The sequence below is a fragment of the Mauremys reevesii genome, linkage group 1, assembly GCF_016161935.1.
Source record: "Mauremys reevesii isolate NIE-2019 linkage group 1, ASM1616193v1, whole genome shotgun sequence".
Lineage (NCBI taxonomy): Eukaryota > Metazoa > Chordata > Testudines > Geoemydidae > Mauremys > Mauremys reevesii.
In genome coordinates, this window is record NC_052623.1 from 353619836 (window position 1) to 353763251 (window position 143416).

The 143416-nt window shown below is 46.5% G+C and overlaps 4 protein-coding genes across 7 annotated transcripts; 3 read left to right on the forward strand and 1 right to left on the reverse strand.

Annotated features, from left to right (window-relative positions):
* Nucleotides 1-9168: 9168 nt before the first annotated feature.
* LOC120395367 (tubulin alpha-3 chain) lies at nt 9169-19666 on the reverse strand. Its single transcript, XM_039519716.1, has 4 exons — nt 19572-19666; nt 15406-15649; nt 12722-12870; nt 9169-10579 (listed from the first exon to the last, which is right to left on the reverse strand). The coding sequence occupies exons 1-4, from the start codon at nt 19572-19574 to the stop codon at nt 9602-9604; spliced, it is 1374 nt and encodes a 457-aa protein (XP_039375650.1). The 5' UTR covers nt 19575-19666; the 3' UTR covers nt 9169-9601.
* A 16243-nt stretch (nt 19667-35909) lies between these two features.
* NET1 (neuroepithelial cell transforming 1) lies at nt 35910-104713 on the forward strand. Of its 4 annotated transcripts, XM_039519718.1 has the most exons (14): nt 35910-36147; nt 41945-42025; nt 45568-45732; nt 74229-74295; nt 78176-78235; nt 98117-98224; nt 99110-99277; nt 100428-100490; nt 100980-101076; nt 101218-101294; nt 101793-102050; nt 102306-102476; nt 103275-103461; nt 103812-104713. In XM_039519718.1, exons 1-14 carry the CDS (start codon nt 35996-35998, stop codon nt 104210-104212), a joined length of 2055 nt encoding a protein of 684 aa, XP_039375652.1. In that variant the 5' UTR covers nt 35910-35995; the 3' UTR covers nt 104213-104713. The 4 variants fall into 4 exon arrangements, with proteins under 4 accessions (XP_039375652.1, XP_039375653.1, XP_039375654.1 ...); XM_039519719.1 differs by lacking the exon at nt 41945-42025 and having other exon boundaries at nt 35911-36147; XM_039519720.1 differs by lacking the exons at nt 41945-42025; nt 45568-45732 and having other exon boundaries at nt 35912-36147.
* Nucleotides 104714-128510: 23797 nt separating this feature from the next.
* Nucleotides 128511-129470, forward strand: LOC120395373 (neo-calmodulin-like). Its single transcript, XM_039519725.1, has one exon. It carries the CDS (start codon nt 128714-128716, stop codon nt 129161-129163), a length of 450 nt encoding a protein of 149 aa, XP_039375659.1. The 5' UTR covers nt 128511-128713; the 3' UTR covers nt 129164-129470.
* An 8750-nt stretch (nt 129471-138220) lies between these two features.
* On the forward strand, nt 138221-138745 carry LOC120380178 (neo-calmodulin-like). Its single transcript, XM_039497701.1, has one exon. The coding sequence runs from the start codon at nt 138221-138223 to the stop codon at nt 138743-138745; it is 525 nt and encodes a 174-aa protein (XP_039353635.1).
* The last annotated feature ends 4671 nt before the right edge of the window (nt 138746-143416 follow it).

Genomic DNA, 143416 nt, shown 5'->3' on the forward strand with positions numbered 1-143416 from the left:
GTGCTCAACTTCCTGCTCTGCCCCAGGCCTCGCCCCCCACCCCCCTTCTTCCAAATCCCCAACCCTGCCCTGCCTCTTCCGACCCCCAATCCTGTCCCACCTCTTCCTGTCCCCGTTCTTTCCCCTCCCACAAGTGTGCCTTGTCCCCGCTCCTCCCCCACCCCAGCACCACCTGCACGCCACGGAACAGCTGATTGCAGCAGGTGGGCGGTACGGGGGGGGAGCTGGCTGCCAGGGGGTGCTAAGCACCCACTATTTTTTTTCCATGGGGGCTCCAGCGCTGGAGTACCCATGGAGTTGGCATCTATGGTAACTGGTCTAGTGACTGGGGTAGAAGCAGTAAATGTGATTTATTGTGAATTTAGTAAAGCTTTTGATACTGACACTCTCATAAGCAAGCGAGCGGAAAATAGTCTAGATGAAATTACTATAAAACGGGTGCACGAGTGGTGGAAAGACCCTACTCGAAGAGTAGTTATCCATGGTTCGGTGTCATACTGCAGGGTTCTTTCTTGGGTCTGGTTCTAGTCCATATTTTCATTAATGACTTGGATGATAGAGTGGCGAGTGTGTTTACTATCAAAATTGTGGATGACGCCAAGCTGGGAAGGGGTTGGTCAAACTAAACTGACATCTTTTTTGATGAGATTACAAGTTTGGTTGATAAAGGTGACAGTGCTGATGTCATATTCTTAGACTTCTATAAGGCATTTGACTTGATATTGTATGACATATTGATTAAAAAACTAGAATGATATAAAATTAACGTGGCACATATTAAAAGAATATAAGAACAGCAATACTGGGTCAGACCAAAGGTCCATCTTTCCCAGTATCCTGTCTTCCGACCGTGGCCAATGCCAGGTGCCTCAGAGGGAATGAACAGAACAGGTGATCATCAAGTGATCCATCCCCTGTCGCCCATTCCCAGCTCCTGGCAAACAGAGGCTAGGGACACCATCCCTGCCCATCCTGGCTAATGGCCATTGATGAATCTATCCTCCATGAACTTATCTATTTCTTTTTTGGTCCCTGTTATTGTCTTGATTAAGGATTAAAAACTGGCTAACTGGTAGTTCTCAAAATGTAACTGTAAAAGGAGAATTGTCATTGAGCAGGTATGTTTCCAGTGGGGTCCCTACGCTCTTTAACATTTTTATCAACGATCTGCAAGAAAACCCCAAATCATCACTGATAAAGTTTGAAGATGACACAAAAATTGGCGTGTGGTTAATAATGAAGAAGACCAATCATTGATTCAGAGCAATTTGGATTGATAAACTGAGCAAACAAGATGTATTTTAATATGGCGAAGTCTGAAAGTCTTCCCCTAGGAACACCGAATGCATGAAATACGTACAGGATTCCCTATCCTGGGAAGCAGTGACTCTGAAAAAGATTTGTGGGTCATGGTGGATAATCAGCTGAACATGAGCTCCCAGTGTGATACAATGACCAAAAGAGCTAAGGCTGTCCTGGGATGCACAGATAGGGGAATCTTGAGTAGGGGTAGAGAGGTTCTTTTATGTCTGGATTTGACACTGGTGCAACGAATGGCCTGCATCACGGTATGTGAGTGTCTCCCATGGGCGGCAGGTATCGCAGGCTAGGGGAGGCTAAGCCTCCCCAGACAGCCAGGCCTGGTGCCACCCATGATCTATCCCAAGGCCCCGTCCTGCTTCCCGCTCTTTCCCCATGGCCCCAGCCCAGGCTGCTCCTCTTCCTCGAAGTGGGCGTAAGCTGGGGCTGGGGTTAGGGCTGGGGCTAGGATGGCCGGCCTACAACCCGGGACTCAAGGCAGGTGGGGCCGGTGCTCGGGCCACCCAATGCTCCAGGGCTGGGGGCGCTGGGGCCCCCCATCTGGCGTTCTGGGGCTGGGGGCGCTCGGGCCACTCACTCAACATTCCAGGGCTGGGGGTACTGGGACTGCTGGGGGCACTCCAGGGCTGCAGGTGCTTGGGCGGGCTGGCCGGGGCGGCCCAGGACTGGGGTGGGGGAGCCGGCAGCTGCAGTGGGGGCCTTGGGGATCCAATGGCGGTTGGAGCGGAAGGGGCAGGAGCGGGGGAGGAGCCATTCCTTTTCTAATACAGACTGTATCTGAGTTCCTGGACGGCTACGTGTATTTCTTAAACGAAATACTGTGGGGTGTAAATGAAATTCCCATCACAGGGCTAGTGAGCAAACAGACCAGTATCTAAAACAGTGGTCACCACCTGGTAGATCGCGATCGATTGGTCGATCCCGGAGCCTCTGGCAGTCGATCACGATCTCCGGCTGCTAAAAATCCAGTGGCGCAGTGGGTCTAAGGCAGGCTTCCTGCCTGCCTTGGCCCCACGCCGCTCCCAGAAGAAACCGCCATGTCTCTGCAGCCCCTTGGGAGAGGCAGGCAGCTCTGTGCACTGCTGCTGCCCCTGCCCCCCAGTACCGACTCCACAGCTCCCATTGGCCAGGAACTGCAGCCAATGGGAGCTCAGGGATGGTGCTTGTGGACTGGGGAGGGGCAGCAAGTCTTCCGCACCCCAACACACTGCCCCAACCCAGAACCCCTTCCTGCACCCAAACTCCCTCCCAGAGCCCCCACCCCTCACCCCCTCCTGTACCCCAACCCCCTGCGCCAGCCCAGAGCCCCCTCTTGCACCCAAATTCCCTCCCAGAGCCCCCACCCCTCACCCCCACCTGTACCCCACCCCCCTGCACCAGCCCAGAGCCCCCTCCTGCACCCAAACTCCCTCCCAGAGCCCCCACCCCTCCTGTACCCCAATCCCTGCACCAGCCCAGAACCCCTTCCTGCACCCAAACTCCCTCCCAGAGCCCCCACCCCTCACCCCCTCCTGTACCCCAATCCCCTGCGCCAGCCCAGAGCCCCCTCCTGCACCCAAACTCCCTTCCAGAGCCCACACCCCTCACCACCTCCTGCACCCCAATCCCCTGCGCCAGCCCAGAGCCCCCTCCTACACCCAAACTCCCTCCCAGAGCCCCCACCCCACCCCTCCTGTACCCCAATCAGCCCAGAGCCCCTTCCTGCACCCAAACTCCTCCCAGAGCCCCCACCCTCACCCTCCCTGTACCCAACTCCCCCGAGCCCAGCCCAGAGCCCCCTCCTGCACCCAAACGCCCTCCCAGAGCCCCCACCCCTCACCCCCTCCTACACCCCAACACTCTGCCCCAGGCCAGAGCCCCCTCCTGCACCCAAACTCCCTCCAAGAGCCCACACCCTGTACCCCCTCCTACACCCCAACACTATGCCCCAGCCCAGAGTCCCCTCCTGCACCCAAACTCCCTCCCAGAGCCCACACCCCTCACCCCCTCCTGTACCCCAAACCCCTGCACCAGCCCAGAGCCCCTTCCTGCACCCAAACTCCCTCCCAGAGCCCCCACCCCTCATCTCCTCCTGCACCCCAACCCCCTGCACCAGCCCAGAGCCCCTCCTGCACCCAAACTCCTCCCAGAGCCCCACCCCTCACCTCCTCCTGCATCCCAACCCCTGCACCAGCCCAGAGCCCCCTCCTGCACCCAAACTCCCTCCCAGAGCCCCCACCCTCACCCCTCCTGCACCCCAACCCCTGCACCAGCCCAGAGCCCCTTCCTGCACCCAAACTCCCAGAGCCCCCACCCCTCACCCCTCCTGCACCCCAACCCCTGCATCAGCCCAGAGCCCTCCTGCACCCAAACTCCCTCCCAGAGCCCCCACCCCTCACCACCTCCTGCATCCCCACCCCCAGCACCCGCCCAGAGCCCCCACCGGCACCCAAACTCCCTCCCAGAGCCCACACCCTCACCCCTCCTGGACCCCAATCCCCCGCCCCAGCCCAGAGCCCCCTCCTGCACCCAAACTCCCTCCCAGAGCCCACACCCCTCACCACCTCCTGCATCCCAACCCCCTGCACCAGCCCAGAGCCCCCTCCTGCACCCAAACTCCCTGCTCCAGACTCACCCCACAGCCTCCTCCTCCTCCTCCACAGCCACCCCAAGCCCAGTGAAAGTGAGTGAGGGTGGGGGAGAGCAAGTGACAGAATGGAGTGAGCGGGGTGAGACCTCAGGGAAGGGGCGGGGCCTCAGGGAAGGGGTGAGGTAGATCCTGGGTTGATCTTAAATTCAAAAAGTGATCTTAGGTGTAAAAATGTTGGAGACCACTGCTCTAAAACCACCTCCCCCAGTGAAATCCAGCTGCTAAAGTGGACTTGCACTTCTGGACTTCAATAACTCAGACATAGGTTAGGGGTTTGTTATAGAAGTGGATGGGTGAGATTGTATGGCCTGCATTGTGCAGGAGGTCAGACTAGATGATCATAATGGTCCCTTTGGACCTTAAAGTCTATGAGTCTATGAGAAAGGGCCAGTGGAAACTGGTGACAGCTCCTAAAACAAATATGGCTTTGGTCACACACACACACACACACACCCCACCCCAACAACTGTGAGTGAAATTAACAAGGATGCCAGAAATAGCCCCAAATCCCACGGTCTGAGTGAACAGCTAAGTTTAAATTGTTCCTACGCAGGCAGCAGGCTACCTGGGGAGGCTTCTCCCTCAGCCAGTCCCCCTGCTCCCTGCTACAAGCTAGAGGGGAGCCGCTGCAGCCCCTGCTGAGTGCGGGGGTTGGGGGAACGGGGAGCCTAGCCGCGTCGGGCAGCCTGCTGGAGGAGGCAAAGGGAGGACAAGGAGAAAACTGAGTTTTCAGTTTTTCAGGCTTATTCCAATAGTAAAGTTTTATTACAGACAGCACTGGTAGTAGTAATAGTAGCTTTATTTTCTCTGTCTAAGTCATGCAATGGGAGGGATCCATGAAGTATGTAGGAGAGGTGGGTTGCTTGTGGTTGGATTGTAGGGGTAAGAAATGTAACTTACTTCCACCCCTGGCCCCACCCCTTCCATCTGAAGTCCCGCCCCTTCCAGGGGGAGGGGGTTGCGCAAAGTGGGACCTGTACCAGTAAGAGCTGTATTTTACTTTCACCCCGTCCCCGTGGATGTTAATGCTGTCAACATGAAGTATTTAGCACAGGGGAAGTGGGGAAAAAGTGAAAGGCACAAGGGTGGGTGGGATGAAGTGTAAGTTGTTCCATTATTTTATGGGGTAGAAAAGCACCTGGTACCATTTTTCTATTACCATCTCAGTTTTTGATCACTTTTAAAATATAGCCTCTAGCACAGTTAGTTTATCTTAGGGCTTCTTGGGGGGGAGGAAAGGGCATTCATTTAATTTTTCAGGGTTTATTTTTTAGCAATTTCTGAGTTTTATACAGATGCCCCAAAAGCAGTGTTTTTCAGGGCTTTTTCTTTTTACATACTATAACGAGTACCATCTTTGTAACATTTCCCAGAGCACATTAGCATGGTACTGTTTCAAATAGCACTGCCTTAAAGCACCCTCGGGAATCTTTAATGCACACCAGCTGGGTTTACCTTGACCAATTAACGAGCAGCACATTAACATGTTTTAGAAATCAAGCCCTGGCTCTATGTAGACAAGCCCTGAGCTACAAGTAGTTGTTTCTGGTGTTTATTAAACACCTATTTTTGTGTGTGTTATTGTTTTGTATGGGGGGTGTTTTATCATTGGTTAAAATGTAAAATCAGAATTCCTACTTTTTAGCTAGCTCCATGGGAAGCTGGACTAGGAAACATTTATAAAAGAAGGTTTTCCCAAGTCCTCCCTTACCTATTGTTACCCCTTTCGGTCCAAATGGCTAGCCAAAAAATTCAGGTTGTTCCAATTAGGAAGAAAAATTGCTGGAGTGAGGTACCTTTAATGCAATCCTGTTTCTTTACAAGAAACATAGAAAGTCTTGTTTCCCTGAACCCAGGAGGAGGTTTCTTTGCTTACAGCCTCAAGCCTGTTTTAGGCAGGACCACACCATGCTTGTCCGGCCTGTGTATTTGGCTTCTGTTTCTGCTTATCTGCTTCTCCCCTCCCCGCTCCCCCACCTCTTTATTGAATCAAATACCCAGCAAAGCCCTTATCCACATCATTCAAGTGCCCTTGAGTATGCTTTGTCTTGGGCAGTGACATGGGCCTGGGCTTTAATTTGGAAACTGCTGTTTCATAAAGGAACTTAAATGTCTCTACCCATCAGCAAAGGGTAGAATTTCACCCACCTGCTTCAGCCAGGATTAACCTAACCTGCAACACTATTCGGTAGTAATTACCTTCAAGTTTGAGGGTCTTTACAAGGTTTGGTTTTGTTTACTTTCAGCCTCTATTACTTAACATTTCTAATACATACCAGGCCCCACTCCCGTGCTCTGGGCCTACAGGGCTTTCCTGTCCCTTGTATTTTATAGGCTGGAGAAGGCTCCCAACCTGACCTCCTCTCAGAGAGGTACAACGCTGGAATTTGAGTATGTGATTCACAGCATCCCCCCCTTTTGGTCAGTTTCTCTCCCCCCTCGGAAGCAGACGTAGGATGGTGTCTCTTCTAGATGGAGTCTACTTTTTAGAGCATAGAGGTGTTATTCAGGAGCCTCATTCGGTAACAGCTACTATCTCTGTCCAATACGCCAGCGGTGACATACTAGCAGATACTGGCGGAGTTGATCCAGTAACATACAGTCTAGTCCATAGCAGATGCTATTTCTCTCTCTCATATATCCATCAAGGCATTTCATTACCATCCTTTTTCAGCACGGAAAGGATCACAGCTCAGTGACACTAAGTGCTTGGCTCCCAGACCCCCCCCCCTCCACCTCTTACACAGGCAGGTGCTACTAGCAGGGTCATGCAACCAGCTAGTGGACATAACTGAAACATCAAAATCCTGATTTAGCAACCCTGCCAGCTGTCCTTGCTGCTTTCACCATGTTCTCCTCACCACACATTCCCTTAAGGGCTGGTTTGCTCCTTTCTCAAGCTAAATATATTAATTCCACAGTCCCAGCTTAAGCCTCCTGGCTATGCAGCGAGAGCAGCCCTAAGACAGCTCAGTAATGAGCAACAGCTGCCCTTAGAAGCCCTAGCCTGGAGCAAGCTGGTTCTATTACCGTGGTCACTGATCTATGTCTATCTACTGTGCTCCCCACAAGCATTAAAAAAAAGCTTTCCAGACATTTTGAAGTCCTTTGCTCTTAGATCAAAGCTTATCATGCCCATTTGCCTTTCTAGAGAGAATCTTGTGGAGTGTTTCACTCCTGTGTGGAGGAGGACAAGGAGCAATGGAATCATTGCTAATGGCATTTTGGGCTGTATAAGTAGGGACATTGCCAGCAGATCGAGGGACATGATCATTCCCCTCTATTCAACATTGGTGAGGCCTCATCTGGAGTCCTGTGTCCAGTTTTGGGCCCCACACTACAAGTAGGATGTGGAAAAATTGGAGAGAGTCCAGTGGAGGGCAACCAAAATGATTAGGGGGCTGGAGCACATGACTTGAGAGGCTGAAGGGACTGGGGTTATTTAGTCTGCAGAAAAGACTGAGGGGGGATTTGATAGCTACTTTCAACTACCTGAAAGGAGGTTCCAAAGAGGATGGATCTAAGTCAGGGGTCTCAAACGTGCAGCCCTACCACACCCCAATCCACTGCCCTGAGCCCCCGCCATACTCTGCACACTGACTCCCTGCCCTGAGCCCCCTGCTGCATGCGATCCCCTGCCCTGAGTCACCTGCCATACCCTGCACCCAACCCCCTGCCCTGAACCCCTCCTGCACCCCATTCCCCTGACCTCTTGCTGCACCTATCACACCTCCTGCACCCCACACCCCAACTCCCTGCCCTGAGCCCCTGCCACACCCCCTGAGGGCAGCGAGCGGTCAGAGTTGGAGTGGGGATTTTGGGGAAGGGGTGGAGTGGAGGCGGGGCTGAGGTGTCAGTAATGCAGCACTCGGGCCAATGTACTAGTCCTCATATGGCCCTCGTGGCCATTTGAGTTTGAGACCCCTGATCTAGACTGTTCTCAATGGTACCAGATGACAGAACAAGGAGTAATGGTCTCAAGTTGCAGTGGGGGTGGGGGGAAGGTTTAGGTTGGATATTAGGAAAAACATCACCACCCTCCTTGTGGAAAAGCACTGGAATGGGTTACCTAGGGAGGTGGTGGAATCTCCTTCCTTAGGAGTTTAAGGTCAGGCTTGACAAAGCCCTGGTTGGGGTGATTTAGTTGGGGATTGGTCCTGATTTGAGCAGGGGGTTGGACTAGATACCTTCTGAGGTCCCTCCCAACCCTGATATTCTATGATTTGAGGATTAGCATTTCAAAGGCCAGTGTATTGCTCCGGCACCCAAGGGTTCAATACAGTAATTTGGCTACTTCCTGGCCTTAAAGTCTGAGGGACTATGATCATCCTTTGCAACAGGTAGGAGGTCGGGCTGAGCCACAGAACCTCACCCATCCCTAGAATAGGCCCGTAACCACTGGCTGAGGTACTGAAGTCCTTGAAGCAGGTTTTAAAGACTTCAAGTTGCAGAGACTCCACCATTTCCTCTAGTTCAAACCAGCAAGGGGCCCATGTCCCCAGACTGCAAAGGAAGGCATCCCTCCCCTGCCCATCTGACCTGGGCGAAAATCCCTTCCCAACCCAAAGTATGGCAATCAGAACCTGAGCATGCAGGCGAGGCTCACCCACCAGACAGCTGAGAAAGAATTTTCTGTAGTAAAGGGTCTTATTAGGCTACTTCTTCCATAGCTTCAAGCCTAGGTGACAACTCTATGGATGCTCCAGGGCTGGAGCACCCATGGGAAAAAGAAAGAAAGAGTTGCAGAAGTTTAGCACCAACCAGCAGCCATGCTCCCCCCCTCCCCACAGGGCCTCCCACACACCGGTGGCCTGGAGGAGTGCTGCCTCACCGCAGCATGCAGGAGGCACTGGGAGGGGGTGTGCTTGAGGGAAGGGGCAAGCACTCCCCAGGTAGAGAGGAAGTTGGCACCTATGGCCTCAACTCTTGTTAAGAAGTTCACTCTTCTGTCCAATAAACTGCAGACTAGGAATTTCAGGGCTGGATCAGTTTTCAGAGAAGAGGGCAGCCTCCTACTGGGGACAGTTTGCTGCAAAAGTGATCTCTGCTGCATTTAGTGAAAGAGGGATGAGCACATTATATAGATCTCGGAGTGGGGAGTCTAGGTAGCTAAGCCTAATTACAAAGCTAGTCCTGAAACATGGATTTGGTATTACTTGTGGATTAGTGCAAAGTCACACATTTAAAGACAGCCTTAGGAAGTCAATACAGCAGAGAAGTTAAGCCAAATAATTTTTATTGAAATTACACAAGACTTACATAGTCTAATGTCACACACTGTTTCTAATAAAAAGGTGCTTTAGCAGTAAAAGAGACAGAGGAATCTTCATGTTTCGTGCAGGAGAGTATTGCAAGCTTTAGATCTTTTGGTTCATACATTAGTATCTTTGCTCCTAAAAAAAAATCTGCATCAAGCTGGTGCTTTATCAAATTTCATTTCAGAGACCTAGCAATGAAGCTTGATAGTTTCAGCAAGTATGCGCTCATGCTACAGAGAGAGTTGGCCGCATTCAATTATGTAAGCATAAGAGGGCATAAAATATGTCAATTGGTAACCTTGATATTAAGGGAGAATCCTGTGAGAGATGCTGCCTGAGCACGGTCACAGCTTTAGCCTGATTAACTGGAGTTTGTACTGATTTGAGGTTTGAGTTAATACTCATCTTCATCTGCCTCATCCCCATCGGCAGAGTCCCTGCCAACTTCCTCATAGTCCTTCTCTAGAGCAGCCATGTCCTCCCTGGCTTCAGAGAACTCCCCCTCCTCCATCCCCTCCCCCACATACCAATGCACAAAGGCCCGTTTCGCGTACATCAGGTCAAACTTGTGATCCAGACGGGCCCAGGCTTCTGCAATCGCCGTGGTGTTGCTCAGCATGCAGACGGCCCGCTGCACTTTAGCCAGGTCTCCCCCCGGCACCACGGTGGGAGGCTGGTAATTGATGCCCACCTTAAACCCAGTTGGGCACCAGTCCACAAACTGGATGGACCTCCTGGTTTTGATGGCTGCTATAGCTGCATTCACATCCTTGGGCACCACGTCCCCCCGGTACAGCAGGCAGCAAGCCATGTATTTGCCTCGGCGAGGGTCACATTTCACCATCTGGTTGGAGAACTCAAAGCAAGCGTTGGTGATTTCAGGCACCGAGAGCTGCTCGTGGTAGGCTTTCTCTGCTGAAATTATGGGCGCATAGGTAGTGAGGGGGAAATGTATGCGGGGATAGGGCACCAAATTAGTTTGGAATTCTATCAGATCAACATTTAATGCACCATTAAATCTCAGGGAAGCAGTGACAGAGGACACTATCTGTCCTATCAGCCTGTTCAAGTTGGTGTAAGTGGGACGCTCAATATCAAGGTTCCGGTTGCAGATGTCGTAAATGGCCTCATTATCCACCATGAAAGAACAGTCTGAGTGCTCCAGCGTGGTGTGGGTGGTCAGGATGGAATTGTAGGGTTCCACCACCGCAGTGGAGACCTGTGGGGCAGGGTACACCGAGAACTCCAGCTTGGACTTCTTGCTGTACTCTACTGACAGGCGCTCCATCAAGAGAGACGTGAATCCAGAGCCTGTGCCTCCTCCGAAGCTGTGGAAGACCAGGAATCCTTGAAGGCCACTGCACTGGTCAGCCTGCAAAAGAAATATTTGTTAATTTCCTCCACTCAATGATTTTATACTATTTAATCTCATTGCCGATTAACAGCGGACAGCAGGATTAGTCAGCAGTTCCGATAGTGAGTGTCTGTGCAAGAATAAAGTTCCAATAATTCTCCTTTTCCTAGAATCACAAGAGTGTAGAACGAGAAGGGACCTCAATGGGTCACCTAGTCCAATCCCCTGCCTGCAAGGCAGGACTTCATAATAGTAACTAACAGTTTAAGAGGAATGTTATTCAGCTTTAATTTGGGCCTTTAAGTTACTCCTTGGATGTTTCCATAGGAGATCATTAGTTAGTTTGGGTGTTAAGTGACAGCTCCAAGTATTCTGTCAGTGTGCTATTGCATGGACATCTGTAAACCCTTCAGGCAGCGTATCACACTCCAACATCCACAGAGCACTTGTGCCAAGTGTTCTATCAGCTAGTTGTCCTAGAACTAGCCAATAACTCCAAACAGTTGATGGTGGTCCTGCTTTGAGCAGGCGATTGGACTAGATGACCCCCTGACGTCTCTTCCAACCCTAATATTCTATGCACTCAGTGTTTCACAATCACTGAAATGTAAGGGCTTGGCTACACTTGAAAGTTGCAGCACTGGGAGTTACAGCGCTGGTCATGCAGCTGTGCAGGAACAGCGCTGGTGTGTGGCCACATTTGCAGCATTTACAGCGCTGTTGGGAGTGCTGCATTATGGGCAGCTATCCCAGCATTCAAGTGGCAACAACGTGCTTTTCAAAAGAGGGGGGTGGAGGGTGGTGTACTGTGACAGGGAGCGGGGAAGAGAGAGAGAGAGAGAGAGAGGATTTTTGGAGCCAACACTGTGTGTTAGCTTCCTGGATTTGAAAAATAAATAAATAAATAAATAAATCACAAAATGTTTGCGAACCCTTAGTCTTAATTGCAAACAGCCTGCATCCAATGCTGTTTCTCTGTCAAGCAAACATTCACTCCCTGCCTCTCATTTGATTGTTCACAGCCAGGTACAGATAGCTCCTGTTTGCTGTGATCAGTGTTTGTTTTTTTAGATAAGCAGTTCAACGGAGCTCCGATCGGAGTTCACAACAAAACAAAGAGGCTGCATAACAAAACAAAGAGTAATTTAGTTAAAAGCATTCTGGGATATCTCCTTATTCCCTGGAGGCCAATAAAAGCGCTGGTGTGTGTCCACACTTGATGAGCAGCGCTGGATCACCAGCGCTGCAATTGCTACACCCCAACCTGACCAGGTGTACAGCCAGCGCTGCAGCCAGGGAGTTGCAGCGCTGGATGTGCCTTGCAGGTGTGGACGGTTACTAATTGCAGCGCTGGAAAGCCTCTACCAGCGCTGCAACTTGCAAGTGTAGCCAAGCCCTAAGTTGCTTTTTGACAGCTTGGACTCTGAAGTCATTTATGATATGGACACTTGTCTATTTAGCTAGTGGTTCTCAATCCAGTTCCAATTTTATGTAGGCCACCTCAGCTATTCAAAGGTTACAAGACTATACCAGGGTTCAAAAAGGAACCCGATAAATTCATGGAGAATAGGTCCAATCAATGGCTATTAGCCAAGATGGGCAGGGATTCAAAACTATGCTCTGAAGTGACAGGGGATGGATCACTTGATGACTCCCTGTTCTGTTCATACCCTCTGAAGCACCTGGCACTGGCCACTGTCAGAAGACAGGATACTGGGCTGGATGGACCATTGGTCTGACCCAATATGGCCATTCCATGTTCTTATATAGTTTTATAATCTACTCACCAAGGCTGGGATTTGACACATTGATAAACTCAGGGCCTTGCAGTCTAGGTCCCACACGATAGTCACCAAGTACAAAGGACAAGAGCCCCCAAATCTGATTATGAAGCCATCTCCAAGAGAAGTAACAGCTCCTGAGCTAAGACTTTAAGGGTTCTTTTGAAGCAATGAACTTTTTTGTACTTGGCTTGCAGTGCCCATCACAAACATTGGGTTAGGACATCAGAATGCCCTGTTAGCCTCTTGTTACAATCCCCTTTTTAAGTGATTACTGCCCTTCTCATAACCCCCACTTCTCCCAACCCCTCCAGACTCAAAGACTAATTAGGGAGGTGCTTTAAGACACTGTTTTAGAAGTAAGTATTTGTCTACTTGCCATTTTGCGGACTCTACCCAACACGGTATCAATGATTTCCTTCCCAATGGTGTAGTGGCCCCGGGCGTAGTTGTTGGCAGCATCCTCTTTGCCGCTAATGAGCTGCTCAGGATGGAAGAGTGCACGGTAGTTCCCAATTCGGATCTCGTCTGCAGGAAGTTGGATTATTGGTTAAACAGCAGGCAGTTAGCAGACTGGGGATGTTAGAAGCATGTGACTATCATTGCTAGCAAAGCCGTTAAGAGTCTGAGAGACAAGCTTCAAGAAAGTCCAGCATGAAGTGGAAACACCCATGTACTGAAGATACTGTAGGAATTTTCAGAGGAGGGGCCTGGGCAGGGCCGGCTCTAGGTTTTTGGCTGCCCCCACCCCAGCCCTGGGGTCCCTCCTGCACCCCACTGCCACCCCAGCCCTGGTCCCTGGCAACTTGCTCCCAGGGCGGGTCATTCAGCAGGAATTTTGGATGTGCACAGAACACAGACAGGATTGGTTCCCATACAGTTACAGAGCTGCAGTAAAGTGGAACAATTTTCAGCTTGTGTGATTGGAGGATATCTGGATGCATATATATTATAAGACTGTCTTCCATAAAAGTTGAGGTGCCTTTATTCTTTTGTTTCTATGGGGAATTTGCCAATGCAATATCACTGTCTTTCTTTTAAACAAATAAAACTAAAAAAAGGCAATGGCTGTTGAAAAATAGCCATTCCAGTCCTAAAAACCACTGGAAAGCATTTCTTGCTCAATTTTATCCTACTTTTTCTACAGCAAGTTACAGTGGATCAGTATACTTGATTTCAGAGAAATGAAGTAACAGCTGCCCAAACTGAGCTTGAGCACTCCCAGATTTGAACACCTCAAAATTCAGAAGGCAGGTGCTAGATTCCCTTTCTGATTAGGGAAATCTGGAAAGGAAAAGTCAATTTCTGCTTCCGGGGCTCAGAAGTGGAAATCCTCCTACGTGCCTGGTACTGTATCTAAAGCTGCCCAGGTCCAGAGCCTCCTCTCCCTTACTTTTCATTTTAAATTCTAGTGGGATCCATGTACCTCCCTTGCTAGGCTTCAGATAGAGAGGGGCACTGTCCATTTAGTCCACCCAATTCCTTCTTTGGGGGCTGCAAGGTGAGGTCACACCAGTATCCCTAATCCAGTCTGGGGATGTCTTCTGAAGGGGATACCTGGGCCAAAGCCTTCTACTCCTTGGGCACACTTGTTCCCCATTCACAGTGCCACCCTGCTCTAGCGGCGAGCTCTCCATTCACAGCAAGCTGAAGCATGAGGTTTCAGCTACCATACTCCCTCCCCCTCCCTTTCTTGTTGATAGCGGCCAAGGGAATGCTGGGAAATGTAGTTCTTTCCCTGCTCCAGGGCTGGCTCTATAGGCAGAGAGCTAACCAAGGAACTACAGCTCCCAGGGCCCCCTGTTGGTTCTCAGCTCCCAGGCTGGATCCCTGCCAGCTGCTGCCCCTGCAAATGGGCTGCCCCAAGCAGCTACTTGCTTTGCTGGTGCTTAGAGCCGCCCCTGAGCCTGGGATTGGTGAGCTAGGACTAAAGAAGAGTGCTATCTAGAGCGATACTCACAAGTTTGCTCAGGTAATGCACGTAGGACTTGACTTCCACCTTGAAGTCATGTTCTGATTAGTGTTACGGTACATTTTAGGATGCTGGCTGGGTTCCAGTGTTCTGTCTGTGGGATTACAGCTGTTATATGAAACTTGTCTATTTGTCTTGTTTACTTGCACCTCTGAATTTCTAGTAGCATTTTCTCTAGGGGTGGCATTAGATGCTGCGGATTTATAGATTAAGGCCAGAAGAAACCATTGTGATCATCTAGTCTTACCTACTGTAGAACACAGACCACAGGACTTCCCCAAAATAATTCCTAGAGCAGATCTCCTAGAGAAACATCCAGTTCCCTGACTGTTAAATTCAGCATGTTACACAGACCACTCTGCTTCTTCCCCCTGCCATAGGAGATTTGTTCTTTAGTTATTTTCCCCTTAACCTACAGGAAGTCACCCAGACCCTAAAACAAGATTTCTGGCAACAAATCACTGAAGTCCTTAGGAACCCAGTGAAGATGTCTCCTGGGTTAAAAAAAAAAACCGAACACTTTACAGTGAACACTTATGGAGAGGTTTCCAACATAACAAAAGAGACTGTGGTGATCTACTCAGAGAACCACCCTTCTCTACTTCAGATTGTTGAAAAGTGTGACGCTCGTTTTCCACAGGAACCAGGTAAACTGGTTTACACAGACTTCATGGGGATGCTTTAGTAGCTGGTATCAAACAAGCTGGCCTGGGCCAGATCCTCAGTGGGTGTAAGTCAGCATCGTGCCACTGAAGTGAGTGGAGCTAGGCCAGTTTCACCAGCTGAGCTTCTAGCCCTCTATCCACAAGAGGGAAATGCCACGTAAGAAAGCAGAGTCCGAAGTGAAATGCTACACACCTCCTAGTGTAGGAGGAGTAACCGATTTGCCACGTAGAGTCCTGTCTGGAATTAATGACACCTAAAATACAACACTTCATGATTGGACAGTGTCACTAGGGTGCAACCAATGGAGGTTGCATCCTCTGACTTGCCATCAGGGACATTAGCCATTAGACCCTCCCACCAAGAGACTGGAAAGGAAGCTAAAGAAGGCTCTGCTGCATATTTAGGGGTCTGTCCCATTATCTTACCAATAACCGTGGGTTCCAGGTCAATGAACACGGCTCTGGGCACGTGCTTTCCTGATGCAGTCTCACAGAAGAAGGTCTCAAAGGAAGAATCCACTTGTTCAGTCTCTGGCTCTATCGGTTTAGCTGCCTTGTTGCTGGGAATGGTCCCATCCGGTTGGATTCCGTGTTCTAGACAATACAGCTCCCAACAGGCGTTGCCCATCTGGACCCCCGCCTGGCCAATATGGATAGAAAGACACTCCCTCTGGAATTGGGGACAAGTCTCATTACTGCTTCAGGTTAACGAGATATCACACGTTGTGGCTACTAGGTGTTAGCTTGAAAGAGCAAAATACAACTGCCAAGGCGATTTCCTACATGCAGACATTGAGCCCAACAGCAGGTCTTGGTCTATACCAGGGGTAGGCAACCTATGGCACAGGTGCCGAAGTCAGCACGCGAGCTGATTTTCAGTGGCACTCACACTGCCCGGGTCCTGGCCACTGGTCTGGGCAGCTCTGCATTTTAAATTTAATTTTAAATGAAGCTTCTTAAACATTTTAAAAACCTTGTTTACTTTACATACAATAATTTAGTTATATAATTGTAGACTTATAGAAAGAGACCTTCTAAAAACATTACAATGTATGACTGGCACCCGAAACCTTAGATTAGAGTGAAATAATGAAGACTCGGCACAGCACTTCTGAAAGGTTGCCGACCCCTGGTCTACACCTAGATTTCTGGGAGAGAATCTCTAGTTTTCAGGTAATACACAAAGAGTTTAGACCATCTCTAACAGAGTCCTGTATGTGACAGTACCCTCGATGCAGGGTTTTCCAGCCTGGGGGCAGGTGGGGAGACACAGGGAGCAAAGAATAAGAGCTGTGGACCAATCCAACCCAATGGGCACCTGCAGTTTTAATTTATGCAGCAGATAACCCACTGGCCTTCTATCCCCCCCCTTGCACAGCCTCTACTGGCCCAAGCGTGTCTCAGCTCCAGCAGATTCTCAGCTTCTCACAGAAGGCTCTGCATCCAGAATCCACTCAAACTAAATAATTCACCCTCCCTCCAGAGCTCCAAGCAGCATGTAGCTGGTGAGAAGGAACTGAGAAGCCACATGAGTGTTTAAAAAAAAAAAGTAGAAGAAAGCAAGAGAAGACAGGCTGAAAGAACCAGGGAGAGAAGATGGACCAAAAATCTAACTATAGGGTTGCCAAGTGTCTGGTTTTAGACTGGAACACCCAGGCGAAAGAGGACTCCTGACCGGGCCATTAGAAGTCCGGTTGACAGCACAGCGAGGCTAAGGCAGGCTCCCTGCCTGCCGTGGCTCTGTGTGGCTCCCGGAAGCAGCAGCACAACCCTCCTCCGGCTTCTAGGCATAGGAGCACTTACCTCAAGCAGCTCCCAGAAGCAGCAGCATGTCCTCCCTCCGGCTCCTACACATTGGCACAACAAGGCGGTTCTGCGCACTGTCCCATCCGCAGGTGCTGCCCCCACTGGCTGCAATTCCTAGCCAATGGGAGCTGCAGAGCTGGCATGTGGGGTGGGGGCAGTGTGCAGAGCCACCTGGTCACGCCTATGCGTATGAGCCAGAGGGAGGACATGCTGCTGCTTCTGGGAGCTGCTTGAGGTAAGTGCCACCTGGAGCCAGCACCCTGACCCCCTCCTGCGCCCCAACCCCCTGCCCTCCAAATAAGGTGACCAGACAACAAGTGAGAAAAATCAGGACAGGGGGGTGGGGGCGTAATAGGAACCTATATAAGAAAAGGACCCAAAAGTCAGGACTGTCCCTATAAAACTGGGACATCTGGTCACCCTACCTCCAAACCCCTCAGTGCCACCCAGAGCACCCTCCTGCACCCCAAATCCTTCATCCCCAGCTCCAGAGACCACAACTGGAGCCCTCCCCCTGAGCACCAAACCCCTGCCTCCACCCTGATCCCCCTCTTGTGCTCCAAACCCCTCATTTCTGGTCCCACCCCAGAACCTGCACCCCCAGCGCAGAGCCCATACCCCCTCCCACACTCCAACCCTCTGAGCCAGCCTGGTGAAAGTGAGTGAGCAAGTGAGCATGGGGAGAGCAAGTGACGGGGGGGGGGGGGGAAGAAGAGGAGGGGAGGGAAGGGGCGGGCGCACCTTGGAGAGGGGGCCCAAGGGTGTTCAGTTTTGTGTCAGTAGAAAGTTGGCAACCCTAGTAACCTAGCCCAGTGCAAGGGAACATAGCGGCTGTCCATCCACTGGTCCTCCACAAGGACATCTGCACTAGGAAGATTTTGGCAGCCCTGGCTTTAAAGGGTTAATCTGAAAGATGCCTGGCTTCTAGCAACAGTGTCATGGCCTTAGGGTATGAACAGCCAATAAGATGGTCCTGATTTAGTGTTTGGTTTGTGTCTTACTGAAATGTTTGTCTGTTATACACATTTCCCTCTGAAGTAATGCTTATAGTTTCCAGAGATCTAGAGACCGATGCAATGGAGGGGCAAGGGACTATTTAGTATAAATAAAACAGAGCTTCAGCAACTAGAATAGCTATAGCAATAACCTAGAATTAAAGGTACTTCTTTAAACGCATGTTAAGTACTCAAGCAATTATAGTCAGTGAGATGCCATGAGGCTACGTAGCTCCTGAGATCTCGGGAGGTAACTCCAACTCAGCACCCCAGGTGAGAGATGAAGGACTACAAATTTGCCAAGTCACATGATGTGAAATCCAGATGCCAGCTGGCCGGATTGCTCTCATGGGATTGGAAGATCTCCCACTAGCTTCTCATCATATATTTGCCAGAGACAGAATTTTAGTCCAGGCCTGATTTATCATCACCCCTAAACTGGGGCGAGAGCTCAGACCGAAGGCCTTATGGTGGGCCTCTCTCGAGTGGGCGTGACCACTCCTGATTCCATCTGGCTGATATTTGAAGTTCTCCATCTCACAGGGCTGGTATTCGTACTATTTGGGAAATCTGTTACTCAGCTCGCCCATCCCCACCATTTAGATAGTTGCAATAGTTCTTAAGATGTGGCTAAGGTCACCACCGTAGCCATTTCCCCCAGCTTTAGCCGGGACAGCTGTTTGGATCACTGACCTATTCTAGTCCACAGAAGAGACAGCACCTGCTCCCAACATAGCATGGTTATTGGGATTTTTAAAATGAGTGCGTGGCAAATGGAAAAACCCTAGTGGAACAGCAGGAAATGCAAGTTGAAATAACAGTTTGCTTAGGAATGCAGTTAAGAGGTACCAGATCAACACTATTTGCATCCTGCACCAAAATAAGCTGTGTTTTACAGCATCAGGCTACAAACAGAAGAAACGTTGTTGTCCAGATGATTTGCCTTTAAGTTGTCATGAAAGTGTTAAATTTTTGTAACAGGCAAGTCCCTAGAACAGCACTTTGAAGTCTGACTTTTCAAAATAACTTTTTGCAGACAGTAAACTCCTTTTCCTTCACATTTTAGATTAAAAATCACATTCAACAGCATTCCACGAATTTTTTTTTAGAACAATATACTTAGAATACAACAAGTCACCTTATTGTAAACTTTCTGGGTAGTTATGTAGATTGCATGCATTTGTAAAGCTTGTATTTTAAAGCATGAGTATCAACACTAAGCTTTTTAGAGTCAAGATTAAATTAGAAATGCTAAGAGACAGTTGCAACTTTACTCATTTAACAGACAAGCCCTTGGGATTACAGTAGACAAAGGGAACATGGCAGCTCATAAGGAAAAAATTATCCTCTGCAAAATACATTAGTTTCATGCATTGTTACTGTTGCTGAAGTGTTAATTTCAAGGGGAAAGACCACAAATATACTATACTTTAAAAATTTTAGCCTGCCAAAAAACATTTGTGCCTCTATATAGACCAGTTGCAGATAAAAAAAAACCCCAACTCCTATTAAAAGTTAAACACTTAACAAGTCTACTGGCACCAGCTGCTCATGAGCTGAAATCTTAGAGAGAAAAACACCAGAGTGAGGGGGCCATTTAGAATAATCCAAGGGCTAGCTTTTACCTTATAAGGAGCAAACTGTTGGTTCAATAAACTACAAAGCAAGCAACAATTAAATGAGAGAGCTGCTTTGAATTAACATCCACAGAGGAAGGACTAGGTGTATAGATCAGTAGTTTTTAAGAACCCTGTACATTAGCACTAATAGAAATAATAATGCATGCCTTACCATGATGGCTTTGTAAGCTTCCTAAGATTTAAGCAACCCAGCTGCCTCTGCCTCTCTTCCTGGAACTTTATATCCCAGTAAGAACTGACTCCACCTGAATGTAAAGAGGGACTTTGCTCATTTAAAGGGGCAGAGACCCCTTTTTTGGACTGGCCTGAAACACAATCCCTTAGGGGCCGGATTCTGTGCTGACTTGCGCTTGGAGCAATCCCACTGATTTGAAGAGGGTTGGGTGGGATGTAGTTTGGCCCCAAGTGTTTTTCAAAGAGGGATTTGATTGAAAAGTAAGTAAATAAACAAATAAAACATGAGGGTTTTATTCTAGCTGAAGGGAAGCTTGTGCTGTGTCATAAGGATAAACTAACCACTCCCAAGCCACAGGCTGGCACACGAGTGTGCCCAGTTCTTATTATTTAACAGTTATCCACATCCTGATTAGTAACAAAGCTGTCAGTGCTATCTTGTGTCCTGCCTACTCTATGGGCATAATCCTGCAACTCAGTCTGTGCCAAGGACCCCACTGCCATTCATGGGATTCCCACCTGGGCATAGGAGTCTGCCCGTGAGGAGTGACTTACAAGGTCAGGCCTCTGTCTGTCTTATTCTGCTCCCCTGTGTGACAGCTGGTGAAATCCAGCCCTGCGTAGAGAGTTCGCCCAGTGCATCACTGGAGGCCCCCATCCTGCAAACACTGAACTCTGACGTCCATGGATCTGCTCCCATGATTAGAGTTATGCACGCGCACAAGTGTTAGCAGGTCTGGATTTGAGCCCCCCAAATAGGAATAAAGTGGTGCCCAGAGCTTAGGCAGGTCCTTGGCACAGGGGTAAATTTCATCAGTCAGCAACTCCTCACTCTGTGAACAGTCTCCTTGACTTCAGTGGGCTTGTTTACACTGTCTGTCTAGCTAAGGCACTGATCTGGCCCCCATTACCATGGTATCTGAGCATCTGACAGGCTTTCTTGTGCTAATCCTGCAAACACCTTGTGAGGCAGGAGGGGGCTATTACCCCCATTTTAAAGATTGGGAAACCTGAGGCACACAAAGACCAAGTGACTTGCCCAAGGTCACACAGGAAGCCTGTAGCAGAGGAGGGAATTGAACCCAGGACTCCTACATCCTGGACTAGTAGCCTAACCACCGGACTGTCCCATTAGAACTAGCCTCAAACATTCAAACCAGTTTTAGAACTGGTGGCACAGAACAGGTGTAAACAGCCTGAAGTGTTTTTAATGAACCAGTAGCAAGATCAGTTAGTAATACTAGAGGGCCCCACCATGTGTCCGCCCCCTTGTAACCAGTTTAGTATAAGCAGTTCAGGCTGTCTAGGTCTGGTCCCAGGCTTAGACTCAGGCTTGAGCCTACACCCCACTCTGGCTACACACAAATCTCTCAGACTTGGGCTCAGACCTATGGGTCTTAGGACCCTGCGGGGGTGGAGAGTCTGAGCACGAGTCAAGCCAAGACCCAGGGTTTGAACCCTATTGCTTTGCAATGTAGACGCAGGCCCCCTCCCCCAACTCGAGTCCCGGAAGTCCACCAAAAGTATCCCACAATCCCATATGGTCCATAGCTGATGGAATCATTTGTACCAAATTCGCCTGGGGTTTGAAATTTTGCCCAGAAATATGGCAGGGGCGGAGTGCAGAGTGGGGGAAGGAGTGTGACAGTGCGGTTCTGGCGGGACCCAACTGAGAGTGCCAAATCAGGACCAATTGCTCAAACAGGGCAGTCAGAGCCCTAGGCTGGGGTTTTTCCACCTCTAAGGCAAACCAAACCAGCCAGACAAAGAGGACTTCGGTCTTACCCCACTGGCTAACCACAAGTCACACAAGCAATTTCCTTAGACACTCCAGTCTCCCAGTATCACCACCAGTGCACTCGGTCCTGGGGATGAATGGTTATGAAAACCAACACCCCAATAAAAGAAAAAGGTTCTCTCGATCGCAAAGGACCAAGCCCCAGACCCAGGCCAATATACACATCAGATCTTACCCACAAATCACGCTGTTGCCAATCCTTTAGAATCTAAAATCTAAAGGTTTATTTACAAAGGGAAAAAGGTAGATATGAGAGGTAGAATTGGTTAAATGGAATCAATTACATACAGTAATGGCAAAGTTCTTAGTTCAGGCTTGCAGCAGTGATGGAATAAACTGCAGGTTCAAATCAAGTCTCTGGAGTACATCCCCAGCTGGGATGGGTCATTCAGTCCTTTGTTCAGAGCTTCAGTTTGTAGCAAAGTCCCTCCAGAGGTAAGAAGCAGGATTGAAGACCAGATGGAGATGATGCATCAGCCTTATATAGGCTTTTCCAGGTGTAAGAACCTCTTTGTCCTTACTGTGGAAAATTACAGCAAAATGGAGTCTGGAGTCACATGGGCCAGTCCCTGCATACCTTGTTGAGTCACAAGGTGTGTTTGCCTTCTCTCCATGGGTCAATTGTATAGCTGATGGTCCTTAATGGGCCATCAAGCAGGCTAAGCAGAGCTAACACCAACTTGTCTGGGATATCACCCAGAAGCACATCACCAACTTGAAATACAGACAGCATAGAGCCAATATGCATAACTTCAACTAAAAATGATACATGCACACAGACAGCATAATCATAATCAGCAACCCATAACCTGGTTTTAGACACCTTATATGACCCCCTTTACCTAAGATTTGGTGCCACTACGGGACCTTGGTTGCAACCCATGTTCTATATGGTCCCAATTTATATCAATAACGTCACAAGGAGGATGGCTGGGAAGTTCTCTGTATTTTCATGCAGCCATAGCTGGCTAAGTCATGTGGAAGCTAACACAGCAGCCTGTCGATTCCCTCATGAATTGTGACCCAATCCTGGGTGCTGATAGCTGCAAACTTTTCCTCTGGCAGGAATTCCAGGCAGGTAACCACATTTCGGGGAGGGGCGTATTTTCCAGGGCCACCTCCCTAACTGACCAGCCCACTGCACTCCCAGATGTGCAGTTCAGTCACTATTCATTTGAATACTTCAGTTGCATACGCTGCAGGTCCCCCACCAACAGCGTGGAATAACATCTCCCTTCGGGGGCGGGGCCTCAGGGAAGGGGCGGCGTGGGGGTAGGACCTCGGGGAAGTGGCGGGGCCTCGGGGAAGGGGTGGTGTGGGGGTGGGGCCTCGGGGAAGGGGCGGGGCCTCAGGGAAGGGGTGGTGTGGGGGTGGGGCCTCGGGGAAGGGGTGGCATGGGCGCAGGGCCACGGTTTGGGCACCAGTGCACCCCCATGCACTTTCAGGGAGCTTCTGCCACTCCTGCGTGGAGCTATTTGAGACAATAACCCTCTGTGCATTGCCCTCTTCCAGCCCCATGACCTCTGCTGGCTTCGGTACCTCCACAGCTCACCCACTCTGCAGCAGAAGCCTGGGCCAACGTACCCACCTGGACCATTCCAAGAGGAAGCGTTTCTGTGATAAGCTTATGGGTTGAAGTTCTGGACAGGGCCATCGAGTCGGTGCAGTACCAAAGAGAGAGGACTGACGGCTAGCGGAAAGGCCTGGAGAGAGGCAAGAGGGAAGGCTCAGGCTGGCTGCACAGCTTGAGGAAACGGTTTCAGGTGCAATGGGGTGAGTGGGGAGTGTTGGGGGGGCTGTAGGAAAAGGGGATGTTGGTGGGCTGTGTGGTTGGAGGCTGGGATTTTGGAGGCAAATGGAGGATGTTGGGGGCTGGGGCCAGTGGGGCTGAGATGCCAGGGACTGCAGCGAGTGGGATGTATGTCAGGGCTGTCAGGATAAGTGGGGGCTGGCGGAGAGTTGTGCTGTCCATGTGGGGTGGGAGGGGCATCTTTGTGTGCCACGGGGGGCGCTCTGCCGGTCGTCGGTCCCGCGGCTCTGGTGGACCTCCCGCAGGCGTGCCTGCGGATGCTCCACCGAAGCCGCAGGACCAGCGGACCCTCCACAGGCACGCCTGCGGGAGGTCCACTGGAGCCGCCTGCCGCCCTCCCGGCGACCGGCAGAGCGCCCCCCACAGCATGCCGCCCCAAGCACGCACTTGGCGTGCTGGGGCCTGGAGCCACCCCTGAATAGATCCCTGCATGGGTACAAAATTTGTATCCGCATCTGATCCTCACTCTGCAAACAGGGTCTACAGATATCTGCATCCGCGGAGGTGGACATGTGAGGATAAAAGTGGATAGCCGCAGATTTGGAGGGCTCTACCTATTCATGTCATGCAGCGCTAGCAGCAGCAGAGCTAGCACGAGATCACAGCAGCACCTAAGTTGGACCCAGTCACCTTTGAGGGAGGAGAGGGGCAGGAGGGTGTGGCTGGGGGTGGCTGAATCAAAAAATTCAGGCAAAAATTGCTTCGGGTAAAATGAAACATTTTGTTCTACCCAAAATGAATCATTTCAGTTTGATTTCAAGCACTTTTACTGTTTTTTAAAATTTTCCCCCAAATAAAAGGAAATTTCGAAATGAAAAATCAAAATGTACAAATTAGTTTTGTTTTGCTTTTTTCAAAATGAACAATTTGCCCCAAATTGACACAAATTCGTGAAATGTTTCGGCGTCGCTGACTCTGTATTTTTCACCCCAAAATAATTTGGGTTGAAAAATTTTGCCCAGCTCAACAGGTGACGCAAGAAAGTTCTACAAGCCAAACAAAGTTCTTCCAGGGTGGATTCCTTCCCCCCCCCCCCCCCCCCGGATACAAAGGTTGCAGTTACCACTGTGGCTTTTAAATCCTAACTCTTCCATCGCTTAAAACTTGATGACTAACTGTGATGCTTTAGTACAATTCTAATTTTCATCTCGAAAAGATACTTAAGAAATAAGTGCAAGTGTTTTTTTAAAGATGAAAATACAAGATGGCTTTTTAAATGGCCTCAAATACTTAGCCACAAAAGAACTCCAATCACCCTGAGCCTTTATGGCTTAAAGCTTTATTCATAGATTCCAAGGCCAGAAGAGACCATTGGGCTCATCTACTCTGACCTCCTGTATAACACAGGCCCTAGAATGTCCCCAAAATAATTCCTAGAGCAGATCTCTGAGAAAACTGTCAGATGGCGAATCCACCACAACTTTTGGTAACCTGGTCAATGTAATTTATGACACTATAAAGGTCTAAGATGTCTTGAATCCTCTAGATAGCAATCTTTTAAGGCAGTATAAGTGCTTAAACTACCAACATTGCCAAGTGTGTAAATTCTACAGAATTGGTCACTTTGAATCCTGAAGGCCAACAAGTGCCTACTGACAAGTGTTTTAAACTGTGCATAACAATGCATATGATCTTTGTTGTAGGTGCAGCAGTGATCTGTATGCTATGTATAACCTGTATGCTCAAAAGGTCTGTTACACCGTCCCCACCCTCTTGTCTCCTCTTCCTCTCTGAATACCTGTGGAGTGGCTTTCCCCCTCCCACTCCCTCCTGGAATGCTTGTGGGATGGATGGGCTGCTTGAGCAGCTGGAAGATCAGAATAGCTCCCAGGTAGACAAGGTGTCTGGCACTCTGATTAGGCAGCAATTACACGCCCAATGCATGGACACTGCATGGACACTGCCCGAGGTGGAGTTTGACCAACCAGATGCGGCCAAGTCATCTCTAGTCGTAGGCCATGAGGAGCAGGTCCTTAAAAGGGGAAGGGGCCATGTGCTCGGCAGTGCACTCACAAGATTGTATCTCCCGTAAAGGCCCTTCACCCAGACCGCCTGGCCAGTGGTTCACCACGTTGCACTTCATCGTGCCTCGGGAAGACTTACCTTCATCGCACTGTCCATCGCTGCACTGTGGGACACTTACCTTGAAGGATCCTGACATCTCCAGTGCCGTGCCTGTCCTGGGAGCATGAGTATGTGAATGTGAGTGTGCCCTTCCCCCCTTCTTTTGAGCTTAGCTATCAGTATAATATCAGAGGGGTAGCCATGTTAGTCTGGATCTGTAAAAGCAGCAAAGAGTCCTGTGGCACCTTATAGACTAACAGACGTTTTGGAGCATGAGCTTTCGTGGGTGATTACCCACTTCGTCGGATGCATGTAGTGGAAATTTCCAGGGGCAGGTATATATATGCAAGCAAGAAGCAGGCTAGAGATAACGAGGTTAGTTCAATCAGGGAGGATGAGGCCCTCCTCTAGCAGCTGAGGTGTGAAAACCAAGGGAGGAGAAACTGGTTTTGTAGTTGGCAAGCCATTCACAGTCTTTGTTTAATCCTGCGCTGATGGTGTCAAATTTGCAGATGAACTGAAGCTCAGCAGTTTCTCTTTCTCTTTCAAAGAGAAACTGTTGAGCTTCAGTTGTAACTATACCTCTGACTTGATAGATGGCCTTGGCCAAGTCACAGCTTCTTTAGTTCCTGCTTCCTGACCCTCATAAAGGGATCGCTGTACCTATCTTTATATATGTTATGAGTTTAATGTCTATGAGCCTTGGATTAAAGGTTCTATATACTAAAAGCTTATTAAAATGCCATGACCTAGTAAAGCCAGACTAGCAGGGGAAAATAAGTTTTCACAAGTAACAGTTGTTGGTGCTGGAGAGCACGTCTTCACAGTATATACACGAGTCCACGTGGGAGAAGTGGACTTTGCTTCCCTGTCAGGAGCTTCTTCATGCATTAATGACAAGGCTCTTGCTCAAATACTCGGTTAAATGAGAAGTGGTGTCTTTCCAGTTCAACACTGGTCCACATAATTACACTGCATGATTGCTTGGTTTTAGCCTAGGTTTAAAAGGACGAGGACTAGAATTGCTGGGGTGTGATGCCTCAAGCCTGACCTGCAACAGCATAGCTGCGAGTATGGATGGGGTCGGGGAAACCAGCATAACATCTACCCTAACGTACATCTGACTCCTGCCAGTGCTGCAGATCTTCGCAAGGAAGGTGTGGCTTGCTTACTCCAAAAGTGAGCCACAAACTGTGGCACCAGAAATGTGCCAGGAGATAATTACAGGAAACTAAAACAATGACAAGATTGTGGAGAATGTCTCACTCTTTCCTTCTCCAATCCAGAAGAAGTGTATTTCTGTCCATATTGGCCAAGCTGGAGTCGAGATGGGCAATGCTTGCTGGGAATGGTACTGTCTAGAGCATGGGGTTCGGCCAGATGACAGCATTCCTAGTAATAAAGCAACTGAACAACCTGACTCTTCCTTTGGGACCTTCTTCAGTGAGACTGGATCTGGAAAGCACGTGCCTAGAGCAGTGTTCATAGACCTGGGACCACCAGCCATTGGTAAGAAAACTGCCTCTATAGAAACTCTGCCAGGATAGTTTGATCCTCTTTATGACAGGCTGGGGGCAGGGCAGAATTGCCCTCTCTGCTCTGCCACATGTAAACAGGGTCATTCATCAGTTGGAGCCACTTCTCCAGGTACAAAACAAGCTTTTTAGACTCGTCACATGGCTCAAAACAGGGGCACTCAACCTCTTCCGAAGTGTGGTCCACACGTTGGCGAAGTTCTGATGGCTCCTCTAGTGGGGTGGTCACCCGCTCCTGTCATAAAGGGCTTAAAACAGCCCAGGAGAGGGCTGTGGCTGGAGGCAAGCAGACCAGGCTGCTTGGGGAAGCAGCCTCAGCTGTGGCCATGCCCCAATCAGGGGCCAGCTGGCCCTTATAAGAGGGCAGTGGGCCAGGAGCAGACAGTCACTCACTCTCTTGCCTTTGGAGAGGGAGGGACCTGGCTGCTGGGGAGCGTACCAAGGTACCTGAGGTGGAGAAGGGCTGGGGGAAGGCCAGAGGACCTGGGGAGCTCCAGCTTGAAAACCGCCCCAGCTGCTGGCCTAGTCTAAGGCCAAATAGGTACTGGGGGTTGCAGGCGGCAGCCCAAGGGTACGCAGAGGCAGCAGGTCCAAACCCCCCTTGCCTGTGATGAGTGGCTTATATACTGCAGTCTGCCCCAGTGAACGGGGGCTAGATGGGGACTGGGCAGTAGCCATATACTGAGGCAAGGTGGGGATAGGGGGTGGGGGTTCCCCTGGAACGGGGGAGACCCAGAGACTGTGGGGTTACTGCCAGGGGGCAGCACCCCAGTGGAAAGGGGCACCGGGGTCTGGGAGGGACATGGGGGCCCAGCGGTAGTGAGACACTGACCGACAGAGGGCACTCCGGAGGCTGGAAGCTAATTCCCTGAGAGATCAGCAGGAGGCGCCGCAGGGGTGAGTCCCGCACCGTCACACTCCCTCCCCTATTGCAACTGGGTGGACTTCTTCCTCTCCCACTTAGTGTCAGGCAGGTTCTTCGTGACCGTTACAGCAACTAGTTACATGGAAAACTCATAGGACAGTATCTTAAACCACAAAATCTAATGTCATAACCATGATCCGTTTAAGCAGCAAAGAATAGCAAAGAGTCTTGTGGCACCTTATAGACTAACAGACATTTTGGAGCATGAGCATAACCATGATCCGTTTAAAACACTACACCAAGTGTGCGGGGAGAAATGGAGTTAAGAGCAGTCTGTTTAATCCTCTTTCCCACGGCCAGCTGGTCCCATCCCACTTTTTTCTGGTTGTCTTCTCCCAGTGAACATGCTTCTCTGCTGTGTTTGGTTTTCTTCTCCCCAGGATGTGCTACACTGTCCTAACTCTCCCCCCCCCACCGACCTTGATCTGGGTAGCAATTTCCTTCTGCTATGAGGGTTGGCAATTTCCCAGGGAAAAACTAGTTTAGGACAGGGGGCTGGCGAATACTGGTATAAGCCAGGAAACGGGGGAAAATAACTGCATCAGTATCCAGCAAGCACAGAACAAATCTCTTTAAACTTGGATACCTCCATTCAAAGCTGAGGAACAGGCTCTGTCTAGCCACTCTGAATAGGCTCTGTCTATCCAGTTGGTCTTCTGCTACAGACTGCTACAGGACCAAGTGGACCTGGTCTGGTAGTCTGCAACTCTGATTACTTCTGATTTGCTTAATGCTTCACGCCTACAGTTCTGCAGTATTGGCACTTTCATACATAGGCCCTGACTTTGTGGGTGCTCTAGGGCTGGAGCACCCACAGAAAAAAAATAGTGGGTGCTCAACTCCCACCCACAGCCCTGCAGATCAGCTCCTTCCCCTCCTCCCCCAGGCCACCAGTGGGCCCTGCTGATCAGCTCCTCCCCACCCCCAGCATCTCCTGCCCTCCGCAATCAGCTGTTCAGCGGCATGCGGGAAGCTCTTGGGGGGGAGGGAGGGGAGTGGAGGTGGGAAGGGACAGAGTGGGGGCAGGAAGGGGCAGGGGGAGGGATGGCAAGGGGGCTTGGGGGAAGGGGTGGAGTGGGGGCAGGGTCTGGGGCAGAGTGGGGGTCGAGCACCCTCCGGGAACAGAGGAAGTCGGCACCTATGCTTTCATACATCAAATGCTTTTGACTTTTGTTTACGTAACATTGAAAACTGAAAGGAGTCATCAGGACATGTAGAACTTCCTTTAGAAAATACCTAACCAAAATGTGGAGTCATTCTGATGTTCGATATTATAACGGCATAATATGTCCACTGCAGTTTTACTTGTTGTTTGTACAGTCCTAAATCTAAAGATCTACCGCCTTATGTAACCACAATTTGAATATGTAACTAAAACTAATGAATGTAGCATACATTCATGAAACCGTTTTTAAAATAGAAAATGTCTTCAAGTGGGACTACCTAGCTTTTCCTAAGGCAGTAAAAACCAAGATTTTTGCCTGGTAAAAAAATACCCCTAGCAAATACCATGCCATCCCTGGCTGCTGTTGGCTGATAGCAGCCCCTGAGGTTAGATCCTACTAGCTCCTCTGCACAGAGGCAGCCAGGGTTCCCTTGTAAATGCTTCTATAGGCTTCCAGGCTCTTATCCAAGTTTTTCACTGCTGCAGATACCTCTGGGTAATGGCTGACAGTAAGCAGAGCCCTGCACTGTGTCCGTGGGCCACAGTTCGGGATCTCTGGGGTAGAATAATTAAATTGCCTTTACAGCTTTGCAGATGAGATTTGAACCGGGACCTATTGCTCACTGTTCCACCCTGAGCAGTTCATCACTTGCAAGGAGGATGCTGCCAACAACTATGGGAGGGACCACCCCACCGTTGGGAAGGAAATCCTCCATCCTGTTAGTGAGAGCACACATAAAATGGCAAGTTGAGAACATGATTTCCTCTACAAGTGAAAGGGGAAGGAGGAGCAGCAGTATTTCTCTCCTATCAGTCTATTATGGGGTAGTATGCCGAAGTACTACATGTTTTCCAAAGATAGATGAAGTCTTTCCCTGCCTCATGGGTGGCGGGTATCAAAGGCCTGTAGGGTTGCCAACTCTGTAATCACACACAACTGAAAACCCCTGCCTCAAGGTCCCATCCCATCCCGCCCCTTTTCCAAGGCCCCTCCCCGGCTCGCTCCATTTTCTCCCATTGCTCATTCTTCCCCACCCTCACTCACTTTCACAGGGCTGGGGCAGGGTGCTGAGGGTGAGGGCTCTTGCAGGGGGTGAAGGCTCTGGGCTGGGGCAGGGGGTTGAGGTACAGGAGTGGGTGTGGGCTCTGGCTGGGGGTGTGAGCTCAGGGGTGGGGCCGGGGATAAGGGATTTGGGGTGCAGGAGGGGCCTCCCGGCTGGGGCAGGGAACTGGGGTGTGAGAGGGGGTGTGGGATCCTGGCGGCGCTTACCACAGCTCCCAGGAAGCAGCCGCCAGGTCCCTGCAGCCCCTAGATCCATGGGCGGCCAAGGAGACTCCACGCACTGCCCTCGCAGCTCCCATTGGTCACGGTTCTCGGCCAATGGAGCTGCGGAGCCAGCTCTCGCGGGGAGAACCTCCCTGGCCACCCATGTGGCTAGGGGCTGCAGGGACCTGGAAGCCGCTTCTGGGAGCTGCACGGAGCTAGGGCAGGCAGGGAGCTTAGCTCTGGGCCCCTACTCCACTGCCGACCGGACTTTTAAAGGCCAGTCAGCAGTGCCAACTGGAGCCGCTAGCGTCCCTTTTCAACTGGGCGTTCCAGTTGAAAACTGGACGGCTGGCAACCTAAAGGCCAGGGCAGGCTAAGCCTCCCCTGACCCAGGCTGTGGCCCCACCCATGTTCCCTCAGGAGGCCTCGCTCTCCCACTCCCTCTCCCCTGTATCCAGCTGGGGCTCAGCTCCAGCCCATGGCCGGGAGCTGGGACCCACTGCCAGCCAAGGCCACAGTCCAGCCTGGGGCATGGGGGGAGTCGGGCTGGTGGTCTGGCATGGGGGCAGTCGGGGTCTCGGGTGGAGGCACTGGGATAGCCCCTTCCCTGAAGAGCATACAGCTTAAATGCAAAAACAGATGGAAGGGATGGCGGAGGAATGAAGGTATAACCGACACCTGAGTTTTCTTCATAAACTGTAAGTCCAGGCTTCCCTTCCTGCTCTCCCTCCATAATTCAGCCTATTTTTCCCCTTAACTTCAGAAAATCCCAGTGTCCTTATGCTCCTCCCTCCAACCCTTCCTCTACAGAGATGAGCTGTGTAATCAAAAATTAAGTAAACAAGAGGCCTATGTCATTTTAGCTTTCTGTGGATATTGTGAAATGGCTGCGTAAAACAGTGGTGGGCTTACAATTCAATTTATGTTTGGTTATGAGGCCTTCATTTGCCCTTGGAGCGGTTAGTTTTAATTGGATTTTGATGTGGTGACTGGAGTGGACTATTGCAATGCCCTAAAGTACTCCAGACTCTCAGAAGCTTTACACAAACATTAGCTAGTGTGTAAATGACTGAATCTCATTTTAGCTGGTCACTGGCATAGCTATTGTGTAGCTGTCCTTGATTCAATAGGCCAGACAAACATGTCAGTGACAAAGGTGCAGGGACCACTGCATCGTGATGTTCTGCAGTCCACCTTGACTAGACTGAATCAGGCAGCAGAACAGAAAATGAGTGGCACTGGAGCTGCCGCGATGAAAAGCAAACAGAATGGAGTTGCCAAGGATAGTGACAAACTGAGGATGCTTCCCACACTGAAAGACAACAGCTGCTCAAAACTTCTCAGTAATGGCAGAAGGGAGCACGGCGGAGAAATAAGGCATAGGGTGCAAAAGGGAATGGGTAGAAACAAGGTCTGAGACAGCCATACAGATATGTTAGTCTGAGCAGGGAGAGGTGGAGCTGTGAACTTCAGGACATAATTCATGGGAGTAGGTGAGAGCCCCTAGGATCTGATTGCAAAGAGAAAACAAAAGGGATTTGTGGATCCCTTTGAAACACCTTCAGGGCAGAAAGAGGCTCATCAAAGGCAAAATCTTGGAATTCAGCAAAGCAGAAGAAGACATAAAATGTTTGTTTCACCATAATCACAGTTCCTCTCAGCCAATGGCTCATGGGGCTGACAATTTAGGCACATCAGTTTCATAGCCAACAGTACACAAGGGAGTGGTGTGGCCAGCATCACGTCCAACTGCATTTGACTGCCCTAACCTGATGGATTGGGTACCCATCTTGCAGCTGGGTGAACTGGAGGTGGTCCCTCAGTGTGAGATGGAGTGCCTTAACCATGCAGCCACGGCTATTGCGGGAGCCTGAGCCCAGCTGGATCACAGGTTTGAGCTGATGTACGCGAAACAGGCCTTTCTGCATTGTATGTTGGGGAGGGGATGGAGGAGGGGGAGTTCTCTGAAGCCAGGGAGGAAATGGCTGCTCTTGAGAAGGACTATGAGGAAGTTGGGTTGTATTCTGCAGATGGGGAGGAAGTAGATGATGATGATGAATATTAATCCTTAACTATAAAGAAAAGGGAGAATATCAAATGTTGGCTGTATGAGTCCAACCTATTGACCAACAATTAAAGTGGGAACAAAAGGCTAGATACTCCACAACCCTGCAACTTGTCATACTAGAAGTCAGCAACTCAATAAAATAAGCAAAGCTGATTCTATTCTGAAGCTGTCTGATCTTCTCAAACCACATCAAGACTCGAAATCTGACTACGTGGGTTTTGCAGGAGACTTTCATGCTGACAATAAAACTGATCTATCTAATACGTTCTTCCTGCCTACCCTTCATTCCACCTCTGGCAGTAGCAGATGTCCGAATGACGTACCATCTGGCCTTTCTGTACCCCTTGAACTTTTGCCTAGACACTCAAAGTTAAGTTTGCTTAGCCCTACGGTGAACTCTAACAAATAAATCCTTGTACCCCGATCTTTTGCAACATAACATTTAACTTCATTCTGAAAACAGCTGCACATCTGTGGTGTGCTCTCTAGCAGCCTCTGAATAGCCTTGTCACTTACCAAAAGAGCCTATGCAGTAACTTATAGCACTGAGATGCATACTGTATGTGTACCTTTCCTGGGTATCAAAGTATTGTTGAACAATTCCCAAATGGAAGTGGGGACTGTCTTACAGCAGACCACATTCATCTAGGTCTTCTAAAAGACTCTTCCATCATAACACTGGTGAGAGCCAGAAAGCTAGTGTTAAGGCTGACCAATCTTAGATGGAATCAACTTGCAATCCAGTCTTTATAATTTGTTAAACTTTTCTTTACTAGTCCCAGAGTGCCCCATCCTCAGCTGTCCCTCAGAGGAAGGTAGTGACTGTCTCTTATCTTCTGGGTTTTTTTGCTGGCATGAAGACCAGCCCAAATAGGAGCAACTGTCCCTGCAGGGGCAATGGTGAAAGTGACAGACTAAGGGCTGTCATGCCAAGACCATAACAGGGTTCAAAAAAAGAACTAGATAAATTCATGGAGGATAGGTCCATCAATGGCTATTAGCCAGGATGGGCAGGGATGGTGTCCATAGCCTCTGTTTGCCAGAAGCTGGGAATGGGTCACAGGGGATGGATCACTTGATGATTACCTGTTCTGTTCATTTCCTCTGGGGCACCTGGCACTGGCCACTGTCGGAAGACATGATACTGGGCTAGATGGACCCTTGGTCAGACCCAGTAGGGCCATTCTTATGTTCTTATGTTATGTTCTTATGCACAAACTGAAAAAGTAAATTGCTTCTTTCAACCAAAATAGCAGCTGTTTGGAATAAGAGGTGACAGTGTAAGGAAGAAACATATTAAAGTCTTCTACTTAGATCATATAAAGCACTTGCTAGTACCAGAAGCATGAGAGAAAACCATGGCAGACCTGCATAGATGGCCAAACTTGACTTCTGTTGTAAGAACTGGCTAACAACAACTCTTCAACACTAACACAGAATAAACATCCATTGTCCTTCTGCCCTATCTGGGGAAGCTCAGGGCAGGTCTACACTTAAAAAGCTGCAGCGGTGCAGCTGTGCCACTCTAGCACTTTAGTGAAGATGCTACTGCACCGACAGGAGAGCTTCTCCCATCAGTGTAGTAGTTAATCCATCATAGCTCTCCCATCAACATAGCATTGTCTACACCAGGAGTTAGGCTGGTATAACTGTGTTGCTCAGACTTGTGGATTTTTCACACTGCTGAATAATGTAGTTATACGGATATAAGTTTGTAGTTTAGATAGGGCTTCAGTATCCTGTAAAACTGGGTGTCAACTAATGTAGTTTATTTTAGTGACTTTGGGCATGTTTCGACTACAAAATTAAGTCAACCTACTTTATGTCGGCATACTGCCATCACAGTAATTACATTGCTTGTGCATGTCTACAGCTGGCTCTTTGTTGGCGATGTGTATCCTCACTAGGAATGCTTGTATTGATTGTACTCTCAGAGTGGGGCATGGTGGAATGGCTTCTGAAAGCCAGTAACAGTCAACATAAGCATAGTGTCAAGTATCAGGGGGTAGCCGTGTTAGTCTGTATCCACAAAAACATCTGAAGAAGTGAGGTTTTTTACTCACCAAAGTTTATGCTCAAATAAATCTGTTAGTCTTTAAGGCGCCACCGGACTCCTTGTTGACATAAGCATAATACAGTGACACTGTGTCAACCTAAATACTTCGACAGTGACTCTATGCCTCTTGTGGAGATGGAGTTAAGTCAATGTAGCAGGGCTGTTACAGAGGCGGGAGCGAAATTTTAGTGTAGACACTTCCAGTTAGGTCAGCCTAAGCCTCCTTTGTCAACCTAACTCCATAGTGTTGACCAGGCCTTAGTGGACTGAATTTCACCACGATCCTTTACATTATGCTAGAAGTCCATGAAATGGTACAGATAGCCATCAGATCCCATAAATATCATTGCAAAACACTTTCATTTGCCTTCTAGTTGCTGTTTTTTTTTTGTTGTTTTCCCTTTTTCCTTCCTGTTTACAGTTTTTAAATTCTAAGCTGCAGGCTAAAAGTTTTCAGCGCTAGAGGGCAAAACTTCTGATTAAAATAGTGGAAGTTGGCAAAACTGATAAATCTGCAAAAAAATTTCTTAGGTGACAGGGCCTATGCTAAAACCAAAATTCCCTTACCTGAGGGAGGAAGCAGGCTTGGTTGGGTAAAAAATCTGTAGAGACAAAATCAGAAATGGCATTAAACATATTTAGTATCCTGTAGATTCTAGCACTGCATGAAGTCAGTAGCTCAAATCCTCATGCACTAGATAATATCACGGCTTGCTTTTGTGCAGCCTCCTCTCCTCAATGGCTGCTTCCCCCCTACTGTTTTAATTTCCTCAGCTAGTTTCACCACATCAAAACTTGGAACAGCACTTATACTGCAATTACAAGCAGCTCAGATGATTTCTCCTTATGTGAGCGGTGCCTTCCAAAATCATACATGCCAGGGCTAGAGCCCAATTTCCTTAGGGCAGCAGGGTGCAAAGAAATGAGAGCTTTTGGTATGTCTACACTGCAGCTAGGTGGAAGCCTCCTAGCCCCCAGGGACAGACACATGCTAGCTGGGCTGGAGCTACTGTGCTAAAAGTAGCAGCGGGGGACTGGTGCGCTCGAGCGTTGGGGGGCAGGAGGCTGAACAGCTGGAGCTACACCATCCTCACTTATTTTTAGTACCCTGGCTTGAGCGCCGCTAGCGCCAGTCTGCCAGCCCGGGCTGGCGCCCAGCTGCAGGGCAGGCACATTACATGCCCCTTATTGCCCACCATGGCCCCCAGTTCTCATGGGCTCCAAAGCAAGGGGCAATTTTCAAGTCCTTGGCAGAGAGACTGCCCTGGTTGTGGGGGTGGTGGGGCAGTGGGATCATGGGTACCAGCCAGCTGAGGCAATGTGGGCAAGGGGGGGGCAGGGCACGGGGCAAGGAGACCTCAGCTGCCTCGCTCTGCCTCTGTTTCCCCTCCCCTGTCTACAGGAGTTCACAGCGCATGTGCAGCACGCAGCTGCCCCTCCCCTGTTTTCAGCACAAACAGCCCCGCCCCGAAGCGGAGGGCAGCCCGGCTGGCCCCGCCCCCTCACGCTGCAGCGTTCCCAGCCATGCCCCTAGGCCGCCCCGCCCCGCCGTCTCCTAGCAACCAGCGGCAGCGCTGATTGGCCTGGGTGCTGGCCGCCGCCATTTTCAAACCGCCGTGGGCCCGCCGCCGCCATTAGCCCGTGAGCTGAGGCGGCCCGGCCCGGCTATCCCCCCTCCCCGCGCCCCGGGGCTGCCCGGAGCCAGGCCCGGGCATGGAGAGCGGGCCCGGCCCGTGCGGGGACAAGCCCCCCCGGAGGAGACGGAGCAGGGCCAGCACCAGCGCCCGGGCCAACCGCTCCCCCGCGGCGGAGACAGAGACGACCCCGGGCGGGACGGGATCGGCCTCGGCCTCCTCCTGCAGCCGGTAGGTGCAGCCGATCCCAGCGTCTTCCTCCCGCTCTGGGCCAGGGACCCCTGAGTCCCCCCACCCCCAGTTCCCGGCCCAGCGAGGGGGACCCCCCCCCCAGCAGGGCACGAGCCCAGGATTAAAAACCTCCCGCCGCTCAAACAAACTGTGAGGCCGAACCAGGTTTCTGGCCCCTCCTCGCTGTCTCTGCCGCCCGGGCACTGCGGGCACTTCTCTTGCCCGTGTAGGAAGGGATCGTTTCTCCTGGTCACCTCCATGTAAGGATGCGTCAAGAGGTGTAGGTGGGCAAAGGAGCAAAGGCTTTACATGCAGATCTAGCGTTGGCTGCTGGGTACTGACACAGGCTGGGGTTCTGGTTATTACTATTTATTGCTTGTTTAGCAATGCTGCCTAGAAATCCCAGTCGTGGACCTGGACCCCCATTGTGCTAGGTGCTGTACAACTTGAACAAAAAGACTGAAGCTGCTCTAAAGGTGGCTAGCAAGGGAAAAGAGAAACTTTTTTTTGTCTTGTCCTTTGTAAAAGAGGCATAAAAATACCTTAAAGGCTTTTTCCCCTGACTGTATTATTTAAAAATAGCACTACACAGTGAGGTATTTACTACTCTGCTTGGATAACACCATAGTTGGCTGGAGAACTAGAAGGATTATGCCATCTCAAACAGAAAGCAAGTGAAATCTGAGCTAGGAAGTGGTTTTTAACTGGACTTTTAACACCTCATGTGTCTCAAGTGTTTTAGTTAAATAACTCCTTTTGATATGGATTCAGTATCTCCCCCCTTCCAATTAAGAGCTGAGAAATCTCACAATAAACACTTGAAATCTGAGTCTTCTTTCCTTTGGCTGGTGGGAGAGAAGTGACCCTTAACTTCTGCAGGTCCAGATAACTTGCACCCAAGAGTTTTAAAAGAGCTGGTTGAGGAACTTGCAGGACTATTATATTGGTTTTCAATAAGTCTTGGAGCACTGGAGAAGTTCCAGAAGATACAAGAAAGCTAATGTGCCAGCTTTTAAAAAGGCTGGGCAGGGATACCTGGCTAATTATAGGCCTGCCAGCTTGACATTGATCGTGGGTAAGATAAATGGAGCAGCTGATGTGGGACCTGATTAATAAAGAATTAAAGGAGGGTAATGTCATTCATGCAAATCAACATGGGGTTATGGAAAATAGATTCTGTCAAACCAGCTTGATATCTTGGGATAGCTCAGTGGTTTGAGCATTGGCCTGTTAAATCCAGGTTTGTGAGTTCAATCCTTGAGGGGGGGCATTTAGGGATCTGGGGCAAAAAATCTGTGTGGGGATTGGGCCTGCTTTGAGCAGGGGGTTGGACTAGATGACCTCCTGAGGTCCCTTCCAGCCCAGAGATTCTATGAGATGGAACACCCATCTTTTTATGAGATTACAAGTTTGGTTGATAAAGTTAGTAGTGTTGATGTCATACTTGGACTTCTGGAAGGCATTTGACTTGGTACTGCATCACATTTTGATTGAAAAATTAGAATGATATAAAACTAATATTAGAGACAAGGCGGGTGAGGCAATATCTTTTAATGAACTAACTAACTTATTGGAGAGGAGCGTTTTTTTTTGCTACACACACTCTTTCCTCAGGTCTGGGGGTATTCTTATTCTTATAATATTATAAATAAGGTCAAGCAGTTAGATGGTTTAGTGTAAGTAGTTACAAGGACAAACAGATGTTTAGTGTAAGTAGTTATATTCTATATCTGTTTGACCTTGTAACTACTTACACTAAACCATCTAACTGCTTGACCTTGTATTTAGCTGTAATACTCAGAATACCTTTCCCAGACCTGAGGAAGAGCGCTGTGTAGCTTCTCTCACCAACAAAAGCTGGTCCAATAAAAGATATTATCTCACGCACCTTCTGTCTCTAATGTCCTGGGACAGACACAGCTACAACCACACTGCATACATAAAACAAAGATGGCACGCAGTAAAGGGATTAAAATCTGGCTAACTCTTAAGTATCAGAATGTAACTGTAAATGGAGAATCATCATCAAGCAGGTATGTTTCCAGTGGGGTCCTGCAGGGATCTGTTCTTGGCCCTATGCTATTTAACATTTTTATCAATGACCTGGAAGAAAATAAAAAATCATCACTGATAAAATTTGCAGATGAGACACAAATTGGGAGAGTGGTAAATAATGACAGGACAGGTTACTGATCCAGAGCTGCCTGGATCACTTGGTAAGCTGGGCACAAGCAAGGTGTGTGTTTTTTTTGTTTTTTTTATATGGGTAAATATGTACATCTGGGAACAAATAATGTAGGTCATATTTACAGGATGGAGGACTGTGTCTTGGGAAGCAGTTACTCTGAAAAAGATGTTATGGTCATAGTGGATGATCAGCTAAACACGAGCGCCCGGTGTGATGCTGGGAAAGATTATTTTATCTCTGTTTTGGCACTGGTGTGATGGCTGCTGGAATACTGTGTCCAGTCCTGGTGCTTACAGTTCAAGATGGATGTCAATTAATTGGAGAGAGTTCAGAGAAGAGCCATGAGAATGATTAAAGGATTGGACAACATGCCTTAGTGATAAACTGAGTAGATGAGCAACTTGAGTCTAACAAAGATATGGTTAAGGAGTGGCTTGATTACAGGGCTGGTCTACACTGAAAACTTACTTCGGCATAACTATGCCAACCTAAACCCTGGTGTACACAGAGCTAGGCTGACGGAAGAATTTGTCCATTGATCTCGCTACCGCCTCTCAGGGAGGTGGATTAACAGGAGACCCTTTCCTGTCACTGTAGTGTCTACACTGAAGCACAACAGTGGCACAGCTGCAGCATTGCAATTGAATTCTGGAAGCTGAAGCTAGACAAATTTCAGACTGGAAATAAAGTGCAAAATTTTAATAGTGAGAGTAACTAATGGAAGGATTAACCAAGGATCATGGTGGATTCTCAATCACTTTTAAATCGGGATTGGATATTTTTCTAAAAGATCTGCTCTAGGAATTATTTTGAGGAAGTTCTGTGGCCTGTGTTATAGAGGAGGTCAGTCTAAATCAGCGGTTTCCAATGTGGTGCCCGCGGGCGCCATGGGGGCATCTAAATGCGCCCGTATCCTGGCCGGTGGTCGCGCATCCGCCGAAATGCCGAATTTCGGCGGTGTTTCGGCGGTGACGCCTCTCGATGAAGTCGCTTGTCGGTGGCAAGTGGTGTCATCGAGAGGCGTCGCCGCCGAAACGCCGCCGAAATTCGGCAGCGACGCCTCTCGGTGACGCCACTTGCTGCCGACAAGCGACATCATCGAGAGGCATCGCCACAGAAATTTGGCGGATGCTCCACCACTGCCACGGTCCTTTGTCTGGCACCCGCCAGACAAAAAGGTTGGGGACCACTGGTCTAAATGATGACAATAGTCCCTTCTGCCCTTGGAATCTAGGAATCTGACATTACAGCTAAGAGTTGTATTTAATGTCTTGTTTCATCCATCATTCAACATGTTTGTTTGTTTGTTGGTGATCTTGATTTGTCTGTTTTATAATCTACAAGGGTTTTTTTTGTGATTATGCTATTCTAGAGACTTGTTAAACTTTGTAGTTGTTTATATCCTGTCCGTCATAAAGATATTTGGGAACATTTACAAAAAATAAATGCCATCTCTTGCTAACAATTTGTAACAAATTAGACCACTTTGTTATTACCGGTGATCCTTGTTTTCTGTGATTAAAAAATAAAATTCTCGGATAAAAAAAAACACTTCAATTTGCATTTTTCTGCAATTAAGATGACATAAACCAAAGCACAACCTTGTGTGGGCCAAACAGATTCTGCATTCAGAGCTGGATGGCTGGAGAGTGGCAGCTGTTGGCCAGGCACCCAGCTCTGAAGGAAGGAAGGGTGGCAATACCCAGTGCTTTATTTGTGCCAGGGCTGTGCCCCGGCACCTCTGGGCTTGATGTGTCAGTTATGAAAGTTCATATTTAAAAAAAAAAAAAAAAAAAAAAAAAGCTTGAGCCACAGCACCTTTTTCATTACAAATTAAGCAATACCATACTATGCCATCCTTCCTTCTGCACTGCTGCAGTGGGTGGCACTGCCTTCAGAGCTGGGTTCCCAGCCAGGAGCTATCGCTCTCCACTCTGCCTTCAAAGCTGGGCAGCTGGAGTAAAAACTAAAGATTCTCTGTAAAAATGCAAATTCTGTGTTTTTTCTCTAGCAAATGGATTTCTAGGATCCCTGGTTATTACCACTCTCCCGCAGCTACTAACTCAAAGCTATGAAAAGTCAAGACAAAAATATTCAATCTGGCTTCTCTCACTACCAGTAGAGTTAGGAAATGATTTCTACAACTATACTAGCTGATGTGGAATGTGAATAATTTTAGTATTGTGTTCTGGGAGCAGTTATGGCAGTATATTTAATGTGTACACTTTCAGTTGCTGAACAGTGTCAAAGGCCCACAGAGCACGAGAAAGGTGTTTCTTTAATTGGCCAGCCTAAATCTAAATAGATAAAATATTGTTTAGAGTTATTTTAATATGACTGGCTTTAGTAAAACATCCTCCACTCTGGATGGCACAACTGCTTATGCAAATATTTTTAAGTTAATGTTAAAAACCTTATCCTACAATAAGCTGGTATGGGCCAAATTGTAGCATAGATGGGGATGACCGTCTTTAGGTTGCTGTATAAGCTGATGGAACGCTTACTTATTATTTGTATTATCATAGTGCCTAGCAGCTGTATTCATGGACCAGGACCCCACTGTGCTAGTGTCAAGGCTGAATCCCCACTCTGTCATGCCGAGTGCAGAAGTGGGGGCCCGCAAGGATTCTAAAAATTAATACTGGCTACTCCAGGCTTGTATTAAGTTCCCAAGGTTACAGCTTTTCTCTGACCTTGGCTTGATAAACGCTGCCACCACCCAAATGCAAAAAAAGAAGAAAAAATTTGGACCCAGGAAGGAGCACTTGGGATTCCTCCCTGTGGGGTACCCTCCCCAAGAGCTGAGAAAGAAAACAAAGAAAATTAGCTGTTGCCACCAGCTAATCAAACAGCACATGCACAAACCTCTTAGGACACCAAAAATCCAAACCTGTTAAAAAAAGGTAAATTTTATTCAAAACAAAAAGAAAGAAAATACATCTGGAATTTAGGCTTTTGCTAGATTTTCAAAGAGCAATTCCAAAAATTGAGCACCCAAAATAGCTTTCTTGGGGGTTCAGCTTAAAGGTTACAAGCAAACAAAAGCATCTGGGGTTAGCACAGAGAAGTCCACAAGCCAATAAGAAATAACCATAATCATGTCTTTTTAGACATTCCCTAATTTTACTTGCATATCTGAGGCTCCAGATAAGTAGATTTGATGATCTATAATCATACCTGGCTTAAAGCTGTTTACAGCATTACTGCTCCATGTCCCTGCAGCCCAGAGAACAACAGACAAAGGGAAAGTTTTTCACAATTTGAAAAAGTTCTACCTTCCCATTGACTCTTTTGGTCAGGTTCCCACTCCTTTTCTTTTACCTGTGGGCTTGTTAACCCTTTACAGGTAAAGCAAGCGCAGAACAGACCAAGAGGGATTTTACAGCTAGCTGGCTGGCTACGTGCCCTCCCCACCCCCCTTCATGTATCACAGCTAGTTACTGTACAGACAAAATGACAGTCCCTGCCCCAAATCACTTACAATCGAAGACAAGAGACAACAGATGGATACGGGCAGACTGATAAGGGAGCACAAGGAAATAATGCTATTTTGTGGACAGGCTGCATCGTCTTGTTTTAGGCTCCAATCCTGCATTTTGATCCATGCAGGTGGAGTCCTGTGCACAGGCACACCCCAAAGGGAGTTCCATGTGGGGACAGAGTTCCAGCTGCAAGGTTTCGCCGCATTTGGCAAGTTTATGTGCTAAGTAAACTCACACTTGATGCTTTATGGTGAAAGATAAATGAATCATTAAGAAACCTGGAAAAGGTATCGGTTAACATTTCCAATGTCCTCTCGTTCATGGTCAGCCATTCCCTGCAATGCTGAGACCTAAATTACATAGCACTTTTATTGTAGCAGTGCCCAGAAGCCCCAGTCTGAATCAGGCCACCATTGTGCTGGGTGCTGTACAAGTACATAGGCATTTCTTGTGTAAGATGACAAGACATGCAATGGTAGGGAAGAGAAAAAATAGTCAAACACATGCAGTTTTATATATAGATATATTATAAATAAAGAGCAAATTGTCCTCAGTTGTTACCTGACTGACCGACATTAACTGGATGGCTTCTTATAAGCATCACTGTTAAGAGGTCAGCCTTGAGGAGGATTAGAAAGAAAACTGTAGTGACACATGGAGTGCCCTCCCTGAACTGATCCATGAAGACAAGAGAGAAGAAACAGTTGTTTGTCAGCTTCTTAAGGCTGGCGTCACTGATGTGAGTGGGACATGACATGAGGCGAGTGCTCAAGTAAGGTGATGTGGAGCTATGAAGGAACTTGAAGGTGGGGACATGAAGCTTAATTTTGATGTGATAAAACAGGAGGAGTCACAAGAATGTTTCAAAGTAGTGTGTGTTAGATGTGGTCAGAGCAGCAGGCAAAAAAAAATAATCTTAGCAGCTGCATTCTGCATGGACTGGGGAAGGATGATGTGGCTGCTAGGAAGGCCAGAGATAGAGTTATTGTAATCATGATCGAAGATAAGGGCCTGGCTGTCTGCACAGAAAGAAAAGGATGAATTTTCAGGAGAGATCTGAATGAAGAATGGCCTTCCTGAACTAGTATGTGAAGTCACTGCCTTTTTTCTCTTTTAAATCCCTCCCAAATACCTTCTTCTGCAAGAAACTCTCCATTTCACTCTTATGTTTATTCATTCTTTCCATTTATCTCACGCTTGTGATTCATCATTAGCTTAGCAGCCAAGTAATACTGATGGTGATGCCATTGTCTGTCTTTTTTCGTTTTCTTCTCTTCTCTTCTCTTTTTTTTTCTTTCTTTTTTTCTGGTTGTCTGAAATGAGTGTTTAAGATCCTTGGGCTAGATATTTCCTTATATATGTTGGGAGCTGCTACCAGCCACTTGTTGGTTGGTAAAATAATGAGAAACAGTGCAAGGTTTTACTGACTTAGATAAAAAGGAAAAACAAACTTGGTTGTAACATTAACAAATAACATAATCCGTATTTGAAGTGCAGCTTTCCAAAAATCTAGACGCATCTTAAAATCCTCTGTTACAGCCACACTTTACTGTATTCTTTTAAGAGAACATTTAACAAGAATAGTAAATGTGAAATCCTAATTGTTTTTAATTATTTCAGAGTCTGTTATTGCACCTGAGTAGTCTTGTCAATTTTGTGATTTTTACATTCTTTTTGTTTTCTTTCCCTGTTACTGTAAGACCCACCCTTTTTGGCCTCCTTCCATTTTCTCCCTTGGTTTCCTCTTCCTTTTCCCTGTTTTATTTTTGTTTTTCCCCCTGCTTCTCATGCACACTGGAAAACATAATCCCAACTATCCATACAAAATGGTGCGGTCTAAATTAGCTGTTACCACTCCAGAAAGAGATCTTGGAGTCATAGTGGCTAGTTCCCTGTAAACATCCTTTAAATGTGCAGTGGCAGTCAAAAAAGCTAACAATATTAGGAAAGGGATAGATAAGACAGCAAATATCATAATGCCACTATATGCTGTTCTAGTTGTCCCATCTCAAAAAAGATATTAGAATGGGCCGAAGTACAGAGAGAGGCAACAAATGATTAGGGGTATGGAACAGCTTTCATACAAGGAGAGCTTAAAAAGACTGGAATATTCAGTTTAGAAAAAGATGACTTGGGGGGGATATGATAGTTTGTAAAAGCATGTATGGCATGGAGAAAGTGAATAGGGAAGTGTGTAATGTGAAGGGGTAAATAACTAGGGCTCACCTGATGAAATTAATAGGCAGTAGGTTTAAAACCAACAAAAGTAATTCACACAACCTGTTGCCGAGGCAGTTGTGAAGGCCAAACTTACAATTGGGTTCAAAAATAATTAGATGAGTTATGATGAATAGGTCAATCAATGGCTATGAGCCATTGTCAAGAATGCAATCGTATGATTTGGATGCCCCTAAACCAGGGGTTCTCAAACTGGGGGTTGGGATCCCTCAGGGGGTCGCAAGGTTCTTACATGGGTGGGGGGGTGGTCGCGAGCTGTCAGCCTCTATTCCAAACCCCTCCTGGCATCCAGCATTTATAATGATATTAAATATTTTCAAAAGTGTTTTTAATTTATAAAGGGGAAGCGGGGGTCGCACTCAGAGGCTTGCTGTGTGAAAGGGGTCACCAGTACAAAAGTTTAAGTACCACTGCCCTAAGCCTTTAACTGCCAGATGTTGGGACTGGGCAATAAGAGATGGATCACTAGAAATTGCCTGTTCTGTTCATTCCCTTTGAAGCCTCTGGCACTCTGTCAGAAAACAGGATACTGGGCTAGATGGACCATTGGTCAGACCGAGAATGCCTGTTACGTTCTGTTGTCCACATACAGTTGCATAATCTGTTGTTCATGCTACAGTTGTTAATATTCTCAGGGCAAGCATGTTACTGATGGCTTGCAAAATACTGTATTACTGGTTTATAATTGTGTGAAACTCAGGGTGGAAAAATGTGTTATCACTGCTGAAGCTAGATAATCTTAGTCCCATGGATTAAAGGATAAGCATAGGATGTTTCCCAAGTGTCAGTCTACCCAGTTAAACCCAGAGTTCCTCCTGTAAAAGAATTAAATATCCAGGCACCCCTTTCACTTACCTCAGAGGACCCTCAACATGCTCACAGGCAATTCCCAAAGGAAAGGACTTTCCAGTCCTAGATAGCTCTTGCAGAATTTTGCTGCTGAGTTAAATCCCAGATGCTTAGACAGGCCTGGTTGAGCCCAAAGCAAATATAAAGATTAGGAGTGACGGGTATAAGCAATCCTGAGACTTCCAGTGGGCCCTGGGGTCATGTGCTGATACTGAGGCGGCCTCCCTCTTCCTCCTGGTTTCCCCTTTATATAAGTGTTACAACTATTATTAAAAATTACTACTTCAAACTCCCAATCATCTGAGTGTAACCCTCTCCCTGACCCTCTTCATTTAAAAAATACATTGGAATTTTTATTTTTTTAATCTGTTTAAAATTAATTTTGAGGTTGACAACTTATGGTCAGCCCTAACTGTACTATCATCCATTAATCATTTATGTATAAAATGTACTAGCTCAATGAGCCCTCAAATTGTAATGTTAAAGGATGCTGCTTTTCTAATTAAATACAGAACAGGAAAGACAAATCTTTAACTTTTGAGGTTGCGACTTTTATAGAACTTGAGTTAATGTCATGTACTGCATTAAGTATCTATAGATAGTAGAACTTCAGTTTTAAACACCACTTACAAATTATGAGTTATATGGAATATTTTTCCTCAGCCAGGGGAAGGAGTCACACAATGAAAGTGACATCGGTGAAAACATGTTGACATCCCTTCATATTCTCATGCCTTCAGCGCTTTGGAAATCACTTTGGAATGGTTTGAAGGACAAGAAGAAATCAGTGCGGTGCACCATACTACAGCTTCATGCACCGTACCGACTGTACTTTAGAGAAGTTTTATTTTATTCACTTTTTACTTTTATGAATTCAATCACCAATTAGCTGGTGTAAAATAGGGGTTCTACTGTGTTGTTTTCTTTACAATGGATACTAGTATTTGTATTTTTCCAAATACCTTTCCTCTGTTTCTGTTGTGCGGAAAAGCTTTTGCCTTGATTACTTTTGGTTTCAGTTTATCTAACAGATTTCTTCATTTGGACTAGTTTATTCAAAGTTGAAAAACTGATTGAGAGTTGAGAATGCAGGAAAGCTTGTTTTCCTTTTCCAATAAGAGAATAAATTCTACTAATTCTAAAAACTTGAAGGACATTGGGCCAGATTTTCAAATATATTTATGCACCTATAAACGCATAGTGGGATTTTCAAGATATCTTGGCAGGTATGGCACCTAACTCTCCTTGGTTTCAATGGGAGTTAGGCACCTAACCTTTCTATGCACTTTTGAAAATCCCAGTAGGTGCCTATCTGCATCTTTAGGCATCTAACTATCTGAAAATCTGTTCCATGGCAATCAGAAACAATGTCACCTGTAGTAAGAGAGTTAATACTTCTTGTTTGATCCATTTTAAATGCTAAACTTGCCTTGATAAACTTCAGAACATTTTAAAGTAGCTTCATTTAATAAAAATACATTTTAAATGTGGTTTTGTACATATTTAATTGAATTCCAGTTTCCTTCTAAATGCATCCCGAAACAAATCCTGAGTAAAAAAGACAACCATTATCTTGCAGTAAAAAAAAAAAAATTGCTCTGTTCTAACATAGTAAATGTAAAAATTAAGACTCTGAATAAATGTATGTTAAGCTATATAATTGTTTAAATATATAGATACACTGTATCCGCCTAGTTGGCAAAAAGTATATTTAGTGTAAAGGCTATATTTGATTGCAAATCAACTTGTGAATTAACTTTTTTCTTTGAAAATAACTGAAAAATACAAATGCAAAACAAGATTGAAATCAGTGATTTAAATCAGTTTCCTGCTGGTTCATTTAAATCATGATTACAATCTTATTTAAATTACTTTGATTTAATTCACTGCACCCTGCTGTAACTCCCACTGAAGTTGATGGGAATTATGCTTGCTGCCTGAGGATAGAACTAGGCCCCAAAACTATAAATTTTGGATGGACATAAAACCACTCAACTCTTACCATTACAAATGTTACAGTTGTCAATTTCATAGTACAACAGCCATTATCGTGGTCATTTGATAGGGTTGTAAATATAAAAGTTTCTTGTTTTGACCTTACAAACAGCAGTGACTTGCTTTAAACCAAGACTTTACTAAGATTTTAAAAATAAAATAAATCAAGGGATGGAATCCTGACCCCCAGTGCAGTCAATGGCAAAATTGTCAGTGCCTTCAATTAAATCAAAATGTTGCTGCATGTTGAAGTGAATGTAATACTCATTAAAGGTATCAGTCTATTTGACAGCCCTGGAAACTGACTGACTTGAGGAAGTCATCGTTGAAAGTGTCAAGAGTTTAGTCCCCATTATGAATTCCTATAGGCAGCGGTAGAAGTTTATTGCTTGAGGTTAAGGCAATTCTGTTCTTGGACCTCAGTTACCAGTTGGCTAATGTTACTTGTTGCCTCTTTTTTTTTCCCCTTCATTCCCTTTCCTAATGGATCGTCCACTGTATTCTATACTTCCAGTCTTGCATCAGTTTGAACTCTACACTTCCCTGCTCTGTGTGAAGGGCAGTAAATGTGCAGATTGGGGTAAGTGGCAAGCCACTGCATTGTGGAAAGTTTGGAGGAAAGCATAGGATCTGAGCGGAAATGGAAAGTAGTGACAAGACTGCAATGAGATTAATATGTGGAAGGAAAGACTTTCTAGAAAGGAATATGATAGAGATGCACTACCATTACGAAGCAAAGGGCTTGGAAGAATAAAATTTGAAACTTAACAGAGTGGTACAGATAAAGGCACAATAACAAAGCAACTGAAGATAAGTTTAATTCCATTTCCCCCACCTCCTCCCCAGCTGTTTTAATGAGGAAGGAAACATCTCACCCCCACTGTAAATACGCATTGATGGAAGATTTCTTCCTGGGACGACCTATGGAAATTAAGTACACCTCTACCCCCATATAACGCTGTCCTCGGGAGCCAAAAAATCTTACTGTGTTATAGGTGAAGCCACATTATATTGAACTTGTCCTGCTCCCCCGGAGCGCTGCTTTACTGCGTTATATCCGAATTTGTGTTATATTGGGTCGTGTTATATCGGGGTAGAGGTGTACCTAAATCCCTTTTATGTTGATTCAGTTGCTTTGTCTCTTCACATTCTTGAACTCCCAAAAAGCAGTTAAAATTGACAGATAGCTTAATATAGGACAAACTACATGTTTATCTAGATTTCCCAAATGTGCCTTCAGTTTCAATTCAGACTGATGGGAATTGTGTCCATGGTTGATATGTGAGAGTAGGACTGGGCCTTAACATTTTTAGATTGTTTCAATTTGCATGCACTACAAACTACATCTTGCAAAAACTGCGATGAGGAGCTGTCCTGGATCCACCGGTCCCATGCTCTTGAACAGTTCCTGGGAGGACCCCTCGGTGTGCCAGAGCCCCTTTGTGTTACACTCTTTCACTAGTGTTTCACCGCCTCCTGAGACTGAACCCTGGAGTCTTCAGCACCCCTACTTCATTGTGAGCTCCCTTCAGCAAGTCCACCTGAGTTGGACACCTGAGACACTTGTACATCCAAAGGGAGCAATGTTACCCCCCGCTTAAACTGGAGTTACCCCCCCCCCCCGCTTAAAAACAGTAGTTAATTAGAAGTCTGGAACATTACTGTAGAAAGTCCTTGGTTAACACAGAGAATAATAAGCTACAGTATAGTCCATCTTGGTTGGTCCGGAGCACAGAGCCCTCTGACCCTACTTTTGTCCCAGTTGAGGCGAGTATCCCTGCTTCCAGCAGGCCACACTTAACAATCCTACCTAGCCTCCTTCTCAGGCTGTGGCTACACTTAGCACTTCAAAGCGCTGCTGCGGCAAGGCTGCTGCGGCAGTGCTTTGAAGCGCTAAGTGTAGTCAAAGCGCCAGCGCTGGGAGAGAGCTCTCCCAGCGCTGTCCGTACTCCACCTCCCTGTGGGGAATAACGGACAGCGCTGGGAGCCGTGCTCCCAGCGCTGGGGCTTTGACCACACTGGCGCTTTGCAGCGCCGGAGAGGGTGTGTTTTCACACCCTGCTGCAGCGCTGCAAATTTGTAAGTGTAGCCAAGCCCTTCGTCTTTTGTTCTTGTTCCTGGGCAGCCATTGTCAGCTGTCCCTCCTCCTCAGCCCTCTTTCTCCAGCTGGTCAAACACAGCTGGCTTCCTGTAGAGGGATGGGCCATCCATAGTCGTCAGCAGTTGCTAGGTACCAAATGTCTGGGCACTTGGAGTGGCCATTGTCTTCTCAGACTCTCCATGGGCAAGGGGCCTCAGGCCCCAGAGAAGCTAGGCATCAGCCACACCTCTATCTCTAGGTCTCCACAAAGAGTAAACCTTTTCCCCACCATCTAGTTAACCATGCAGCCTCTAGGGGATTTCTCACCATCTAGTTAATCATGCAGCTAGGGGAAGCTACGGCACACACAGTATTCATACAAAATATTACAGAAAATTCCCCACCCCTCACAAAAGCATCCACACAACTCCATAACCCCCAGCTTCTAATTTTGACATTGTATTCCGGTAGCTGATGAACATATGAACAGATTTCAACCATGTGAGAGTTTGATAAAGGTCTCTGGGTTACTATGGAAACTTGTAGCTTGATACTTCCACCTTAGATCAAAGGAGCTCTAAGAACCTCAAAAACTTAGATGCCAACTCAATACAGTAATTTCACTGGCCACTGAAATATAGCCCTCTAATAGGAAGCATTCCGGTATGGCTATTTTGCACTGTTGCACATTGCTAAGCATAGATTATTAAAAATATTGCATTTGGCTGAAACTGAAAGGGAATGTAGGTGAATTATGGATTGTTCACCATGGATTTGGCTAGGATACTGGTATTGACTGCCTCTATTCTTGCAAAAAGTGTTATGGAAACTTTAACTGTGAGTGATAAGACCCCTTTGCTTTACACTTCATCTGAAAGACCACCTCCTAGCAGACCAGTGTCACATGTATGGTGGTGAGGGAGTGTCTCTTTACTAACTGATAGGTCTCAAAATGTAATTGTAAACCAGGAATCGTCATCAAGAGGGTGTGTTTCCACTCGGCTCCTTCAGAGACTGGTTCTTGGCCCTACACTATTTAATGGTTTTTGTCAGTGACGTGCACCAAAACATATCATTGATAAAGTTTGCAAGTGACACAAAATTGAGGGAATGGTAAATAATGAAGAGGAGCTGGGGTCGGAGCAGAGTGAGGCTGAGTAGCACCCCTTCCTGCCCCCAATGGGGGCTGGCCTGGCCCCACCACGCCCCCTGAATGTTCCTCTACACCCCCCTTGGGGCTTGGGGAGCCACTGGAGTAAGCAGTGAAAGGTACCTCTTCCATACCAAGGCACATTTTCATATTGCATCATAAATATATCTAATCAAATAGAGAATAATGGTAAAAAGAGGAAGAATGTGGCTTCCTCTCAAACAGTCATTTAAATGGTCACTTGGATTTCTAAGGAAATTGTACCTTAATTTCCTAGCCACATAACTTCTCTATTTCCCTGTCAGTTAAATAAAATGGAGAATAATTCTCAACCCCTCTTTTATGGTAACTCTAATTAAATATCTCCTTCAGTGTGACTGGCAAAAAAGAAACACTGGGCTTGTCTTTTTCTCTTTATGATATATAAAAAGCCTGGAAGATGTATATAAAATATGCACGCTTTCCTGTTTTGGTTCTAGCCTTGTTTTCCTGGAAGGACACCTGGAGAACTGATACATTTTTATATAAAAGTCAGCAATGTCATGCAAGTAATACCTAATTGATTGGAGAGTTAATTGTTATTCAGTATGTCAACTGCGTTCTAACACGTTTAATGTTTAAATGTCCAAATAGTTATTGGGAGAAAAGCTGCATGTGTTAAAGTTTCAACATCTACCTTCAACTGAAGGCTAAGAAAGTTCACAATAAACAGCTGAGCCCACCAGAAAAACAAGTGGACTTGACACTACTGATACTTCTAAGATTAAAAAAGCCTGAACCCCCACACCTAATAGACCTTTACACATCAAAACAAGCAAAAAGGGCATTAATTTAAGATTTCTCTTAGCAAGCCATTTTTAACACAGGCAGCTTGTCACCTCAAAGTATGCTGCTGAGAGGGCTGCCTTGTATATTAGAGCAGCAGTTTCCCAATCCCTGACTCACTGGGGAAACTCGGGTAGTTGTGGCACCTTAGAGACTAACAAATTTATTTGGGCATAAGCTTTTGTGGGCTAAAACCCACTTCATTGAATGCATGCAGTGGAAAATACAGTAGGAAAATATATATACACAGAGAATATGAAAAAATGGGTGTTGCCATACCAATTATAACGAGACTAATCAATTAAGGTGGGCTATTATCAGCAGGAGGAAAAAAACCCGTTTGTAGTGATAATCAGGATGGCCCATTTCCAACCGTTGACAAGAAGGTGTGAGTAACAGTAGAGGAATTGATTAGTCTCGTTATAGTTGGTATGGCAACACCCATTTTTTCATGTTCTCTGGGTATATATATCTTCCTACTGTATTTTCCACTGCATGCATTCAGTGAATTGGGTTTTAGCCCACAAAAGCTTATGCCCAAATAAATTTGTTAGTCTCTAAGGTGCCACAACTACTCCTCATTCTTTTTGCTGCTACAGACTAACACAGCTACCACTCTGAAACCTGAGGTAGTTTTAGGATTTCAGAAAATGATCTAAACATAACCCCTTTCCCACGCACTAAAAATGTGTGTATAAAGAACATGTGCTGTTAGAGTACAGTATAGGGCATTTCAGAAAGTGACAAGTGTGATGTTCCTAAAAACTGAATGGAACTAGTTAAAACTATGCAACGGGGAAGACTGTCCCATGGAAACTAAATTAAGTTTATTCATGGACCACATCAGTAGAGCCCTGTGCAGATACAAAATTTGTATCCGCATCTGATCCGCAAAAATGGTCCGTGGATATCCGCAGATGCAGATATCCACAGATTTGCAGGGCTGTACACATCATAGAATCATAGAATATTAGGGTTGGAAGAGACCTCAGGAGGTCATCTAGTCCAACCCCCTGCTCAAAGCAGGACCAACACCAAATAAATCATCCCAGCCAAGGCTTTGTCAAGCCAGGCCTTAGAAACCTCTAAGGATGGAGATTCCACCACCTCCCTAGGTAACCCATTCCAGTCCTTCACCATCCTCCTAATATCCAACCTAGACCTCCCCCACTGCAACTTGAGACCATTGCTTCTTGTTCTGTCATCTGCCATCTCCTCCATCAATCCTTACGTGAAATGAAATGGTTTCATCTCTTTTCAGTGGGAAAAGGTCCACAGAATAAAAATCACTATTGCAGTTGTTGATGGTGGTGACAGTTTCAGTAAAGAAGACAAATCTTGAGTGCGCCTGGAGACTGATCTCTCCTTAGAGGTAGAAGAGACAGCTTGTAGAGATGTTGCCTTTTCCCTTTTTAACAAGTACCCCGTGGAGTATGGAAAATAGTTTCCCTTGGCATTAGTCAGAAACTTTAATTGAAAAGTTAGAAATACCAGTTAATTATCTTTGATGAACCAAAAGATGGCAAAGGTATAAAACAGCTGAAATCTCATCTCCCTCCAACTCCCTTCAATTTGCAGTTCTTGTTTTTCTTTTAGAAACTTGTTTTTCCTGTAACAGCTATAATCAGTTATGCAGAAACTTTTTAAAAGGCAAATACAGTATCCAAACATATTCTCAGTGCATTAGAACATCAGACAAAAGGTGCTTGTACTCAGGCACTGGTGGAACATCTAATGGAGCAAATTATGGACACAGCAGCCCGCTTCTGAGAGCCGGGTTGCTGAGTCTGTAATATTTTAACCTTAAGAACTGCTATCCAAAAGCCTTCAGTTGTTCTTAACTGTTGAAGTGGAGTGTAGGATGAGAGGCTGAGTTCTCAGGTAGTGGAGTTTTAAACCATTCAGGGCTTTAAAGATTGACATAAACAGATTGAATTGTACCTGAAAATGAACAACACTTGGGATCAAATATGGTTTCCTGAACTCTCAGCCACTTGCCCTTGCTCAAGAAGTTGGCAGTTGTATTTTGTACCAGTTGTAACTTCCTGGCTGACTTCAACTGCAACCTTAAATGGAACACTTTGCAGTAGTCTAGCCAAGAGGTAAGAGGCACAGATCATTAATTCAATGGCCAGAGTGGATGAAGTCTTCTAATTTAGTCATAGACGTGCACTGTGGGCCAATGCTACTACTTGAGAATCTAGTAGTCCAGAGTCTGGTGAAAAGAAGACATACAACCTAAAATGGACAGAGGCAGAGTCTGCCATCACGTAAACGCTTCCTACCACGAACAAGCATAATCTCCATTTTGTCTGGATTGAGTCACAAACAACTCACTTTTCTCCCAGACCCTTATCGTGGTCAGGCTGTGGGAAAGTATGGAGATTGTAGAATCTTGGTGAATGTACAGCTGAATATCATCTGCATTCTGATATTGCCATGCAATATATCTCAACCTTCCCTAACGGCTTGAGGTGCAAATTGAGCTGGAGGGGTGGGATCACAAATATGAGGACTCTTGGGATAGCAGCGTGGCTGTCCCTACCATATACACAATCTGTTCACAATGGATTTGGGTTTCTCTCTTTCCTCCCCCATCATTTCTGAACCCCTTGCTGGAACCTCAGAGAATGCCAACTTATTACTACTCTTAGTGCTATACCTCCTGCATTAGAGTAGTATCTGCCAGTCCCTGTCTCAACCATGAATGTGATGGGGCTGAAATGCCAAAATATCTGAATTGGGAGTTAAACATTTACAAAAACCAACCCTACTGAAAAGACATATGTTTGAATAAGTACACTCTGTGTTCTGTCATACTACATCTCTCTGATTATATTCGTAAACAGAAAACAATACAACTAAAACGGGAGGAGAGACTATTGGCATGACTAGACTATAGGGAATCTCAGAATATGCAATGTGGGTCTTTTTGTTAAGACTCACATTTTTAAAGTTTAGGAAAGGTGCTTGCTGTGAATTTGTAGCCACTGTATAAAGGAGGGAATGCAGTTAAATTTTCTTCCTCTGGGTGTCAGTATAAGATAGCGAAGTTGATATTTTAGGGTAGAGTTAAAAAAAAAAAAAGTAGAAAGTGTTTCGTTTCTCACATTTGCCTGTACTCTGAGCTCAGTATTTATATTAAAAATTCAGCAATTGGACGACATGTAGATTTCATTTTATTTTACTAATAAGGGGTAGTGTGTAACTAGTTTTTCCCAATGTAAAAACAAAAATAGGTTCTTGAACATAGTAGGGTGATATTTCCCTCCCCTCCTTGTATGATTATTCCTTTCAGGAGAGTCCTCTCTTCTGATCAGTCTCCTTTTAACCCACACAAGCTAAATCTGGTTAAAGGTGATTTGCAAAGGAAACCTGAAAATTGAGCCAAGCATAGAAATATATGCTAACCACCCTAGGCACTTTTGTGGGGGGAGGAATGTAGCCAGGCATGGGGTAATAATCATCACATAAGTCTAAACTTTAACATAAAAATAAAAGCTGTACATTCTGCTGGGTGGTACCAGGTTCGCTGCAGATACTCCAGAATGCATCATTCTGGTTGTGCCATTGAAGAGAGTACAAAACTCCACTATTGCATAATCCAGCGCATAAGGTTACAATCAAGTTGAATTGTTTTTGCAAACACGATAGTCTTCGTGGGTTTGTTTGTTTTTTATAATTATAACCACTTTTTGGTCAGTTAGGGCACTTGGTGCATGTTACTGTGTTTTCTCAGTTTACATCTGAGTGTCCCAAAATGTGAGATTTTCATAAAAACCTAAGTGACTTTCTGGGTATTGTGTTCCTGAGTCATTGAGTGGCCAGAGAGGTTGAAAATTGCCACCTTGAATTGAAAACCTCTCTGGCCACTCAGTAACAGATCTGAAGGTGGCAATTTTGCAACAGAAAGACTTCAAAAACAGACTCCAAGGAGAAACTGCTGAGCTTGAATTGATTTGCAAATTAGATACCATTAACTCTGGCTTGAATAGAGACTGGGAATGGCTGAGTCATTACACTACTTGAATCTATTTCCTTATGATAACTATCCTTAACCTCTTGTCAACTGTCTGTAATTGACCATCTTGATTATCACTACAAAAGCTATTTTCCTGCTGATAATAGGTCATTTTAATTAATTAGCCTCTTAGAGCTGGTATGGCATCTTCTCTGTGTATGTATATGTGTGTGTATATGTATATATGTGTGTGTGTGTGTATATATATATATACTGTTATTATATGTTCCATTCTATGCATCCGATGAAGTGGGCTGTAGCCCACGAAAGCTTATGCTCAAACAAATTTGTTAGTCTCTAAGGTGCCACAAGTACTCCTGTTCTTTTTATGTATTTTATGATCACACAATACTGCAAAATGTGTTCTGTTCCTGTACTATATTTGGGAGTACTAAAAACTGCATTTGTCCAAAACTGTAGCTTTATTAGAGAGCCAGGCTGGGTGAAGTAATATCGTTTATTGGTTCAACGTCTGTTGGTGAAAGAGACCAGCTTTTGAGCTGCACAGAGCTTTATGTATGTAGTATTTTGTATTATTATTTAAGCTTTGACCTAATTTGTAGTGCATTTCCAGTACAACTTGTAAAAGAACCTCCGTGCAGTGCTCTTCCCTCAGTTTATTCAGATTTTGTCTTTAACTTGATTACTGCATATAAATGTATGTACAGCATACTGTATATTGCATTTTGTATGATCATGCATCATCAGACTCTATTGTAATACTAATGCATATGCACTAGGGGGCAGAGTTGAGGTTGCTCTGGGCCCTAGGTGCATTTTCATCCCTGTAGATAACCGTTTGTGATACCGTTTATATTAGAAGACACAGTGAAATCCTTTTGTACTAACGCACCAGAAATGTTCTCTCAAGCTTGAATAACCACTAGAAGAACAAAGCAAGATGAATTTTTCAAAAGGGCTTTCTGTGCTCACAGCTAGTGGAATCTTTCTTCTTGTTTCCCTAAGCCAGGTTCTTTTATTAATGGAGTGGTGGTGCTTCTTGCAACCCTAAAAACACCCCAAAAACAACTCCACACTTTTTATTCAAAATAATTGAAAATACCTGTGAAGCTTTGATTACATGAAATACCTACTCTGTGATTCTACTGGAATGTCAATTTCCAAATCTCACTATTACTTCTGTAACACTTATAAAACTCTTACCTATCTCGCCTTTAAAAATTGGACGTCAAATCCTACTGAGGAAAATAGAAAGGAACATAACGTTGGCAAGTTAAGTGCAAGAGTATAATTAGGCAGGCAAAAAAAAATGTGAAGAGCAACTAGCAAAAGACACAAACTAACAGCAATAAATAAATAAATACACCAGAGCAGGAAGCCTGTCAAACCATCTGTGGGGCCACTGGATGATTAAGGTGCTAAAGGACCATCAAGGAAGACTAGGCTGGACTACGCCATTGCATAGAAGCTAAATGAATTCTTTGCAGGGTGTTCGCTGCAGAGGCTATGAGGGAGATTCCCATACTAGTGCCTTTCTTTTCAGGTGACACATGTAGGGAACTGTTGCAGATCAAGGTGTCAGTAGAGGACATTTTGGAACAATTTGATAAAGTAAACAGTTATAAGTATTCACCCAAGAGTTCTGGAGAAACTCAAATGTGAAATTGCAGAATTACTAACTGTGGAAATGTACCTTATCTCAAATAAGGCTCTATACCATGACTGGAGGGTAGCTAATGTAACACTGATTTTTAAAAGAGGCTCCAGAGGCAATCCTGTTAATTACAGGCCGGTAAGATTAACTTCAGTATCAGGCAAGCTTGTTGAAATTATAGTAAGGAACAGAATTATCAGATATATAGATGAACACAATATGTTCGGAAGAGTCAATGTGGCTTTTGTAAAGGGAAATCATGCCCCACCAGTCTATTAGAATTATTTGAGAGGGTCAACAAACATATGGACAAGGCTGTTCCCAGTGGATATAGTTAGTGTACTTGGACTTTCAGAAAGCCTTTGCCAAGGTGTTGGAATTATTATTTATGCAGAATATTATCATGACATTAATTTAACCATAAATTCCTTTATTAACTCCAAAGGCCAAATTGTATTTATACAATCGCTTTAAACATGCCTAAAAAGCCTAAATAATAAGCAATTCATGTGGATTATAAACTAGGCCGGACATGGCGGGGGAGAGTACATTACAACCATCCTCAACCACTGAGCAGAGGATGGTTGTAAACATGCCTAAAAAGCCTAAATAATAAGCAATTTACTACATCCAAACAGTAACAAAACATTTATTAGCATTTGATCAAGATACTTGCAAACAGGCTAAATCCACCAGGGGTGCTTAGACCCATATTAGTCAGCTCCAGTGTGGTCAGGCAGGTATTAGCAATGAACCCTTTAAGCATTTACTTCTTTATATCCTTTAATAAACAAGTGATGTCATTGCCAGTTACTATCTTCAGCTAAAAAACAATTTGAGACAGTTCACTCTTATTTCCAGTCTGAATCCAGATAAGATTTATAACCTCCTTTCTCCCCAGGCCTTTCTTCCCTATCTCTTCCCCTCCTTACTGACCAACTGTTTTTCCTTTGCACCTGGATTCACATAGGCCCTATTCTTTGAAATAACCCTGTGGGTGTGGGATGATCCATGCTGGCTCTTTTTAAGGCAGATTCTCTTATTTAAAAACATCTGCAGTCACCCCTATCAGTCAGAGGCTTCTTTTTAGAAATGCCCCTTATTTCATTAGTCATTCTTTGAACCAGACATCCTCCCTACTTCATTCCTTCTGGCCTTATAATTCTTTCTTTTCAAGGCCTTTCTTTACAACACACATTTCTTTAATCAAACTTAAGCCAACTTCACTTATCTAATTCTGGGCAAGAAAATGGCAGATGAAATTCAGTGTTGATAAATGCAAATTTATGCGTGTTGGAAAACATAATCCCCAACTATACATACAAAATGACAGGGTCTAAATTAGCTATTACCCCACTCAAGAAAGAGATCTTGGAGTCACTGTGGATAGTTCTCTGAAAACATCTGCTCAATGTGCAGTGGCTGTCAAAAAAAGCTAACAATGTTAGGAACCATTAAGAAAGGGATAGTTAATAAGACAATGCCACTATATAAATCCATGGTTCTCCCACACCTTGAATACTGTGTGCAGTTCTGGTTGCCCCATCTCAAAAAAGATATATTAGAATTGTATAAAGTACAGAGAAGGGCAACAAAAATGATCCATACCCTTAATCATATGAGGAGAAATTAAAAAGACTGGGACTGTTCAGCTTGGAAAAGAGAATACTGAGAGGTGATATGATAGAAGTGTATGTGACGGTGTGGAGAAAGTGAATAAGGAAGTGTTATTTACCACTTCACATAACTCAAGAACTCGGGGTCACCCAATGAAATTAATAGGTAGCAAATACAGAACAAACATGAGGAAGCACTTCTTCACACAATGAACAGTCAACCTGTAGAACTTGTTGCCAGGGGACATTGTGAAGGTCAAAAGTATAACTGGTTTCAAAAAAGAATTAGATAAGTTCTTGAAATATAGATCCATTAATGGCTATTAGCCAAGATAGTCAGGGACAACAGCCCCATGCTCTGGGTGTCTCTAAACCTCCGACTGCTAGAAGCTGGGACTTGACAATGGGATGGATCACTACATAAATTGCCCTCTTCTGTTCAGTCCCTCTGAAGCATCTGGTGGCCACTGTCAGAGAAGACAGGAGATTGGGCTAGATGGACCATTAGTCTGACTCAGTATGGCAATTCTTATAATCTCTCCAGACACCTAAAACTCTTGTCCAATCCCTCCTCATTTCCCATCATGATTACTGTAGCCACCTCTTCTCTAGCCTTCCAAACAGCCATGTTGTCCTCTTTTTCTACAAAATGATCTTGGCAGCTGTCTCTTACTTGCTCATTGTCCCAGTCTCTGAATGCTTCCACTGACTCCCCACTTTATCTTACATAGTTCAAGATCCTTGTCCTAAACTTTCAGCCCCTTCACTACTCTGCTTCTTCCTATTTTTGTTGTTTGTAAAATCTTCATTATGATCAGGTGTAGCAATGACAACCGAGAGTGCCCACGCCAACTTTGGGACTGGAATAGTAGATGAATGGAGTGAGTGTTGAGGAGAACGAAACCCCTAGGCATGTACAAGGAGGAAGGCTATTTTGGGAGTGAAGGGCAGCATGAAGACACAGTCACAAGTGAAATGAGGGGACTCCAATCTTGTCTAAGCACAAAAGTTGCATCAGTTGCACAAAAATCTGTCTTAAACCAGTTGAATAAAAACAGTGCAAACCCTGCATGTGGACACACACAGGATTGCTACTGGCTTAATGATCTGTCAACAGTGACTATCTGGCAGCATCAGTTGTTTAATTGTTGACATGCAGAACTGCCTAGAAAACCAGCAGTGAGAGGAGGGTGCCTGCTTACCTTGCATTTGGTAAGAAAATAATTTGAAAGGGGCTGCCCTAATAGAAAGTAAACATAATACAATAGAAATAATTTAAATCGTAAGGCCAAGGTACATCTTTAATTCATCAGATTTTTAAAATGTGAGGTCACTGAGTGCTGCCATGCCACCCACGCTCTAAAGTCTGTGTTTATCTTCACATTTTTTTCTTACATTGTATAGACATTATGCTTAACAGCCCCACCCAGCAGTAGTTTTCTGCCCAACCTCCAAACCTCAGGCATGTATTCTCCTTGGCCTTCCATAGTATCTTCTGATTTTCGGTCTCCCCACTTTCCCCCTGCTCTGTTTAGTTTATGGGCCCCTAATATTTTTCTACTATGCTTTCCTTAATCCACCTGCTCAAATGAAATCCCAGTTCTTCTGTGCACAAGTCTCATTCTCTCTAGCCTCCAAAGCAATCTGGATGTTCTTTTTCCAGCCTCTCACAGGATCAGAAGGTGAATTTTTCTTTCCCAGCAGGATGAGGAGGAGGGCTGGCGCTGCACAGCAGCAACCTGTGTGCCTCCTAATTAAGAAGGGATGATGACATGACCCTTCCCCTCCCCCTCCAGCTGAATGCCATTGTGTACACAGAATCAATGACCAATCAGTGCAAATAAATATTATCTGGATTGCTTTAGATCTAAGCAATTTTTTGTTTGTTTTTATACTGTGTTCTTGCTATCATTCCATAACAAAGGGTAATGAGGGTTGTCTAAATACAAAAGTTATTCCATTTTAACTATACCGGTACAGTTAAAGCTGTGCAACCTCCCTAGTATGGACGCAGTTATACTGGTTTACAGGTGCCTTATATTGGTATAGTTTATTCCTGTACAACAAAGGGAATACGCTAGACTGTATAAGATACCTTACATCCGTTTAACTGCATTCACACTGGGGTTGTACTAGTAACTTTTTTTTTATACTCATACCACTAACAGAAATAGTTATACCAGTGCAAAATCTGTGTAGAGCAGGCCTTAAATAAGAGAGATTCTGCACCAACCAATGTTAAAAGTGTATCTTTTGGCAACTGGTCTCTTGTGATGGCTTCTAATGTTTTTTTGGATCAAAATTTGTTCCCACAAGAACTCAAAATAGCTATCTAGCGTTGAATCTAAACATTTGCAGCTGGCATAGCACTTGGGAGTGGAAATCTTGCTCTCATGCGTACGTGGCACATTGAATTATTTGGTCCTTGTTACTCTCCCATGAGAGCATTCAATATAGGTATTTGAGGCTTAATTGGAGAAAGTGATATTAAAGTACAACTAATGTCGGCTAGTTCTGGAATATGCTTTTTGCCCTCTGACTGGAAACTTTCTACTAGTTTGAAGTTCATTTGAAACACTGAATGAGTTTTATGCTACAAACTTTTGTTGATGCAAATTATGTTGGCACCCAGCCGTCAAAGTTTGTATTTTGATTGTGCACACTTGGCTGTTTGCATTGGTGCTGTGCATACTCACCAGGAATGCTTGTGTCAATACAAAGTGCAGTGCGCCACTGGTTGATATCCCAGTGTGCCATACTTTGCTGTCTGGCATGATGCCTTTTGGAAACTTTTTGCAATTCTTAGGGGTAGAAATTAGTTGTCCAGGGATCTCTGGAAGCTAGGGGTCAAGTTCCCAGAATGTAACTTTTTCCATTCCATAATGCCATCCATATTCCATAATTGTCATGCCTTTTTAAAAAAATCCTACAAACCCATGTGGTACTTTTGTGAGAGATGGCAGGCAGAGAGAAATATGATGCCCACAGAATTCTACATTAGTCTCACAAATGTAAATACAGTATGCATAATCCTCCGGTATTTGCATAGCTGCAGGAAGAACTGCAACAATGGGGGATGTGACAATTTCTTTGAGGACAGATTGTTAAGAGATATGGTGGAAAATCAACTCAGGGTTGATGGTGGCATTTGCGGAGCAGCTGCAGATGATGGGCGCATGTCATAATGCAAGTTTGGGACAACGAGCAGTGGCTGCAGAACTTTTGGGTGCAAAAGGCCACCACATTCATTGATCTATGTGCCGAGCTTGCTCTAGCCCTCCAGCTCAGAGACACCAGAATGAAAGATGAGATGAGATTGCACTCTGGAAGCCTGTCATGCCAGATTGCTACTGGTCAGTGGGAAATCATTTTGGAGTTAGAAAATCCGCAGTGGGGGCTGGTGTCATGCAAGTGTATAGGGCCATTAACAGTCCTGCGTAGCTGGAAATGACTCTCGCCAATGTGCAAGATGTTCTGGATGGATTTTCAGCAGTGGGTTCCATTGCGGCTGCAGATGGCACGGACATCCTTATTTTGGAATCAGCCCACCTTGCCACAGAGTACATCAACAGAAGGGGCTACATAGCTATGATTATGCAAGCGCTGGTGGATCACAGGGGATGTTTCACTGGGTATGTGTTCACTACCCGCCGGATCGGCGGCCAGCGATCGATCCAGTGGGGGTTGATTTATTGTGTCTAGTCTAGACGCGATAAATCGACCCCCGAGCGCTCTCCTGTCAATTCCTGTACTCCAGCTCAGCGAGAGCGAGGGAGCATCAGCAGTTGACTCACCGCAGTGAAGACACCATGGTAAGTCGATCTAAGTACGTCGACTTCAGCTACATTATTCATGTAGCTGAAGCTGCGTAACTTAGATCGATCCCCCTGCCCCGAGTGTAGACCAGGTCACTGATATCAGTGTGGGCTGCTCAGAGAAGGTATGTGACGCTCACATCTTTAAGAACACAGGACTGTTCTGAGAGTTGCAAGCAGGGACATTCTTTCCTGACTGGCAGATAACCATTGCCAATATTGAAACACCAATAGTCATTCTAGAGGACGTAGCCTACTCCTTGCCCCTCTGGCTCAGGAAGGCATATATTGGCCACCTCGGCAGCACCAAAGAAGGATACAACTCTTGGCTCAGCAGGTGCAGAATGACTGTTGAAAGTGCTTTTGGTAGATTGAAGGGATGCTGGTATTGATTACTCACTACACTGGATTTCAGTGAGAAATATATCCTAATGGTTATAGCTGCATGTTGTGTACTGCATAATATCTGTGAGGCAAAGGGGGAAAAGCTGCTGCCAGGGTGGACTTTTCAAAGGCAGCAAATAACTGCTCCACCTCCACCCTGGGAGCAGCTTTTCCCTCTTTGTTAACTTGCGGGTGGGCTCGGTGTCATCTTTAAATGCAAACATTGTAAGGAAAAATGCATGCACACATTTACCCAAGATTCCTCCTTCTTCATCGTACTCATCCATGCTTGGCTGGCAGGACTGGCTAGACTGTGGTGGAGTCTCTAACCTAAGTTCCCTGTAAGTTGCACAGCCGCGCAGCAGCCTATTTAGCGCCGTGCAGATGCTTAGGGAGCCCGGCCAGGGAAGGGGCGCCCCTCTCCCAGCTGCAACTTAGCCCGGCCCCCAGCCTGCATTCTCTGTCTACGCCAAAGGCAGAAAAGTGGATCCAGAGTAGATATGATTTAATGGGTGTGGGGGGGCAGTTAATGTTGGAGTGAGGGTCATTTTTAGCCACTATCTCATGTTATAACAATGTTTATGCACTGTGTACAAACCTGATTGACAGTCTGGTCTGGTGCACAAAAGGCTGCTTGATTTAGGAGCTGAGTGCATGTAAAACCACCTCCGTTAGGAGCAACACTTGTCAGAAATTATCCTGCAACAGAGAAGAGTGCATGTGTTAGGGCTGACAAATGAAATATTCTGTCATCAGCCGTGCTTCTACTCCCCACCGGTCCGCCCCCTGTTGTCTAATCCCCACCACCAATTAAGCATTAAAAAGCAAGAGGAAACTACTGCACAAATAACTTCGTTACACATCCAACATGCCTGGCACATAGTTAAACACTCAAGTCCAGAAATGCCAGGTATACATGGAATCTTAATTCTTCTTCCATATGCATCATACACGTATATTCGCATACTATTTCTCAATTATAAAACAATATCTACAGCTTGAGAACTGGAGCTCTCCTCCTATAGATCTTTACTCACCTCTCTCCTTGAAGACCTAAAGAGGATATCCAGGAGCAAAGATCTGCTATTGCTCATCTTCCAAGATACGTATGGACTGAGGCAAGGTCTAATACACAGCCAAGGAAATGACTGGGCCCTGGCATGGGATGCCACCAATGTGTAGAAGATGTTCAGTGCTGATGACCTGAGGAGTCACTATGTCAAACACGCTGGCTTATGCCCCTGCTTTGAGGGGAAGGAAAAGGTGCTCCTTTTTCTGTAGACAGCAGCTCCCTTTCCCATGCTGAGGGGAAGAAAAGGAGAAGACCCTCTTGAAGCTCCAGATGGGTTTTAGTGGTGTCTCTCTGGTTGCTGGTCTGGTAAGACCTGGAATTCACAGGTTACCCATGGCATCTATGCAGCCTCTGTTTCTGTACAACCATAGACTCTCTAGAATGTTTGTCTCAGAAAATGAAGAAGAAAATCTGAGCTCTCCTGCCAGAGAAGAAGTGGGAGATTTGCTCCTTTGGTTTTGAAGGAGCTCCAGAACACTATCCTTACAACCCATTCACTCTTCAAATACATTTTTCCAAGAGCAGAGTGCGCTACAAAACATGCCGGATGAGGTGCTGCAACAACTGTAAGCCAAAGAAACCGCCCTTGTGTACCAAACGCAGTAGGTCACTCACAGCTTTGGAGCAATCAGAATAGTTTAAGGGATTTGGGGGAGGGGGGTGGATTGCTGAAACTGCTACTGGAAATTCATCATCATCTTTTTCCTTTGTAGAGCGGCTAGAAGCCATATCCTAGCAACAATTGTTACGGAGTATAGCATTTACTAAATCTTGGCTTGGAATAGATAGCCCATTGGGAAGGGAGCCTGAAGGGAAACTGGAAGGAAGATCCTTGTACCATAGCGGAAGTCTACAGTGAAAAGATATAAGAGAATCTAAGGGCTTGTCTTCATTATGGGCTAAATCGGTGCCGCTGCGATCAATGCAGCAGCGTCAATTTAGCAGGTCTGTTGAAGATGTGATAAGTCATGGAAGACAGTCTCCCACCGACATAGCAAGGTGTAGACACTACTGTAAATTGATCTAAGCTATATCGACTTCAATCATGTAACGTAACTAGCGTAACTTAAATGGACTTACCTCATTAGCGTAGACAAGGCCTTAGTGATGAAATTATGGTCGGTGTATGGGGATTGCCATATTTATTGGGAAAAGATGGCTAAGTCACAGCTATGTAGAGGTCAACTTTGCAATTATCCAAGGATACCAGTGTCTGGTTAAAAGAACAGGAGTACTTGTGACACCTTAGAGACTAACAAAGACCTTATCTGCTGATATGGTCAACAGTGATAGCTAACCTCTTCAGACAAGTGGCCATAATGTTCCACTGAAACAAAAAAGCAAATTTTAAAAGAGAAAACCACAGTTCCCTCTCAGCCTACACCCTCTTTGTGGGTTAGACATGCTCAAGGAGGTTAAGGAAGCTTCCTTAAGAAACAGAATTTGTTCCAATATAGATGAACAATGTAATGGCTATTTCAGGGTGTCTGAAAAGTACAAGAAGTTCTGAGATCAGCAGTAGCAGCACAGGGTCCTATCCAAGTAGGAGTTGGATGTAGGTTTTTTTTTATGTTCTCTGTATAACCACATCACCCAGCAGACATTTTTTTCATGGCTTTGCTATTTCAAAGCTCAGGCTACTACTAGAATTACTAATTGCACTAGAGTTGCTAACGGAAAGTTGGGGAGTAGCTGTACCAAAACGAATTGCCAGAAAGTAGAGCATCGTTTTGGGCTTTCTATATAATCAAGGCAAAGTGTCCCTAGTACTTCTTTGTGCTACTATAAATGGTATCATTTATGACAGGGAATGAATTTTCTCAATGTAGAATTTACCAGTGCAATTTCCCTATGAGCAGATCTTCCACCTCCCTTTTTTCTCTCCAGGATTTCAAGTGCTTCTGTCAACTAGTTCTCCTAAGGTAACGTTTTATTTTTCTAAGTGTCGTCTTAGATATGGGAAGCAGGGGCAAGTGCTGCCCCAAGAAGCTTAGTCTCCATTTTTACACTGCTTAGCACGTGGGGGTTCCTGATTGGGGCCGCTGGTTACTGCTGAAATAGACATTTTTTAAATGGTGGGAAATCAAAAGGGGCTCTTTTTGTTAGATTTTAAATTAAGGTTCAAAGGCATAAGTATAAAGTCTTTTCTTGTGCCTTTTGAGATCTCAAATGAAATGTCATTCACTAGGATAATCTATCTGTTTCAAAATGCTTGTATTCCTGTAATATACATCATCAAATAGCATTTAACTGATGTGAATGGTTTGTATTTAAAACTAAGAGCAAGCTGCAGTGAAAACAAAAAAGGTTTGGAGCGAGAGGGGAAGGAAATAAAGAATTGCTGCCCAGTCTAAAGAATTTATTTTGGACCTTTAGTTGGACTTAAGGTTAAGGGAACTGCCAGATCAAAGTGTTTCTGCAGTTTCCTGGATAAGCCATGAAATATAAGGACAAAGAATGGGTGCAGACTGACTAAATGATGCTGACTAAGTGGTACAGACTTAAAGTAAAAAAAAAATAAAACCCGGAGGAAGAAAGCTACATTAAATATGAGTTGGAAAGAAGTTGCATTAGCCAGGATAGGTACAGGCTCCCCTGTGCTATATACTTAAGGTTGGAAGGATTTGATTTTTATCGCTTAAGGTCAATATCACCATACACATCCAAACAAACAAAAATATTTCCATCAATAATAGAAATTTACAGATTGACAAAGAAAAATGCTGCTTGACAGCTTATTAGATATTGTCATTAAATAATTATTGTCTTACATGCCCATAATTTCCTGTAACTGTGAACATTTAAATTGATAATCAGAAAAAATACATCAATATTATCTGTCAAAATTGTTGTTGTTTTTTTAAGTTGAATTCTGCCAAGGCTATACATACTGTAGTCCAACAAATCCAAATCCAAGATGGGATGCCCATCTTGTACACCTTTTGGATTTTTACATATGCTATTCTGGTCAAACAGGATTAAAGGCACGGAGACCTGACACTCACACCATTCTATACACAGTCTTTTTTGCCCCACCCTGCCCCCAACAAGACTTGAAACAATGAAACAAAGACGACTTTCTTTTCAGACAGCCAGAAAATCAGTATAAACATGCATAAGTAACCATTATGAAAATAGTTTGACCGAAACATTTGGTTTTCTAAGATCCTCCTAGATGATTACAGAAACTATACAGCAGATGTACCCATCTGTAATGTCCATGTAGCTGGCAGGCTTACAGAAATGGCTGCATGTTGCTGAGCACTATTCTTTACCCCTTTTGTACTGGAATTTTGAAGGACATCACCTCACTTAGTTCTGAGATGAGATCGTTGGCCTAGATCGGGTGGCCAACCTGTGGCTCTGGAGCCACATGTGTCTCTTCAGAAGTTAATATGCGACTCCTTGTATAGGCACCAACTCCGGGGCTGGAGCTACAGGCGCCAACATTCCAATGTGCCGGGGGCTGCTCACTGCTCAACCCCTGGCTCTGCCACAGGCCCTGCCCCCACTCCGCCCCTTCCTGCCCCCTCCCCTGAGCCTGCCGTGCCCTCACTCCTCCCCCCTCCCGCCAGAGCCTCCTGCACGCCACAAAACAGCTGATCGGGAGGGAGGGGGAGGTGCTGATAGGCAAGACTGCTGGTAGGTGGGAGATGCTGGGAGTGGGGCTGGGGGGAGCTGCTGGGGGGCTGCTGACATATTACTGTGGCTCTTTGGCAATGTACATTGGTAAATTCTGGCTCTGTCTCAGGCTCAGGTTGGCCACCCCGGCCTAGATAGTTTCTGCTGTTGTCTGGGCTCAAATTCTGAGGGCAAATTCTGTGTTCTCATAGCTCCTGTTGCTTTCAGTAGAAGCCACTTGTGTGTATCAGAAGGTCCTAATGTTTACTCCAGGAAGACACTGAACAATGACAGTACTTCCTTAGACATGTAATCTGTTACTCTTGATTGTTTCACATTAGAACCAATCTACTAGGCTTTTTTATCTTTAGTGATATGTAAATTGCCCAAACTTCCCCCAGGAGGGTTTATGGGGGCCACTTGTCTCCTCTCTGCTATGTTGCCAAACCTAGTTTGGTCCCTTTTACCTGCTTAAATATGGGTGTCTGATTTTGTGAGTCCTTTGCAGATTACCTTTCAGGTACAATGCTAAAGCCCCATTTTTCCTTTTTGGATTGCATTTTGGCAATTAAGCTGCATGTACCTTTGGCATGGAGATCAGGACTTTTGTAGGCAATGCAATTTTTAATACAGAATGATGTTTTTAAGCACTGTGGAAAAGGTAAGCATGGCAAGACTGATGGAATTATTTTTGGCTGGTTTTGGTAAGCACCTAATTTCCTTAAGCAGAGACAGCACACCGAAGCAGATTTCTCTATACTTTTGGGGCAGTCTCAGTATCCTTTCTCTAGTTTGGAGAGCTTTGCCTCCAAAGTATAGTTGCAGCTCTTACATCTGGAAAATGTTCACCTTGTTCAACTTGTTCACCTAACCTCCCCTGTTCTCCCTCCAAAGTTAATCTGAACCAAGGGGAAAAACGTTTTTTTAAAACAAAATGCTCCCTGCTACAGCCTACTAGTGGTCACTTCCCACTGTTCTTACAAGCCCCTTCAAGCCTCTCAGTTAACTTGGAGAAAACACCTGGTGCATGTTACTTGTATGCCTGTCTTTCCTCAAGCTGTATCCCCTCAGTCTATCCTGAAGGGAGGGATACTGGGAAGAACAATACAAGATAATTATCTATTAAGAGGAGTCTCCTTTCAGGAATCAGAATGACTAACTAACCACAGGTACTAGTCATTCACTTCTGGGTTTCTTAGGGGGAGGGGTTACTTTTTTGCAACACCAAGTTGTTCAGGAGAATTGGTCTCTAAGAGTCTGTCTGCACTGCTGCTGGAAGTGAGGTGGCCAGGATCCGGGCAGTGTGAGTGCCACTGAAAATGAGCTTGCATGCCGCCTTCGGCACCCCGTCCATAGGTTGACTACCCCTGGCCTAGGCAGATGAATTTGGCTCCATATGGCTTTGGATGCCTTACGCCGCAGCTGTACAGCTGCAGGAGGAGGAGAAGCAGATAGATGAAATCAAGCAGTTACTTCTGCAGGGCATTTATCTGGAGCAGCTTTACTCAGTGGATTGCCCTTTGGGCTCAGTTGACTAGCACTGGCAGGTGGGACAAGACAATGCTGCAGAACTGGGATGACCAGCAGTGATGGCAGAGCTACAGAATGACAAAAGCCACTTTCCCTAGAAATCTGCAGAGTTCACCTTTGAGCTGCAGCAATAGGATGAGAGGTCTCCTCAGCATGGAGAAGCATGTGGTTATCGCTATCTGGAAGCTTGCCACATCCCATTGCTATCGGTCAGTAGCTAACCAGTTGGCTGTTGGTAGATCAACCACTGGGGCTATTGTCATGGACTTTTGTAAGGCTCTGAGAAGGGTGGTGCTGTGCCATGTCATAAAGCTTAATGCACAGGAGGTTATTGATGACTTTGCACAGATGCGCTTCCCACACTGTATGGGGCTATTGATGGGACTCATGCCTATTCTTTGCTCCCTATACCAACCCAAAGACTTCATCAACAGGGAGGGGTATTTTTGCCAGGTACTGCAAGGCCTGGTTGATCACCATAGAAAGTTCACTGTTATTAACATGGGGTGATCTGGAAAGGTCCATGGTGCCAGGGTCTTTAATAACTCAGGCCTGTTTTCTGGAATGACCAATGGAATTTTTGCACACCCCACCCCCGCAGACTCTGTGGACATTAATGGATCAGTGGGAGCAGGAGGTGGTGAGGCTTTCTGAACATTATGGATGGGTGCTGGATGGAGGTGGCCTGTGATATAGATACATAGATATACATCACAGGCCACCTCCATCCAGATATATAGATATATAGATTAGATTAGATATACACCTCTACCTCGATATAACACTGTCCTTGGGAGCCAAAAAATCTTACTGCGTTATAGGTGAAACCGCGTTATATCGAACTTGCTTTGATCCACCGGAGTGCGCAGCCCCGTCCCCCCGGAGCGCTGCTTTACCCCGTTATAGCCGAATTTGTGTTATATCAGGGTAGAGGTAGATAGATAGATAGGTAGGAGGTCAGTCCCTTCTGGCCTTAAACTCCGACAGCCAGAGAGGGTGCCTCTGAGAAATTCCCCAAAAGGTCAGGGAAACAGGGTCAGTAATGCATTTTTTTTCTCCTACTTTGAGGCCAGGGTGCAGTTGTGGCTAATGAAGGTGGTATAATCAAGGCAATGACTGAAATGTGCATTGATTTTATTTGGAGTTGATGATATGGGGGTAGGGTTAAGCTGTACCTCCGTGAAACTCTTCAGCAGAGTTGTATCAAAATATATAGTGTTAACAAATGTAGTGCCCCCTCTCCATCTGGTTGCCTTCTTTAATGCCAATCTGCTTACAGGTTTTGATGGACAGGCCTACAGCCCAAAGGACTCACAAGTGGGAAGAGGTGGTAAGTCCCTCCACAGGTTTAATACACACCAGGTTATAAAATCCCTGGCTTGAGGACACAGTTCAGGGAGTAGGGGGTCCCCAAAACAATTTCCCTGACTGACTAACTAAAAGATGGTGCACTCACAAACTCCATGAATGATCCTCAGGTTCAGAGCTGACTCCGGACTCCTCGGTCACTGCAGAGGGGCTGATCTCTGCTGGCAGGGATCCTCTTCAGGCAGGAGTCAGGCTGCTTCTGGTTCCAGGATTTCCCCTCACCACAAAGGGGTGCAGGGCTCAAGGTGCAGATTACACAACTGTACTAAAATCCAAACTGTCGTCTCCTAGCCCAGCGTCCAGACACACTCCCAGCAGGCAGCAGCCCTGGACTCGCAGCCAGAGCAGAGCTGACCGTGTGGCGACTGGTCTCACCTAGGGAGCTGGAGAGCTAGCTCAGCCTGGCTGGGGAAGCTTCCCAGCAAAACTCTACAAACTGGGAGTCCTCAGTGGAGAAGGAAAAGCCCAGCTGAGGGATCTTGCTTTTAGGTCCCTAGAGGCCAGTTCTCAGGGGAACCCTGCATGCAGGCCTGGGACTCACCAGCTCCCCACACAGCCAGTCCTGCCCTGGCCCTGGCCCTGGCTGGCTCCAGACGGACTTAAAAATGGCTTCTCCCCTTTCCTGAACTCCCTGGGAAGGGCCCCTCACTCCCTATTGGTTGCTGGGCAGATTCTGAGTCTGCTTTGGCTCCCCGCTTCCTACCAGGGACCTTGTGCCTCTCGTTGAGCTGCCAGCAGACAGAGCCCCAGGAATCTAGGTAATCTCCTTCAGGGTTACACAAACAGGGGAAAAAATTACACTACTTTAAGATTTTTGCTTGTTTTTGTTTTTTGTTTAGTTTTTTAAATTCAAGACCAATGGAACTGTGACATGGCCAAGAGACGGTGTGCTCACAAATTCTGTAGGTGATGCGTTTCAAGGTGTTCTTCATCTCCAGAATGGTTGATTGTTGTGGGAAAGACCAGTAATTAGGATGGTTGAAATGGTGGTTCCAATGTGATGTGTCTTTCATAATTTGCAGGACAACACAAGGCTGGGGTGCAGTGCTTGACCTTTGTAACAAAGATGCTCCATCACAGCTGTTTGCCTCTGCGTCATGTCTTTTTCCAGGGCCATGTGCTCCATTTCAGTCCTGTGAATGCTGCAGGAAACCGTCGCTCCACATGTCTGTCTTTGTGGCCCTCTGTTGGGATGCTGTCGCTATTTCCTCAAAAATATCCTCTCTTGTCTTCCCCACCCCGCTACTGGAAATTTGTCAGTCTCTCAGGAGTGATAGCTCTCCTTTACGCATAGGCCATGGCACTGTAGGTGCTCAGGGAAATCGGTATGTGTAATAGATTGGGTTAAACATTTCACTCCAGTGAACTGGAATTTTCTGATGAAACTATGTTTTGTCCAACATTTTCAAACTAGCTCTAGTCACAAGCTCACAAAGAAAACACAGCACAGTAAAATCTTCCGTATTAGCTGATTCAACTGGCTATGTCAGAAAGAGGGAGCGACCCATTGTTTTGGACTGGTAGTTTAAGATGCAGAAACTAACTTTGGGCAAAAGTGCCTCTTAATACGATGTCCAGAATAAACTAAATGTTGCTGGAAATGTTAGTCGAATCCACCAGACAGTGAAATTTGGAACACAATTTGTTGGGTCAGCACAGTGCTAGTACTGTAGAAAGACTTAGATCAGGGATCTCAAATTCAGATCACCACGGGGGCCACATGAGGACTAGTACATTGGCCCGAGGGCCGCTTTACTGACACCTTTTCATATAAAGGTACAAAAGCCCGCTGCCCCTGCCCCCACCCCCACTCCACCCCTTCCATGAGGCCCCGTCTCTTCCCACCCCTTGCCCGCCCCATAACAAACCCTTCCCCAAAGTCCCCACTCCAACTCTGCCCCCTCCCTTCCCCTATTCCAACCCCTTCCCCAAATCTCCGCCCCTGCCCCTCCTCTTCTCTGACTCCTCCCCTAAGAGCGAGGTTCCCCGCTCATTCCCTCTCCCTCCTCAGCTGTTTGGCGGCAGAAAGTGCCTGGAGATAGGCAGAGGAGCAGGGACTCGGCGCGTTGGGGGGCTAAGAGGGGCGACGGGTGAGGGGAGCTTGGTGGGCCGCAGCAAATAACTCCACTGCGTGTTTGAGACCCCTGACTTAGATGGATACAGTGGTGGTGTGGCCATATCGGTCACAGGATATTTTTATTTAACATTATTCTGAAAATATTGCTTTTTGACAGATTTGCTTTGTTAATAAGGATGACTTATTGTAAGAGCAAGCCTCAGTTCAAGTTTATGCAAAAGCTGATAGCCTCATTTGCAAGATGCAGAGGACCTGCAGCTTCCATTGATTTCATCTCCACTGAGATTGGAAAATGAGGCCAGATGTTTTTACTTCTCTATGTCAGGATTGGTGTGGGATGTTTAGTTTCCTAAACTTGTATAGTTAGGAAAGTTATCACTTAGTATAGCTGATTGGTTCAGATTTTGACCTGTTTAGTCATGCTGACTCATATTGTTTCATTGTGCTCCCCTGTCTATAGCCATCTGTTGTTTCTCATCTTTTACTTTGAGAGTAACCTCCTTGGGGCAAGAACCGTATTTGTTCTGTTTTTATACAGCACCTATCACAATGGGGACCTGGTCCTTGAGGAAGGCTCGTGGGCACTATGGTAATCTAATTAATAATAAATAGATGGCAAATGAGGGTGAGGTTTGAGGTTCAAGAAGTGCTCCTCTTGCCCCAGACAAAACGTCTGTGTGGACAATTGCTCATAAGGAATGGAGTATTCACCCACTGGCTCTGTGGCCTGTAATCCTTTAATCCAGAAGCCCATCAGAAGAGAAGTCTGAGACCTTGTATATGGTACAGGTTACTTCAGTATAATTGATGTCGCTCGGGGTGTGAATAATCCACACTCCTGAGCGATGTAAGTTATACCAACCTAAGCACCGTTGTAGACAGAGCTATGTCAGCTGGAGAGACATAGCTACTGCTTCTCTTAGATCATCTCCATCACAATCGCTGCTGGGTGCAACTGATCCACAGTAAATGCTGTAATGTAGGTGTAGCTTGAGGCTCATGGTTTTCTTCATACAGGAGATTTTAGGGGATTTGGCACCTGAGTCGGATTCTCAAAGTCCTGGCAGGGTCTTCTATGATTAAGTTAAGAAGTAGCAACCTTCTGATCTGTCAGGCAACAATCAAAGTTGTTTGTGCATTCTCTCAAATCGTAGCCTCTCTTCAGGTTACAGTTATACCTCTGAGGCCTGGTCTACACTAGGGAGCAGAGTCAATGTAAAATATGCAACTACAGCCACAGGAATAGCATAGCTGAAGTCGATGTATCTTATTTTGACTTACCTCCCGTCCTCATGGCGCGGGATCGATGGCCACGGCTCCCCGTGTCGACTCCGCTACCGCCACTCGCCCTAGTGGAGTTCTGGAGTCAACAGGAGCGCATTCGGGGATCGATATATCGCGTCTAGATGAGACGCGATATATCGATCCCCGATAAATCGATCGCTACCGCTGATCCAGCGGGTAGTGTAGACATACCCTGAGGGAGAATTCAGAAACAGAAGACTGAATCTCAGATGGTATCCTCCTGGTATTGATTATTTTTTTAGCATGGTCTACCCCAGGGGTCAGCAACCTTTCAGATGTGGTGTGCCGAGTCTTCGTTTATTCACTTTAATGTAAGGTTTCGCGTGCCAATAATACATGTTAACCTTTTTAGAAGGTCTCTTTCTATAAGTCTATAATATATAACTAAATTATTGTTGTATGTAAAGTAAATAAGGTTTCAGAATGTTTAAGAAGCTTCATTTAAAATTAAATTAAAATGCAGAGCCCCCTGGACTGGTGGCCAGGACCCAGGCAGTGTGAGTGCCACTGAAAATCAGCTCACGTGCCGCCTTCGGCACCCGTGCCATAGGTTGCCTACCCCTGGTCTACCCCCTTGGGATGGTTCTGTTCCAGGCCAGGTTCCATCCATTGGAATGATGTACTTCATGTTGGACTTTGGCTATTGTAAGTTGATTACCTTGAGCTGAAAAAATCCACAGGAAATGCATTTTGTCACAGAGGTTACAAGTATTTAGAGTATCAGAGGGGTAGCATTTGACAGGGTTAGCGTGGGATGTTGTTACACCACAGGATTTTAAAACAACTAAAAAGGGAAAGGGGGAATGAATTGTAGCTACTTTATTTACCTTTATACATTCTCAACTCACAGATATCCTCTGCGACGAGGCAGCTCTTTCACATTTCTAACTCCTGGGCCCCAGTGGGACTTCACTCTGGTGAGTAAAGCATGCACTGTATTTGTATGTCAAAAGCTAGTAAATAAATAAGGTTCCTTCTTCCTGGACAAGGAAGAAAGAAACATACTGTTCTCTTTCTGGTTAGGCAAATACGAACACTTCCTCACTGAGGCATTCTGAGACTCTTGAGTAGCTAGTGAATCTTACATAATAGAGCTGATCTTCCTTATTGTCCTTAACTTGATTGTATGCTTGTGGCTCTCTGAGTGTCAAGATGGTACCTGCCCTTGTTTTTATTTAGGCTACAGCTTTTGCTCACTTAGCAGGGTAAAAGTGACTGAGCTGGTACTCGAAACAGGATTTAGAATAGGACTACAGAAGTAACATTTTGTAATACTGAAAAGCTGTAGCTTATTTATGGGTATAATAACTGAAGCCTCCATAAGCCTTACTGTGGTAATGCTTGTCCTATATTCTCCCTATTGCCATCTTTGGCTTGCTTTTACTTTGGTCACTCTTCAGGGCATGGGCATTGAAGTGTCATGTATGTTTATGAGGTTGTGTGAATAATAATGTAGTGTTGTAGGGGAAATAAAATGCTGACTTTAAAAAAAAACTTTCTAAGGTTTTATCTGATGGTTACAGATTAACTTAATATTCGTTTTTGAATTGCAATGACTAGCCCTACATATTATATCCTCTCAAATGATCCTGCTCCAGGGTCACAAATTGAAAGCATCTGAAGCAATGAACTTATTTATCCCTTTTTTCTATGTATGTTTTTTTCTGCTTTTCATTTTGGCTGTTTGTATTCTAATGTTTTATTCTCTAACTCTAAATTAGAGTTAGTGTTACTAGATTGCATACCCTACCAATGTAAACTGCAAAAATCAAGGAGACTGGTGTTGAATGAGTTAACTTTTTATCTGCACTCTGCCATCAGTTCCCACTATCAGTCTCAATTACCTGCTCTTAATCTCAGTGCACACAGTTTCTCCTTCATCCTGAAGAGCCAATGGGCACCCTAGAACTTCAGCTCTGCTCTAGAGGCAGCTTCTCTTTCTGGCAAGCCGCTTGTGACTTGCTAGAGACAAGTTCTGGATGGATCTGAGGAAATATTTCAGACTGGGACTTTTCTCCACAGAATTATCAACTGTAAGGAGGGTTCGTGGATAATGGAGGATGAATCCGAGTCCTGTTGCCCACAAGTCCCCACCCTTGCTGCAGAGTCTAGGGCCACATCTACAGTTGGAAGGCTTTGCCAGTATAGTTATACCAGCATACTGTATCCGCAAAGTACATCTAGTGTGGATGCAGCTCTACCCGCAAAACTAATTTTGTCACTAGAGCTTATTCCAGCCAAGGCCCCTCCTTCCCCAAGTGAAATAAGCTATGCTGGTGTAATTGCATCTACACAAGGGTATTTTACTGGCATTCCTATATTGGTCACCACATGACACCTCATCGCACCCCTGAGTGACAGTTATGCTGATGAAGTTTATAGTATAGACCTGGCCTAGTTCTCTGGTTCCAGTGGGCAACAGAGCCTCCTAACTCAAACTCCTCCCGTACTTCCATGCCTGCATTAGCCCTCCTCTTTCAAACCTTCCAATGCCTGTACACAATCAGTGCCCAGGGGTCTGTGGGTAAGTCCCATTGAAAGTTGGGTTGAACCTTGACACTGATGTGAGACCTGCTCATTGGAAACCTTCGCATGTTCTCGTGTTTGAAACCAATACTGACCATATTGTTTGTAGAGAGGCAAGGTGGGTGAGGTAAAAGATAAAAGATGTTATCTCACCCACCTTGTCTGTGTCATATCCTGGGACCAACAGGGCTACGACAACACTGCTAACAACGTATTGTTTTTGTTACAAGAGACATTTGTCTGAAAACAAGGTCTTTGATCTTTGGGAAGTAAGTTTCGGTCCTGATGCACATTCCTCACCTGAAGTTCTATTCCTCTTGTAGGACTCCCAGGTTGACAATAAGCAGCAGAAAGGATCTTTATTCTTTAGGTATTTGCCAGCTATTTTCATGCAAGTGATCCTGGTAATACAGAATGAGTGGGGGGAAATGGGATGACTAGAATTGTTTGCAGAGTTTTGTTTGCTTTTCTATGACATATTACTGGATCTTTACATTCCACCCCTAAGGGTTATTTAATGCTAATACTAATGGCATTCTTTTGTGTTTGTCTTTATGCTGTTTTGCTTACTTGTTTTGGAAAGACTTTTCCCTCAAAGAGTTTCATTTAAAAAATGTTCATGCTTTTTTCATTACCTCTGTGGTAGCCTGAATAATACTTCCTGACTTTTTTACAGTCTAATACCTTTCATAGAAATATATTTTCCACATGACCTGAGTTTCTCAAGAGGGTTTACATATCATGTCTTTGATTGTGACTATTGCTAGCCAGACACATAATGTCATAAAACAGTATTTATCATGGTTTTCCTTCTGCTATGCTGGTTAAGCCTTCTGGTTTGAGCAGTTTGAACAGGTGGGTTTTTTGGAATCTGTTTCTGTCCTGGTGCCATGTCAGAATGATACAGCTGGCTCTGTTTTGAAACTATGTTGGGCAGGGGGAATGGTGAACTGGGCAATGCAGTACTTATTTCCCAAGTCTAGCCAGTTTAAAAACAAAACCTTGGCTTTGCTTCAGAGCCCGGGGTTGGGTCCAGAGCTGTGTGTTGAAGACATTAATATACTTGACTTGCATAAAGGGAGGGGGGAATCTTGAAAGCAAAAAGATGTGGTGTCTTAAAGTCTTGTATTGTTGCAAGTTCTAGTCAAAAATCTATTTTGAATTTTTTATTGAACTTAACGTAAAAAACAAATACGAACCTGCACACATTATCAAGCCAGCCAAAAATCTCTTCTGAAATAATGGCATTGAGTTCCGTATAAGCCTCACAAATGAAATGCTGTACATATATATTTTATAAGAAGCTTTTCCTCAATCAGCAAGTGGACCTCAGTCACCCTGCTGAAAAGTTTGTGTATTGTCTTTTAGAACTAAAATATTCAGACAGAATAAAATGACTGAAAACCGTGGAAACTCTAACTTCTGTTTGGTGCTCTGGTTTAAACTGCTGAGGAAGGAAAATACTAATGGGAGCTAATGGATTTCTGTACTTTTGTAATTAATATTTAAACATAAATTTGTCTAATATGTACTGGTAAGAAGACTTATTGGGGTGGGAAAGAGTTGCCCAGTGGTATAAATGAAAACATTGTAAAATAAAGCGTGGGGTTCTTGAAATCCAGAAGGGGAACTAGAAGATACCCTTATACCCCAAGTTGTACTCTCACCAACATTGCTGGGATTTTCAAGGCCGCCTTAGGCTCCTCTGAGGAGCCCATCCATGCGGTTGGGGGTACATCTTGGGGAATAATGGTATCGTCTAAGTCCCCTTCAGGGTTCTAGAATCCCAACTCCCATTGACTTTCAGTGGGAGCTGGCACCTAACTCCTTTAGACCCCTTTCAAAATCCCAGCTTTGTTGTTAACTGCTGAGCTTGGAAACCATAAAAAGTATCTCATTTCATTAAGTAAATACCTGAATCCATTCAGAGTGCTAACTGCCACGTGAATGCACTTCAGTCTCCATTGCTTTAGAGTTTCCTTGTTGTCTTTTGGTTCTTTCTTCACAGTCATAATTATGGGGAGCATAAAGGAACAAGTAAACTTATAAGTGTATGATTTGTGGATGCAGTAAAGTGACAAGACTAAATGATCTTTGCCATTGTAAAATTACTCGTGCAATTATTTTCACCCACAGGTGCAGCAAGGAGGGCCTCTTTAGGTTGGTTTCAAAATCAGGCCTTGTGTATTAGCATATAGATCTATATATGGGGAGGCATGCTTTCTACAGTATAATCAAATGGTTAGATATGATTGGTTTATTTTATTACAGAAAAGGAAGCGGCGAGAGAAAGATGATGATGTTGTCAGTCTCTGCAGCCTTGATTTTAAGGTAAGTCAAGCATTGTGTTGTTCAACGTATTGTTCTATCAGGTTCAATTGTCCTGCTATTGTAGTTTAGCTAGCCCCCAGAAACTCTCCAATGTTTAATGTCTTGTGAAAGAAACCCAAGGAAGCGTATGAACACGTTCAAGTGATGGGCACTCAAGATGTAAAATAACAGTGGTAAAAATGACACTTCAAATTCTGCTTTCATTCATATTTCACTTAGGCACACACTAGTGTACTTCAAGCAAACTGGACTTTATGACTTTCATATAGAAAACTTAATCTTTTATAACAATGTGTTTAAGGTTAAAATGTGACACAAGTAAATGTTCTGGGTGTTTAGAGCCAGAAATCTGCTTCCAGGGAAACAATCCAAGCCAATTCTTTGGAAAGGGAAGATTGCTTGTTGTAATTTAGGTGTTCTGACTGTAAGCGAATTCTCAGAGTAGGGGGAGAAAGAGGGATGAAATATTTGTTCTGGGAAGTAGTAATTTTTTAGTTCATAGCTAATTAGTCTATATGGCTTTTTAATCTTGATTTCTAGTTTTTTGGTGGGGGGTTATTTGTCAAACCGACACTCACCCCTCTATATCCTTTGTTGCCATGATTATTTTTGTGATTGTGCACTGTTTTGTTAACTTCCCTATACTGTGGTTGCGTGTCAGTCACAGCTTGCTGCTTTCCATGAATGATCACTTCTATGCAGAAAAAAGCCTCTTCTACAGTGGATCCACTGCTCTGGACAAGCCTCTCCCTATATTTTTCTGGTATTTCAGTACATGTTCCTTCAAGTCAGGGCAAGAAAGAATATCAGAGAGGGCTGTTGTATCACAATAATGATATCTACACATTGGTTGAATGGGGTGGGGGGGTGTTTCAGTACCAAATTGGTGTCATTTTGTGGGCTTGTCTATGCTATGGGATCTACAGCACCATAGCTATTCTGCACTAACCCCATAGGGTAGATGGTAGATACAGCAATGATCTGTCACTGTAGGTAATCCACCTCTCCAAGCATTGGTAGCTAGGTCAAAAGGAGCATTCTTCCATCAACCTAGCTGTGTCTACACCAGGCATTAGGTCGGCATAGCTACTTCACTCAGGAGTGTTTTTCACACTTCTGAGTGACAAAACTATATCAACCTACATTTTAAGTGTAAGCCAGGCCTGTGACTCCTCAGATTTTCTAGGAGTGGTATGTTCAGTAAACGTGCCAGAGGAAGGAACTTTTTAAAAAAGCCTCCATTCTGCTGGATTGGACAGAAATACCCACAAATTATGACTCACATCCACAGCGGTGGATCACTGGGGTGTGTGGGGGGGGGATTGAAAATTATAGGTAATTTATTTGCCTTATAATAGTTTTAATAGAGACTTCGTCAGGAAGGGAAAAGTCCCAGAGCACAAAGAGTTAAAAGCTCATACTGTATCTTTTGTTTAACTTGACCTTTTTACCTTGTTATTTTTAAATGGTTAAGCTATCCGTGACACGCTTACTTGATAGTTCTGGAGTCGCACCTACAAAATACACTTAGACACCTTTTTAAAACTTTATTTATAGCTCTGATACTAGTCACTGTACAGCTTGTCCATAAGTTGTGTGTATTTAATGTATGTACAAGCCTTTTAACACAATTGGCAAGCTTTAGAAAATCCTTAAAGCCATCAGAGTCAAAGCTTTAGGGCAGTGGTTCCCAATCTAGGGACGCGGCTTGTTCAGGGAAAGCTCCTGGCGGGCTGGGCCAGTTTGTTTACCTGCCGCGTCTGCAGGTTCAGCCGATCACAGCTCCCAGTGACCGCAGTTCGCCATTCTCGGCCAATGGGAGCTGCAGGAAGCGGTGGCCAGCACGTCCCTCAGCCCGCACCAAGTTTAAGCTGTTTACGAATGTTATACTTCTCCCACTTTGGGGGCACGCCAGAAACCTTTTGGTGACCTCAACCCTTCCCTAGACTCTTTAGTGGGCGTAGCAACCATAGATACTGTGTTTTGTCATGCATTTTAACTGTTCCAATTACTTTTTCTGAAGTAAATCCTCAGCTTGTACAGCACGCTGCATTGTCTCTGTACTGTTCTGTAAAGGGTGGAATGATTCATTTAGAGAGCACCTAGGCTGTGGGTTCTGAAAGCATGTACTCTGATGTTTATTAGCAACCAGATTATGACCTTTCTGTATCTGATAGGGAGTAGACCAAGACTGACAGTATATCTTGCCAGAAGCAAGATGAAGCCATGCTGAGTAACATTCATGAATCAAGTCTTGCTGGGCCTACAGTTCTTTAGTGAACATGGGTTGGTAATGTTTGGGAAAATAGAGTTCTCCTTAGGTGCTTGGGTATGTGAAGGTACAGCTTTGGAAAAGGGAATTGTGCAAAGGAGATACAAATGAGCCTTATATTCCTCTCCAACCCTTACTTTTATGGGACCATCTCATGTGAGTAAATGTTACTCAATATGAGGAAGGGCAGAGCTTTGTCCACACTAGCTCTAGAGTTACATCAGTATTGTCAACAGAGGGAAATTATTGCCAAGAAACTCTAGTGGAGACAGTCACGGTCTTTGAAGAAAACAGGATGGACAAGACCTGAATTTCTAATGTAGAAAACAAGCTGAAAAACAAAATCCCTTCTCGGGCCATATTCTTCTTATTCTCCAGCACTTGGAATCTTTAAGTCATTACTGGATGTTTTTGTAAAAAATATGCTGTAGTTCAACCATAAATTAATTATTGGGCTTAATGCAGGAATTACTGGGTGAAATTCTATGGCCTATATTATGTAGCAGATCAGACTAAATGATCACAGAGATCCCTTCTGGCCTTAAAATTTATAAATCCATGTGTCATAATGATGTAAAAAGGAGCATAAATCTGATTCTTTCTCCACCCCCGCCAACTGCAGATGCATTTTAAAAGAGAACCATATCAACTTTTGTCAGGTGTGGTAATGTAAATTCATGCAACAACTTGCCCATTCATGAGTTGAAAAACTGTATTTGGAAATAAACGTTAAAACTGGCATTTCTGAGATTGGCTGCTAATCAGTACCACACCTCCCTATAACATTTGAGACATGAGCAGTACAGGAGCTTAAAACAATTGTGTAAACAAATTTCTCACTTGTGGTAATACTTTGCTGTTGAGACAAAATTTTATATTTCATAAATGTCACAGGCTTCTACAGTAAAGTTCTTCTAACATTGCATCCATATTAGCAGGATGGAAACTGATTTATGATTTCATATCCTGGGATCACATACATCTAGAGTCACAAATATAAATATTGTGGTAACTGTCTGCCAACAGAGGTCTCAAATGCTAATTTTAATTAAAAATTGAAGGACAGAAAAAAAACATCTGGTCTAGTTCACTTCTGTTGTGTGGAATATTTGTAATTGTTTATTTTTATTCAATTCCATTATAATTATAGAGCCTTCTCATCATACCAATAAAATTCAGTATTTCAGACTGCATGTAAACACTTCATGTGACCCAGTAATGTGTCATGTCCTACTTTTGTCTGTTTTCAAGTATACTGCTCTGAATTTTTGACATAGAATATAAATATCTGCAATGGAATGTTAAACACAGATCATGGTCAGTAAACAATTCAACTATACAGATGATGGTGACTGACTTTGTTCAAGTTACAAAAATACAAAGAAGCATGAGATTGCCTGAATGTTAACATGAGTTCGTATTTATTCAAGTGTGTGCCTGTTACGCATGACAGTACACCTCTACCCCGATATAATACGACCCAATATAACACGAATTCGGATATAATGCAGTAAAGCAGCGCTCCAGGGCAGCGGGGCTGCGCACTCCGGTGGATCAAAGTAAGTTCGATATAACGCGGTTTCACCTATAACACAGTAAGATTTTGGCTTCCGAGGACTCCGTTATATCGGGGTAGGGGTGTATATATGAGACGTTAAAATAGCAAATTAAAACCAGTATTTCTTCTTTGAGTGCTTGCTCATGTCCATTCAACTTAGGTGTGTGTGTTTGCCACGTGCACCAGTGCTGAAAGTATTTCCCTCCGCAGTATCTGTACGGGAGTGGCTCCGGCACCCCCTGGAATGGCGCACACATGCCACAGTATATAGGGTGCTGCCGGTTCCCCTCACCCTCGGTTCCTTCTTGCCGCCAGTGATGGTGCTGGAACTGTGTCTGCTTCAGCTAGTGCTGTTGCTGCTTGTTCGTACAAACTAGTTATCTCTTGTATTATAGTGTATATAGTTTCTTAGTGTTTATAAATCCCTTAGCTAGAGTTAGAGACTTTGTAGGTCCCAAACGGGACTTTGCCTCGAGATGGGGCATACTCCGGTCCCCAGGTTTTTAAGACCTATGATGACTGCAAGAGGCCCATACCCATTAGTGATCCACACAGCAGTTGTCTGCATTGCTGGGGCGAAGGACACATTAGTGAGAAGTGCAAAATTTGCAAGTCCTTCAAGCCAAGGACTAAGAAGGAGCGTGGTATTCGTTTAAGAGCACTCCTTATGGAGTTGGCCCTCACCCCAGCACTGGAGCAACGCTCCAACTCGGCACCAAGTACCATGAACTACCGTGACCCACATCTCCCCACCGGGACCATCCACTGGCCAGCACTGGTCCCCATCTGTGGCTCTGACCAAGAAGCCCAAGAAGGTGGGGCGAGGCCGGTCTCCAACCTCCCGCAAGGGAAAGGATAAGACTGGCTGTGAGCAAGGTCCCATGCCTGGCAATTCTTCACCCACATCAGGATCTCGAGCCCAAGCTCTGGTGGAGCGGTGTAGTCCAGCCCGCTCTCTGCCGACCACCTCAGAGAGCGACAGAGGCCTCAGTCAGCTCCGGGTGCCGTCCACACCACAGGTCCTTCAGGTGGTGCAGGAGATCATGTCCCTCCTGGTCCCACCCACACCAGCTCCTGTGGTCCCCAGTCACGCTTTGGTCCCCACCTCACTGGCTCCGTTCCCCGTTGCGGGGAACGTCCCACCAGCGCTCGGCCTCCCACAGCCGCCACATATCTGACCGTGAAAGGCAGACACAGCACGCCCCCATTCGGTCCCCGGACCTTGGGCACAGGCAGAGAAGCTCGAGGTGCAGCTAGCCGGCCACCGGGCACAGATCTTTGGAGGCATGCGGCCCCCCTCTCCGCCAGCAGGAGTACTGGTCCCAGCACCCAGTATTTCCGAAACCACAGTACTGGTCCAGGGACCCGTCGAGGGATCAACGTTACCATTCCTTGGACCGTTGCCAGTCCCCAAGGAGGACATCACCGCGTGCGGGTGGTTCCTGGCACCGGGCCCATTCTGACTACCGGTCCCGCTTCTCATCCCAGTACCGCTCGTCAACTGTGAGACTTAGATAGCTGGCTCCAAGCCATCGTGGATCTGTCGAGCGCTACCGGTCCCTAAGACTCACTCCAGATTGGACTCTGGGCGGAGTGACCGGCACCAGTCAGGTCAGAGCCACTAATCTGCTGTCCTGGTCTCCTCTGAGCGACCTGGTTTGGAGCGAGGTTCCCTGAGGGCGGGACAAGCTCCGGTACCGGTGGTACCGGCTACATTGTCGGCACCGAAGCCAGCACAGTGGCCTTGAGCACAGTGGCCGGCGCCGTGGTACCCATGGAACCCATGGGGGTTCACCCAGCCCTCCGAGACCGCCCACTTGGTGTCCAGAACCTTGGAGAGACCAGCTGCCTCTCTCTCCCACCCTCCTCCTTAAAGCCTTGAGTGTGAGGACCCCACAGGTTCAAGAGGGAGCAGGGGAACAAGACACTGGGCCACCAATGTTTGTGCAGGACTCTACGGCACCGACATCTTCCTCATCATCGCCAGACAAGGCTATAATGGGGCCCCCTTCCCCTGGTTCCTCCAGATGACGCTAAAAGGTAATAATATAAAAGGTAATAATTGGAGATATACCAATCTCCTAGAACTGGAAGGGACCTTGAAAGGTCATTGAGTCCAGCCCCCTGCCTTCACTAGCAGGACCAATTTTTGCCCTAGATCCCTAAATGGCCCCCTCAAGGATTGAACTCTCACTCTCTGGGCAGGCAGCCAATCAAAAAAACCTGGATCCTCCCCTCCAAAGCGTGCGAGGAACTACTGAAGAGGGTCTCTGCCAACCTAGGTCTTCAGGTGAAGGAGCGAGAGTAGCCTTCAGACTCTCTGCAATGTCCTCTGCTCCACAGCATTGGCCAGGGTGGCTCTGTCCCTTCATGATGGGGTCTCTAAGATCACTAATGCCCTGTGGCAAACTCCCTCCTCCCTGCCACCCTTCCCCAAGAGGGCTGAGCGCAAGTACTTTGTGCCATCCAAAGGCCACGAGTACCTGTATGCCTACCCTGCTCCCAACTCCCTAGTGACAGAAGTGGTTAACCACAGGGAGCGACACGATCAACCCAGGGCTATATCTAAGAACAAAGACTCCAAGAGACAAGACTTGTTTGGGTGTAAGGTTTATTCATCCTCTAGTCTCCAGTTGAGGGTGGCCAACCATCAAGCCCTCCTGGGACACTATGATTTTAACACGTGGCAAGCCATGGCCAAGTTCGAGGGCTCTGTTCCTGAGGCTTCTAGGAAAGAGTTCTGAGCTATTATAGAGGAGGGCACGACTGTGGCCAGGGTGACGCTCCAAGCGGCGGCGGATGTGGTGGACACTGCCATCAGAACCATGGCCTTGGCTGTCACCAAGCGCCGGGCATCCTGGCTGCTCCTCTCTGGCTTGTCCACAGAGGCTCAGCAGTTGATGTAAGACCTCCCCTTCAATGGGCAAGCCCTGTCTGCGGAATAGACAGACAATAAGCTCCATGGCCTAAAGGACTCCCGCATGACCCTTAAAATGCTGGGCCTGTATGTTCCCGGCCCTGCCCGCAAGCGGTTTAAACCACAGTAGCCTCAGGGCCAGGGGAGCCACCCTTGCCAGGAACCTCCATAAGAAATCCAGAGGCTACAAGAGGCGTCCTAGCCAACAGCCTTTGCAGGCCTCTGTCAAGCTCAACCTGCAATAAGCAGGCAGGCAAGCGCTCGTTTTGAAGGTATGCCTGAGGGCGACCTACCGGACTGTTCCCAGGATCCTCCCTCCTCCATTTTTGCCAACCGCCTTTCCCCTTTTCTCCCTGCGTGGGCATCTATAACATCGGACCGATGGGTCCTCAATACGGTGGCATGGGGTTACACCCTTTAGTTACTTTCTATCCCTCCTTCCTACCCCCCACCCCCAGTCCCTCTTCAGGGACCCTTCTCACGAGGGTCTCCTCGTGCAGGAGGTAGAGTGGTTACTGCAGCTAGATGCGGTGGAGATCAGTCCTCCAGAGTACAGGAACAAGGGGTTCTATTCCTGCTACTTTTTAATCACAAAGGCCAAGGGAAGTCTGCAATCTATCCTGGATTTACAAGACTTGAACCGCTTCCTAGCAAAGCTGAAGTTCTGCATGGCTTCCATCATCCCCTCCCTGGATCCAGGAGACTGGTACTCTGTCCTCGATCTGAAAGATGCGTACTTCCACATCGCCATCTTCGATGAACACAGACACTTCTTCTGGTTTATGATAGGTCCCAACCGCTATCAGTTTGTGGTCCTCCCGTTTGGCCTAGCGACAGCACCGGGTATTTACCAAGTGCATGTCGGTGGTGGCTGCTTACCTCAGATGTTGGGGTATCCAGATCTACCCGTACTTCGAAGAACAGCTAGTCAAGGGCAGCTCCAGGTGCCAAGTCCAAAGGCATGCCGCGATGCTTTTAGCCACCTGCTGTTGCCTTGTCCTGTTGGTAAATGACAAAAAAAAACACATTAGTTCCAGTACAGAGGATAGAGTTCATTGGAGCGGTGCTTGACTCAACTAGTGCCAGGATGTTCCTGCTGTTGGAGAGATTCGGGCACTGACGGACCTCATCGCAGAAGTCTCCGCGTTTCCCCTGACCATGGCCAGGGTTTGCCTGTGCCTACTAGGTCACGTGGCAGCGTGTACATATGTGCTGTGCCACACCAGGCTCTGGATGTGACCTCTACAGCAATGGTTGGCGACAGTCTATTCCCAGTCCAGGGACCACCTGGAAAAGGTTGTTACCATCCCCACAACTATACTTACCTCGCTGCAATGGTGGACTGACCCTGAGAAAGTCCTGGAAGGAGTTCCCTTTGTCAGCACTCCTCATTCAGTCGAGTTGGTTTTGGATGCCTTGGACTCAGCTGGGAGGGGACACCCTAGCACTCTCCAGTCCCAAGGTATGTGGTCCCCAGAGAAAACGATGCTACACATAAATGTCAAAGAGCTCAGAGTGGTCCGCAGGGCGTGCGCGGTCTTCCTACCTCACCTGTCGGGCAAAGTGTTCGGAGTCCTGACAGACAACACACCTTCGATGTTCTACATCATCAGACAAGGGAGAGCACTATCCTCGGCCCTCTGCCAAGAGGCACTCCATCTTTGGGACTTCTGCATCGACCATGGAATCCACCTAGATGCGTGTCACCTTCCGGGTGCCAAGAACATGCTAGCAGATCACCTAAGCAGGGACTTCTCCTCTCACCACGAGTGGGTGGTCCACCCGCAGGTAGCCAGCATGATCTTCCAGTGGTGCGGAACTGGAATCCCAAGTGGATTTGTTCGCCACCAGGCAGAACAGGAGGTGCCACAGGTTTTGCTCCAGACGGGGTCTGGGCAAGGGCTCCCTCTCCGACGCCTTCCTCCTGACATGGGCAGGAGACCTGATGTACATGTTCCCTCCGATTCCACTCATCAGCAAAGTCCTAGCGAAAATCAAGAGAGACAAGGCTCAGATTATGATGATTGTCACAGCGTGGCCTCGCGAGCACTGGTTCGGGATGCTATCGAGCCTGTCAGCGATCCCTCCATGGCTCCTGCTGAACCGAACCGGACCTGCTGTCATAGGATCATGGTCGAATCTTGCACCCCAACCTCGCATCTCTCCACCTTACGTCATGGATATTGCATGGCTGAACCCGGAGGAATGGGCCTGTTTGGAAGGGGTCCAGAAAGCCCTCGACCAGACAGACTTACCTAGCAAATTGGAGGAGATTCTCCTGCTGGGCGGCCGAACGGGGCATCTCCCCTTCACATTCTTTGGTGCAGTCCATCTTAGACTACCTGCTTCATTTGAGGAACCAGGGCCTGGCACACTCCTCTATCAGGGTGCATCTGGTGGCCATTTCCACCCTTCATCTGCCCATTCACGGGCAGACGGTGTTCTCCCATGACATGATGGTCAGGTTCCTCAGAGGTCTCGAGAGACTTTTTCCTCACGTTCAGTCCCTGGTCCCTCAGTGGGATCTCACCTTGGCTCTGTGCATGCTCACGGCCCACCCTTTGAGCCTTTGGCCTCGTGCTCCCTGTCTCACCTATCGTGGAAGGTAGCTTTCCGGTAGTGGTGATGTCAGTGAGGCGAGTCTCCGAGCTGCGAGTCCTGACCTCAGAACCGCCATACATAGTCTTCTATAAGGACACAGTCCAGCTACAGCCCCACCCAGCCTTCCTTTCCAAGGTGGTGTTGTGTCTACTTTCCACATGAGCCAGGACATCTTCCTTCAGGGCTTCTGCCCTAAGCCCCATGAGACTAGTGAAGAGAGGCGCCTTCACGCTTTGGATGTAAGAAGGGCCCTGGCTTTCTACCTAGATCGGACAAAGCCTTTCCATAAGTAGACTTAGCTTTTCATCTCTGCAGCTGATTGGATAAAGGGCCTCTCGGTGTCCATGCAGAGGATTTTTAACTGGATCACCTCTTGCATTCGGACCTGCTACGAGCTGGTGGGAGTCCCTTCGCTGCCGATTGTCAGAGCCCACTCAACCAGAGCGCAGGCATCTTCGGAGGCCTTCCTGGCACACTTCCCGATCCAGGACATCTGTCGAGTTGCGACATGGTCCTCAGTGCACATGTTCATGGCCCACTACACCAGCACTCAGCAGGCCAGGGATGACACTGAGTTCGGCAGAGCAGTGTTGCAGTCTACACATCCATGAACGCCTACCCACCTCCGAGGGGTACTGCTTGGGAGTCACCTAAGTTGAATGGACATAAGCAAGCACTCGAAGAAGAAAAGACAGTTACCTTTTCTGTAACTGGTGTTCCTTGAGATGTGTTGCTCATGTCCATTCCACAACCCGCTCTCCTTCCCCGCTGTCAGAGTTTCTGGCAAGAAGAAACTGAGGGTGGGGGGAACCGCTGGCGCCCTAAATAGTACGGCATGTGTGCGCCACTCCAGAAGGCATCAGAGCTGGTCCCCTATGGGTACTGCTGAGGGAAAAACTTACGGCACCAGTGCATGTGGTGAGCGCACACACCTAAGCTGAATGGACATGAGCAACACATCTCGAAGAACACCAGTTATGGAAAAGGTAACTATCAATTTAGTTGGGTTTCAGCATCTAAGAATCTGAAATTAAGCTGAAAGTTATTTTTGTTATTGTGGACTTTACATTTTGAAAATGAATAAAATGTTTATTCTGCAAAAGGTTATGGATACTTCAGTGTTCCAGGAAACTTTTAAGCCAAACATGATGAAATGCCACAGGTTCTTTCTTTGAAGAAATTGGATCCAGTTGTCAGTAAAGTAACAGACCGATTCACTGCTCCAACAGCATAAAGGGACCTATAAAAGCTGAAAAATCTGGCCAATGAAACCCCAGTCTTAGGGGATCCCTTTATTGCACCAACTCTACCCACCTTCTTTCACAGCCACTGGTGTAATAGGTGGAACTGAGACTTATGCTCTTTGTCTCTTCTCAACTGCCAGAAAGGCCTTTTGGGGTTGCTGAATGTAAGTTAAAACAGCCCTGATTTATGCTACACAGTCCTCTGACCAGACCCAGAACATAGGGATGTATAAAGGTGGCATTAATAATAATCATGCTTAGCGTTTAATATGTAGTTTTCAAAGCACTTACAATCATTTTAATATTTAGCCTCACAGCACCCCTATGAAGCAAGAAGTGCTGTTAACCCCCTTCTACAGAAATGCTAAGTGACTCATCCAAGGTCACCCAGGAAATTTGTGGCAGAGTAGGGACTTGAACCCGTAGCTCTCAGGTCCTAGTCTAGTGTCTTAACAATTGGCCTATCCTTCTCCCTAGTCTTACACTTAGGTAGCTTGGCTGGAACTGATAATCAAGCCCACTGGGATTTATTTTAATCATATACACTACTTAAAATGTTCTTTGGGACATTTGAACACTTAAACTGTAAAAAATGAAATCAATCTATTAGCAACATAAACTGGAATTATACAGCATATTTTTCTCTTCTCAATGGTGTGTCTAGATAATTTGTCAACCTTAAATTTACTTACACTAACTTGGTGAATGTTGAGTAAGAACATAGGCCCATGGTAATGCTGTTTTTGCCATGTTACTGTACGCGTCTCTGCTCTGCTCAAATGATGAGTGCCTGGAGTTTGCCCAAGTGTTACCGCTGCCGAGAAATATCAAAACAGGTTTTTGTATATAGGAGGCATTCAGAAATCAGCCCATCCATTACAATGGCAACTCAGAGCTGCATGCGGTTTAACTTGTGGTATTAAAATATCAGCATTCCCCACAGAAGATCCTTAACAATGCATTGTTATAAATGAACCATATATGCCTAGAATGTTTCCCATTAATGTGCGTCATATACGAAGGCAGGCAATGTGCCATGATAGATTTTCCATATGTGTCACAGTAAGATCTTAACATTTCCATAATGTAACTTACACATAATACATCAGCCTTGAGTTGCATCACCCCAAATCAGACCTAGACACAAGGTGTCATGTAGAAAGGCATGCAATTGAACAGGGATCGTCCTGCAGATGAGTCACATGCTTCAGTAAGATGTGGCACCAGGTCCTTTCCCTGAGGGCTCTGTAATAAGAAATTATATTTAGCACTTGAATAACAATTCATGCAATACTTTCTAAAGTGCTTTCAAGATGCAGAACATTGTGTTCTAAGCTACTAATTAATAATTTAAATACCAGTGCTCGTGTGAGATTCCACAAAATGCTTCCTGTTTGACTGTCCATATCAGAACCTTCCCTTTGTTAAATCTGCGCAGTTCTTAAACATTTAAATCAATAAATGGTAGATTCCAGCAGGGAGAAGCTACCATTGGAATTCCTCAGGAAGTGGTGTCAGGACCAATAGTGTTCAATGTCCACCACTTCCAATTTCTGACTATATTTAATCATTAAAACTTTCTGGCTACACAAAACTACTTGGATAAGGGAGAAATTGGGGATTATGAGAAGCTTCAAAAGAGCTAATCAGACTGGATAACTGATCAAAGATGTCTACTTCCTGCCCCACAGAATGCTTCATTAGCAGTTTGGTTTTATAAAAATGGCAAACAAAGTACGTATCTGAATGCACTAAATGGAAATAAACTACTGAAAAAGGACATTCCCGTATAAAAGACTTAGATTGCATCTGGGATTGTAAAAGTCCTCTGGATCCGCCAGACCTACTCATCTTGGTCCCTTCTGGCTTTAGAATCTGTAATCTATGACTCTTTAGTGAGCACAAGAATCCTTCAGTGGAGAATAGCATCTATTCTGCTCCTGCATAAAAATGAAGCAGAGTGAAATAGGCAAGGACCTTCTGTTGAGGGGAGGAGATCTCTGTAGGGGAGCAACAAAGTGGAGAGTGATGGAGGGAGTAGAAAAGAGGGAGGGAGAGAGATTCCTGATGTACGGCCTCAGGGTTGGAGGTGCAAGGGGGTAAATCCTGAGAGAGACCTGGACAAAAAGAAGTGGAAGGAGAGAGGGTGACAAATAATGGGGGGTTGGCAGAAGAGGAATTCACAACAATCTCTGGGGAGGGCCAATTTGTTTTGTTGCAATCCAGTTGTTAACTGGATTGGTAGTTGAAAACAGCCAGTAATAATCACCCCTGAACTTCCTCTGCTTACCCTAGCTGAGTTTTAGAGAAAAGAATTCTAGTGTAGGGAGAGACAGTGACACTATGGCACCTCTTCCCAGGGAGAAGGGGAAATGCTTGCTTTATGTGCGGTATATTCAACTTGTGGAATTCACTGCTGCTTGACAGCAGGGTGACGGTGTAAGCAGGCTTTTAAGCAAGTGATCATAAAATCATCTAGACTAACATTTATTTTAACCGGCACAGCTGCAATGTTAGCTGGGTGGATAACCCAACCTTCCCTTATGGGATGTAGTCTGTTTGCCTGTGGGGGATTTACCCCTGGCCTCTTCCCCTGTATTTAGTGCAAGAATAATTAGCTCTGTTGGAAGGCTTTTCTAATACCTGCTAACGTTTAAATAGGGCCACACCTTTCAACTCCATTGAAATGCATTGGATTAGGATTCAGGGCTTTTTGGGTGGAAGGGACAAAGTAGCAAGCAGAGTCCCTCCAAATGGAGGCATTTGGCATGCATCCGTTTTTATTTTAATTTTCTACTAACCCCTGAAGTATTATGTCCTGGCTGGTATCGGAGGCAGGATCTCAGATTAGATTGATTTGGCATAGCAATGCCTAGCTTAATTTTAGGAAAGTGTTGAAAATGCTGGTCCAGCTGTCTTAGATCTCTCATAGCTTGGATCTAGGAATTACACTGCTCCAGCTGAGATCTTAAGCAAAGCATACCTATTTAGTAAAACTTGCTACACTACTTAATGTCGGAGGGGGAAGAAACCAGCTTTTTCAACTCCGTGTACAAAAGATGTCCTCCCACAGCGTGTAAACTGAGAGGCGGAGGTGTGTCACTAACTGTCAGTTAACGAATGATACACGACTCCATGGGAGCACGCCCATGAAACATATGTTCCTGCCCCTCTCGCTGAGGTCTGCGGGCTTTGAACTCCCAGCTCACAAGGCAGGCAGGGCTATCACATGGAAACATGAGCGAGAGCCTCCCGAAGGTTTCTGATAGCTACGGGGAAGAGTTTATAGTAAAGTAGCAGTGAAGGCACTTCTGACGTGGATTAAAACTAAGGCTTCTGAGGGCAGGAGACAGCATGGTAGCTCATGATGAAGTTGGAGGTCTCCTTCCTATTAAAAGGACGATTCGAGTCCTAGATGCTCAGAACCAGTCTTTCAGAGAACAAGAGGTAAGTTTAAAGCTGGCACTGCTGCTTGGATACTTTTAGCCTTGTGTAATTTCTGGTGAACTGGTCCAAATTCTAACAGCTTTCCGTTGACTTTTTTTGTCTCTTATCAACTGTTACAAATGTATTTTGTGTTAGAAGATTATGGCAAAACTGCGCTAGCATTTATCCTGTTTATTATGCTAACGCCAAGGGGGCAACTGAGAACAGGACCCCATGGTGTTAGGCACTGTACCAACATAGCCTTGAAGACCTAAGGCGCTACAAATAGTAATCTGAATCCAGCAGATCTGCCCACTCTGGTTAGTTAGACTCTGACTTCCAAACAGAAGTAGACTTTCTTCAGTTAAAACAGCGGACTTTGGAACTTGCATGCCTGATACAGATAGAACACTTGTTTATTTTCTGCTGGAGGTGGATTAATTTTTAATTTGTATTAGACTTCTGCTTTAACGACAGTTTTCACAGGACTATGTTCAGAAACACTTCCTCTGTAGTTGAGGTAGATCGAGAAAACAGAAAATTGCAGTGGAGAGGTCTGAACTTTCTTTGTATTCTGCCAAGTTTGTATTTTATACCCTTCCTCTAACAGGAAGCAGTTTAAACCCATGGTTTATCTGTCTTGGACCCTCTGCTTAGTCTGGACTTTATTTTAATTTTGACCTCAAGGAATTATATGGATAGAATTACTTTGTGGCATTGAAATATCTTTTTCTTTTTGCTGGAATACAACTAAAGACACAGGATCCAGAGTTTTTACATATTTTTCTTTTTGTTAGAGAGTAGAAAGGTTAAAGCATTCTTTTAACATTTTTTGAATAATTCTGTTTTAGCTAAAAGCTGGCATTGTGTGGTATTTCTTCTCAATTTTCATAGTAAGTTTAAGTATTTTTGAAGTGTTGTTTAATGCTATCATGAGAGCATAAAATTAAGAACTTATGATCAGTGGTGTTTCATGTTTTTGTTTTTCTGCCAATGATTGGTTACACTGTTTCTCTTCCATACCTTGAGAATTAGTTTTATTTTGTTTTTCATTAAGTGTTTGTTTTTAGAACAGTATTAATATAAAAATCTTAAAGATTTAGGACAATCTTGTAGAAACCCATAAACTTAAATCTGATGGGTAAAACTTTCAAAAGCACTTCAGTGACTTAGGAACTTAAGTGATTTAGAAGCACCCAAGTCTCTTTTTAAAATGAGACTTAGGCATCTAAGTCACTTAGACACTTTTTGAAGATTTTATCCTAAATGTGTAAAGGCCTGATCCTGTAACAGTGTATGCCTCTGAGTAACGTTGCTCATGTGAGTAGTCCCCTTGGAGTCACTGGGACTAATTGTATGAGTAAAATCAAGTGCTTGTAGGATCAGACCCTAAAGTGGGTTCATTCTCTCCATGAACCTTTTTCTAAAACCCTCCTATTTAATGACTCATGCATTATTTCTTATTGGCTGCTTTGCAGATGTTTTTTTCTATTAAGGTGTTTACTATGTGTGTAAACAAGGTTTGTTTTTTTTAAAAAAAGCTTTGCAACCTTAATGTTGCGTAAGTCAGTCCCATTGCATTCCTGGAGGATTATTGCATACCTCGTGTGTTGACACAAGGCACAAGTCCAGTAGAAATGTACTGCCTACGGTATCATCTTGTTAAAAGATGTACATTATAAAAAAGTCAATTCTGCAGTAAAAGTCTATTTGACACAAGACATCCTATTAAAGTTCTTTGAGCATCAGTTTCTAAAACATTTATAATCCAGCTTTAAGTCAAGAGACATAAATGCAACCTCAGCTAAGGAGTCACTACTGTCATTTCATAATATATAAGAAAAACTAGATACTAAGAGAGTTGTGAAATAAACAAGGTAAAAACAGTTTAAGGAATAAATCTGTATCCTTGTATGTATTTGTGTTGTAGGGTACTATGAAAGTTCGGCTGTGTATTGGACATGTAATAGTTATTTTTGGTTGGGGTGTCAGTACTCAGTTGCTGTCACCAGCCAGGGAAGTCCTTTATCCACCAAAGAGGTACAGCACAATGCTTCCCCCTCTACCGTTATCACCTTCTTCAGTGCAAGGAAGTGAGAAGGTGGTTTAATTTATGTGTCAGTTCAGTACTTGGCCTCTGCTGAAACTCAGTTTGAGATGTGGACAGCTATCTGCTAAGAACTGGACTGAGCTCAAGCAGACTCATTTCACATAAATCTTTAAATAATTCTCAGATAGCAATTACATCTCAGCACTTCTGACAGGGACCATATTTGAACTAGTGAGTTCAGTCCCTTTTGAATCTCACTGGTAACATTTGGCAGTAATTTGTGCTGTGAATATTTTTTCAGTTTGTCACCAACTTTTCCCATGTTTGTATGCCCTTGTATGTAGAATGTATAACTACACTTGATGACGTAGTAAATGATCCTTGTAAAAATAGTAAGACTTACTGTGGAGGAAATACTGTACACAATGCAGGCTCTTAACAAGTCCTTTTGCACTCAAAGAAAAACAGAAACCACTTTGGACTGAATCAGCTACAAAATGTGGCTTTTTAAAATGTGACAAATCTGTACCTGTGAAGGAAAAGGACTTGGAAACTTCCAATTGTTCTCTGCCTGTTCTACCTTCTGAATGGAATGCGAAAGCATTGCTTTCAACCTCAAATCTTTGCCTGCAATGTCTAGCCCAGATACTTTGTTTAAAACAAAAACAAAAAAAAGGCTTTGAAAAACTGGTTTTTCAAATAGAAAGAGACATGCTGTTAACTATTGCAGCACTGACACTTAACTAAAACCCAAGAAAGTTTAATAAATGTTAATCTTTTCTTGAAACTGTAGATTTCCGTCAGTAGAGCTACCCAACATTGGACTATTTACTGTTTCCAAATGCAGTACTTTTAAATACTGGGCCAATATCATCCCTAATATAAACTCAATTGAAACTAATGACGTTTACCCCAGGGATGAACTTGGCCTAATGTGGAGTTAAACTCAAAGCTGAAATACAGATGTGAGATCATAGCAAAATGCAGTATTTATCCTTTGAGGAAGGAAACCAGGTGTTTGTGGTGTTATGGTGGTTTCTGTTTTGGGCAATCTTTCTCTCTCCATGTAGTCAAGCCTCTCTGGCTTTGAATTCCTTGGTGGAGGGCATGTTTATCTAGAAAGCTTTCTGATTGTGCTAATTCCTACTGGTGGTGGTTTGTGCAAAATTCTTTCTTCCTTAATGCACAAGAGTACTTTGGGGTGCATGGCTTTATTCTTGGTTTAGGAGGAGAAGTACTTCTGCTGTTTTCACTTCACCCTAGTGTTGGCATGTCTGTCTGTATCAACTTATCTGTTCTGAAGAGTGGTAATTTATAAATCCATTCAAACAGGGAGCCCCATTGTACTGTGCTAGCAAATGGAAAGGAATGCCTTCTGCCAGACCTTGTGCATATGCATGTGTCACTTCAGTCTTGCACAGATGTGCTGCAAAGGCATTCACATGTGTGCATTAGTGCATATAGTGTGTCATTGTATCTCAGATCTAGAAAGGCTGCTCCTTTGACCCTTTATCAGAGTGAGTTGAGAAATATTATACACACATCCCATCTGAAGCACTGAGATTTCTTACACTATTCGTTTTCAGTGCCACATTCTTCCTTCTCTTCTCATTTGTATTTCTGTTCTTGGTAGATCTGCATATTTGGTTATTGTCTGTGTAAATTCTGCTTATGTTCCTCACTAATTCAAGCCTTTCTTAATTTCTGTTCCCTCATTCTGGTACTTTGATATAAAGATAAATAGAACTGTAGAATCCATCCCAATGCTCCCTTCAGAGACTTTTATAATTCATTAAGGTGCCCTCTCTTCCAAAGAATATGGGCCAGACCTTTCTAAACGTTTGAATGATCCCTTTGCTGATGGACTCTGTATTTAGTACTGTTAAATCGGTCTCCCATTGCAAATAATGGTCACTGGGACCAGTATGTTCAGCATAAATGAAATGGATAACCAGCTTCCTAATCTTAATGTCATTTTGTTTGCAGCTAGGGTGACCAGACAGCAAGTGTGAAAAATTGGGACAGGGATGGGGGGTGATAGGTGCCTGTATAAGACAAAGCCCTGAATATTGGGACTGTCCCTATAGAATCAGGCCATCTGGTCACCCTATTTGCAGCTCTTTTCTGACACCTACAATATCTTAGTTGTTTTAAGATTGTTAGAGTGGGGCCTCAGCTATCTTATACTGTGCTGAATTTCATCCTATAGTTGATGCCCCTGTTCCTACTGAACTTAAGTGTTGCTTTTTCCCCCTACAGCTCTAAAGACTTCATTTATATCTTCCCCTAACTCATCTCTTGCTTAAGATTGTATATGGGAAGATATGGTTGCTATTCATAGTGTGGCCTCAGTCTGATCTCCTTTACCCAGGTTTTCCCCCACTGTAACTCCTCTGCCTTCCGTGGCACTCTTCCAAATCCAATTCCAGTGCCGTATGTTCCTTTTCTCCTTCTTTGGGTTTGACCCTACCCTTACTGCACAGAAGCAAAGAATGTCTATGGCTTTCGGTACTTTCTTTGCAATCTGAGACAGGAAATGGAGACTGTAGGGCCCCCATCTCAATCACTTATGTAATCTTTTCATTCTCCACCTTTTTCTCTTTCTACTTATTAGGGATGAATCCACCATAATTAACCAAAAGTGGCTGATAAGACCTTGATAGCATAGTTAATTAGGTTAACTGGTTACATTTGTTGTCTAAACCTTCTTTTAAAGTAAACATAACAATAGTAAACTTTAACTGAAGTATCACTGTGATCAGGCAGTCAATTTCAGCAGTGCTATTCACTATAGATAACTTGCAATTATTTTTATGCGTACCAGAATACTTTGCCTGGTCTTGCAGTTTTTCTTCTAGCATCAAACATTCATTCCATCCTTGCCTTACCTGCCATTGTGCACATCTTTCCTTTAGGACAGTTCCTCTGTATCAGGAATCATACGTTGTAATTACCCTCGCTTGATTATTTCATTAAAACCATATCTGATGTTAAGAGCCGACAGGCTGCAATGAGATGATGACTTTCCATTTATGGAGGTGCTTCCACTGGAACGGAATTTTTTAATACTTATTGACGACACTCGTTGCACAAATCAGTGTTATGCAAAATCAACAACTTTGCTTTTCAGTGTTAAATGATATGAAAGAGAACCTGTTCTCATTTTAGAAAAATATATCCTAGGCTGAAGGCTTTAAATTTAATCAGCTGACTTCTCCTGCCATATTTACCTGTACTTCACTGGAATGTTCAGCATGTTCTGCTGTTTGTTATATTAGGGACATGAAACTGCCTTGCGCTCTGGCTGTTCTTTATGCCTCCTGCCTCCAAAATAAAATAAAACAATGGAAAACATGTTCTCCTTGGGAGAAAACACACCGTTCTAACACTAAAAGGGCAGATCCTCATCTGGTGTAAATTTGCCATAGCTCAATGAATGGGTGGTGACAAGTCACACCAGCTGAGGTGTATGTATCTCCAGCTGTTCACATGAAAAGTGAAGCCACACTGAGCCTTACCTATTTACTGTTCAAAACTAATCTTGAACATCCTGATTATAATGGATTCCTTTACGCCAGCCTCTTGCAACACTGGACAACTTGTTTGCAACTTGAGTGTGACGTTCATGTTTAAATATTGACCGTTTCAGGTTTGACTTTAAGAGGGACGACTGCTTCAAAGCACTGTGCTTTTCTCTATTTTGAAACCTGTAAATCTGTTTATGCCTTAAACAAGTCTGGGCAGCACTGATACATCAAGGCTAAGTAAACCGCAGTCAGTACAGTGTGTTCTTTTCTTGTTTATAACTTACAGGAGCCAAGTAATAAGCGGATTCGGCCTCTAGCTCGGGTCACATCCTTGGCGAACTTGATCTCCCCTGTAAGAAATGGTGCAGTCCGGCGTTTTGGTCAGACAATACAGGTAAAGAATATATGAATATGGACGCAATATGCCCTGTGGAATTGATGCCATAATTTCAAGGCATCTCTTGGGAAACTGACCCATACCAAATCAGTGCACAGAAAGGAGCTGCAGGTTCCTAAACCACCCCGGCTCACGGTGAAATAAGCTCCCCTGAATGTACACCTGATAAGTAACTCTTAAGTGCGACGAGGTCCCTAAATGCAGATCAAATCTAATGTGCTCCAGGAGTGACCTCTTCTATGCTCCTGGGCCACTCAAGCACATTGAGAGGGTGAAGAGTTAACACAGTCAATACATTGCTGCTTCTGTTGGTTTTATTGAAGTAGTATAAAATATCCAGGTTGCTTGCAGTTTAGCAAAGGGGAAGGAATAAACCAGCGTAAAAGGAGGGAGTCCACTGATGCACAAATCAGTGCATATTCGAGTAATGTACACGGTATGTATTGTATTGTGTGCGTAAACACAGAGTTACGCTAGACTAGATGTAAAACCCAGACGTAGAGACGTTGCAGATCACTAGAGCAACGCTCAATTAGCTCGTTAGCGTCACCAGAACCCGGAGGTGGAATTAGTCTTAATTTATGCGCTTCCTTGTGCCTTGTAACTAGATTTCAGTCTCCGTTTTTTTCCTCCTCCAGAAGCAATTCTGGTTCACAGTGTGGTGAGAGGGATATGAGGAAAGAGTCTGGCAGTTGCAGATCAGAGGGGTTTTATCACCAGTTATGAAATACTCCTTTTACTTGAGGAAAAGCATCTCCTGAGTGTGTCTTCCTGTTCTAGGCAGAAGAGGAAGGGCAAAGGGGGATGGGAGTGGTGTATGGATGACACTAATATACAGCTGCAAGAAATAAACTTTTCATATATTTTTTCTCCCTCCAATAGTCATTTGCCCTCCGTAGTGACAGCAAATCCCCCAGCTGTTCCCAGAAGTCATGTAGCAGATCTGCTGCTCCAACACCTCCTAAAAGAAGAAACAGTGTCCTTTGGTCAGAGAGGTTAGATGTCAACATGAAAGAGACTCTGAGCACCAAAGAAATTAAACGCCAAGAGGTAGGCTGTCAATCAACCAGTAGGCATTTGGTGGCTTTAGTTCTCCTGTTTGGAGGAAGAGGAAGCAGATGAAGGAGGAGGGAGAAATTGTTGCTCATTAAAGTGATTGTATTCTGCGGTGTGCCCTGACTTAGGGGAAATGATCCACTTGTACTAACTTTCTGAAAATGAAGGATTCTATTGCTAAATTGATTAGTTATGTCGGGTGCCCAACTTCAGATGCCCCATGGGAGCCCAGTTTTTCAGAAGGTGGTGCTCAGCACATCTAAAGTCATTAGTCACTTTTGAAATTTTAGACTAGGGAGTTCTTTTTTTAAGGCCAGATTGCTTCCTCTCAAAGCTCTTGACAGTGGGTTAAGGACCAAATGGCGAGGCCTTTGTATACTTAGTTTTTAGGCAGCACTCCTACTGACTAAGTAGAAACTGAGGAATGAATTTTAGGATTTTGACCTTCACGTTCTTTTCAGGTAAATCTCTGCACTTCATATGCTAAAGTCGTGAGTAGGCAGGTTCTAGGATTTAATTTGGCCGTTAGTTTCAAAGCTTTCACAGTTACAAGTAGTGTACCTTTCTCAGCACAAAGGAAGAGGGAGGGTGCTGGCTGGTGAGTCTTGCCCACATGCTCAGGGTTTAACTGATTGCCATATTTGGGGTCGGGAAGGAATTTTCCTCCAGAGCAGATTGGCAGAGGCCCTGGAGGTTTTTCACCTTCCTCTGCAGCATGGGGCACGGGTCACTTGCTGGAGGATTCTCTGCAGCTTGAGGTCTTCAAACCACGATTTGAGGACTTCAATAACTCAAACATAGGTTAGGGGTTTGTTACAGGAGTGGGTGGGTGAGATTCTGTGGCCTGCATTGTGCAGGAGGTCAGACTAGATGATCATAATGGTCCCTTCTGACCTTAAAGTCTATAATTACTTTAGATTATAACACCGAGGTGGCACACAGCTGAACCTTGGTTGTTTCAGACTGTGCAGAGACTTTGATTTGTTACTCACACTTCATGGTTTTATCAAAAACTGAACAGAAACAGGGTATAAAGTACATAACGTAGCAATGTGTTCACGTTCAGAGAGCAGCTAGACTGCTGAACTGCTCGCTTTGTGCTCTAAAATGAGGCAGTAACTCAATGTCTTGCTCTCTCTCTCAGGCAATATATGAACTGTCCAGAGGAGAACAGGATTTAATTGAGGATCTTAAGCTTGCCAGAAAGGTTAGTATTTTTCTTCTTTCCTTATGGTCAGTGATCACATCTAAAAGCTTAATGAGGTCATCTTCACGTGTGCAAACAGAGTGTGGATTAGCACTAGGCTTTGAACCCACTGTGTACTGAACAGTCCTTCAGTCGTTGTACTGGATTGTTTCATAATAAAGCTGGTGAAAAAGGATACTCCACAATAATCTAGTTCCACAACAGATATTTGTGGGTATTGTTCCCCATAGAAAAGTCATCTTGGGAGCAGTGTAGGTACTAGAATCTTTTCTTCACTTTTGTGGTCCTAGTACCTGTGTATAAGGCTCAATTCTGCACTCATCGAAGTCACTGGGACTGTTGCTGTTAGCGTCCATGAGTGCATGGTAGCACGTGAGACCTTCCCGCTCTTGATAACTGTAGAGTTACAAATATTTCCCCAAATATACACTGCGTTTAATAACGTTCTTTGTGGGGATCTTGATGTAATTTGGCACTGTTCCTTGACAGGCTTATCATGACCCCATGTTGAAACTGTCCATCATGGCGGAGGAGGAACTTACACACATATTTGGGGACTTGGATTCTTATATTCCTCTGCATGAAGGTAAGAGCAGCTACTTAATTTTCAGTGGAGTGTCTTGGACAATGGTTAAAAAATCTGTATTTTCCCATTCAAATCCTAAAGACTTACTGACCCATACCTGAGACTCCTGTGGCATTTCCTATTTTTGCTTCTAAATTTCAGACTTCTTGGCAAGGCTAAGAGAAGCAACAAGACCTGATGGAACAGTGGAGCAGATAGGGCCCATACTTGTGAAATGGGTGAGTATCACTTTGGTTATTTACTCTAATTATCTGGGGAAACCAGACATAAAACTATGATGAGTTTAAATGAGGTTTGAAGTTGGAAGTTACAAAGCAACAAGCTCTTGTTGCCTTGAATTAAAGATCTCGAGTGAAATCCCTGGCTACACTGAAATCAATGGGAGTCCTTTGACACCAGTGGCCAGAATTTCACCCCCACGTTGACTTACATTTGCTGTGTCTGTATTTTCTGGCCCCTTTGTAAGTGAGGTGATTGCAGGACTCTTACCACAGTTTAACCTCAAACGTCAAAGGATTAGATGCAGAACATCAAGCTTCCATTCCCCCCCCCCAAATTAACTGCACATATGTAATTTAAATCTTTAATTCATTTTAAGTTAAAACCAAATATTCTGTTAAGAGATAATCCAACTGCATAAGTGTGACATGTTCCTATGGGTCAATACTTCCCTCAAAAGAATCTAATTCATAAATATTGCTCTGTTGTCCTTTTAGTTACCAGGACTCGATGCCTACAAAGGTTACTGCAGTAACCAATTGGCAGCCAAAGCTCTTCTGGATCAGAAGAAGCAAGACCGTAGAGTCCAGGACTTCCTTCAGCGCTGTCTTGAATCCCCTTTCAGTCGCAAGCTAGACCTCTGGAGCTTCCTAGATATTCCTCGAAGTCGGCTGGTGAAATATCCACTGCTCTTAAAAGAAATTCTTAAACATACTCCTAAAGATCATGCTGATGTCCAGATTTTGGAAGAAGCAGTAAGTAATAATGAAGATATTACATAACCATATAACTCTGGGGTTATAAGAAAGCTCTTAAATCCTAAATCATGGAGGGGTATGGTTTTCACAACCGGCCCGATCCTGCAAATGGAACTCCAGTGAAATTCAGTGGGTGATTTGTCCTGAGCTCCTATAGGATCAAAGCCAGTTATTATAGCAGAGCTTAAAGAATGGGTAAATTAAAGCATAAATCCCCATCGAATCAAGCTTTTAAAACATTTTGTTTTATAGATCTCTATAATCCAAGGAGTCCTGTCTGATATCAACTTGAAGAAGGGAGAATCAGAATGTCAGTATTACATCGACAAGCTGGAATATCTGGATGAGAAGCAGAAGGACCCTAGAATCGAAGCCAGCAAAGTGTTACTGTGCCATGGGGAGCTGAAGAATAAGAATGGGCATGTAAGTTTTGTCTCATTATTGGTGTTTTACGTTAATTTGAAAGCTTGAAATTGGGAGCTTTCCTCCCCCTCTATCCCCACCCCTGGAGAAGGGTAGATTAAAGCTGTTTGTTAGCCGGAGCAGAGCAGGGATCCTTTAAGCCCTTAGCCCTAATTTTAGAGGATGCTAACAAATCCAAAATGCATAAAAAGAGAATGCATGTGATGTCTTGCTTTATTTTAAGTTTACAGGAAAGCTGACTGCTGCCAGTATTTCAAAGGGCCTTCAGATATTGCAAAATCATTAGCATCAAACTACCAAAGAAAGCATGCTATGCATTTAGCACTCAATCAAAAAGGATTTCCTGTCTTAACATTTACTTTGAAGGTGTCATGACATTCCCAATGATGTAATGTGGCCCTTAAGCTCTTCCAAACAAATGCTGTCTGCACAGAGCTGCTTGAGTGGAAATGAAGTGACAACAGTTTATCTTCTCCCCCAAGTAATCTTAATTACAGCAGCATCTGATAGCACTGCACTAGCTTGCCAACAACACTGTATAGAGCTTTACAATGAACAGTGAACATACGCAGAGAGCAGATTCAGGCCCACAGTCTTATGAAAATAATATTGTCAGAGGTCATGTATTACCACGGCAATACTATAACAGGCCATTTAACGAGGTTCATGTAGGTAGCATTGACGATAGTGTAGCCTCAAGCCAGAGTGATGTAACTATTTTGAGAACGGTATGTTTTAATCTAAGACTATAAACGCCAACATTCCAACAAGGCTTGTCTGTTTTTTTCCCTCTTTTAGAAACTGTACGTTTTCCTCTTCCAAGACATCCTGGTTTTAACTCGGCCAGTCACTCGTAATGAGCGTCACTCTTACCAGGTGTACAGACAACCAATCCCAGTTCAGGAGCTGGTGCTGGAGGATCTGCAGGATGGCGATGTGAAAATGGGAGGGTCCTTCAGAGGGGCTTTTGGCAATTCAGATAAAGGTACACAACAAGCCAATTAGTCCTCATTAGTAATGCATACTTGTCAAGCCACTCAGTGTAAAGGAATTGTGTTAACACGTGGGGAGGTCTTAGTAATTGTTGTCTGCCCTTTAAGTCCCACTCAGAGAGCAGGCAGCAAATGTGTGTGACCTGCCTTTACACAGTCATAAGTCAATTGTGTCTGAAATGGTGAAATCAAGGGTGCAGACTAGATGCTTTGCATTCTCTGTTCAATGCACATATTTTGAGAAATTCCTGCATAACCGTAGCTGTACAAATGTTTAGTCTCAATAGAATCCTTAAGTGTTAATTTGCAGAACTGATTTTTCTTTTCTTATGATTACCTTTAGCTAAAAATATCTTCAGAGTTCGATTCCAAGACTCCTCCTCCGGCCAATCCCACACACTGCAGGCCAATGATATCTTCCACAAGCAGCAGTGGTTTAATTGTATCAGAACGGCCATCGCACCCTTCCAGCGGACTGCTGCTCCAGCAGACCTGAAAGAATTGCCCGAGCTCAGTGAAGAGTCTGAAGAGAACAACCCATCTGCTTCCAACGTCAAAGTCCAGAGGAGGCAGTCCGCTATGTCTGGTATAGTTCAGATGGAACTAGACGAAAACACATCAGAGTGTGGATCCATTATGGACACGGAGGAAGCCAAGAGCGTGAAAACGCACCGAACGCAATCTGGGCACAAAAGAACAAGAGAGAAGCCGTTAAGCAGCAAACGGAAAGAAACATTAGTGTAAAAGGAGCCCAGGGATTTCCTAGCAGAAGGACTGTTTATTTATAAATAATGTGTACATTTTTCTTCTTGTAACGTGAGCATAATGGGATTACTCTGCTGAAATAAATGTATTTGTTTAATGGCAGCTACTGGTATGCAGTTAACACTGTTGAGCTGGAGTCTGTTTTTTGAAGAAGATATGGCAACCTTGATTCAGATTTTTAGTGTGAAATAAACAATTCAAAAGTTCTTGTGCTTTTGACTGTTATTTAATGGCAGACTTGAGGAGTAGACTTCAGTTTTCCAAAGCAGTGTTATGGTACCGTATTTGAAACTGGAAAACATCAAGTAATCTGTATTGGCGATAATGTAAATCTGCTCCCTTGAGGGAAATCCAGCAAGTTTCAGGCTATGCACCAGTCACAACTTTTGGATCAATGTTGCAAAAGAACTTTTAAATTAGAACTTAAATCTGAGCAATTTTGTATCCTTATCCTTATGAGACGCATGTTTTGCAGTGTTTGATTATTTTATTTCATGCAATACAATGTTTTAAAAAACAGACCCCAGGTTCAATGAGGTTTCCATTTTACCTACTGGAACTCTTCATCTTTGTTTGCTCACTGTACATTCCTCATTGTCATTTACATAACCTGCCAGGTATTTAATTTTTTATATTTTAAAATAGGGTTTTTTAGAACTTTTTGGTTTGCATTTTTAATTATTTCAGTGTATTGTATTTTGAGACTTTGAACTTGGCATTTTCTCTAAGTACTTGACCTTTTGTTCAAAAATGTCATTCTGTTTTTGTTTTTGTGTGTGTGTATATATCTATATTTTTTTTCCTATTTTTTAAAGTCAATTCAAAACTTTGCAAAATGAAACCAAGCCATGGCGTTTTCAGCTGATAGGAATAAGGGAAGACAGCTTACTCAGTGTAGCATTTTGTGTTGATTATAAGCAAGTTAAATGGCTTGTGTGTGCTCTAGACTACTGAAAGAGAACTGTGTTGATAAGAGCTGAAGGCTTTAAGAAGGTCGCAGAAGGTTTGGGTGGAGAGAAGCATTGATAGTGGCAAATAGTGGAGAAGAGAAAGTTGTTTGCTTTATGTGGCAAAAAGAAATGTCTTAAGTTCGTTGGAATAGGAAAGACAGTTTTGTAGGCAAACATGAGGGTATATTGTATGTCCTAGAAGAATGGAGAAGAGAGAGGATGTGATGTTATGGAGAGAAGAAATGGAAAGTGATCAAGTATTTATACTTGTAATAATAATAAAGTTGACACATTTTTGGTGGCCTTAATAATCATAGGGATGAACGAAAGTAACTCAGTAAACCTTATGCTGCAAAATGGCATAGGAACAATTATACAAAGTGGCAACAGCTGCAATTCAAATGATAAGGTTTTTTCCTTTCATTAAGACAGTAATGAAAGCACATCATAAGGATACTAAAGCATTACATGAATCAGTCTTCAAGAGTCTGTAACTCAGATATAAAGAGTTATTATGTGCAAGCTGTTGGGCTGGCAGTGGTAACAATCGGAAGAGAATGTAAATAGACACAACAAAATGAATGGTTCTCTGTAAATGTACTGTACAGTTTAAAGTGCCAAGTACAATTAAATTCCTGACAGCATCTCACTTGTATTGTGTATGTTGATGCAAGGGGTGAAGTGGAAATATCCCTGAGTAAATCCTCCTCATCACAAATATCATGCCTCTCAGGAAGCAGTATTCTTTAGAATCATAGAATATCAGGGTTGGAAGGGACCTCAGGAGGTATCTAGTCCAACCCCCTGCTCAAAGCAGGACCAACCCCAACTAAATCATCCCAGCCAGGGCTTTGTCAAGCCTGACGTTAAAAGCTCCTAAGGAAGGAGATTCCACCACCTCCTAGGTAACCCATTCCAGTGCTTCACCACTCTCCTAGCGAAAAAGGTTTTCCTAATATCCAACCTAAACCTCCCCCACTGCAACTTGAGACCATTACTCCTTGTTCTATCATCGGGTACCACTGAGAACAGTCTAGATCCATCCTCTTTAGAACCCCCTTTCAGGTAGTTGAAAGCAGCTATCAAATCCCCCCTCATTCTTCTCTTCTGCCGACTAAACAATCCCAGTTCCCTCAGCCTCTCCTCACAAGTCATGTGCTCCAGCCCCCTAATCATTTTTGTTGTCCTCGGCTGGACTCTTTCCAATTTTTCCACATCCTTCTTGTAATGTGGGGTCCAAAACTGGACACAGTACTCCAGATGAGGCCTCACCAATGTCGAATAGAGGGGGAATGATCACATCCCTCGATCTGCTGGCAATGCCCCTACTTATAACGGCATTTTGGGCTGTGTGTTACTGATTCCAGGGTATGTTACTGATTTAAAAAACCCTCTCTCAAAGTGGACCTACCCAAAGCAATGGGACTACTTGTGTTCAGAAGAGCTATTCACATGACAAGGGGTTTTACAGAATGAGGTGCCATAAGAAGGGACAGGGCACATTGCTGTAAATCTGCAAACACCGATGTCATTGTCACCAATGTCATTGCCTAGCCTGAGATGTGGGCTTTGCAATTCCTGGGAGCCTTTGCTGGTTGTGAGCAAAGTCCTCTCTCCAGCTTGCAAAGGACTTCATGAAGTCTACTGCTGGGAAGGCTAAGAATTACCCAGTAGCTTTGCACCAATAACCCGAACGCTTGGCTAGACACAAGCCTAGTTTTTACTGCTTTGAGATTCCAAAATGGAACTCTGACAACAGCAAGCTTCCGTGCATGACAATGCAGAACTCATTTTATAAGTGAGGCATACGACCCAAATTGCTTCATTCAAGCAGTGTGTTTTTAATTTTCTCAACTCCTGGAATTACAGATGCGAAAATATCTATTTAAACCAGTGATGATGGTGGTGTCAGTGCCCCGAAATAGACCCTCTATTCTTTTTTCACCCTGGCTTTTTCCCTGAGATCGAAAGGCTCTGTGCATCCTAGGGTTGAACTGATAGCCTACACTGTTACAAAATATTTTAGGTTAACGGGTATAATTATGTTTTGCCTGGATGGGGTGGACCAGGCATAGTCATTTTTAAACTTGGCTCTGTTTTAGACCAGGTGAATGCCTTGTTTAGAACAGTCTGTAAAGATATACTGTACTTGGTCCACAGAGAGAGCTTGCTTTGCCAATCAGATGTTGGTGCATTTGAAAACCATCTCTACTGACATGCTTGTTGTTAATGGGGCCAACAAAGAACAAACAATACTGTGTGACCATGAACAAAGTTCACTTAATTTCCCTTCTCTCCATTCCCCAAGTATCAGAGAGATGGTAGCTTCCAGTTATTCCCCTGAAACCAGATTGGACCCAGACATATCAGAGAACTCTACAGACATTCCACCGAGGTGTAAAAATGATCCTGATACTGCTTTCAAACTCACCCAGTAAAAATGTGGAGGAGGGGCCGGGGGAAAATCCTTACTTGGCAAAGATTTATAAATAACTCATTTAAACCACCAACCAAGAAATAGACACAATCTTCTAATGAAAGCCAAAGGGAGAGGTGGTGTGGCATTCTTGAATCTCTTGGAGCATTGGGACTGATTATCTAAAAGCAGTAATTGAGTTCTTCTACCTGGAAAATCAGATTCAGATGGAGTAGGGAATATTCAACAAGGATTCCATTCAGAAAAGACAGTGATCATCCCATGAATAAGACAACTGGCGCTATATAACCCATACAACAGATATTGGATTGGGTAGTTAGGATTGGGTTAATGTTTGAGTACTGACATTGTCCTTGACCCTGTCCAGAACACAAACATAGCCTGCCTTTACCCGGTTACAGAATTCCCTTCGCTTCCTATAAAGTTAACTCCAGGCTTTTAAACACAGAGGCCTAGCCACATTAGATTTTTTTTTCTTAAAATTTTCCATTATTGCAATCATTGCTGCAGATCTGGTGCTCTCGTGTTCTCTAGATCAGCTCTGAGCAGCATTGGAGGATATCATCATTCATCATTCATTCATGCCCATCACCCCAACCGGGGTATGGGCCGCCAACCACAGATCTCCATAGTCTTCTATCCTGGGCCATTCGCTCTAGCTGGTTCCAGGTATAGCCCATTTTTTTGCTATCAACCTGAAGGTCGCGTCGCCAGGTATTTCTTGGGCGGCCTCTTTTCCGCTTGCCTTGGGGGTTCCACTGCAGTGCCTGTCTGGTGATGCTGGTTGTCTGCTTGCGTAGTGTATGTCCTATCCAGCCCCACCTTCTCCTTCTAATTTCTTCCTCTGCTGGGAGTTGATGGGTCCTCTCCAAGAGGTGGATGTTACTGATGGTGTCTGGCCAGCGGATCTGGAGAATCCTTCTGAGGCAGCTATTAATGAAGGTCTGGATCTTCCTGGTGGTTGTTTTGGTTGTCCTCCAGGTTTCAGCTCCATACAGTAAGACTGATTTCACGTTGGAGTTGAACAGTCGAATCTTTATTGCCAAAGACAGCTCTCTGGAGCTCCAGATGTTCTTGAGCTGTAAGAAGGCTGCTCTTGCCTTACCAATCCTTACTTTGATGTCTGCGTCTGTGCCACCCTGCTGGTCGATGATGCTACCTAGGTAGGTGAAGGACTGCACTTCTTCCAGGGGGCTTCCATTCAGTGTGACTGGGTCGTTGCTGATGGAATTGATCCTAAGGATCTTGGTCTTATCCTTGTGGATGTTGAGGCCAACCTGTGATGACGTGGCTGCCACTACGTTGGTCTTCTCTTGCATCTGCTGTTTACTGTGCGAAAGGAGTGCAAGGTCGTCGGCAAAGTCCAGGTCATCAAGCTGGGTCCACAATGACCATTGGATTCCATTCCTACGCTTGTAAGTGGATGTCTTCATAATCCAATCGATGACGAAGAAAGAGAAGTGGTGACAACAAGCATCCTTGTCTGACTCGGTTCGCACCTGGAAGCTGTTTGTGAGCTGCCCTCCGTGGATCACTCTACAGTGTATGCCGTCGTATGAATTCTTGATCAGGTTGACCACCTTTGCTGGGATGCCATAGTGCGAAGGAGCTTCCAGAGGGTCTCTCGATCCACGCTATCGAATGCTTTCTCATAGTCAACAAAGTTGATGTACAACGAGGAGTTCCACTCCATAGACTGCTCGACTATGATGCGGAGCGTTGCTATCTGGTCCGTGCATGATCTGTTCTGCCGGAAACCTGCCTGTTCATCTCGTAGCTGTGGATCGACGGCATCCTTCATTCTCTCTAAGAGGACTCGGTTGAAGACCTTCCTGGCACCGACAGAGTGTGATTCCTCTATAGTTGGCACAGTTGCTGAGGTCTCCTTTCTTGGGGATTTTGATGAGATATCCCTCTTTCCAGTCAGCCGGAATCACTTCTTCTTCCCATATCTTCTCAAAGAGCAGGTACAGCATTTCCACTGAAGCATCCAGGTCTGCTTTCAGGGCCTCTGCTGGGATATCGTCAGGTCCAGCCGCCTTCCTGTTCTTCATCATGGTGATGGCTTTTCTGATCTCGTCTCTGGTTGGTTTATCGCAATTGATTGGGAGGTCCTCATTGGCTGGGTCGATGTCTGGTGGATTTGGTGGTGCTGGTCTGTTCAGGAGTTCCTCAAAGTGCTCCGCCCATCTGTTCATCTGTAGTTCTATTCCTGTTATAGACTTTCCCTGCTTGTCTTTAACGGGACGTTCTGGCTGCTGAACTTTCCAGACAGTCGCTTGGTAGTATCGTACAGCTGTTTCATGTTACCGCTGTATGCTGCCTGCTCTGCTTCTGCTGCCAGTCCATCCACATAATCTCTCTTGTCCTTCCTAATATTCCTCTTCACTGCTCTGTGGGCTTCAGCATACTCTTTTGAGCTTTAGCCTTTGCTGCTCTAGTCCTGCTGTTGTTGACTGCTGCCTTCTTCTTCTTTCTGTCTTCTATCTTTGTCAAGGACTCTGCTGTGATCCACTCTTTCTGCTGGTGTTTCTTAATTCCAAGCACTTCCTGGCATGCTGACCTAAGTGTGTCTCTCACTTTCTGCCATCTGTTGAGTACACTGTCTTCCTCTTCCTCAGACCGATCCTGTAGTACTGAAAACTTATTCTTCAGCGTCAATCCAAAATCTTCCTTGGTCTTATGGTCCTTCAGAAGGTTGACGTTGTACTTAGCTCTTCTGTCTGGCGCGTCTATCCAGTTCTTCTTCAGCTTCAGCTTCAATCTGGCCACCACTAAGTGATGGTCGGACGCCACGTCTGCTCCTCTTCTAACTCTAACGTCCTGCAAGGATCTTCTGAACTTCTTGCTAATGCAGACATGGTCGATCTGGTTTTCTGTCATGCCTGCTGGCGATACCCAGGTACTCTTGTGGATCCGCTTGTGAGGAAAGATGCTGCCTCCTATGACCAGGTTGTTAAGTGCACACAGATCCACAAATCTCTCTCCATTCTCACTCATCTCTCCCAGAGCATGGGTCCCCATGACTTGTTCGTATCCTGTGTTATCAGGTCCAATTTTGGCATTAAAGTCTCCCATAAGGATGGTAATGTCTTTGTCTGGGAGAGTCTCTAATATTTTCTGGAGTCTGTTGTAAAAGTAGTCTTTGTCCTCCTCTTCACTGTCATTGGTTGGAGCGTAGCACTGAACAACATTCATCTTAATCCTCTTCATTTTAGTTCTGAAGGATGCTGTGATGATCCTGGGACCATGTGCCTCCCAACCAATCAGTGCTCTCTGTGCCTGTTTGGACATCATGAAGCCTACTCCCTGTGTGTGGGGTGCGTCGCTCTCTTCATGTCCTGAATACAGCAACAGCTCTCCTGTCAACAGTCGTCTCTGTCCAGCTTGCGTCCATCTTGTCTCGCTAATGCCTAGTAGGGTCAGGTTGTTGCTCCTCATCTCTGCTGCAACCTGCGCCGTCTTTCCTGACTCGTACATGGTCCTCACATTCCATGTGCCGATGGTAATCCTCCTGGTTGTAAGAAGGGTGATCGGCTTAGTGGCTTCCTCGCAGCTTTCACCACCCAGCGTCATGCATCTTCGAGTTGAAGACCCTTCTTTTTCCAGGCTAAAAGTCTCTGTTAACTCTATTGTTGGCGTTTCTGTAGCAAGCTGATTTTTACAGGGTGGAGTTGCTAGCCCCACGCCCAACCCTCCTCCTTTACCCTGACTTGGGACAGGCAGATGGCCCCAAAGGACCTCTCTGGTGGAGTTCTTGGAGGATATGGGCAAACCATTTTCTGTCCCTGGCCATGCTGCCTGGGAGGTAGCAACTGTCAGAAATGTTAGGGGGGAAAAGTTTCGTGTAGACCCAGCCAACGTGTGAGTTCTCATAAACAGGAAAGGGGTCTTAAGAACCAGAGGGGCATATTCAAAAACAACGGTTTGGGTCCATATACAGTACTAAGATAGATGCTCATTTTGCTCTCTTACAGATCAGAAGGGCTCACTGTCCCTTTTTGAAAAACCACCACCTAGAAAGGAATCTCTTATTTTGCAATACGTTGATAGAAGCAAAGGATTACTACCTGCAAGTATCAAAGGAAGGGTAAAAATAGGATACATTCATGTGTGTTTGGGAGAGGGTCTTAGGATCCAGTGCCTCTTTCCCCAGAACAGTGTCGGGACATTTGGCAAAGAGCTTTAGCAGACATTCCAGTAATATTTCTGCAAAGTAATTCCCTGGCAGCTACCTGACCTCTGAACTACACATCTGGTAAAGGAGCTGTGAGGAGTAAGACACTTTACTGGGTGTAAGGGTGCAAAATTCAAACTCCTGGAAGCAAGTGTAAGTAACAACTGGTGGTGACTAACGTGGGAGTCTTTCCCAGTGGGGTTTTCAATGGACGATCCTGTTCTCCAGGCAGTTCCTGTCCTGGAAGAAAGATCAACTTGTTAGCTGACAAAAATGAAACAAAAAACCCCCACGCTGTGGAAAAGTGAACATTTTAACTTGCTGAGAATAAAGAGCTCAGCTAGCCTGGCATATGGCTACTCTCCGAAGAGCAGGAAAGTCCTGGGTAGTGACTGTCAGAACAAGTAAGAGATGGCTGCTGTCTTGAGTTAGCCACAGACAGCAAATCAGTTGGGAAGAGAGAATATAATTTGACTTTAAAGTGAATTTATCAATAATACCAGAGACTCGGGGGTGAAGAAGCTAGAGAAGCACCGAGCACCATCACTGAAATTACAATGTGTGTGTCTCCTCTTTACGGTACTTTAAAAACTCGGCCACTCTTGCAGAGGTGACAGCCCTTCTCTTCTTGGGGCTGCTCCGACATGTTCAAGGAGACAGACGCATGCACACGTCGTGCTCCGGGGTGGGAGCTTTACTTTCATTCTTAGTTGTTGCTTCTCGGTCAGTAATTAACGCTGGAAGTTTCTGGACACGCAGTAGAAGTATTAGCCAGGCATGAGGGAGATGAACTAGCCACACAGCCGGTGACTAGATGAGCTGCCCTAGCTCCTTGTTCAGGAGACAATAAAGGACTTAGCAGTGTCATGGGGCATCATCTAACTGGGTCTGTTGGAGCTACTCTCGCTGTCCCGTCTACATCAGTGAAATGGGATTGCTCTGACCTAGCTGAGCAGGCCCCCTCCCTACCCTGAGGTGAGACTGGTGCTGGCAGGTGTTTCCCTGAACAAGCCCTCACCTTACCTTCTACTGAGCCTGCTGCTGCAAATTCATTATCTCGTCTCATATGACCTCTCCCACCCTGCAGCTGCCGTTGACTTCGAACGGGCTGCTGAAAACCAGGCCCTGTGTGGCGTGGGTCACGTGGGACATACGTGGTAGAGGCAGGAATGAAGTGCTGGGCTCCTGACTGCCATTCATGTGCTTTAACCACAGAGCCCTCCTTCCTCTCTGCCGGCGGGAATAAAGGATACAGGATCATGTGTAGCTTCAGCCACCACCATAACCTGGGGTAAGTAGGACATGATCGGGTCAAGCCAAGGGAAGGTGGGTGAGGGAATAGCTTTGAGTGGACCAGAGGGACAAGCTTTCGAAGGCCTCACAGGTCCTGAAGAAGCGCTCTGTGGAGCTCGACTGTGTGTTTCTTTCCCAACAGACGTTGGTCCAATAAAAGCTGTTACCTCGCCCACCTTGTGGCTCCAACATCCTGGGTGCGACACGGCAACACCACTGCAAACAACGATGGAAAATCAATATGCTTGAGCAAAGTTCTTCCATGGAACAGAGTAATAAGCAGGGTGTCCTCCCGCCTAGCTGCTACACCAAGTGAAGACAGGCTGATAGTAGGTTGCTAGTTAATAGCTGCATTAATGACTTGGATGAGGAAGTGGGCGATGAGCTAGTGAAGCCTGCTGATGAGTTGTTCCTGTTGGTAAAAGCCACAGAAAGTTGTGAATTAATTAGATTCCTTGCAACAGCTGTTGCTGATGGCTGCCTCTTCCACCAGCGCCTGTTCTTCAGTAAAGTAACTGGTTCAGATAAGAAACAAGGCCACTGAGGGAAGAGAATTTAGCCTGCCAGAAGATGATGAGAAGACTAAGAGCTTTCCATCCACGGCTCTCCAAGCCCTTTAAAACTCCAGTGTCCTGGCTCCCCGTCCAGTCCTATGGGACAGAGGAACTGCAAGAGCAGAGCTCACAGAGGGAAAGACATGAAGCCGGGACACACTCCATTCTCGCTTGAAGTGCATATAAACCCTCTACAACTGCGCAGCCAGATTCTGCCAGTACAATCATTTGTATTACAGTTGCACCGCCCGCAGTTAGAGACCATCAGGCGAGGCAGGATGGGCCAGTGGACTGAACTGGAAGGCCTAGGTTCAAGTCCCTGCTCTGCCACTGACTTTCAGTGTGACCTTGGGCAAGTCACTTAGCCGCTCTGTGCCTTGGCTTCCCATCTGTAAAATGGGGATAATAGCTCTGCCTCACAGGGGCATTGTGAGGATGACTCTATTAAAGATTGGGAGGTGCTTGGTCGTTATGGTGATGGGAGCCAGAGGAGTACCTCCAGGTCCATTGTGCCAGGCACTAGGCAAACACATGAAGAATTTACAGTTTATCTAGGGACAAAAGGTAGGCAGAGTGAGCATTGTCCGTAGGTCACACTTGAGACTGAGTGACTTTCCCACGCTCACAGAGGAAGCCTGAGGTAGAGCAGGGAGCTAAATCTAGTTCTGCTAAATTGCAGGCCACAGCCTTAACCTCAGGACCAGCCACCCTTTTGCTAGCATGAAACTTCAACATACAATTAATCAAATGCCCCTGGGATGGCTGCACCAGGTTCACATGTTCAGCTAATGATTTCTTCTGCTCAAGCTAGAAACAATACAACCTGTGAGAGCCCGCGCGAGAATGGCGTTAACGTTGCACTGGACGTGGTCGTCCTTCAGAACCCACTAGCAAAGACACTTATGCAAAAAAAGCCCAAACAAATTGAACGCTAATTTTTACTAGCACGGAGCGGCCTGCAGACAGTGTGTTTAACAGCACCAGACCCAGCTAGCTTTTCCTGCGCTCCTTCCAGCCCCAAATCTTAACTGGATCATGACCAAACTTGGCCTTGTTAAAATCTCAGCTTGGACATTGAGCCCAGATGAAGTTTGTGCCTCTGTTTATTAAGCCACCAGCTGAGCAAAGTTTCAAACACACGTCTTGATGCAAGGCTCTTTGTCTCTCTCTGGTATTTGTGCACTGTGATGGATTTTGCGCTCTGACTTTCTAAAAGGCATGTTTTTCCTATAATAACAGTGCTTGGCCTATGATTAAATAGGCTCTGCGTGAAATCCAGGACAGCCAAAGGCTGGGAGGGTTCTGAACACATGACGTGTGTAAATCCGTGCAATGATGTATCAGTAATGCTCAACTGGGACTGAATTTTACTGTACCCTGCTACAGGACCTAGAGAATCTCAGAACACACAACGGCTACTGGCTCAGTAGAGTTTTCACCGCCAAACGTATCTCACATCTCAGCTTCCTTACCGTTCTTATTCACAGATCGGTCACCCTTTCTCCATTTTCCTCCACCTTCTGGCCCTCTTCTGACATAACCCCAGATGTCTTCTGAACACATCTGCATTTGCTTTAATGACCTAATTCGTCACGTTGGGATATCTATCTATCTATCTATCATCCACTTGTTCTGACTAGATTTGATGTGGTTCTAAAGGACATGGTCTATAGTCAACCACAAGCTACTGAGCTCTGTAGTAGCACCTCTTGGAAGCACACAGTGGAATTCTATGGCCTGGGTTATGCAGGAGGTCATAGAATCATAGAATATCAGGGTTGGAAGGGACCTCAGGAGGTCATCTAGTCCAACCCCCTGCTTAAAGCAGACCAACCCCAATTAAATCATAGGTCAGACTAATCGTAATGGTCCCTACTGGCTTTAACATCTATCAGCCAGATATTCAACTGGTCTAAACTGAGGATCATGGATCCTGAAACAATAGCAACACCTTAGAAACCCATAGATTAGCTTTCACAGAGCAAGATGTTTATCAGTTTTGCAAGAAATAGTTCTGGATAAAATCTGTATTGATTGCAATCTGTCTGTCTGTCTGTCTGTCGTCTGTCTGCTGCACTGACTTTGTATGAAACTACCAGTCATGGTGCCACCATATAAATAAAGAATGAAATGTGTGCTGCTGCCCTACTTTTGAGCTGCTGACCTTTCTGCATTGGACTGAGCTACTCTTTATTCACTTTCCCCGTGGGCGATGCGAATTTGCTCAGACTGTGCATAAACTCTTTGCTCTCTGCTGAGAGTGATCTCAACTCCCTGAACCACCTCATCAGAGCTGCCCTTAGTATCCCAAATTATCCCCATTCTGTTTCCCTGTATCATACTCTCTGCTCCAGCAGAAAAATATCCTTTACTAAACAGGGGCAGAGAAGTGTATGTGATGTTTTAAATGGAGTCCAGTGAACTCTTTGTAGGGTGACTAACATCTTTTTGTCCTTTTATGGCTCTCAGCTGGTATTGCTCAGTACCTTGTTCGCCTGGTTTTACTGCAGCTGCACACTTGACTGAGAGTTGCAGGAATTTTCCATCTATTAACGACCTGGGTTTTGTTTTTTTTCCTTTGCTTTCCTGCACCTCCCCCGCATCCTCACATTTTTACATTTTTCTATGGGCTTTGTACATCCCATTTCCTAACCTAGTTCCTAAGAAGGGCTCTGCTCTCTTTGCATATGATTGCGCAACATTCATTATCTTTATTGACACCACCTTCTTCACTGGGCCTCATGTGAACTTCGTCCTCTGGCGTTCCCTGATCCCAGCCATTTTACTAATGTATTAAGACTCGGCACTCGACAAACCCTTAACTACTGAATCCTCACGACAGCCCTGGGAAGAGGTGTCTTTATTCCCATTTTACACATGGAGAAGTTGAGGCCCAAAGCTGGGATGAGAACTAAGGAGTTCTTGGTTTTCAGTCCATGGGCACTGAGCACATTGTTGCTATGTTCGTGGCATACACACAGCGAAGTTAGATGAAAATATAAAATGCCTCTTGCTGGTTGGTGGCAACATCACACTACTTTATTCTTAGAATTCAGAACAATGACACACAAGAACCGCAAAACAGAAAGAGACAAAGCAGGCTGCTCCCTAAAACAGAGACGCACAATTTACCCCCACCTTGCTAGAAGCTGGCTCTTTGCAGACTGAGTCTGACTGCAGTGCAGAAGCCCAGCTCACATGATTCCCTACAGAGTCCCCTAACTGCCAGCAGGATCAGGAAATCACACAGTGATAGCTTGTATTGAAAACTGTGTTAAAGTTACATCACAGTTGTCTCCTTTTCAGCTGAAGTAGGGTGACCATATGTCCCGTTTTGGCCAGTACAGTCCCCTTTATCAACTCTGTCCTGGCAGTCCCTACTTTTTCACCAAAACTGGGTATGTGTCCCAGCTGCAAGGGAAAGCAGAGAGCTGCGGTTGCTGCCCAGAGGTCAGCTGAAGGCAGCACTGTCTGCCAGCAGCAGCAGAGAAATTTGCTGTTGGCAGACGGCACTGCCTTCAGAGCTGACCTCCCCCCGTCTCAGTGGCATGGGGTTCGGTAGGTCAGCCCGGGTGGCATTGAGGGGGAGGGAATGTGGCGGGACGTCTCAGCTCGGGCAAGCCCTGAGCCATCCTGTTTTTACTTTAAGAAATATGGTCACCCTAAGCTGAAGCCACCCAAGAGATGTCAGAGAGACAGAATGAGATGGAGGGAAGTGGTTTGGTGGTCGACAAAGGAAGAGAAATGTCTGAGTCACCCATATAGAGATGACAGATGCAGCCATGTTAGTGAGCTGAGATTGTCCAGAGACACGGTGTAAAGCAAAAACTGCAATGGACAGAACCCCAAGTATCCGCTCTTGTACAGAGTGACAAAGGAAAGGAGGAGTTGAAAGAAGTGGGAATAATTCAAAGAAGATCCCTTGCAAATGGGCTAATATGTTGGAGTGATTGATTTCTGAGGAAAAATTCAAAGACATCGATGTGAACAAATGATGACTAACACCACCACCATTGGTTATTCCGGGTCACTTAGTCCTCCAGAAAAACAACAAGGAGTCCAGTGGCACCTTAAAGACTAATGAATTTATTTGGGCATAAGTGGGTTTTTACCCACGAACTCTTACGCCTAAATAAAGCTGTTAGTCTTTAAGGTGCCACCGGACTCCTCGTTGCTTCTGTGGATACAGACTAACACAGCTACCCCTCTGATACTTAGTCCTCCATGTTTGAAGGATTTAGAAACTAGGAGACACTTGCTGTGTCGGGCTGTGGCATGTTCTCCGTGGGGAATTGGCAGGATCTCCTACCACATGAGACCTTTAAAATGAGACTAGACAAAGCAAAGGAGAGAAGACTGCGGTGCTACACGGGCAGAGGCGTTGATTAGACCGACTCCTAGGCCTTTTCTAATAGCTGTGATTCTTACCCTCCCTTTGGGATTCTGGGTCAAAGAGCCTTGAGATCTGGCCCTCTCCCGACATCCGCAGATCTCTTGCTCTTGCATCTCTGAAACCCAATATTGTTACTGGTCAAGGGCCAGAAAAGGAAAAGGCAGCCTGCTCCATTTGCAAGCTAACAACACAGAAGTAGGCCCGTATCCACCTCCTTCCTGCCAAGGCTCTAGGGGGGAAATGAATCTGTCTCTTGTCATGCTTCATGGGGAGGGTTGATCGGTTGTTGTGTTTAGAGCTTTTACCACTGACATTGGTAAGCTCACTACAAAATCATCTTGATTTTCTAAAGCAAAATAAGGCCGAGTATAAACAAACCCAGGCATCTTAACATGAAAGCTACCAGAGCTCCATGGCTTTGTAATGGAATTGTCTCTGTCAGAGGGACTGAAGCAAGCCCCTTATTTTGAGCATGTTTTGCTTGGGCTTTTTCTGCAATATGGATTGTTCTGGTGCACCAGGCAATAAGAACATAAGAACGGCCGGACTGGGTCAGACCAAAGGTCCATCTAGCACAGTGTCCTGTCTTCTGACAGTAGCCAATGCCAGGTGCCCCAGAAGGAATGAACAGAACAGGTCATCACCAAGTGATCCAATCTGGCATTTTAATTCTTGTGACTGGGTGCATCTACCTCGCGATCCCCCTTCACATCTATCTATCTATCTATCTATCTATCTATCTATCTATCTATCTATCTATCTATCTATCTATCTATCTATCTATCCCCATATTACTGCATTCTTGTGCTCACAATTAATTGCAGACACAAATGATAGGATTCTGCCACCCAGCCACCTGATTTGTACAGGCAATTGGATGACATCACTAAATTGCCAGCACATAAATATGGGTGCAATTAATTCTGGGCACAAAACGACACCCCCAGGTTAAAGGCTGTCTTTCACAGTAAGGCACCATGGATTCATTTGCAGATAGGTGTAGCGATCAGATTAGTTTACAGGGATGTTCTCCCTTCAAGATACCTCAGTCAGTGCTGAGATCGTGCTGTACAGCTGGAACGATTTAGGCTAATGGAAACCAGAAGACTGTTACAGCTCATGGGGCATGGAGAAAAGTAAATGTCTTTAGAGCTGAGCCGGAGTCCAACGAAGTCAATGGAAAGACCTCCCTTGACTCTGTTGGGCTTTGGATCAGGCCAAGCTGCCCAAGAACTGAATGTCCACATCTTCATTTAGCAGGTAACCCTCCCGACTGGCGTTTCAGGCAACACCACCCCAACCCTGCCTTTGTTTTTCACGTTCCAACGTCCATCGCATTCCCAAGAAGCTGGCATCGTCACCCTAGTCTGTCTAATCCCTCCGGCTTTAGAGAACACATTGTTATCTGATGGCAGTTGCCTGTCTCAAGGTACTTCAATCCAGCCCTCCCTGCGATGTGCTCCTTGGCTGACTGCCAGGTGCTCTTTCATAATAACATCGGCTAAATCTCAGTCAATACGGAGCAGGAAAGAAAATCAAGTCATTCTACTGGCAATTATATGGCAAGTCATTGCACAAGATCAGATATAAGCATCCAGCAGCTGTCAAAGCTGGCCCCTACCTAAATATTATCTCAAGGGATGAACGTTGCTTTGTTCCTTGGCAAACAGGTTCCACCGGGCTGGCAATAAATCCAGAAAAATGGCCTGTCCAATTGATAATAATAATAGCACTTTGCACGCTTGTCATTCTTTCCAGATGAGGTTCTCAGCGTGCTTTGCAAACCTCACTCTGTGAGGGGAAGTAACATTCATTATCCTCAATGAAAATGAAACACGGAGGGGGGGGATCAAAGGCCCAGGTTTTCAAGCATGTCCATGCATTTGGGGGTGCATTGGATTTGGGGTGCTTAACTGGAGATGCTGATACAGGCCTTGAGTGTCTGAGCTGCTGCCTACCCCCTTTCCCGACGATTTCAACTGGAGGTGCGGCTGCTCTGGAAATCAGGCCCCTTTCACTGTCTCAAGATGGACACCCAAAAAATTAGAGGACAACAAGGTCCAAATCTTCAAAGGGATTTAGGCACCTAATGGCCATTGGGCCTTAGTGATTTGCCCGCGTTCGCACAGAAAGCCTGCAACAGACTCAGGAATAGAACCCAGGAGTCCTGCCTCTTGCTTTAGGCACAAGCCCATTCTTCTCCCTATAAAACTACACCATGATTCAGTGACATGGTTCTCCCATCCCAGGTGCTGACTTTTGTTTTTCCTGGTGGGTGCTCCACCCCCACTCCACCCTGGGGCCCCGCCCCCCACTCCGCCCCTCCCCCGAGGCTTCCTTACCCATCTGCCGCATACTCCTCTCTGTCCATCTTCCCCCGAGCGCCTCCCGCCAGCCACTCACTGATCCGCGGCCTGGCCCAGGTCCACCGAACAGCTGAGCAGTGTCCAACCCCGGGGCCACGTAAACAGCTGATCGTCAGCCAGCCTTGGGGCCACGGAACCACTGTGGCTGGTGGGTGCTGAGCACCCCCTATTTTTTCCCTGTGGATGCTGGAGTCCCAGACCACCCACGGAGTCGGTGCCTATGGTTCCCATGGTTTGGCCCCTCTGCACAGGCAAGACCGCGGTGCGTTAAAACTCCCTCAGGGCTCTGCTGTGTCACAGTCCGACCCCCGGCACGGCCAGTTTAGCCCGTGGGCTGTAAGAGGCAGAGCTGAGATCAGAAGTCACTTTCTTGGGTGGCTGGTTTTGGTTGCTGTCTGATTTCCTCAGAGTTTCCCAGCTTCCCGATTGCCCTCCCAAGCCTTGAGACACCAGTTTCCATTCACATGCTGCCGTCACAGCATCCACAGATGGTTGTGACTCCATTGCTCAGTGGAAGCCGGGGCACCTGTAAGTCCCATGCCCATAGACACCATCTTCCCCCACTTCGCAGGGAGCCGGCAGTGGAAGTGGGGTTTAACATGGCCGTCATTCACTGCCACAGGGTCCCAGCGTTGGGCTTCACCCTGGGGTTTTGCCCCTGGGACCCTTTCCACACTCCACCAGGCCTCCAGACTTGAGAAACACGGTGGGTGGAGGGGCCAGTCGGGCTCAGGGGATCCTCCCGATGGAAAGGACCAATGAGGCCTAACTCTTCTGCACCCAGCCTTAGGTGTCCTCAGGGAGGAGGACTTAGCATTGTCCTGCTTCCCCTCTAGCCGCAATCTCCCCACCCCTCTTGCCAGATGCTGCTCACTGTCCCATGAGGAGATGGCGCATGGGGCGCTGTCCGGCGCCCTCTGAGGCGCGGTTCGTGCCACCCCACAATGCCCCACATGCTGAGCACTTGGCTCCCTTCCTACCCGCTCAGCATCTCATGCTGGCTGCCACCTCCTGGCTTGGCCTCTCACCCTGCCACCGCGGGGGCTGCCCGGCCTCCTGCTGACTCCCAGCTTCCTGCCTCTCACCGGCTTCTGGGGCATCTGGCGCACACGCAAAGGGTGGGAGCTGGGGGAGGTGGGGGAGCTGGAGGAGGCACAAGCTCAGAAACACTCCTCAGGTAACCCCTAATGGCCTGGTTTTGGCAGGCAGTGGATGCTGAAGAGACAAGATGGTGGAGAGAAAGGAAACAACATGGAGAGGCTGTTGTGGAGAGATTTATGGGGGCCTTCAGGGAGGCAGCGAGCTGTGGGTGTAGACTGGGTGAAGATGAAGGGGTTTGAAGGAGAGGACAGAGATATGGGAGAGGGGGAACCAGTCCTGGGGACCGTGAGGGAAGAAGAAGCAGTAGTGTTGTGGGGACACACGGCATCCTCTTTACAAGAGATTTCTTGGGGGCTTCGCTTGTCCTGCCCTGCACCTGGGCTGCCCCATTTCAGACTCCCCCTCTGCACCGGGCCTGTGGAGCTGTGCTCGGTATTGTGTGGGGCTTGTGAACATCCTGAGTAGGATCTCCCAGCCTCCTTTGTAGAAGGCCAGCACCAGCTCCATTGCGTCCATGGCCTTCTCTGCCCACCTAGGGGTGAAGGGACAGGACGTGCCCCAGACATGAGGCCCCTCTACAGCCTTTGACTTGCTCACTCCTCTTTGCTCTCTCAGCCCTCACTTGGGCAAATCAGTCAAACCTCCTGGCAGGGTCATCCCCTTTCCCATCGGAGGGCACCTTCTGCCTTCCTACGCCTCCTGCATGGATATGGGGGAAAGGGGGCATCCCACTGAATGCCTGCTTGCGTTATGCAGGGTTTCCCAAAAATCCCTTGGGTCAAATTCTCTGCTAGTGTAGACTGATGGAGCTGCACCACTTTACACTAATAGAGAATTTGGCTGCGTAGAACTAATTTATCTGGGAGGTACTTCAGGTGCTACAGTGAAGGGCTTTACAGAAAATAGACAGGCGGATGGATGGATGGATGGATCACTGAGCAGGTGGCCTCACCGTTCTTTGATTTTATACCCACTTGTTTTCTGCCAAACACAGACAAATATTAAAGCACAACATTCAAAACATGGGTAATCCTCACTGGACCACAAAACCAGCCATGATGCCTTTGTGATAAATCCCCATGCAGATAGGTCAGGCTGCCGTTGAGTTCTTCCCACCGTGCCGGGCGGGAGCTGTATGGTACATTAGAGCCGACAAACCAGATTCAGTTCTCGGTTACATAGGAGCAAGTCGGCGGGAGCTGCACCCATATAAAGAGAGCAGAGTCCAGCGCTGGCTGCGAGCGTGCAAAGAGCGCCAAGTTCTGATAGGCCCGGAGCTGTTCCTAGTCCCAGTTCTCTGTAGCTGTGTTTGAAATTGCATGCCTTGGCTGCCTTCCAGGACTAAGGTAAACGGCTCTGTGCCTCGGTGGGTGGTCCTGCCTGCTGGAGGAGTGTAAAATGAAGAGAACTTGCCTTCAGAACACCAGCTCTGTGCCAGGCTTCTGTTGTTGAATTGACCAGGCCCAAGTGGTTGTCGTGAGCTGATCTATCACAGCCTGGGGTAGACGAGATCAGGCTGAATTCTGAAAGTGAGCTCTCTTTCTCCCCCTGTGAAGGTGAATAGCAAGCAGCACACGGCAAAATGTTATACAGTAGAGGCCGTGCAGGGTGACAGCTGGGAAATCAAGCACCCAGAAGGCAGAAAAGGGCAGGGAAGATGCCTGATTCAGGCTTGCATTTAACAAATAAAAATGACTAGAAAAGAGCACAGATTGTGCCAGAATGTCGGTGCGACATTGGCTTAGAGATCATGAGCCAGATTCATTCCTCCCTGTTCCTTCTGGCTCAAGGAGTGCAAAGAGGCTGGAATTTGGCCCTACCTGGCTACCTGAGAATTCCCTTGGCAAGGGCGTAAAGCTGGTGTTGCTGCTACACCAACTGCTCCCCACAGCACAAAGGGCATGTCAGGATCTGGGCAGAGTGAGCTTGTGCTCTGCAATTCTCAGCTGGCCTGTGGCCCCTGGGGGACCTGCAGGAGAGTCTTCCTGGGTCTTAACTGTTGCACAGCCCTTGTTTTCTGCAAGCCCTCTGCAAAGGGGTGAATTTCCCCCACGTTTGCGTGTGCAGTTGCTCTGGCTGCCTGTGCAATTCCACACGCAACTCGGGCACCCGAATCGGTTGTGTGCCAGCCTTTGTGGCATAAACACGGAGCTGTTTTCAAAGATCAAAAAGGGTTGTGCTTTAAAAGAGATCTAGGAAAATCCAGGGGAGGGGGAACAAACTATCTGTTTCCCTACACAAAGCAAGGGAAACTGTCTAGCCCAGCTCAGGAAATCCTTTCAATCTGCCTGGAAAATCACAGGGCGTTTTGTTTGGGAGTTTTTTTACGAGTCTGCTCTATCCTTGCAGCCTCCACCTAGAGCTGTCAAATAAAGACTGATCTCGGAAACAAAGCTGGGACGCCAGACCCCCCATTTAGCAGCAATCACATTGTGCACAACAATGGGTGGAGCAATGATCTCTGTTAGGGGCCCTGCACAGCGGCAAGCTAGCTGCCCCAGGGAACCCGGGATGCAAGCCCTGAAAATATTGCCGAAGATGCTGTGAGTGCCTGCAAGAGCCTTGGGGGTTGCAGGTCTTTCGACTGGATCATGGGGTTGATTTCAAGCTCAGCAGCTGTTTGCGATAGCTGGAAGTGATAGTGCTGAGCTTGTTCTGTGGGGAAAAGATTGAGCTAAGCAATCGTCTCTGCTACCCTTGTACAGCTGGTACAAAAAGGGATTGAAACACATGACTGAAGTCTAGCACAGGTGCATACCTGGCCCCCATTATTGCAATATCCGAACACTGCCTAATATGGAATGCATTTAGCCTCACAACCCTCCTGTGAGGCAGGGAGGTCCTATTACCCCCATTTTACAAATTGGAAACTGAGGCACAGAGAGGCTAAGTGACTTGACCAAGGGCGTATAGAAGATCTGCAACAGAGCAGGAAATTGAACCTCGGTCTCCAGCATCCCTAACCACTGGCTCACTCTTCTTCTCCTGAGTGATATCTCCATTGCATCTAACCCCCCCTGATCTTGCAACTCAAATAGACTCAAGCTTTTACGAGCACTAGATGTTCGTGCACTACAAAGAACAGCTGACTGGAAAGCATCGTGCAGGGAATGTGGTGTATGCAGCTATGGAATGATGCTGCGTTTGTTGTCTGTGTACTATGCTGCCCAACTTCCAGGAGTCTGGATGACTACAGGCCATGGCCGCCATTTTGTGTTCAGTTCAGACACAGCCTGTCACCAAGGAGACACACACACACTGTGCTCTCTTGCATGGAGACTTTACCTCTGTTCTTTCTTGTTTGGCTGTTTTCCTTTGCTCTAAAACGAAATTCACTTTGGGTGGAACTCAGCCCACACAGAGCCATTTACCCATGCACCTGGTAAATCCTCTTAAATCCTCAATGTAGCCCACTAAATGTGGGGTATGTAGCTAGGTAACTGCAACATCTTTGCTTTCTGTCTCTGACATCTTTAAATCGCTCAGGACTGTTGCCTGCAGAATCAGCTGAGCACACAGGCGTTGCACAGAACGTGCTCCCTGTTGAAGACTTTTCTCTTGATTTTCCCTGTGTGCAGTGCTTGATCTAAAATCTAAGCTCACGTCTGCAGAGAGTAGTTTTTGCCCCATTAGCATAGAGAGCAGAGCCAGCATACACACACAGCCGGCATGTGTGCAATCCTCGTTTCAGTTAGTGATTTGCAGGGCCCTGATTTTCTTCTTCTCTTTTTTCTTAACGTTCTGCCAGCGAAGACTTTCTGGACCTAGCAATCCAAGTGCCACCTCACCCTGCTGGGAGCTGTCATCATCCCGAGGGGTGCTGCCGGCATGTGAAGGTGCAGCAGAACATGTCACACCTTCACTCACAAGACTCAGGTTTTCAGGGAGAACTTCGGTTAGTCTGGAGATTCCAACACTTTCTTTGGGTGGCTTTTGCAGAGAGTGTCTAGGTTAGGGTGACCAGACAGCAAATGTGAAAAATCGGGACGGGGTGGGGGTAATAGGAGCCTATATAAGAAAAAGACCCAAAATCGGGACTGTCCCTATAAAATCGGGACATCTGGTAACCCTAATCCAGGTGCCCCGCTGCAGGCCAGCCACCTCTGGCAGCAGCGTTTGCTCTGCACACTCATTCACTCACTGTGCCCATCCACCTTATTCTTAAAGGGACAGCTCGCCAGCTCCCATTTCTCTTACATAACACTGCCGTTAACAAAAATATATAAATAAGAAGAAACAAAGATTCAAAATGATCATTAACACTGAACCCATTTTGGAAAGATCTGTTCCAGGCAGCTCCCAAATGCGGTGGTTTCATTTCTCGGCGTCCCACTGTTTCTTGAAATGGTGAGTCAGTTACAAACAGGATGTCCCTGTAATCAGTTCCTCTCGCCCGTCTCTTTCAGTGCACAAGACCAACTTTTCGTTTCAGTTCGTGCTGGATTCAGCAGCTCGCGCGTGGCGCAGACGATTGGCACGAGACTCTGATCTCGTTTTCGCTGGAGTAAATCCGGAGTGGCACCATCGAGGGCGTTAAACTGCGTTTTGAACCAGTAAGAGCCAAAAGCAGCAGCAGTCATAGGCACTTGCAGTCATGGGCACTTTTCTATAAAAGTTGCATCTGAAGAAGTGAGGTTTTTTACCCACAAAAGCTTATGCCCAAATAAACCTCTTAGTCTTTAAGGTGCCACCGGACTCCTCGTTGTTTTTGTGGATACAGACTAACCTGGCTACCCCGTGTCTATAAATGTATGGCTGCTGAACAATGCCAGACAGTGCGCACTGGGGACTGAAGTGTGTAAGCTCCTTAGAGCAGGGTACATCGATGTAGCTGTTCAGGTGTTTTTAACCACACCTATTACCATAGGTGGGCTCAGTGCTGCAAGGCGTTCTGTGCTCACACAGAGCCGCGATGAAATCAAACTTGGGCCAGGCAAGGCAATTCCAGGTGCATGCCTATGGCCTGGGATTTGCTGAGCCATGAATCACCATTAGGTGAACCCTGCAAAGATGCAGTGAGGACTAGAGAGGCAGTGAAAAGACTCAGTACTGTGCCTTTAGACCAGACCTTCTGTTACTGTCATTAGCAGGAGGTTGAACTGAATGGCTGCAAGTTAATTGTGAGCTTGGGCAGCTCAAGTCGCTGTCCCGTGCCTCAGTTTCCCTGCCTCTATTGGACTTTAGATCAGGCCGTCCATTAATTATTATCATCATTAGCAGGAACTGTAACTGAATGATTGTGAGATCATTAGTATTACACCCCTTCAAACAAGTCTCCACTTGGCTCGGTTGTGTTCGTCTGAAATCAGAGGGCCTAATTCTCATTCACCTTCGCAACCCTTTGCAGCTCTGGCAGGGGAAAGGGGCCTCGGCCAAACGAGAAGCTGACCCTTTGGCAGAAGAGAAATCAGGGCAGAAATTCCCAGCTGTCCATCATCACAGCCTGTGAATGTTTGAAACCAAGCCCGGGGGGGAGGTAGGATTGTCAAATCCCAGCCCCTCGTGTGAATCCCTCTTGGCAGCAGTCCAGGGTTTGTACCTGAGCCTAAAGGGCTAACTAACAGCTTCTCTCATCCAAACTGGATTTCAGTGAAACAGGCCCCATCACGCCAGTGAAGGGCCGGGATCTTTTAAAAACATTTTAAAACTTATGTCATAAAGGTCCCAAGAAGCTATCCCTTCCAGCCATCTTATTCAACAGCTGCATGCCAGCGTGAGGAAATTACCCTGGTGTTACCGCCTGGGAGCTCTGAAATCTACTAAGACTTTCCATTATTATTATTGATTTGCGCTGCGTTAGCACCTTGGAGCCACGGTCGCTGACTGGGGCCCCCTCGTGCTTGGAGCTGTACAAACCTGCTCTGAGATTGGCATCGCGCCATTGGCAGGTGGCACGTGTTCAGAATCTGGCTGCCTACAGTCCAAAGAGCAAGACCCGTGATCACGGGGCTGAGCCAGGGAAGAACCATTGTAAAGCCTGGCATTCTCCAGGGCTCGAGTCACCTGAGCTTTCCTCCTTGCATTTGCCACCCATGGAAGATAGTCCCCTCCACCAGCTGACATCCCATGATTCCCGCTGCTTGTCCTCTCCCAACCTGCAGTGCCCAGCGTCTGCGGTGGAGGAGGAGAGAAATTGACCTCTCCTTTGGCTCAGCTGTGGCCCCTCTGTGCTTAGATCTTCAAAGGGATTTAGGCACCACTGATTTCAATGGGACTAAAGTGTCTAAATACCTTTGAGAGTCTGCGCCTGGTGGGACGCACAGGCTGGCGTGGAGAGCTACAAGAGCTATGGAGCATACTAATAATATTACTTGGATAACACTTCTCCTCCACAGAGCATCATAATCCCCTTTTAGAGGCAGGGAAACTGAGTCACGGAGCAGCGCTGTGACTTGCCCCAGCTCACCGAGCCAGTCCACAGCAGAGCTGAGAAAAGAACCCTGGTCTCTTAACTCCCAGTCCTACCACAGCAGCTGCCGCTGGGAGCAACCAAGCTCTGAGACCACCACTGTGCTCTAGGTAGACAACCTGCATGTATCCCTGGGTTTAATCAGCAGTATGAATTACTGGCTGGCGTTACATTACAGAGCAGGCCAGAGTCTAGTGCAGACCCACAGAAATCTGAGCCCTAAGCCTGAAGGAGGAGGAGGAAGGAGGGAGCCACTGTACCCTCCTTGATTTCCCCAGTTGTGGCTCTTCAGTCTAGATCGTGGTATGAAATCTTCCGATGGCACCTGGCCAAACAAAGGGGCCATCTCTAAATTCTCTTTCCCTAGGACGAGGCAGAGTCCTGGGGCACCATGCAGCTAGAGAGAGAGACAGGTGGCCGGACAGAGAGATGGATCATTGAAAATATTTAGTCCCTCTCTGATATTCTCCTTGCTAATATCAATATGCTCCCTCTGTGGATACCTCTGCCCCTTCTATTAACCCCTTGTCCCCTGCAGACATGGCTGCCATGGCTCCGGCTTACAGCGTTGGGGGCTTGATCCTCCCAGTGACTTCACCCAGGCGTGGAAGCCTGCTCCAGGCTCTCAGGTGATGCAGAGGGTGTGGATGTTCTGATTTACTGTGAACAACGCACGTCAGGAGGCCATTCCCTGCCTGTGCCCACGCGCTGGCTGTACATGCTGAGGCAAGGCGAACCGAGTGTGCATTGCTCCAGCGAGCAGGGAGGCTGTGTGACACAGATACTTTGAAGGCACCAGCATGGCCGACCAGCTGACGGAGGGGCAGATCGCGGAGTTCAAAGAAGCCTTCTCGCTCTTTGACAAGGATGGGGACGGGACCATCACCACCAGCGAGCTGGGGACCGTCATGCGGTCGCTGGGGCAGAACCCTACCGAGGCCGAGCTGCAAGACATGATCGGCGAGTTGGACGCCGACGGCAGCGGCACGGTGGACTTCCCCGAATTCCTGTCCATGATGGCGAGGAAGATGAGGGACACGGACAGCGAGGAGGAGATCCGGGAAGCCTTCCGCGTGTTCGACAGGGACAAGAACGGCTACATCAGCGCGGCGGAGCTCCGGCACGTCATGACCAACCTCGGCGAGAAGCTGACGGACGAGGAGGTGGATGAGATGATCAGGGAGGCTGACAGCAACAGCGATGGGCAAGTCAACTACGAGGAGTTTGTACGGATGATGACAGAGAAGTGAAGAACTGACTTTTCTGGTACCGTGTTCACTCATTCATTTGCTTCCTTTCACTGTAACCTACCCGTCAGTGGTCCCTCCCCTCTTGCCCAAGGCCTACGCATGTCTCTGCTGCTTGGTTGGTTTCTTCCCCTGTATTCTATTACTTTATTCTAAAGGCTGACTGGGGCTTACCCTGCTTGTTAGCTAAGCCCTGTGGTTCATCTGAAATTTAGCATCTCTGGTTACACATCTGGTTTATGCCTTTTGCAATAATTAGGTTTCCTTTAGACCAGGCGGCAACTGGCATTGGAGCCCACGCGTCCAAAGGACAGTCAGCAAATGGAGCCAGATCTTTCTGGCCCTTACTCCTGTGATTATCCTTAAGAACAGGGATTCCTCAACAGGGCTGTGGTTTGTCCTTGGCAATTTGCACAGTCTTTCAAGCCAGATCCAGACCCTGCTTCTGCCTCTGGGTCTGTGCAAGCAGAGCCTCACGCTGAGGCCGGACCCTGCTGAAGTCACCGGGGTTCCATACGAGCACAAGGGTTCACTTGCATGGATATGGATGCAGGATTGGGGCTGTCTGCTCATTATTAGATTTTTTAAAAAGGACCAAGCCACAAATCTGTGTCTTGATCTGGAGCTTCCTCCTCCTGGAATTCTGTTGTGAGGGTTGGGTTCACACCCACAGGCACTGGCCTAAGGGGAGTTTCACTGTGATCGTAGCTGGGGTCTGTCTGTCTGAGCTTGTCTTTGTGCAGCACAGAAGTGGATTCTGCTGGGCTGGGTAGAAGAGTAAAACACGGAGGCCTGACTCCATTCGAATTTGGACGCTAGACACCGGCGAACATGAGCAAAGACAAGCTTTTGGACTCCCCTAAGAGTTGCTGACCCCGAGCCAGCCGCCTGAATTGCAAAATGAGGACTGACTGCATGAGCTTCTATGGAACTTTTCTCCAAGGAATTTGTGGCCAGCATGGGAATACACCTTAAAGAAATCTTTGTACTGCTGGCACTGCCTCTGTCTCATGCCTGATGGTGCAAACCCTAAGGGAGGGGGAGATGATAGGCGAATGAGATGCTCATTTTCTCTCAGGGGTTATTTGCTTTTTAGGAAACGGGAAATTTGGCAGTTAAGGATGCACACAGTAGATAGCTACATTGGCACAATTTGGGTGACGCCGCAGTTCCCTACAGATGTCGGTTGTGGCACTGCACTGTGATCCATTCAAACGGTTATTGCAACCGTGGGAAGCGTAAAGCTGCAATACTGCAAAACGGGCGTCTTGTTCAGCTACAGGGTTGGCCGTTCAAACTGGGGCCCCTTTGCTTTTCCAGGGCGAGAACGTCACAGTGGGATTCCCTGGGCTTTGGATCTCATGATCTAGGGTGACGGTCCATGTGCAGAACGCCCCAAAAAAGCTTATAAGTCAGGTCCCACTTAAACTCACAGGCCCTGATCCTGCAAACAGTTATGCACAGGCTTTACTCACAATAGGACTTTGCTAGTCAATGGGACTAGTCGTGTGATTAAAGTTAAGCCGGCGTGTAAATGTTTGCAGAGCGGGGTTGATAAGGCAAAATGGGATGTAAGTGGCACATAGGTCTCCGTGGAGGCCTGGAAATTCACCCCCGGAGAACACCAGGAATGCTGCTGTAATGCTAATTACTTGCCAAACAGCACTGACGTGCTGATAGAATCCACTGTGTTCACCTTTTTTCTGTATACCGCCGGGCTTGTCCCAGAAAAATATTTCCTTCTGTTGTGTCTGTGCTGCTTCCATTTTCTGGAGCTGATCGTTTTCAAAAGGATCAGCTTCTGGTGCAAGCTCCCCCTCCGCTAGTCCACGTGGTAGCTTTGTTTTCAAATAAAATAATGATTATTTGCTTCCAGAGAACTTTCAGTGCTTCCTTTTCTCCACTCCCATCTAGAACCCAGAAAAAGCGTTGATCGCATGATACTAAGGATGGGCTCAAGCTGCAAACTTCAAGGCTGGAGTTTGGTTACCAACAGCCCAATGTTCCAGACTGCTTGGGGTAGGCCCTTTGGCCTGAGGGAATGTGCATAGGGATGGGAGCCAGGAGATTCGCCTGCGCCTTGTTTATTTCTACCAGTTCAGTGTGGGTGTAAAATGCTACCAAAGCAGGATTTGCTGATGCAAATGACTATACATGGGGCAAGGCAACAGTGATTCAGATCCCAGGAGTTCTTACGCTCACCTCCTCACTCTCTAGCTAGATAGCAATGCATCTGCTGAACAATACCCCATGGGCTGATTCCCCCCCACCGCAAACACTGAGGGGGTTCAAAACCCATATCTGTGTTTGACAAATGGCCCCTCTCTTCATAATGAACCAAACCAAACGCCCAAAAGCCAAAGATCCGCTAACTTCAGGGAATTTGAAATCCAGATGCAGCTCTGGAGTTGGCATCCAGGTTCCATCCCCACCTTAGAACCAGGGGTTTGGGTTGGGAGCAACCCTATATAAAACATAAGGAGGAAGACTAGGGATGGAAGGTTTGATGAGTTCTTCACAATAGGCTGGTGCACAGTTCCAGTTAACAGGAGTTCAGGGCACAGAATCATAGAAACGTGAGGTGGGAAGCGACCTTGAGAAGGCCTCTAGTCCAGCCACTTGTGCTGAGGCAAGACCAAGTAAACCTAGACCATCCCTGACAGGTATTTGTCCAACCAGGCTGTCCTTCAACACCGCCAATGATGGGGATTCCACAGCCTGGACACCTGTTCCAGAACTTAACAAGCCTTGCAGTTACAAAGCTTTTCCTACTCGCTAACCTAACTCTTCCTTGCTGCAGATTAAGTCCAGTTCGTCTTGGCCTACCTTGAGTGGACACGGAGAACAATTCCCCGTTATAAGAGCCCTTCACATATTTGTTATCAAGGCCTCACCTCAGTCTTCTTTTCTCAGGGCTAAACATGCTCCGTTTTTTTAGCCTTTCCTCACAGCTCAGGTTTGCTAAACCGTTTATCATTTTCGGCGCTCTCCTCTGGACTCTCTCCAGTTTGTTCACATTTTTCCTAAAGTGGGACACCCAGAACCAGGGGCAGCAGAGCCTTCTCAAAAGTGGGTGGGCCAGGGGCCCTGCCCCCTCCGTGGTTCTGCCCCGACCCTCCTTTCCCCCCCAAAAAAGCCCACCCCCACCCGGCCAAGCCAGAAGCCAGAGCCTTCCACCTTCCCGAGGTGGGGGACCCAAGAACAGTCCCTGGCCCATGTCCCCTGCCCCCCAGGCACCCCGCCCAGGACAGGCGGAGGGTCCGCGGCTCACGCAGCTCTTACCCTGACCTGGCTCCAGCCAGGGGGTGGGGTCTTGGAGCCACAGCCGGGCTCTGGGCTCCAGCTGCTGACCTGGCTGGGGGGCAGGGCCTCAGGGAGAAGTGGATGGGCCAGGCCTGTCCACTTTCAAAAAATGGGAGGGCCCTGGCTTCCTGGTCCCTCTGTTCTGGCACCACGGCCCAGAACTGGACACAGTACTGCAGCTGGACCTCACTAGCACTGAGTAAAGTGTGACAATCACCTCCTGGGTCTTACATACGATACTCCTGTTAATACGCCCCAAAACGACACGAGCCTTTATCCAAACTGTGTCCCGTTGCTGACTCATATTCAGTCAGTGAGCCGCTAATCCCCAGATCCTTTTCTGCCTAGCCAGTGATTCCCTACGTTGCGTTTGTGCATATGTTTTCCTTCCTAAATGTGGTACTTTGCACTTGTCGGACCAGTTCTGCAATTGGTCACGGTCGTTTTGAATTCTAAGCCTGTCCTCCAAAGGGCTTGCAACTCCTCCCAGCTCGGTGTTATCCACAAATTTTAGAAGCATACTCTCCTCTCTAGTAAACAAGTCATTAATGAAAATGTTGCCTAGCACCGGACCCAAGACAGACCCTTGCAGGTATGTCCTCTGAGTGTGACAGAAAACCATTTATAATTAGTCATTGAGTCTGGTCTTTCAACTGGTTCTGCACCCACCTTATAGCAATTTCATCTAGACCACATTTCCCTTGTTTGCTTATGCGAATTCATGTGGGATTGGGTCAAAATTCGGACTAAAATCAAGATAAGAACATAAAAATAGCCGTACTGGGTCAGATCAAAGGTCCATCTAGGCCAGGATTGGTGGCCAATGCCAGGTGCTTCAGAGGGAATGAACAGACAAGGTAATTATCAAATGATCCATCCCCTGTCGCCCATTCCCAGCTTCTGGCAAACAGAGGCTAGGGACACCATCCCTGCCCATCCTGGCTAATGGCCATCAATGGACCTATCCTCCATGAACCCATCTAGTTCTTTTTTGCACCCTGTTAAAGTCTTTGCTTTCACAACATCCTTTGGCAAGGAGTTCCACAGGTTGACAGTGCAGACATCCTGTCTACTGCTCTCCCCCCGCCCCACCCCGCATCCCCAAGGCCTGAAAGCTGAAACAATCCCATGGAGGGAGCAGGCAAAGGTGAGGGAACAGCCTGATGGAGTTGCCATTCTGGTGAAGGCCCATTCGTGTCATTTTGCTGATGGATACCAGGAGCACTGGTTAGGAGGAAGGGGGCAGATTGCAGGTAATCCGGTTTTGTGGTTAGGACGCTGGCAGAAGATGTAAATTCAAGTGCTGGCTGCTGTACCCGGGGGCTCTGGAGCATGCAGTTGCTATTAGTACTTCAAGCCAGGGGGCACCACACCAAACACAGCCTTTACAAGGGCTTGTCCGGGATCTCTCACAGCCCGAGTGAGACTCACGGCCCTAGACCAAACAAGCCACTTTCTAGCTGCACAAGCTGGAGGGGCCCTGCTGCACCCACAGTTCCAGTGCCGCACGTCTAACACACTTCCTGTGTGGCTTTGCACCGGCCGTTGAGGGGCAGCTTTTCAAATTCTCACGGTTGCGCTTGGAGCCCATTTTTCCAAAGAGCTCAGCTCCCAGCATGCTGGCTGAACGCTTTTGAAAACCTGGTCCTCACTCGCTCCGTGCCTCGGTTTCCCTCTCCGAAAGGGAAGGCTAATTATAGCAGACAGCCTCACCAGCAGGGTTAGGGCAACTTCATTCCTGTTTCCAAAGCACGCTGACACCTTCAGCGGAAAGAAACTATTGTTCTAATTATTGTTACCACTCCCCACAGGCTAACAAGGGCAAACGACATTAGTCAGTAGCGGATCTGGGAGAGGAATAAGATCGTAAGAACAATTCCTTCTCAAGACATTCCAAGCAGCTCATCTTCTGTCCTCCCTGCTTGTAGAAGACAAAATAAAATCAATACTGATCATTCCAATTAATACAGCCCCCAGGTGCCCTCCAGAACTAACTGGAAAAAGATAACCAGACACAAAGGCATCACCCTTTTAACAGTCCCGGGAGGGAGCCGGTGACTTCAAACAACATGAAACTGTCAAACAACAAAAGCAAAATGCAGCAGCATGCCTGGCTGTGTGGCGAATCCCTGGATGTGCCTCCCACCTCCCAGGTACCCTATGCAGCTGCATGGGGGAGACAGAGGCAGGGTGGAACGGCGCCAGATGTCCATGTGGGTCCAGGTGCTGAGGCAGAACTGAGCAGCACGGGGTGGCTGGGAAGGCATGCCGTAGGAGGCAGGCTTTACAACTCCTCCAGGGTGACATTCTGCCCATGCAAAGGGCCGGCGCAGAGTCTATGCATCCTGGGACGTAAGAACTGAGCTAGCCTCGTAGTGGGCCACTGGGCCAGTTCACCTTAAAGACTAAGGGGGGATATGATAGAGGTCTATAAAATCCTGAGTGGTGTGGAGAAAGTGACTAAGGAAAAGTTAATATAAGAACTAGGGGCCACCAAATGAAATTAACAGGCAGCAGGTTTAAAACAAATAAAAGGAAGTTCTTCAACCTATGGAACTCCTTGCCTGAGGCGGTGTGAAGGCTGGGACTATAACAGGGTTTAAGAGAGAACTGGATACATTCATGGAGGTTAAGTCCATGAATGGCTATTAGCCAGGATGGGTAAGGAATGGTGTCCCTAGCCTCTGTTTGTCAGAGGGTGGAGATGGATGGCAGGAGAGAGATCACTTATGGCTGTCCAGCTCCTTTTAAAGTCCTTGAAATGAGTCCCATTGACTTCACTGGGAGCTGGAGCAGCAGGGTTCTCCCCTGGCTCGAGAAGGCAGCAGACCATAGAATATAAACCAAGGGGTCTTCTGTATGGACAGAGTTAGCGCGCGGCACACTGGAGTGTAAATCCACAGCGCGCCAGCCTGCCGCGCGCTAACTGACCGCCTGACTGGGAGTAGCCCCAAAAGTCGAAATGTCCGTGGCACGTCACGGTCAGTGCTAGCAAGGGTCATTCAAGGACCTCATGAAATCAGCCTCAGACCCAGGAAGAACTTGGTGGAAAATACGTTACGAATGTAATTAAGGTCCTGATGAGAGAATGCTGGGAAATGCAACAGACCAAGGGCTGGCGTCCAAAGTGTCTTGCACAGAGGACTCGAATGGAGACTGTCCTCTGCACGGGGCCTTTGCCGGCCAGCGGCACAGGGGGAGGTGCACCCTGTGGGACTGTCAGTGTAGAGACACCCCAAGCCTGGGCGTGGAATCAGACCCCCGACCTGTTCTTCAGTGCTGGCCAAGAGGACGCGTTGGCTTTGGTGCTGTCTGGTCCGTTGTGCAGAAAGGCCTGAGTGGCACAGCTCAGACCGGGGAGCTGGCACACGGGCTAGGAGAAAAGGGAGCACAGTTTTCTCAAAAGACCCAGGGGCAGCTGCCATTCACCGTGTCCTGGGCTCGTGCAACCCCTAGTGCAGTAGGGCTGCCGTGTGCTACCACAACACAAACAGGAAATAATCATAAGAATCACTAGAGGGTCGCATGCTTTGTTGCTTCTGCTGGCCGAGCCCATTGCACACACCAGGAGCTGTTTGCCTCTCTGCGTTCCCCACCCCCTGGGTGCCCCCTCCCATTCCCCTCTATTTCAGGGACTCCCTCCACCCCTGTTACTCAGACCCCACCCCCCCATTCTGCCTCTGTGTGCTCTCATTCTCCCCTTTCTGGCTCTGCTCCCCATGATGCCTTCCTTTCATGCCTCCACATTTCCCCCTGCCACCCCATATCAGGGCCCACTCTTATCTCCCCTCCGCAGGAGTTCTGTAGCGCGCACACACACACACACACACACACACACACGCAATTCCCTGCCATGCTAGGGGCTCTGTAAGCCCGCCAGGTCCCTGTTACTCTCCCAATCCCCCTTCCCCCCCATGCCAGGGTCCCTTACTCTGCCCTTTTCCCATGCCAGGGGTTCTGTGTGCACACCTCTTGTGTTCTTTCTTTCCTTTCAGGATGCCAACATTTGACTCTCCAGGGAGCGTATGGGCAGAGCTGAGATGGGGTGTTGCTGGGTTGGAAGGTGTTAACAGTCATCATTAACTAGTTCTTTGATCTAGACAATGGCAGAGGTGGCTGAAGCTGCTGGCTCTGCTAACCAGATCCCAGGGGCTCCGTGTGCCCCCCATTTCTCCCTTCCTGCTTTCCCCCGACGTTTACCCAAATCCAAAAGGTTCCTCTCTCGAGTGGCTAGAACAGTCCCTGAAATTTTGCAATCGATTGGAGGTGGTGTTCAAAAGGTGTCATGTCCAACGGTCCAGACGGACAGTGAAATGCCGTGGGGCGAGAGTCAGGGGAACTGACCCGAATAGCTAGGGAGGAATAAACTGGCCACACTGGGAGCTATCTGGGAATAGCTCTGTCGAGTTACATTCACACCTTGCCTTATTCTGGAATAACTTCTCCCTGTAGACAAACCCTTAGGCCTCACAAGCTTGGCCAACAATAACACACAGACTCTCTCAGTACAGCTCTGTTCCCTCACAGGGATCTGCCTTAATGGCCTGACTGCCCGCTCCCTGGCCTGACTGCCCCCTCACCCACCAGCTGCTTGGTGTAGCAGACAGCGGTGCCTGACTGCCTCGTGAAGCCGGTGCTTGTCCAAGGCAATCGGCCTTGCAATGACATGTCCCACGGTGCTCTGAGTGCTCCAGCCCCAGTGGGAATAACCCTCCGCTCCCTCTCAAAGCAAAGAGCTGGTGTAACACACACACCTCCTGGGTGCGGTGCTCTGTCCCCTCCACGGCCGCCCAGAGGATTCAGGGGGCCTGGGGTCATCGGCGCGCCGAATACCCGCCAAAGACCCGGCACTTCGGTGGCGGGTCCCGGGGCAGAAGGACCCCCCACCACGGGTCTTCGGGGCACTTCGGTGGCGGGTCCCGGGACAGAAGGACCCCCCACCACGGGTCTTCGGGGCACTTCGGCGGCGGGTCCCAGGGCAGAAGGACCCCCCACCACGGGTCTTTGGGGCACTTCGGTGGCGGGTCCCAGGGCAGAAGGACCCCCCACCACGGGTCTTCGGGGCACTTCGGCGGCGGGTCCCGGGGTAGAAGGACCCCCCAATGCCGAATTGCCGCCAAAGACCCGGAGCGGAAGAAGCTCCAGGGGCCTGTGCCCTGTGAGAGTTTTCTGGGGCCCCTGGAGTGAGTGAAGGACCCCACTCCAGGGGCCCTGAAAAACTCTTGTGGGGGCCCCTGCGGGGCCCGGAGCCTGGGGCAAAGTGCCCCACTCGCCCCCGCCTCTGGGCAGCCCTGGTCCCCTCTAGTGGCACCGAGACCACATTGAGATGAATGAGTCTGCTACAGCCTTAGCTACGGGCCAGGTGGCTCGTGCATTTTGCTCCAGAGGTTCCCAGGTTCAATCCCACCTGCTGATGACTGGGGTCTGTCGGTGTTACACTTGCAAGGGTGTGTGTGGTGTCAATGAAAGCTGAGCTGACCAGGCTGGAATACAGACAGGGGGAAATCTGGATCCTGTCCTGCCTTCTAACAGCCACTGAGTGTGCAGGGGGCAGAGCTTTACTGTAAGCGATGGCTAAGGAGAAAGGCCTTGGCCATTTTTGACCGTTGGCGTTGTGAGCACTCGTGTTTGCCTCTCTCACATGCACGCACACGTCCTGTTCCAGCTTTCTTGGCTCCTGCCCGGACAGGATCCGGCACTTACATAATGAAGAGGGTGTGGATGGTCTCATTTCTCTCCATGACTCAATGTGCACCGATGAAAAGTGTGAACCGTGTATTGCTTTCTCTCTCCAAGCCATTGTTTCATCCCTGGGCAAGGGAGTCACAGGAGACTTCCCCACAGCTGACCGACCAGCAGATTGCAGAGTTCAAAGAAGGCTTCTTGCTCTTTGACAAGGACGGGGAAGGGACCATCACCACCGGTGAGCTGGGGAGCATCATGCTGTCACTGGGGCAGAACTCCACCAAGGCCAAGCTGCAAGACATGATCGGCGAGTTGGACCTCGATGGCAGCGGCACAATTGACTTCCCCGAATTCCTGTCCATGATGGCGAGGAAGATGAGGGACACAGACAGCGAGGAGGAGATCCAGGAAGCCTTCCATGTGTTTGATGAGGACAGGAATGGCTACATCAGTGTGGCGGAGCTCCGGCAAATCATGACCAACCTCGGCGAGAAGCTGACGGATGAGGAGGTGGACGAGTTGATCAAGGAGGCCGATGCAGATCGCGACGGGCGAGTCAACTACGAGGCGTTTGTGAGGATGATGGCCTCAATGTGAAGATGTTTCCTACTGAACATGTTCAATTTCTGGTGCAGGAATCATAGCTTGGCTTCTAGCTTGCCCGCAGAAGCCAAAGGACTGTGGACGCACAGACACTTGAACTCCAGCATATATATTTCCTCTGTGTGTGGGAGGACGTCTAAATCCAAGGGAGGCACAGTCAAGGTGCGGGGAGCCCAAGCTCTAGTCCTAGCTCTGCCACTAGTTAACTGAGTAGCCTTTGAGTTTCTTCACCTCTCCATGGTGCTTTGTTTTCGCAACCTTGTAGAAAGAGGAGATTACTGTGTACCCACCTCTGTTAGGTGGCTGTGAGAACCTGAAATGGAAGATCTATTTGTGCAATTATTATAGGCCTTTTCCTCCCTTTGTCTTACGATCCCTGCCTTTGCAGACAGTGCTTGTGTTTTATGCTGGCTCCTGTCTCTAAAGTTAACTTTCGGGGGCGGGGGTCCTGGTTCAGGCCTAGCCACACGTACAGCTAACTCAACGGTGGATTTCAACTCCATCAAAGGCAGTTGTCTGAGAGAACTCAACAGGCGCCCAGATACCATGGCGATGAGTGCAGCAGAGTAATCCGAACGGCATCGTGAGATTAGCAGGTGCATGAATGCCAGGCAGTGTGTGTCCCATCTCTGCATTTTGGCTGGCTGGAAAAGCTATTGCTTGTAAGTGGCGGGGGCAGATATGTTGGCTTTGGTAATAGCTAGAGATCCCTCCTGAGAATATTTCCTGGCCGAAAGGCTCAACCAGGGTTTGAGCTTTCATGGGAACTCTCTCTGGGTCAGATACGTCCCCTAAAGAAAGCTATGAAGTGGCTGTGAGCCCTTCCTCTGATTCCTGATGGGGCGTGGATCTCTAGGGAGCGGGAATGGAGAAGGAATAAGGTAAAGGTTCAGGATTTAGGGCTGGTCTACACACGGGGGGGGGGGTCGATATAAGATACGCAACTTCAGCTATGGGAATAGCATAGCTGAAGTCAACGTATCTTATTTCGACTTACCTCCCATCCTCACGGCGCGGGATCAACGGCCGCGGCTCCCCCGTCGACTCCACTACCACCGCTCGCCCTGGTGGAGTCCTGGAGTCGACGGGAGCGCGTTCGGGGATCGATATATCGCGTCTAGACGAGACACGATATATCGATCTCCGATAAATCGATCGCTACCCGCCGATCCGGCGGGTAGTCTGGATGTACCCTGAGTTCTCATGGACACTACTTTAAATCCAGAGTTGCTTCACTAAACTCACTCCGGTATGCCAGTAGAAGAAAGCTCACAGAATGACTCTCCCCCGCCCCTTTTTTTCCCCTTCTTGTTTTGTTTGATCACTTTGGGCCAAATTCTGCTCTTAGTTACACCAATTAAAACCCAGACAAATTCCACTGACGCAAATAAATTTACACGGATGTAGCTGAGCGCGGAACTGGGCCTTTTATGGGGCATGGAAAGTTTTTTACACACAGCACGGGCAAAACATGCTGATAAATCAATCTCTGGTACATATATGGGTACAAGATAGTCCTGTACTTCAGGACCTTTGCAGTTGGCTCCATTCTGTTGACTTGGCAGGCCATGTTCCCATAAATATTGCGCAACAATGCAAAAGTTAAAGTCAGACATTTGCCAAACAGGTGTAACCCTCCCTCCCAACCTTGGTACAATTTTTAAATCTCCTACCAGAAAACATTTCCTTCTGTTGTTTCTGAGCTGGCGACAAATCAGCTGAGATGTTTAGCGTCAAAGGAGTCTGCTTAGGGCACAGTTGGCCTCAAATTCATTCCAAATTATAGCCGCGTTTCAATAAATAATTATTTTCCCTTCTCTCCTGCAACCCCCTTTTAATCGTCTGGTTTATTCCCCACCTGCTTGCAATCAGAAAATGACATAAAAGGAAAGGCTGAAAGCTAGGGCTGGCTGGAAACTAGGGTTTGAGAGCAAAGACACGGGTCAAGAGGTCCAAAACCGGGTGAAGTTTACTGCTTAAATCCTCATTTAGGTGTCTAAATAAGTAGCCTGATTTTCTATGGAGTTGGACATTGAAGTCAGTAGAAGCTGCTGGATGCTCAGCATTGTCAAAAACCAGGCCACTTATTTAGCCGCCTAGATGTGGAAGTAAATGGGAGTTAGGTGCCTAAATACCTTTGAGGATCCGGGCCTTGGAGCCTAACTTTAGGCAGCCATTTTGGAAAATCTTGGCCACAGGCCTGCATGCTGGTTCCATTGCAATCAGTGGGGGTTGACAGCGTAGGAGAATTTACCCCAACGAACCCAGCCTAAGCAGAATATGGTCTGAGCAAGAGGAAATAAGCACAAGCGTGGGGCCAGGCAGTACAAAGGAAAGAAAAGGGTTGTCCTAAGGCATGGGGAGAATCATGCAGCAGCCTTTCACCAGTGTTTGTCAGAGGGAACGGGAAGGAGCCGATTTTAGGCCTATAAATGTTTAAATGGATACGATGTTGCCAAGTCTCACAACGTTATCACAAGTCTCACTCAGTTTGGTGGATTTCTTAAAGCCCCAGCTCCTGGAGTCATGTGACTACATGTCAATCCCTGCATTCTGTTTAAACATATATATTTTTTCTAGCCCTTTTGGTTGCAGAGAAAATCTTGAAAATGTGACCCAAGTGACCCTCAAAGGTTCCAGAAACAGAAGGCAAATAACAAGAACGCCACATTTGTTGTCAACTCTCATGATTTTTAAGCCAATCGCTTGAGTATGGGGGCATGACTCATGATTTTTGAACACGATAGATAGATAGATAGATAGATAGATAGATAGATAGATAGATAGATGGTACAATTTTTGTTTCAAAACAATGCAAATCTCACCTGGTATGGGCTTTGGTTACAAACTGGAAACTCAAGCCAGGTTCACTTGTGCAATAACCCTGGCCCCATTTTCAAGCCAACCTGAGTTAATTGTTTGTTTGTCACTGAAAGTAGGTGACACACCTAGGCCCTCTGGAGTGAAGTCTCCTGGAATTTGGGAAGATTGCTGAAATGCAGGGAGAGGCTGCTGTTGTTTTAATCCCAATAGCCTGTGTGAACTCCGGGATTTGCCAGCGCTCCCAGGTTCATCTCTCTTCATCTCAGTCGCTATTCTGAAAATAGACTCATCGCCCTTCCTCCACACACCCCCTCCCCAAAACCGTCAGTCATAAACTGCATTGGGATGAGAGTTATGAAATCTCTCTCCCCCTCCACGCATTCACAAACACTCTCCCCCGGTTTTAAGCCCCCCTGGGATCTGCTAGGATTATACGGAGGAAGTTCACATTTTCTGGCTCCTGCGTATCTATTTTCAGCATAAAACAAACACAGTCAGCGCCTGTTTTCCCACCAGCATTCCACTGCCTGAGCACGAGCCTCCAAGCCCTGTGTCCTGGACTGGAAGGAAACACCATCAGGGAGTGAGTGAAGCGATAGGGAAATCTGAAAGTGCTCCTAAGGCGAACCAAACAGCCCTTGAAGTATCAGGACTGAGCGTCCAGCCCTGCGGCACAAAGAACACTTAGGAGTTACATTGATCAGCACCTTTCATCTCGGCATGGCTGAACATTTTGCAAACGTTGGGCCCGATGCATGCACGACATGCTCTGTGCTGTCAGGGGCAGCCAGCCGGGGATACCTCCTGGGGGCGGGGTGGGGACGGGGGAGAGCTGTGATCTTCTTCCAGGTGTGCTTTGCGCTGCCAGGGCCTGTGACATGCAGCAGATCCCAGGGGCTGAGTCAAGCCCATTCATCAAGACTGCCAGCCCCCTCTCTTCTCCAAGAGGCATGTGACATTATACCCAGTAAACAACGGGCCTGAAAGGAAAGGAATGTGGCAGCCAAGAGAAACCGTGGCCCGCTCACAGACACCAGGCTGGTTCTGATTTCGCTGGCAGCGCCAGTGGAAATCAGTTGGAGCTCCGCTGCATTCCATGCTTTTACCCTGGTGTCTAAGGGACGGGGGTGAGAGTTGGAAGTGGCAGGTCCCATTTTTAAAGCAGTGCTGGGGCTGGGGTGAAAAGTCCCAGAGGAAGGGGAAGCCATGCAAAGCTCTTGATGCAGGTCTATAGACAAGGGGGCAAACAGCCCAGCTGCGACTGCTGCCGTCAGGGGAGCTGCGCCAGGGATGAATTTGGCCCCTGGATAAAGCAGCATGCAGACGCGTCTCTGGCTGGAGAAGGGAGAATGCACTAGCTGGGCCAGGAAACAGAAGGCTGGAGTCTCAGGGTATGTCTGCTTTGGAAGGTGTGATTCCCAGCTTGCATAGACGTATTGCCATTAGCTCCGCTCAAGCCAGCAGGCTAAAAATAGCAGTGGAGCCAGGGTAGCGGGGCGGTAGCTCCGGCAGGCTGCCTGACGAGGTACCCGGGGGATTGGGGCGGGTTTGTACTCAGGCAGGGTTACCAGAGGGCCGGGGGCTCCCAGACATGACCGCTTTGTCAGTTGTCTGCTCTCCGGCTGGGAGGATTTTTGAAATGAGTCAAAGTCTGGGCCAGGGTTGCAGAGCAGATGTTGCAGTGCAGAAAGAGCCCTGACTGGTCCGCTTCCTGACTGGTCCCTGCCCTGCATCTGACTGGTCCATTCCCCTGCAGCCCCAGCTCCCACACCAGGGAGAAGGCCCCTCAGGGAGGTGCTGACGATGGCTGGTGCTGGGTCCTGGGCATGGGCGGCACATGCA

What these genes read in the sequence shown, in the direction of transcription:
- LOC120395367 (XM_039519716.1), bottom strand. An exon ending in CCTGGAACCCACGGTTATTG is followed by an intron (nt 12,871 to 15,405) that starts GTAAGATAATGG and finishes AACTTCCTGCAG; the next exon opens with ACGAGATCCGAATTGGGAAC. An exon ending in TGGGTAGAGTCCGCAAAATG is followed by an intron (nt 10,580 to 12,721) that starts GCAAGTAGACAA and finishes TTTCTTTTGCAG; the next exon opens with GCTGACCAGTGCAGTGGCCT.
- NET1 (XM_039519718.1), top strand. Translation starts at nt 35,996, where the DNA reads ATGGAGAGCGGGCCCGGCCCGTGCGGGGACAAGCCCCCCCGGAGGAGA. An exon ending in GCAAGGTTTCGCCGCATTTG is followed by an intron (nt 42,026 to 45,567) that starts GCAAGTTTATGT and finishes ATTTTTCCTCAG; the next exon opens with CCAGGGGAAGGAGTCACACA. An exon ending in TCTGCAGCCTTGATTTTAAG is followed by an intron (nt 78,236 to 98,116) that starts GTAAGTCAAGCA and finishes TATAACTTACAG; the next exon opens with GAGCCAAGTAATAAGCGGAT.
- LOC120395373 (XM_039519725.1), top strand. Translation starts at nt 128,714, where the DNA reads ATGGCCGACCAGCTGACGGAGGGGCAGATCGCGGAGTTCAAAGAAGCC.
- LOC120380178 (XM_039497701.1), top strand. Translation starts at nt 138,221, where the DNA reads ATGAAAAGTGTGAACCGTGTATTGCTTTCTCTCTCCAAGCCATTGTTT.